The following is a 144,179-nucleotide window of genomic DNA, read 5'->3' on the forward strand; positions in this document are numbered from 1 at the left end:
ATATATATATATATATATATATATATATATATATATATATATATATATATATATATATATATATACGTGCATATGCAATATCACACTCGTAGCCAAGCGATATGGCTGTACATCAGCACAGCTGTGATACAGCCGTAGGTAATCACGGCGTGCTGATATACAGCCATATTGCACGGCTACGAGTTTATACAACAGTTCGACGGCACGAGTATATAAATAAATAAGAAATAACAATGGAGTGTCTTTAAAACCCTCTTTTGTGCAGCTCCGTTACCAATTCCAAAGCTAATTCACAGGAATGTTGAGTCCCTCCATTGAAACTCATTGTATTTTGTACAATATTACTGGGAGAGAGAGAGATCACCTGAACAAGCATTACCTGTGTCTGATATAACATTCATTCTTATGGTTGATGTCCATAATATTATATCCATTTTAAAAATCTGTTTGAATGTCTACTGAGGAAAGAGATCTTTTGTATTTGCCCATTTCCAGTTATGGGAATTTTTCATAACATCACTAAAACAACGTCCAAAAAAGTTCCTTTCAATTTAAAAGTCTCTTGCGACTGACTCATTCACTCATAAAGTTTGCCACCATCTAATGGCGTATTAATGTAACTTTCACTCAATCCATATTACGCACTAATGGACCCATTCTCAAAACCAAATACAACATTTTATTTATATAAAATAATATTTATTGAACCAAAATCTTTAAATTAACAACAATGGCTATTATAAATGACAATAGGAATGTAAGTTAAATATAGCCTTAATATTAAATTATTAAATTTAACTTAGCCCAATTCGTTTTGCTCAGGAAAAAGTAACAGATTAATAAAACCAAAGATTGCCCATTTTATGTAACCAAAATGAATTATATCTCATGTCTAACCACTATAAGAGCCAGCGGCAAATCCCCGAAGCACTGGCCGAGATGAAGCTGTTCTCAGCGGGTACACAAGCCCTGGAGCTCGCATCTCCAAAAACTTCTAAACAAATTGTAAAATAGGTGCTATGATTATAGGGTTAGTTCACCCAAAAATGAAAATAATGTCATTTATTACTCACCCTCATGCCATTCCTTCGTTAATCTTTGGCACATAAATTAAGATATTTTTGTTGAAATCCGATGGCTTAGTGAAATATATAAGTGATTGCCGATTTCAAAACACTGCTTCAGGAAGCTTCGGAGTGTTATGATTCTTCTGTGTCGAATCATGATTCGGATCAAGCCGCCAAACTGCTGAAATCATGTGACTTTGGCGCTCCGAACCGCTGATTCGCCATGCTGATAGGGTGAGTAATAAATGACAGAATATTCATTTTTGGGTGAACTAACCCTTTAAATATGAGTCACATATTTCAGGTCTAAACAATGACATTCTCACCTAAAAAACGAATAAAACTACAGTTCATGGTACAACAAGTGTAGTGTTAAAAAATACTGTGAATTTGCTCGGCCGCCATGACAGTGATTGTGAGAGTGATACAAACGGTGAAAAGGTAGTATCACTAGAATATTGCACGACACTCAGCCAATCAGATTCAAGAATCCGAAAGAACTGTTGTATAAGTATAAACATTATATATATATATATATATATATATTTATATTTATATTTATATAGTAGTTTCAGTCCATTGGTATAATAACAATATATTGTCGGTGACACCAAAACAATATCCCATAATCATAATCTCATTGATCAGGAAAAATAAACATTAGAAATCTCACTGCAGTGTAAATAAAACCTGGATTATAGATATGCAATAGGTGAAAGTTAAATTTATTTACATGACTTTGTAAAAAAACAAAAAAAAGCAATTGCAGTTTATTATTATTATTATTATTATATAATTGCAAGATCACCTAAAATGTCACTAAAAGCACCAAAGAGTTTTCCTAAAACAGAAGATGATCTACACCACTATTTAGTTCAGTTTAGTAATTCAAGTTTAATTTGTATGGCACTGCTCCTTTTAGCCCAAAAAAACGGCCTTTGGTTTCGAAGGAGGCCATTGTATCTCCTCCATCGCCTAGCAACTATCACCAAGGCCAGCGCCTCATTGTTGCTGAGGCAAAGCGCTGCATGCACTGCATTGTCTGTATACAGATTCATCTGTACGCTTACATTACTCTATATTTCACTGAAATGCACTTAATGTTCAGGCATGTTAAAAACATGGGGATAAATAATGATTAAAAAGAAAAAATCCAATAGTTCAGCTCACATATGTGAATGATCAAATGCATGGATGTGCACTGAGGAAAGCTCTTTAAAGAAGACTCTAGCCTATGGAACAGATGAACTTACATACACTGGTAACAGAGGGCGGGACTTTTACTCTGAAAAGATTTTCAAGTAAAATTTCGCTGACGTCATTTTTACACAATATCCTTGAATAGCACCTGTGTGAAAGGGGGGGTTGTCTGTCTGTCAGCTTTGAGTAAAAAACATAACCCATGTCTGCAAAACCTACCCATTAGTATATCCACTGCTGACCAGAGACGCAGAGCTTTCCTTGTGCCCGGGGCCCTTCAGGACCGGCCGCTTTTAAAGAGACGAGCCTCCTCAGGAACCTCAGACTCTGGACCATTGGTCCTAGTCCTTCCAAATCAAACCTGTAGTTTTGTTCCCCAAATTTTCAGCTAAAGCACCTTGGAGTTTGTATCAGTACTCCATTCATCTGGCCTCTGTTTTATTTTCAAGTGCCGCCGAGACTCCAATTATCAGCGGGAGGCTTATTTTTCCTCCTCTTCTTTTTTCTTTTCCTATTTTTCTTTCTTTTTCGTCAAAGGCAAGCCCTTTTGACTATAAACTGATTCCTTTGAGAGACACACAATGGCTGTTCGTGGTGAGTACCAAGAGTTTTATGTTATCTCATGTTGTTGTGATGTGAGAATGGTGATGTGCACGAACATACCTGGATATATACGCTTTGTTTGAGATCGATTCTTAATTTGAATTCATCCGTTTTTGATCCACTCTTTTAGGTACCCGGCTCTTAAGGACTTTAAATGTGTATTTCAGAACATATGGACCAAGTTAAGGTAGAGACAGAAAAGGAGTTTTCTACAATCTCTCACTTGTGCGTCAGGAATTGACATGAATGTCCCTATACAGTACATCATTCTGCTAAGTTTTTATCAATTTAGAGGTAGAAAAATGCAATTTTTGTAGAAGAAAAGGACTTTAAAGGCTTCTGTCAGGCGCTTCATATATATAGAACCTTTTTTGGGTTCCCATCATTGGATCATTGGTTTTAATGGATTTAATTTTAAATACATTTTATGAATTAAGCACCTCATAAACATACTTTATCACTATAAAATTTTTTTTTTAATAATTTGGCATAAAGTGTTCTTTAAAAATGAGTCAAGAAACTTAGGGTTCTGTATAGAACCCATTGAACCTTTTTTTCTAAGAGTGGAACTACTTTTTGAGATGCTGAACGTTACATTTTACTGGTAATATTTTATATATATATATATATATATATATATATATATATATATAGATAGATATATATATATTTATATTAAAGTCCTTTGCTTTATTCAGCATTGTCAAATGGCTCTGGTAATTGGCATTTGGCATTGAATTTCAAAGAATTTCAAAGCTCGCTGTAGTTTATTTATCTCACTGTACAAGGAGAAGGTCAGTGCGGACTGACAGCGTGTCCCTCAAGCCCGTGTGACCTTCAGATGAAATATTACATGGTAGTGGTGATGTGAGGTGACGGCGGACAAATGATTGCTTCATAATGAGTTAAAACCCTGACAGATGTATAAAAAAACATTTGTGCTCAGATGAGATAGTGACTGCAGTCTGCAGGCCATTGACAGAAAGAAGATGCAAATAAAATCACGACCGGAGAGTTTGAACATGAATTTTTCTCAAGAATTATGTTTTGTAAGCTCTGATATCTATAATGCATGCCTCTTCTAGTGGATGCGTTTTTGACCATTTTTGGTGATAATACCAGCTTCTTCTGTGGTTTGAGATGTTTTGATGAAGTCTATTGCAGTGTGGAAGACTAGTGATTTTGTTGTTTTTATTATCTAAGAAGACAACAAGTCATAGTCTACCTCACGGCTCTGAGATGAATGTCTTCAGTGCACACAGAAAATAACCCTAGTTTATTTATTTACACTGCCCTCTGCTGCCAAACCATATGTCTGACATGCACTGAGAATATTCATTTGGAAATAAATTTGCACAAATTTCATTGTGTGGGTATTTTAGATGTCTGTGAATGTGCGTTGTATGTTTTATTCAGGGTAGCTGAACTATAACAGTGTTTCTGTCATTTTATATTCTCATATTTTATATTTTATTTATTCTCATTTTATATTTTCAAATATCAATATATTGCTTTGTGGTAAAACCAAGAAAAGAACTGGTTAGAGAAAATGGCAAACCTGAGCCCTTCTCTGAAATGTTTTTATAACATTATTTTATTTTTCTCATTTTTTTTTTGTCATGTCTTCAAGAATTCTAATATTTTGTGATTTTTTTTTTTTTTTTTCAATGTTCTATTTTTAAAAAATATATATATAAGTTCAGATATTTCAGACACAACATGGCAAATTTAATTGATTTTTGCACCATTAAAATATATAATTTAGGAATTTCTTTCTACTTTTGTGTAAAAAAAACATCTGTTGATATTGATGCATCACTGATTCTTGAGACGTGGCACAATGTCCCACAATTTTATTTGCTATTAGGCTAAAATAGCAACATTTCTACTTTAAAATTAATCGTAACAACACCGTTTCATTTATTTTTTTATGTATTTAATAAAATGTATGACATCGTCACTCATTCAGAACCACCTGTCCTCAATGATTAAATCAATATTAAATATAGATGCAAATACATAAAATCATAAAAAAGAATTATAAACATTGCTACTATAAGAAAGGGTAAATATGCCTAATTATACGAATCTATGTCCTTACTTTTTAAGAACACATTTAAAATATCAGGTCAATTAAACACAATCTTCATCCTTATTGTTTTTATCTTCCATCACATTTTTAAAAGTAATTATTTAAAATAATTTCAAATATTTTCTCTCGCACAACTATAATTTGTCAACGTGAAAATGTGTGGATTTTTACATGATTTTCCTAATTTTAGAGAAGCCCTAAAACAAAATGGCGACTTCATTTATTACATGTGAGATGTGCACTGAAAAACACTTTTTGAGAAAATGGAAGGAGGAGATAGTACAGTGTCCTTTGAATCCCTTTTATTATTTTAAATATACATAAAGAGACCAAAATGAAAGAAAAATGAGCAATGGTTGGTGATTTCTTTGGGTCTACTGAGGCGGCAGGATGGCTTTGGTCTTGTCAGCCACAAACTTGAGGACGTCTTCAACGTGGGTCTGGACCATGCCGGCCAGGGGGGCGACCTGAGCCTGGACGGAGGCGGCCAGAGGCTTGATGTGCTCTTCAATGTTGCTGGAGAGGGGCTTCAGCTGCTCCTGGAGCTTCTCGACCATGGGCTGGAGCTGGGCTCTGCTCTGCTCGAGGTAAGCGCTGGAACACAAACCAAAGAGAATTCATTAATAACATAAATTAAATTGGATCATAATTGTGTTGATCATTTAAGTTCACAGTTAAGATGATGATGGACGTACTTTGCCTTGTTGGCCAGCTCAGGGCCCTCGACGTTCTTCAGATTGTCCACGAGGTCCTGGAAGTACTTGGCGATCTTGTCCAGCTCAGCAGGAGCGTCTCTCTTGACCAGAGATACTGACTCAGAGCCTGGAGCATTAACAGAGATGATTGATCAATACAGTCTTACATCTTCAATGGCATTACTCTCAGCTGCTCAAGCTAAATCAGGTGAAAGACTCTATGGCTTTTACTGTACGTTTCTACAGGACATTTGTTGTGTTAAGTACTTTACAGAGTAAAGATAAAATATCCACCACACATACTGTGTCTCTTTAACCCCTAGACCAACTGAGTTGCCATATTACATACACAAAATACAACATATTGAGAGCATCACAAGATTTAAAGTCTCACCAATGGCCAGAGCAACAACAAGGACGGCGATGAGGGAGAATTTCATGGCTGCAGTTTGGCCGAGAGTTGCCTGGACAGACAGAGACAATAATTCATTTCAGTTTCTGGTCAGATTTCTCCTCGTAGATTTTCAGTAAGAATCAACAGCAGAGCTCGACATGACCATAGATGTAATGTAGGTGTAATCTTACCTTATGTCCAGGGGTTCTTAGACCTGATGGTGTGTTCTCTAAGAATCCATGGGTTTTTATAGTCCCAGGACACTGGGATTCCACCCGTACAAAGGGTGATCTGTGCTGATGAAATCATCCATACACACTGAACCTTTAGGCTTTACCTGACACTGAAGTGATTCAATCAAAGTTCAACAGTAATCTGTGTTTGTGCTTAATTAGTGCATTGTTCTGGTGTTTCAGTCACATGATGACGTAATCAGTGCAGTGCTTTTGTGAGTACAGAAATAATGCAGGGCTTATTTACAAATCCGTATGTAGACTGAAATGAATGTGTTTCTGTCTGTTCAAGCACTGAAAATACTGTTTTAGAATTTGATTTAAATAAATGTATACCCCAACTTGCTTGTGTAGTCATTTCTTTGACTGTGAGATCATGTGTTATATTTAGTTTTTATGTCTGAACTATGTCCATATATATCCGCTTTTACTTAAATGTTACTTTAATGTCTTTTATTGTATGAAACTGTCTCGTTAATGTTTTTGAGTCTGATCTAGCATGTATAAAATATTTTAATGCAGTAAAATTATAGAATGAAAGCAGACTGAGTGACGCATAGCAAACCTTTGTTTCCGAGAAATGCTGTTTTGTTTTAATAACTTCATTCCATTGCTTTTATTCTTTGTCATTTGACATTGGAATACAACAACAAGAACTTAGAGAAGCTAACTTAAAATGACAAAAATCTAAATTATATTTGTTTTCTATTAATTTGTTTTTTTTTTTTTTTTGTATTAGGCTTACAGCATTAGAATTGGAAAGTGATAATTGCCTTTTCTGTTTTCATATTATAGCTAAAAATAAATGAATTTCAACATGAGTTTAAAATGGAATTTAATTTAACAAAATTATCTGACTATATGAACGGCAAAAAACCTGTTCTTGAGCATGAGTCAGGAACACACTCATTGTTGCAATGGAGTTCTGATGGGTTTTAGTGTGTTGCTATGAGGTTGCTATGGTGTTCTGGGGACAGTTGCATAAACTGCTAAGAATAGTCTTACAAGTTAGTCATCAAATTTTTTTCTTTAAGACAGTTCATACGTTTATAGAGTTAGTTACATAAAAACAGATTGGTCTAATTTGATACCAAAAAGTAAGACTGACTGCCAGTCTTTACTAACGTATGGAATGCAGAAAATGTCCAAAACATGGTTAATACGACTAAAGTCCTGGGTATACCTTAGATTTTTTACGCATACGCTAGTAGGCGCACAGTCGAACCGAACGCACAGCCTTGCAAAGTATTCATTTGACTCGTACGCATACACGGTGTTCGACGCATGCGCAGTTTTGAACAATCTCTCGCAACCCATGTAAACAACTTTGTATTCTTTCATGCTAGAGTTGTTAAAATGAGGGTACTTTCTAACCTCTTCGCACAGTCAATCTCTCGTCTTTTGTGCTGTATGAGTTCTGTTTGAGCAGTTTTTCTTTGACTACCTTGTGAATCGACGCCTCCAGGGCATGGTTGCCACCTTGTGGATAAACTAATTTCTGCAAAAAAAATAAAAATTAAATGCGCATGTGTGCATGGTTACAAAAATCCTGCGTTGCGCGTGGAGTCTGCGCGTACTCTTCTGATGACGAAATTCGCGTCACGCGTTACATAAAAACAGATTGGTCTACTTTGATACCAGATACCGCTGACCCTCGCGTACGTGTAAAAAGTGAAGTACACTTTGGGCTTAATAAAACAATTATCTATGTTAAAGCCAGTTGATCCTAGTCAATCAACTGTGACCATCGCGTATTGTAATTTTATGATCGATTATCTTATTTCTAGGATAAAATTTAATGAGGTGGTTGTGTAAAAATTTCATGTCAGACACATGAATAACCAGCCAGCACAGAGTGATCACTTTTTAATCCTTTTTATTATTTCAAACATACCAGCATACATGAAGAGAGCATTCCCTGCCTTTTAGGGAAGCCCTAAAAACAAAATGGCTACTTCATTTAATACATGTGAGAGAAAATGGATAGCTCTGTGACCTTTAAATTCTTTTTATTATTTTAAATATACATAAAGAGACCAAAATGAAAGAAAAATGAGCAATGGTTGGTGATTTCTTTGGGTCTACTGAGGCGGCAGGATGGCTTTGGTCTTGTCAGCCACAAACTTGAGGACATCTTCAACGTGGGTCTGGACCATGCCGGCCAGGGGGGCGACCTGAGCCTGGACGGAGGCGGCCAGAGGCTTGATGTGCTCTTCAATGTTGCTGGAGAGGGGCTTCAGCTGCTCCTGGAGCTTCTCGACCATGGGCTGGAGCTGGGCTCTGCTCTGCTCGAGGTAAGCGCTGGAACACAAACCAAAGAGAATTCATTAATAACATAAATTAAATTGGATCATAATTGTGTTGATCATTTAAGTTCACAGTTAAGATGATGATGGACGTACTTTGCCTTGTTGGCCAGCTCAGGGCCCTCGACGTTCTTCAGATTGTCCACGAGGTCCTGGAAGTACTTGGCGATCTTGTCCAGCTCAGCAGGAGCGTCTCTCTTGACCAGAGATACTGACTCAGAGCCTGGAGCATTAACAGAGATGATTGATCAATACAGTCTTACATCTTCAATGGCATTACTCTCAGCTGCTCAAGCTAAATCAGGTGAAAGACTCTGGCTTTTACTGTACGTTTCTACAGGACATTGTGTTAAGTACTTTACAGAGTAAAGATAAAATATCCACCACATACTGTGTCTCTTTAACCCCTAGACCAACTGAGTTGCCATATTACATACACAAAATATAACATATTGAGAGCATCACAAGATTTAAAGTCTCACCAATGGCCAGAGCAACAACAAGGACGGCGATGAGGGAGAATTTCATGGCTGCAGTTTGGCCGAGAGTTGCCTGGACAGACAGAGACAATAATTCATTTCAGTTTCTGGTCAGATTTCTCCTCGTAGATTTTCAGTAAGAATCAACAGCAGAGCTCGACATGACCATAGATGTAATGTAGGTGTAATCTTACCTTATGTCCAGGGGTTCTTAGACCTGATGGTGTGATGGTGTGTTCTCCCATGAGCCGTGGGTTTTTATAGTCCCAGGACAAGTTCAAAGGGTGATCTGTGCTGATGAAATCATCCATACTCACTGAACCTTTAGGCTTTACCTGACACTGAAGTGATTCAATCAAAGTTCAACAGTAATCTCTTTTACTCTTTGTGCTCAAATGATGCATTTTGTGTTTCAAATCACATTATTTTACATGAGAGTGTATAAATATATATATATTATCTATCTTATTATCTAGCATATTACTATATATTGGCTGTTTATTAGTACTTATAAAGCATATATTAATGCCTTATTCTGCATGACCTTATTCTACATTCTTAATCCTACCCAATACCTGAACTTAACAACTACCTTACTAACTATTAATAAGCAGTAATTAGGAGTTTATTGAGGAAAAGGTCATAGTTAATAGTGAATATGTGTTCCCCACACTAAAGTGTTAATTTTATTATATGGAAACAGCTTAAAAGGTGAGCTAATGGATTGTCTTTCTTTTTCAGTTCAATGCCCACATGAAATATTATTATACCTGGTGTCTTGAGGTTTCTAAAACATTATAAAACATCTAAAACATTCTGAGCTGGTATTTCCCCCTTATGCTTTGACTTACACGTCAACACAGACCAGCTCAGCCGTTAATCTATCACAAACTGATTGGGTTTATCTAAGAGTTCAGAGTGGGGAAAATATACAGTCAGGTATTCTTGGTTATCTTGTCCCCTTATTTTGTCATATAATGCGACTACTGGAGTCCAACGTTAGAAACGAGCGCTGAACTTTAGACTCAAAGAACAGATGGTTTTGAAGTGGGCCTTGTTTAACCCACAGCACAGCATTGCCCTCAGGCAATGGAAAGTTTTCTTAAGACCTATGTTTAGTAAATTTTTCTTTAAATGATTACAACTAATTAGAAAGGTCGAGATTTAAAGGTGGGACGTCCTGTTCTGACACATGGTCACAGGAGCACATGGTGTGAGAAGAAAGCAATATTATTTGCTTTAGTAATCTTATTTAAAACGACATGAACTGTACATAAAAAAATGTGTGTGTGTGTGTATGAAGGTGTAGAGAAGCCTTTTTTCAGGTTTTATGAAGTTTTTTTTTTTTATTTTGCATGTTAAGTAATTCAGTTTCTCTTTTTGTTGCCTCAGGGCAACTTTGTGTGATAAGGGGTACTTTTCAAGGATGTTTTGGGCAATACCTCACATTGGCAACAATGTATTATAAGAATGGAAGATACAGAGTTCTCATGTGCAAAAATTGTAACATACACCACTATGTCTCAGCAGAGAAGAAGTGCTTTTTGAAGTTTTGTACAGAGTGAAATCTTATTACATGAAGTACATTATATGGCAGCACACTACATGATACAGATCTATGCATGTATCAAATTCAATATATCAATGTCTTTCAAGTGTTTTCCCCTTTTTACTTAATGATTTCTTGAAATTTTTTTATTTTTTTTTTATAAATAAAATGTTCCCAAATGTACAGAAGAGAATTAGGGCCAAGCAATAATAAAAAAATTAAAACCATCTCGAGATTAAAGTTGTTAAATTTCGAGAAAAAAGTCGAAATAAAATGTTGAGAATAAACTCATTAAATAATGAGAAAAATTTTAAATTACGAGAACAAATTTGTTAAATTATGAGAAAAAACTTAAATTTCGAGAAAAAAGTTGAGATAAAATGTTGAGAATAAAGTCATAATTAAATGAGTTTATTCACAACATTTTATCTCAACATTTTATCTCAACTTTTTTCTCAAAATTTAACATTTTTCTCATAATTTAATGAATGTTCTCGTAATTTAACGACTTTTTCTCGTAATTTAACAAGTTTATTCTCAACATTTTATCTAGACTTTTTTCTTGAAATTTAACGAGTTTTTTTCTCGTAATTTAACGAATTTGTTCTCGTAATTTAACGACTTTTTTCTTGTAATTTAATGACTTTATTCTCAACATTTTATCTCGATTTTTTTCTCGAAATTTAACGAGTTTTTTTCTCATAATTTAACGAGTTTATTCTCAACATTTTATCTCGACTTTTTTCTCAAAATTTAACGACATTTTTCTCATAATTTAACAAATTTGTTCTCGTAATTTAATGAGTTTATTCTCAACATTTTATCTCAATTTTTTTCTCGAAATTTAATGATTTTTTTCTCGTAAGTTAACGAGTTTATTCTCTACATTTTATCTCGACTTTTTTCTCGAAATTTAACAACATTTTTCTCATAATTTAACAAATTTGTTCTCGTAATTTAATGACTTTTTTCTCGTAATTTAATGACTTTATTCTCAACATTTTATCTCAACTTTTTTCTCAAAATTTAACATTTTTCTCATAATTTAATGAATGTTCTCGTAATTTAACGACTTTTTCTCGTAATTTAACAAGTTTATTCTCAACATTTTATCTAGACTTTTTTCTTGAAATTTAACGAGTTTTTTTCTCGTAATTTAACGAATTTGTTCTCGTAATTTAACAACTTTTTTCTTGTAATTTAATGACTTTATTCTCAACATTTTATCTCGATTTTTTTCTCGAAATTTAACGAGTTTTTTTCTCATAATTTAACGAGTTTATTCTCAACATTTTATCTCGACTTTTTTCTCAAAATTTAACGACATTTTTCTCATAATTTAACAAATTTGTTCTCGTAATTTAATGAGTTTATTCTCAACATTTTATCTAAATTTTTTTCTCGAAATTTAATGAGTTTTTTCTCGTAAGTTAACGAGTTTATTCTCTACATTTTATCTAAATTTTTTTCTCGAAATTTAACATTTTTCTCATAATTTAACAAATTTGTTCTCGTAATTTAATGACTTTATTCTCAACATTTTATCTCAAATTTAGCAACTTTAATCTCGAGATGGTTTTATTTTTTTATTATTGCTTGGCCCTAATCCTCTTCCATACTAATGAACCCAAAATTTTTTTTTTTTTTTTCATGTGCCATCAACATGTGTGCAGTAGAGGGTTAAGGTAGATTTATAGAATAATATCATGACTTTATTAATACTTTACCAGTTCATTGTCATCAGGATTGTTTAAAATGTGTTAATGAGGATCATAAACGATTTCATTGAATTAATCTTTTTATAATTTGGCTAAATAAAAAGTGTCAGTAGCCTAACAGAGACTCTGTAAATAAAGAAAACACTAAGATGTTAACACATTTGATCTGTATGTGTAGCCTATTATTTATGTACTTTAATTTACTGTTTTTTTTTTTTTTTGTTGTTGTTGTTGTTTTTTTTTATAAAATGTTTAATTCCTGGCCTTTTTTTTTAATTGTTTGTTATTTATATTGGGTTATTATTATATAAAATTCAGAGAGGGAGTGTCCTCCAATACGCTACGACCTTCTCCGAAACAATAGATGGCGAAGTACTCGAGCAGCATGTGACGCAGAGAAGACGAACAAGACGCGTGTCGCAGTGAGTGTTCTGCGCATGCTCGCGACGCATTCTCGTTCACTCACAAGCAGCATCATGGCGGACGTACTGGATCTTCATGAAGCGGGGGGTGAAGACTTTCCTATGGACGAGGATGGCGACGGTACAATGTTTATCTATATTCAAACAGTCCATACACAGTATTATTTTTTAAATTATCTAAAACCACCTGTTTATTTGTGTTGAATGTGTGTAAAGTTAATACTCGTGTTTATGCCCGGCGGGCCTAGTCATATTAGCACACGTGCTAATAGTTAGCTAATTCAAACGAATCGCGCGCTGTAGTGATTCTGCTTAATTTTGTTGCCTTGCTTAATTGTTTTTTTTTTTTACGTTTTACATGTTTCCATGTTTACCGTATCTAAAAAGAAAAAAAGCATTGTTTGGTCATTAAGGTTACAGGCTCAGATGTAACGTTACAAGTTCAACATCAGCGTTTGTATTAATTGATTAGTATTCGTGTGAATCTTCTATTAGTTTATATTTATATAGTTATCTTCAAAAAAGGTTCACGCCGATGTTGTTAATACTTTTGAAAACATTGTAAGAGTGATAATTTTTCTTTTGTTCACCTTACAGAGAGCATTCACAAGTTAAAAGAGAAAGCCAAGAAGAGGAAGGGTCGTGGGTTTGGATCAGGTAAGTCACCTCATCTCTACTCTTGTGTTTTATGCATTTTAATTAGTAGTGCTAATGATGTTTGCTGCTTTATTTCACAGAGGAAGGAGCAAGATCCAGAGTCAGAGAGGACTATGACACAGTAGAACAGGATGGAGATGAGCCTGGCCCTCAGAGATGTAAGTGTAACTTGCAGAACTATAAATCACATGCAAGTGGATAATGCAAATCACAGAATATCAATATTTGATGGTAATGTGGCATATCAGCATCTGACATCTCTTGCTTGACTTTTGTGACCTCATGATAGAAATTATACAGTCCAATATGTTAAAAGAGAAGAATTTATAGGCATGGATAGTTGCTGGTTTAACCACGGCTGACGGTGTTTGGTCACTTATGGTTGCAGCTGGAAGAGAGAACTTTTATGGCTTGTAGTTTTTGAACTGTTTTTGATGTGTTTTGGTGTCATTTCAGCTGTTGAAGGATGGATTCTGTTTGTGACTGGTGTACATGAGGAGGCGACAGAAGAGGATGTCCATGACAAGTTTGCAGAGTTTGGAGAAATCAAGAACCTGCATTTAAATTTGGACAGAAGAACTGGTTACCTTAAGGTTAGTTTTTTTTTTTTTTTTAATGCAAAAATTGACTGCTTTTTTGTTTTGCACTATTTATTTGTAACTTTTTTATGAGAGCTTAAGAGTGTGTGTGTGTGTGTGTGTATGTATATGTATGTGTGTGTGTGTATATAATATATATATATATATATATATATATATATATATATATATATATATATATATATTTTTTTTTTTTTATTTTTTTTTTTTTTTTTTTTATTAGGGTTGCATGACTACTGATTTCTGCTAGTCGATTTCTTATCAAAACAATACTCGAGTTACTCGACTACTCATGGTTCATGCTACTGTAAATTAAAAGACATGAAATAGTTCTTATCAATACATTTTTATTAATTCATAGCCTAATGCAACAATTAAACTCTCAAAACATTAATTACGACATTATTAATTTTCATGTAAAAGAGTAAAGCCAAATAAATAGCTGCACATTTTAATCCTAACATTTGCATCGTATATGCAAATTATATGTGCATGGCTGCATGCATACAGTAATTTAATAATAACTTATAATGATAGTTATATGGTTTATAGACTAACACAAGTCATCACCGCTATCGTCCTATCGCCACACGCAGGCTTTGGTCGAGCTCATGGATCGCTAGTTTGTATTTAGAAATAGAAGCGCATAGAGAGAGAGATCAGTAGTGAGGGAGTAGTTCTTGCCTTTCATTTCAGACGCAATGTCCGCTTTTAGAGTCGTAGAGAATTCATCAATGCTCGTTTGCTTCGTGGTGTGCGTATCACTAACATTTGCCTTTGTTGTTGGATGATTCAATCGTAGGTAGTTGTGCATAGCTGTCGTACTGCTGTTGTATTTTAAAGTAGTCTTACAGAGCTGGCAAATTAAAATATTTTTGTCATCCTTGATGAAATGCTTCCACGCATCTGATGCGTGATGTCTGTTGGTGACGTTCACGTTTGGAATTAATTTATGGTTAATGCATGCTCGAGTAGTCGATTGTTTCCGACAGCACCGACTAGTGGTTGAAGTAGTCGATCTCTCAACTACTGGACTAGTCTGTGGTACAGTGATAGATTGCCAACTGTGCAATAAGTTAATTTGTGAAATTTCCTCACTACTAAATATTCCACGGTCAACTGTTAGTGGCATCAAAACAAAGTGGAAGCAATTGGGAATCACAGAGCAGGGTCAGCACACGCTGAGGCACACAGCGTGCAGAAGTCGCCAACTTTCTGCAGAGTCAATAGCTACAGACCTCCAAACTTCGTGTGGCCTTCAGATTAGCTCAAGAACAGTGTGTAGAGAGCTTCATGGAATGGGTTTCCATGGCCGAGCAGCTGCATCCAAGCCTTACATCACCAAGTGCAATGCAAAGCGTCGGATGCAGTGGTGTAAAGCACGCCGACACTGGACTCTAGAGCAGTGGAGATGTGTTCTCTGGAGTGACCAATCATGCTTCTCTGTCTGCCATTCTGATGGACGAGTCTGGGTTTGGTGGTTGCCAGGAGAACGGTATTTGCCTGACTGCATTGAGCCAAGTGTAAATTTGGTGGAGGGGGATTATGGTGTGGGGTTGATTTTCAGGGGTTGGGCTTTGCCTCTTAGTTCCAGTAAAAGGAACTCTTAATGGTTCAGCAAACCAAGACATTTTGGACAATTTCATGCTCCCAACTTTGTGGGAACAGTTTGGGGATGGCCCCTTCCTGTTCCAACATGACAGCACCACTGCACGAAGCAAGCTCCATAACGACATAGATGAGAGAGTTTGGTGTGGAGGAACTTGATTGACCTCAACCCGATAGAACAGCTTTGGGATGAATTAGAGCGGAGACTGTGAGCCAGGCCTTCTCGCCAACATCACTGCCTGACCTCACAAATGCTCTTCTAGAAGAATGGTCAAATTTCCATAAACACACTCCTAAACCTTGTGGAAAGCCTTGCCAGAAGAATTGAAGCTGTTATAGCTGCAAAGGGTGGGAGATATATATTATTATTATTATTATTATTATTATATTATATGTGAATAAGACTGAGATAATACATCTAAATGGATATATACAAAATATTTTTTTCATATAAATGACAGGTACAGGCTTTTGTCCACCAGATGGCAGTGTTTAAAACAGAACACAATCAGATTTTTTTTCTCATCTTGACCATCTTTTAACAGTGTTTAATGTGATCATCTTGCTGCTTTCTTGTGCTTAAAGGGATAGTTCACCCAAAAATGAAAATTTTATGTTTATCTGCTTACCCCCAGGGCATCCAAGATGTAGATGACTTTTTTTTCTTCAGTCGAACGCAAATTATGATTTTTAACTGCAACCGCTGCCTTCTGTCAGTCAAATAATAGCAGTGATTGGGAACTTGAACAATAAGAGTCGAAAAAACTTCCATAGACAAATCCAAATTAAACCCTGTGGCTCGTGACGGCACATTGATGTCCTTAGACACGAAATGAACGGTTTGTGCGAGAAACCGAACATTATTTATATAATTTTTTACCTCTAATACACCACTATGTCCAACTTCGTTCAGCTTCCGGCTAGTGAGGTCTGATCGCGCTCTGACAACGGAAGTGATGTCTCGCGCTCATTGAAGTATATTGACATCACTTCCGTCATCAGAACGTGTTTTTTGACCTCACTAACAGGAAGCTGAACGAAGTTGGACATAGTGGTGTATTAGAGGTAAAAATTATATAAATACTGTTCGGTTTCTCGCACAAACCGATCGTTTCGTGTCTTAGGACATTAATGTGTCGTCACGAGCCGCAGGTTTTAATTTTGATTTGTCTATGCAAGTTTTATTTACTGTTATAGTTGACGTTCTCATCTACTGCTATTATTTGACTGACAGACGGCAGCAGTTGCAGTTAAAAATCATAATTTGCGTTTGACTGAAGAAAAAGTCACCTACATCTTGGATGCACTGGGGGTAAGCAGATAAACATCAAATTTTCATTTTTGGGTGAACTATCGCTTTAAGTATTCCAATAGATGTTGTGGACAATGTTCAGAACCTTATTTTCCATAAGGGAGATTTCTTTTAGGGTAGTTAGTGTATGGTAAGGTTGCAGCAGCTTTACATGTAGTCTCAGATGTAACGCCCACAGAAGTTTCAAAGTCGTCATCTGATTTCCAGGAGATGTGTTATTGATTTTACATTTCCATTGATTTTACATTTCCACTTCTCTAAACATTGTGGAACAAAACGAACTGTGATTGGTTGCCTTACATGTCGTTCAGACATCCTCTTGGGTGTTCCTTGGTCAAAGAAAGCTGCGACGTTCTGGCTACACGAGACTAATTTTCATGTGACTAATGATGTGCATTTTCAGTTGTTTGTCTGCTCAAGGACTTCTGATAAACAAAAGTGAATTCCATTAACATTTGTTTTTTTTTTTTTACTTTAATGTGCACATGTGACAGAGTTCTTTGTTCAATGCAACACATAAGTCATCTAAAATAGTGTATTATTTTACAAAATAATTACAAATTTCAACTGTGGTGTCCTGGTCCATGAGGTTGTGATCCATCTAGTTGATCACAAGATGCTCTATATGCAGTGTGATTTTGAACATTTTGGCTATTGCATTTTATTTGTTTTCATTGATTTTTATTTTATGCATGTCGATCAGCCATTGAGAAACCCATACTGGTGGATCCTCACATTTGGGCCTGTTTTTATCTAGAAGATTTGTTTTCTCAGGTCAAGCTGACACATGTTAATGCACAAAATGTTTAGTTTGGCCAAAGAATGTGAAAGACAGTTGTGGATCCAGTCAACCCGATGGAGAAACGTCTTTTTGAGGGCTTCATGTGTTGTTTGAAACATTATCTGGCAAATAATGTGCAAACTTGTTTTTTTTTTATATAGGGCTATGCACTGGTGGAGTACGAGACTTACAAAGAAGCCCAGGCTGCGATGGAAGGGCTGAATGGACAAGATCTTATGGGGCAACCAATCAGTGTTGACTGGTGCTTTGTAAGGGGACCGCCGAAGAGCAAGAGGAGGTGAGTTAGTTTCTCATTGTCAGTTTGACTGAATTTAAATACTGACTGTTTCACTCTCTCACACAAACTTTATTTGTAGTGGAAATGTTTCTTCTATTGCATTTGTTAAAGATACAGGTTGTAATACCACATGACTAATGGACCAATGTGCTTTCCTCTAGGGGTGGAAGGAGGCGCAGCAGGAGCCCCGACAGACGGAGACGCTGATTTTCCCCTCGTTTGCCTCCAGTGTCTGTTTCCCAGCCAGTTTGGCATTTATACTTTTTAAGACAGTTTGGAGTCAGATTGAAGTGCGTGTATTTCTTTAAATAAGGATTTTAGTGGTTTTGGAGGGTGTTTTGTTTTTTTTTTTTTTTTTTTTTTTTTTGGTCTTAATTGTTAGTTGTTCAGCAACTGTCTGTAAGTCTTTGTTTTATTAGAGGACAGATGTTGCTGAAGAATACATCTTGAAGCTGTTGGTATTCCAGTTTTTTTTTTTTTTTTTTTTTTTTTTAAAAAGTGACTGTACACTTTAAAATTTATGTAGATTGTCATGTCATTCTCTCATTAAAACCTGTAATGATTAGTGATTTGTATATTTCCAATAAATTAATTTGGATTAAAATCTTTGTTTCCTGCTTTGCATTTGAACCAGTTTGTTTACAGGTTTTACTAAATTTACAAGTTCACCCAAATAAATGCAGTACTAAAATGGTATAAATACAAAAAACTAACCAGAATTACACTATGCCAAATTTTGTGTAAATTTATCATTGAGTTTCATTTGAATTTTTTTTTTTAAACCATACTGTTATGTTCAAATTTCGGCAATGACTTCAATGTGAATCAAATTAAAATTTATGAAAAATGTTTATTTACTGTTTCCTCTGTGTACTTTGACAATTTTTTTTTAAATTAAATAGGCCATAATATGACTGATTTTTATTACGTACATTGTTAGGCATATTAATTATACAAATATTTGATACTAGTTTTACTAGGCAATTACTAGTTGATTTACCTAGTTTTTTATATATATATATATATATATATATATATATATAATTTTTTTTTTTTTTAATAAAGGCAAAATGATTGATACTTATGTCATCGGAACTTGAATTTACCCAGCAGAGCAATATCATATCTCTATTATGAAATGTTTTAAACCACTTGCAGTTTTCCACAGAAAAGATAGGCGTTAACTTGTGACCGCTGAGGTCATGCTGCATGAACGTGGGATTGACCAGACAACATGCTGATGACATTTTTCCAGCATCAGCAAGTTACAATATGACTAAGCCGGTCCCCCTTAAATAATATAGTTGCTTATTGTTTTGTCACAGGTCCGATTTACTTTCATAGGCTCCTCGAACCGATGCCCATCATATGTACTATGTGGTCAACCAACCAGCGTGGAATACTGAGCTCCCACTCTCTTTTCACATTTGCCCTTTTCTGCCCAGAGGCGGGGCTTAATAGGGAACTCCTACCGCTATTGGCTCACGCCTGTGCCCGTCAAACTCAACTCTCTCTCTGATTGGCCCAAACGGTCAGTTGACTTTCCATAGATGGGCGGATTTGTAGCGCCTTGGTTGACATTGTTGTTGTTGTGGGAGTAAGAATGTACTTAGTCGTCAAGTCTTTTTAAGACAACAAGCAAGCCGTATTTTTGACATTTACGCAAAGCTGAATAACATTACCTCCTGAGGAACTGATTTTCTGCGAGAGAAAAGTCCAGAGTGGGAGGAAATGAGAGAGAAATTCCGCGAGGCCGCTCGAGGTAAGCGCGCAACTGCATTAGCTTTAGCTCCGCGAGCCCGAAAAACCCTTACGAGCGTTTTGTAACGGAACCGGGTCGATTTTCCTTAGCGGCTGAGTGCTGTTGATGAAAGTAAACTGTCTGTTATTTCCGCCATATCCGTAGTTTGACATCAAAATATATGCTTTCTTTTGAAAAAAACTGTGTGAAAGTAGAGAGTTAATAAGGGAAAGTTGGCCGTTAGGTCATGTTTTAGGCTGGACACTCTGAGGGGACGGTGAGCGAATGGATGACCCTCATTTAACTGCTGAAACTAGATTAACTAACAGCCACAAACTATAAAAGTTAATTACAAGTCTTGCTAATCGCTTTTAATTGTGTATAACAAGACTTGATCCTCATCTTCTAGACTAACGCAGTATTTATGCCTCAGCAACTTTGAGAGACACTCACTGTCCGCTAGCTGAGCAGCTAACTAACTGGTCAAGCAATGACAGTCTGAAAGAAGGGCAAATTGTGTAGTTTTAAAGGTTTATATATTAGTAAGAACTGTGTTAAAGATTGTTTAAGAAACAGTTATCTGGCAGCCTATGGCTGTGGCCACTCCTTTCAGCCCAGTGACCTTTCATGCTTGTCATGTATGTGTGTTATGTACTGCATCTGCTGACCTGTGTATCACATTTGATTGGCATTTGTTTTATAGACTGTAGCTTATTATATTGTGTACAATGTGTGTCCCATTCTGGTTCATAGTGTATATTATATACAGAATGTTATATGCTGACCTGATCTGCATCCTCACTTGTTATCTTCATAAGATTATATTAAGCTGAAGATCATAAAATTGCAAATATGTATATTTAATCAGAAGAAGACTATTGTGTGTGTGTGTGTTTGTGTGTATAATTTAATTTAATCTAATCATTTTTGTCCAAAAAAAGTGCAATTTTAGCTGCATTAATATATTTTTATATGAAAATGAGTTTAACTCTTATAGAACTGAACAACACTTTTGAGAAATATCTAACTCCAGCCATGTTTATTCGACATGGAACTTGTTGCCTGCACATGGGCACTGCCATGTTGACTTTACGTCATGCAATTGACTGATAAAATATTCAAAATTATAAGCAGTCTTTGCTGGAGTGTTTAAACTAACAGTGATGTTGATCCTAGACATGGCAGTAATCACAATCAAATGACATCAGAAACGTCATACATCCAGGCCAATAGATGTCATTAGCCAGGTTTCCATTACAGATTTGTGCAATTTGAAGGGTAATGGAGACATAACTAATGAAAATTACAAAAACCTCTGGTACTCTATTGAAAAACAAGAGTTAGATAAATGCAAACAATATTTCAGCATCTTTAACTGTATAATACAGCAACTGAACTGTTTTGTTGTGTGATTGCAGTTTCACTAAGATGGGTGCAATGTTTTTCACTGACCCAAATGTGTATGTGAAATTGTAAGGAATTTAATTAATAATCAACTTTTTCCACAACTGTCCTACTTATTGCGTCTTTCTTCTTCTGGTGGAATTTGACAGACTTCAGAGTGTGACGCAGTCATTACCGAACCCCGCTTAAAATGAAAGCTGTGGGCACTTGCTGCCATGGTTTTGATTCCCTACAATGTGTGGGTACGGTTACACTTGGCTCTGAATTATTCAGCTCTGTATTTACAAGCTCTTTTGTCAGCTTGTTGTTTAGTGAAGGCAGCCACCCCTAAACATGAAAGTAGGACATGCAAACAAAGTCTTGGGTTTTTAGACAGTTTGGAGCTTGTTTTTCTCTTGTGTGGACCTTGAAAATAATCATAGCTAAGCCTTCGTAGTTTAAACAGACCCATTCTTCAGCCTCATTATGACTTTTTGTACTTGCACAGTTGACACGAACATTGACATTAACTTTCTTTTCAACATGATTTTAAAGCATTTATTTGTGTAAGGGAGAGTATGTTGTAGATGTAGTTTTTCCACCAACTTTTTCTTTTCTCTAGTACATTTCAGTAGTTCATGAGCTGTTACAAATTAAGTTTTAAAGGGAACCTATAATGCCTCTTTTACAAGATGTAATATAAGTCTCTGGTGTCCCCAGAATGTGTCTGTGAAGTTTCAGCTCAAAATACCCCACAGATCATTTACTATAGCTTGTCAGATTTGCCCCTATTTGGCTGTGAGCAAAAACACACCGTTTTTGTGTGTGTCCCTTTAAATGAAAATGAGCTGCTGCTCCCGGCCACTTTCCAAAAGAGGGTGGAGCTTTAACTTCAGTTGCTCAAAAACGACAAAGCTGGAGAATCTCACGCAGCCAAAATAACGATTGTCAGTAACGGTGTTCAGTCTTACATTGTTCAAACCGGAGTCGACACTGATGGAGAGACTCAGGAAGAAGTTACAACTTTTAGAATGAAACTGGACGTTTCTGAATGGTTAGTGAATAAATGTATGTAGTTGCTGTGGAGTTGATTCAACTCATCCACTAGCATGTGCCGTCATGTTAATCTTTTGTGCAAATCCAGCATTGAATTGACCCTTGTTCGTGAAGCAGTCTGGCGTAAAATGACGGCATGGTAACAACACTCTTCCTCTTCTCTAAAGCAGCCCAACATGGCCTCACCCCCTTTGTTGCATGCTCCCGGGGGGCGGGGTTTATGTAAATTTTGGGGTTTGTGATGTCGCTAACCGGGGAAGAAACTTGTTGTAGTCCCTACCAGCCATTTGTTGTGGTCCTTAAAAAGCGATTTCTGTAAAAGAAAATATCTCCCTTTGCATTGAACCTTGAGCATCATAACTTTGCAGATGTTATTTATGCTCTAACGGCAACATTACATGCTAACTAAAGTTAAAAAAGTGAAATCATAATCAAGGACCCCTTTAAAAGTAGAAATATTTCATGCAGTGTCTAGATTAATGCACAATAATTGCAATACAATTTAAAAAATATTCTTTGGCGTAATTGTAGATTGAGTTTAGCTTGTCACACCCCAAGACAGGTTGAACTAAGTGAATATTTTTGTTTAATATCTAAAGCAGGATGTCTTAACATTTTAACTGTGCTGTCCTATTAACCCATAGTTGTCTGTTTGATTGTAGGCTCTTATTTTAATTCAGAATGTTCATACTAATATGATAGTGTGTTGCTCTTAGGTTTACATCCACTGTTCTATCATTGTTTTACCAGGCTTACAGTTTACACAGTACCTCAAAGGCCTCCCTTAATACTAGGAAAAGTGTGTTGTTTTATGTATGGTTTGCAGTAAACAGGTTGAAAGTTAGCTACATGATCTTAGAGCTTTTTGCTCTGAGTCATACTCTATTTACAGCACACCTGAAACTGAAGAACAAGAGTGGACTGTGCTTTGGAGTTCTGTTCTCCATTATTTGTTAGTCTGCTACATGGTTGTGTCTCTGTGCCGTTATTATTGGTTTTTGGGAACTTTTAATTGTTTTAACAGTTTAGAGAGTGTGTTAATAAAGAAAACATGCTGTTAATCATGTTTAAGTGGTCAGCATAGTTCATCAATAGAGTCAGGAATTGTTCAATAATCATTATTTGGGTTGGGCCAGTTTGCGGCAGTGTGCATGTTTGTTATAAGAATGTTTTACTGTCACTGTTTTAAAAGTGGTACCTGCCCAAGATTATTGAAGTATGCTCCTTCAGACACCTGATAACCGATGCTTATATTCAATGCTTCACATCACTCTGTATTTGTGTAATTCCTTATTTCACTTATTTATTTTTCAGAGCTAATTGAGAGCTGGGTGTCAGGTAAGAACCTGCAGGTACTACTTGTTAATTATGAAAATTTAAGTGGTGTCCCCTCACCAATGGGTTTGAGAACAGCAGGTGAATGAGGGCAGGTGGGGCAGAGACTCCATATCACTTACAGTCTTATCCACTGAGCCAAAAGGCTCCCACAACAATCATCTGCCCCAACAAACAGACATCATATTAAATTGATACAAGACCCTATTAGACATTTAACTGTTTAAATGTAGAGAAACTGTTTTTGCTTTATGTCGAGCCAACATGAGCCGGAAGCCATCAGCAATTTGCCCTTGAGCAAAGCACTTAGGTCTAGCCGGTTGATCCGGAGGTATTGAAAGTGTTTGCTGAGTGACTGACCGCTAACATTATCTTTAGTTTGAGAGCATCGTCTCTGACTTGTGTTTTATGATGCTAAGCTAGGGCTGGATGATTAATTGAATAGTAAACGAAATTCAGAATCTCTAGCCAACATAATTTTCCCATGCCGGTTATTTAGTTTTTTTAATCCTGTTAATACTTTCCCCTTAAAAACATACTACCGTGTGTGTAGTCATGTGACTACGCCCCGTCCGGGCAGCAGCATGAAAGCAATACGGAGGCAAACTCACAAAAGTTTGTCAACTGTATGAGTTTAAAGGCTTTCCAGTTTGAACATTCAAGTGATTTTCCACCATTGAAGAACAACAATATGGAAAACACCTCACTTTAGTGCCCGCGAGCTGTTTTCTGTGACACAGAGAGCTGAGCCGATCCGATCCGTGTTGTTTTTGACAAGGTGCGAGCCCTGAAGCCAGATCACTTTCACTTGCGTCTTCACTATACTTTGTCAATTGTATGTTTTAAGGATTGCCAGTTTGGACATTCAAGCAATTTTAGACCCTGGGATGTGTATCATTATATTGAGCTACTACGCTGATGCATTGTGGCACACAAACACTCATACAGACAGTAGCTGCACATCACGTGAAGATCGCGTGCACAGAGAGGAGCGCAGAAACTCGTTGTCAATGCCGTCCTGTTTATCACTAAAGTAGCTTAGAAACTCAAATTATAGCATGTGTTTTTTTTCTGCTTTTGAAGTAACTACTTACAACCCACAGCTTTACAATTAATAGAGAGACGGTATGACTAATTCATACGCAATCAGTAGGGCTGGGTACCGAACTCGATACTTTTTAGGTACCGATTGAACTGCCTCGATACTACCGAGTATCGAAAAGTGTCTTGTCATTCGGTACCAAATTTCGGTACCTCAGAATGGAGCCGAGGAGAGGGGCGGAGAAATGCTTTCGCTGTCTCGTTGAGGAGCAAGTAACGTTGCGCTACATTGTTATTTATATCTAAATATATAAAACTATACGCGCGAGAGAGACCCTATGTGCGAGAGCGCAATTGAATCAACGGTTTCGTTTTCAGTTTATCTCCGAATGGACGGGTGAGAAACGGCTGTTTATGTGAGCAGCCGGTTCACTACAGATACTGTTAACAGAAAACAAAAGTGTAGCACTGCCTGCAGAAACAGCGGAACGCACAATGTTTTTTGTAGTCTAAGCTAAGGTACAACACACAGCAGCTTTACATCAGCGTTCGTTCCTCAAGTCTATGGAAACACGCGACCGGTTCATGACAGGCTCGTTCGCCTGCACGAGCACAGGCTCTGCCTCTGGCTCCAGAACGCGAACAATTCTGCTGAAAAAGAGGTATCAGCGTCCTCCTGATACTGCGGATAATTTGCGGGTCGGGCCAAGTAATAAAAAAAAAAAAAATAACATTCAAATTAATTGCGGGTGGATGAGAGATGAATCATTAATGTGTTGATTTTAATAAAGACACAGAACTCTTATTTCACGGTAAGACGCAACGAACTTGCGTCACTCTTACTTCCACTTTGATCTTGTTAATAATAATTAATTTTTTGAAGAACAATTGCTGAGTGATTTTAAAAAAGAGCCTCACATACTTAATTTTTGCATTGAAAATTAAACTTTATTAAAACTATTTGCACTGATTTATTGTGTTGGGTAAATTTTAATTTGTGCTTTTTTTATTCCCCGCAGTGGCTCAGGAGATGAGTCTTTGAGTCTGAAAAAAAGTCAACAAAGTTAAAATATAAAACCAAAGATTTTTTTGAGGTTATGTAATCTTGTTTAAACATATTTTATAAAACTGGTACCGAAAAAGGTATCGTTTAGGTATCGGTATCGAAGTCAAGGTATCGGTATCGTCTCGTATCGAAAATTTTTGAACGATACCCAGCCCTAGCAATCAGTCTCTGATTAATGCGTTCAAATAACTGTACTGTACTAATTTATCTGTATCTGATTTTCAACTAACAGAAATCTGTAAGAAAAGTTACAAACCACAGATAAAATAACTGCTGAAAGTGAGCTATGTCAGATCACTCTTTCACCAGGAAAAAAAATCCACCTTTAATAGTCAAGCATATTTACAGTACAAACATTGTCATTGGTCTATGAGGGCAAAAAAACAAACAAAAAAATCGTTCATTAATCATAATCGAGGTAAAATGTTCAATTAATTGAAATTTTGATTTTAGGTCATATCGTCCAGCCCTGTGTTAAGCTGTAGCTTTAAAATGCAGGTTTTTTTCTACAGAACGGAGCTTCTAGGAACTAGCTGTTCTCTTGGTTTCTCCAAAGGGCCTTCTGACGACAGCCAGTGCCCACGGTTTGATTCATTACTCCGGAGAGTCCCACTAGCAGCATACCTCGCTGCCCCAGACCTATGTGTCAACTTCACAGCATTCTTTAAGAAACCACAATTCTTCAGAGCGCCAGAGATTATACTGTGAAACAAAAGCAGGACCGCTAGTCCAAACAGTGGCCAGAGAGTCAAAAAAACAATGTAACCGTCAGTTTACTGTCAGTGCACTGTCACTGGGCCCAGTGTCTGGTGTGAAAGTGTGTTGATCACATGGCTCATTCCTCATGCCCTGAACATCAGTCTTGATCTGGAGCAGCTGTAATCCTATCCCAGAGAAGCTGAAGAGGAGTCTTTCGCCTGGGATGACATCACAGGGATTGACGTAAAGATGCCTGGCTGTCGAGCTAGCAGCACGTGGATATTCACATGAGCAATAGCTGCCTTAGGCTGTGGATAATTCGTGTTGAGCTGCTGTTGCACACACTTTAGGCGCCTTTAGTTTGTTGTATGGTCCAAATGTCCTTCTTGATTATATATTTGTTTGCTGTAGAAGAAATATTACTTTTGCTATTTACCCTAGTGAATTGGTTTGTTTGAAGGGTTTTATTTGAACAACAAAGCAGTTAAGCTTGACTTGCTTAAACGTTTTGTACAGATAAGTTTCTTAGTTTACTCGTGGTCATGGTAGACTTCTTTTGCTTGATGAAAGGAAGCAGCAGCACTGGATAAAATCTCATTAAATACATATGCCTTTTAAGAATAATGTGTAAATCAAAACACAAACCACACCCTGCAAGCTTAATGTGGATTGCATAACCATGTCTGAGTAAATACAACAACAGTCACTTGAATTCATCATTCAAGCAACAATAGCATCCTTTGTAGGAGCCGCAGCTAGATTCCCATGGCACAGTGAGCATTGCACATTTTTCAAATGACAGAAGCTGCCTGACATGATCGTGCACTTTATACCTTTTATACCTGCTCAGAAGGCTAGTTTTCTAAGGTGTGTTTGTGAAATTCAAATACATAATTGTTACAGTCAGATATGGATTGAATAGGGGAAACCCAAATCATGTACACACAGTACAGTATGACTCTTTGTCCAAACATTGTTTAGTTTAGGTTGGCACACTCCCCTGCACTGTAAAAACTTTGGCGGATTGTTTGCCAGGGTCAATGAAAACATAACTGCTGCTATCTTTTATTATTATCTTATTATCTTTTTTTGCAGACAGCAGTAGTCTTAGCCATGAAGCAGAATTGCCATTGTGCTACCAAGATGGCCGGCCCAGATGGACTATTTTTGCATTTCCTTCACTGATTTTGGGTGAAAATCTGTGGAGTTCTGCAAAATGGATTTAAATGTCATAAAAAGTGTTAAATGGGCCACTACACTTTTATTGGTAACTGAAAGAATCTGTTGAAGCAGATGTTGTGTGGGCTTGCTGATAGGCTTATCTCTTAGTGTTTGTATTGTAAGGTAGACTTTAGCAAACTCTGAATATTCCCATACAAACTCTTTAAGCTTTTTAAAAAGCACTGCCCTCTGTAGATGTTCTAGCTCAGTCTCTGGTAACTAGCATTTACAGTATATACACACCATAACTTGTTGCTATGTTTCCACTGTCCTGAAGTCAGTGACACATTAAAGGGGACCTATAATGCCCCTTTTATAAGATGTAATATAAGTCTCTGGAGTCCCCAGAATGTGTCTGTGACGTTTCAGCTCAAAATACCCCACAGATCATTTATTATAGCTTGTCAGATTTGCCTCTATTTGGGTGTGAGCAAAAACATGCCGTTTTTGTGTGTGTCCCTTTAAATGAAAATGAGCTTCTGCTCCTGGCCGGCTTTCCAAAAGAGGGTGGAGCTTTAACTTCAGTTGCTCAGCAACGACAAAACTGGAGAATCTTACACAGCCAAAATGAGGATTGTCAGTAATGGTGATCAGCCTTACATTGTTCAAACCGGAGTTGGACACTGATGGAGAGATTCAGAAAGAAGATACAACTTTTAGTATGAACGGTTATTGGATAAATTTATGTAGTTGCTGTGGAGTTGATTAAACTCATCGACTAGCATGTGCCGTCATGTTAATCTTTTGTGCAAATCCAGCATTGAATTGATCCTCGTTCGTGAAGCAGTCTGGCGTACAATGACGGCATGGTAACAACACTCTTCCTCTTCTCTAAAGCAGCCCAACATGGCCTTTGTTGCATGTTCCCGGGGGCAGGGTTTATGTACATTTTAGGGTTAGTGATGTCACCAACCCGGGAAGAAGCTTGTTGTAGACCCTACCAGCCATTTGTTGTAGTCCTTAAACAGCTAATTCTTTAAAAGAAAATATCTCCCTTTGTATTGAAATTTGAGCATCATAAATTTGCAGATGTTGTTTATGCTCAAACAGCAACATCACACACTAACTAAAGTTAAAAGGTGAAATCATAATCTTATTGGTAGCTGAAAGAATCTGTTGAAGCAGATGTTGTGTGGGCTTGCTGATAGGCTTATCTCTTAGTGTTTGTATTGTGAGATATATGTAGACTTTAGCAAACTCTGAATATTCCCATACAAATTCTTTAAGCTTTTTAAAAGGCTCTGCCCTCTTTAGATGTTCTAGCTCAGTCTCTGGTTACTAACATTTACAGTATATACACACTATGTTTCCAGTGTCTGTCCTGAACTCAGTGACACATTAATCATTCCAGAGACAAAAAAACAAAAAACAAGATTGCTTTGATCTTTGTTCCTCTTTAAATAATTTACTGTACTTTTTGTAGACTGTAGTTACAGGATTGGCTGCGAGCAAGTCTCATTGTGAAATATGTCTCAGTCATATCAGTAAAGTGCATTGTGTTCTGTGGTATTCATAGCGTGGGGGTTTGCCAGATTTCATGCCCTCCTGTTTCCCCTCTCACTGCTGTCTGTTTTGCAGACTTTACTTTGTACTTTGTGTTGCTTTTTTTGGACTATGATTATATGTGGCTATTTTTAGTAGTCAAGAACAGGCTTTTCTAAACTTGGCACTTTGCTGATAAGAGCTCGAACGTGCGTTGGAAGCTCTAGTCCCACAGAGCGTTCCAAGATATTTACATTACATTTACAGGACGTCTCTGTTGTTAGACTTTTGACCCATTTTCTAATATTAGAATTGACATAAAAATAGTTTTGTTATCATTTATTATTATTATTATTATTATTATAAATATTATTATTTGTATTAATTTTATTTAATAAAATATTTAACTTTTTTTTCTATTTAATATTTAAATTTAAATTTTTTTGCTTCAGGGAATATGATCTCAGACTGAGGATGGACAAGACATAAGGCTTGACCTATCAACTAGTTATGGCTCGATACCACAATTTTGGCGTCGGTACAGTACCACAATCTAATATCGTAGTATCGATATTAAATCGGTACCATAAATGTCTATTGTGCACAATTTTACTCATTCTCACAGGTTTCGCGTTTATAAAGCGGGGAAATTGCCACAGATATTTATTAACACAGATTATCACATCAAATCAGTAATGCGATACAACACTTTCACTTGCGTTTCGGGACAGCTGATGGAAATCACTTGCCCACGTCTTTTTAAATCTTGCCAATTTGAACATTCAAGCGATTTTGATATCATTCAGTAGTAAAATATCTAGCGTCCGCCAGACTGCCTTCCGTATTCAACTTGCGAAGAAAGATTAACTGATGTTGTGTGTAAGTTGAATATGGAAGGCGTTGGACGTAGCATAAGCGTTTTGAACTGTGAGAGGCATTACACTTTAGGTTGAATATGGAAGCCGGTCTGGTGGAAGCTAGATATGTTACTTTATAACTTGTTCAATTTGGATATTTTCTTACACTAACACATCGTTTCACTTCAGAAAGCCTTTATTTAACCCCCGAAGCTGTGTGGAGTACGTTTTGCTTTGGATGGATGTACTTTCTTCAACTCATACTCATTGGTCCCTTTCACTGCCATTATAAAGCTTGGATGTGTCAGAATATTTATTAGTATAACTCCGACCGTGTTCATCAGAAAGAAGGTCATATATACCTATGATGGCTTGAGTGTGAGTAAAGCTTGGGAGTTTCATTTCAAAGTGAACTAATCCTTTAAGTGCAAATTTTATGAGATATAATTATTATTGGTTCGCTGGAGCTTTCCTGTTATTTAAACGATATAATCTTATGTATGCGTTGATCAGTGTTAAAAGAAAATGTCTAAATTAGATCATTTGAATGATTCACTCACCTGTCGATCTCTTAATGTCTTGTACAAGTCAGGACGGGCAAGTGACCGATGCTTGGCAAGGTTTGATAAGTTCTTCATCACTTTTATAAGCAAAGTAATTCCAAATTTCACTTCTACTGCCCTCTTCATTAATTAGTTTTGGGCATGTTGAGTGAGATTCAACTGCTTTATCCATTTTGTTCTTCTGTGTTGCCACGTTTGGCAGTTTCACGTCAGTTTGGGTAGCACACTACCACGTAGCGGTGAACTTTGGAACGGCAAAATGAGCAAAATCATGATATCAAATCATTTTAAATAAAATATATACTGGTATACCTCGCAACATTGTAGAACTTCTTGATAAGTAGAAAAAAAAATCGATATTAAGGGGATAGTTCACCCAAAAATGAAAATTTGTACTCATTTACTCATCCTCAAGTTGTTCCAAACCTGTATTTATTTCTTTGTTCTGCTGTACACAAAGGAAGAAGGCAGATCTCGCCCCCCATTGACTACCGTAGTAGAAAAAAAATACTATGGTAGTCAGTGGGGGTCGAGATCTGCTTGGTTACAAACACTCTGGCAAATATCAAATATCTTTGTGTACAGCACAACAAAAAATATGTATACAGGTTTGGAACAACTTGAGGGTGAATAAATGAGGACAGAAAATTCATTTTTGGTTGAACTATCCCTTTAAGACCAGAAAAGGAAGATGACTGAACATAGCATGTATTTTCTTTAAAAATTATTTATTTTGTTCCTCTTTATTACCAGGAAATGGCAAACACAATTGAACATATTGATTAGGAGTCACAGGGGACTGCATTTGGACTGTTTAGCACATTTGCTTAACTGCAAATGGACAAATTAACAGTGACTCTATGCCCCTGCTAAACAATTGGTTTGCTTTGAACTAATGACCTTTTTAATGAGGGCTGGAGAGGATGCTGAAGAGCATATATCAGTGGTGCAGTCCCTGAGTTTCCAGAGAGCTTACACATCCCCACCCAACCCCCTGAGACTGTTCTTTGCTGTCAGGCCTCAGGGTCTCATCATTGCACAGCCTGTCTTGATGCAGTAGCGAAAGGGTGCAAACTGGGTTTGAAAGCAAACCGGCTCGATCTCCTCTTTGCCGCATCTCACAGCCCTAGCAGTGATGTTACATAATAATACTACGCATCCCATGCCTAAACAGATTACGCCAGCATCAAGCAGTTCAGTTTGCTAGGCTCATCAGATCATTGTAAGACTTCATTGGACATTGTTAAATTCATGCATTTGTTAATTATTCATTTTGTTCATGATATGATGCTTCATGCACTGTTGTAATTTATATACGCACATTTTCATCTCAAGAATGTGCTATTTTATCAGCTTGTAAGACAGAATTTTTAAATATCAAATATGTTCCCGTTGGCTTGATTTTTGTTGCTTCTCTCAGTATTTAGTTAGAACAGAAAAATTACTTGACAGTGACACTCAGATGGTCGTGTCGCACCTGGTCAGGACATGGTGTGAGAGTGACAAAGTGTTTGAGTTGTGATTGACAAGCAGCCTCTTTTTCACTCAAGCTCAGCAGTGGTGGCTGCCTGATACCAGTTGGGCTCATTAATGCAGCTCTAAAAGCCATGGGGGACCATTCATTCAGTTACCCTTCATCAGTGACTTCTGGTGAGGAGGTCTGCTCCGAACCTCAGAAATCCTTTTATCTCTGAGTTTTTTCTTCCAGTATTGACATTACTAATTTGGATTATGAACAGCAGATGGCTGGTTAGTGTTTTATCTTGCTCATTTATGCTGGTGTTGTGCACTAGTGAGTTCATTAGCTCTGCATGGGCAGACAACACCTGAAGGGAAGCATCCCTATTCTTGCTGGGAGCATTTATAACATTCAAACAAACTTCTTGAGCTGCTCATTCTGCTGTCATTAACTCTGTGTGCTAGACCAAAATTGCAGACTAACATTAGCAACTTTTGAAATTAGTTAAAACCTCATGCAAAAAGATTATAAACTAGTTGATATGCGTATGGACACATTAAGAGCAAATGTACTGTAACTCATTAACAGTAGTATTAGTTTCCCCTTTAAAGTTGCAAAAAGTAGCTAGAGATTTGCCAGCACTGTGTGAATTCTGAGTCATTTTCTTTCTTTTCCCTAACTGAAAAAATTAAGCTTGTTTGCTCGTCAAATTGCCCGTCTTGAGTATCATCGTAAACATAGTCGGTTATTTCTTAAGTGAATTAATTATTGTTGTATTTATTTGTGTCTTTGATTATTTGTTTTTATTTTATTACTGACTGTATGTAACAACAATATTTAAAATGTATATAAGTTAGGTTGGTCATTTTTGGTGTCATTACCTTATTTATTAAAGGATTAGTTCACTTTCAAATGAAAATTAGCTTTACTCACCCTCAAGCTATCATATGTGTATATGACTTTCTTCTTTCTGATGATCAAAATCGGCGATATATTAATAAATATCCTGACACATCCGAGCTGTAGAATGGAACTGAGCGGGATTAACAAGTATGAAGCTGAAGAAGGTGCCTGTTCCATCCATATCCAACCATCATAAACATATTCCACATGGCTCCAGGGGGATAATAAAGGCCTTCTGAAGCGAAGCAATGCGTTTGTGTAAAAAAAAACAAAAAAAAAAACAACAACTTTATATTATATTATATTATATTATATTATATTATATTATATTATATTATATTATATTATATTATATTATATTATATTATATTATATTATATTATATTATATTATATTATATTATATTATATTATATTATATTTAACAAGTTACAAAGTAAAATATCTAGCTTCCAGCAGACCGCCTTCCATATTCTACTTATGAAGAAAGTGTAAAACTCTCACATTTCAAAAAGCTTATACTAAGTCCTATGCCTTCCCTTTTCAACTTATGGAAAAAGCTTAACTGATGCAACACCAGTTCCGTCTCTTTTATAATTTGAATACAGAAGATGGTCTGGCGGAGGCTAGATATTTTACTTCATAACTTGTTAAATATGGATATTTTTTCACACAAACGCATCGCTTTGCTTCAGAAGGCCTTTATTAACCCCCCAGAGCCGTGTGGATTAGGTTCATGATGGATGAAACAGTTTTCTGTAAAACAGGCTTATTTATTTATTTTAAAAATACCATAAAATACCTTGATCTATATTAACTAGCTAGATGATGCGATCTTGGTTCCACACTTACACTCGCACAATTCACAACGACAGTGCTCAGTAAGTTACAGAAATCCAAATGCATAAAATCACATGAAAAAGCACATGATCACTGAACACAAGTAACAATGCAGCTCTGGCCTGAGTGACAGTTCCATCAACTGCCCAGAACTCTCTCTCTCACTGACCTGGGGTCATCCTTATTGTTGAGCCCGGATGCTTCTTTATAAGGGAGCAAGGGTTACAAGCGTTTTTGTTATTTCCATAAACTCATGCAAATCTTTGTTGTTAGTTTAACCAGTACACAGTCATCAGTCATATAGGTTAGAGGGCTAGAGTCAGTATAGTGCACAGAGCAAACACAACCGCGTTGACCTCTGCTTGTGTGTGTCTCTGTTTCAGTGATCCTGCTATCTTGAAGCACCCACGTGTTGGCAGCAATGCACATTATGTAACAGACAAAAGCCTGGCTAGCCAATACAGAAAAATCTGTTGGGTGCTGTCTGTTTACAATCCATCACCTAGGTGTCTCTGGCAAAACCCGAATGCCATAATGATGCTACGCATGTGACGTTGAGATATCATCCAAATTGCCTATAAGCTGACTCTGTAAACATGCCAGTAGCCTTTTGTTAGTCATCTCTCCCTCAATAACCTGAGATGTTAAGTTAACTTTCACTTTCTGTTTTTCAGGTTTTCATGCACAACATCTGTCTCTGACCATTTTGCTTGTTGGATGGTTCTCAGAGCCTGGCTGCTGAGAGATGGGCTGTTGACCTTGTCCTGGGGGCCCAGACCTCTGAAACTGCTGTCCTGTTGTGTTTTTTTTTTTTTGTGTTAGAAGAGGCTGACTCACTCTAACTCATGTTATGAAAGATGTCAGGTGAGTGTGAAGCAAGCTTTATGCTACTGAATCATTCAGGGTTTTATTTAGCGCTTCATATTTCCTTTGAACTTTGACAGGAACTGTTTTGAGTCACTAATCTTATCCCCACCCAGTGGATTATTCTGATTAGCTGCTCTGGGCATCTTTACATGCCTAGAAATGAGCAGATAGGTTCTAGATTCAACCTATTCCCTTATTTTTGCTGTTACTTTTTCTCTAGTCACTCTGCTATAGTTTCCAAACAAAGTCAAAGCAAGAGAGAAAGCAGCTTCCTCGCTGAAAAGGCCCTTTATGTCCGTCAGTGGCACAGCAAGCTGCCTGGGTTTTTTTTTGTTGGGCAGAGAGATGGGGAGGGCCCAGTAAGGAATTATGAGTCATGGGCATTATATTGAAAAGTTTGAGTCAGAGCTTTAAAGGAGGTGACGGCAGCACTGACAGGATGTACCATTACACCAGGGAGGGGTGATTTAAATTTAAACTTAAACCTAAACTGACTGCATAATGTTGTCATCTATATGTGACGACTCTGTTAGCAAACCCATAAAGTGTGATAAGCAGCAACTAATCACTGACTTGATTTTCATTGTCCTCTTGACAAGATGCAATCTGTCATCCATAAAGCTTTGTCTAACCTTGTTTCAACAGTCTTTTAAAATTCTTCATAATTGTGCAACTGCATGAATGAGGCATTATGGATAGCAGGGCTACACGAAATTCAAGGCATGTTTAAATAATGTGATATTCGATATGCAATTAAAAAATCAATAAAAATACATGTAACCATATTTAAATGTTTTGATGAAACATTTAAATATGGTTAAAATTAGTTTGTTTTTGTTTTTTTATCAGATTTTGAAGATTGGTGCTAGACAAAAAAACTGCGCAAACAGAAAGTGAAAGACACAAAAACAAACATTACTGAATAATGTACACTACGCAATTGTCTAACCTTGGGTGTTAATATGAACATTAACAACAATTTGGGACAAATATAATGTAATTTAATGGAAAACAATGTAAGTGGTGCTTTACCCAGTTTATTCTCTGCTATCTGAATCACCATTAATGTAACAATTTTGAAGTATTAAAGGATTAGTTCACTTCAGAATGAAAATTTCCTGATAATTTACTCACCCTCGTCATCCAAGATGTTTGTCTTTTTCTTCAGTCGAAAAGAAATTAAGGTTTTTGAGGAAAGCGTTCCAGGATTTTTCTCCATATAGTGGACTTCACTGGGGTTCAAAGGGTTGAAGGTCCAAATGTCAGTTTCAGTGCAGCTTCAAAGGGCTCCACATGATCCCAGATGAGGAATAAAGGTCTTATCTAGCGAAACGATCGGCCATTTAAAAATAAATAAAATAAAAATTGATACACTTTCTAATCACAAATGCTCGTCTTGCACCGCTGTGATGCACCACGCGTTATGTAATCATGTTGGAAAGGTCACGCGTGACGTAGGCGAAAGTACTGATCCAGTGTCTACAAAGCGAACGTGCAAAGATTAAGTCAAACACTCTTTACAAAAAAGGTAAAACAACAGATGTCAGACAAGTTTGAATTTGGAGGAGAAAATGAGACCATGGTACTTCCACCTACATCATGCGTGACCTTTCCAACGTGATTACATACTGTGTGGCGCATCGCAAAACTAGTGGAAGACGAGCATTTGTGGGTAAAAAGTATATTTTTGTTTTGTTTTTTAGAAAATGACCGATCGTTTTGCTAGAAAAGACTCTTATTCCTCATCTGGGATCATGTAGAGCCCTTTGAAGCTGCAGTGAAACTGCAATTTGGACCTTCAACCTGTTGAACCCCAGTGTAGTCCATTTATATGGAGAAAAATCCTGGAATGTTTTCCTCAAAAACCTTCATTTCTTTTTGACTGGAGAAAGAAAGACATGAACATCTTGGGTGACATGGGGGTGAGTCAATTATCAGGAAATTTTCATTTTGAAGTGAACTAATCCTTTAAAGAATCATGGTGGGTAAAAAAAATGGTGTTTGTTATACCAAGTTGTAATTGTGAATATTGACTGTACAATTTAGCCTGTGTTTGTTTTGTGTACTGTTGATAAGGAATAGCTATAAAGCTTGCTAGAAAATACTACTCACTTAGCCAGTTTATGAGGCAGCACACTTGTGTGACACAACTAAATTCCCCATCATTATCTATGTATCATTCTTGTGCTGACACAGAGAAAGCATCAATTACAGACATAATTTGCTTGTCTTTGAGTTGCATTTTAAACCAAAAAAAGCTTCCTGCCTTTGAAAAAGTACAAAAGAGAGACCTAAACAAAATTGCTTTTTATTCAGACCAAAATCACTTCAACGCACATGTTTGTAATTATGACTTGCAAACTCACAAGTAGAAACTTCTCACAAAGTCAAGGAGGATCAAGAACTATGTATAAACAATGTATAAAGCTGATTGGTACAAAATTGGTTAGGGCTCAATGATATGAATGAAAATGAATTTTTTTTTTTTTAAATTATGCACACTACCCAATTTTTTATTTTTTTTTTAAACGCAAATTTAATTTTTTTTTTATGTTTGTGAAAGATGACTCTTAATCAAATACAGTAAAAACAGTAATACTGAAATATTATTACAATTTAAAATAACTTTTCTATTTTAATACATTTTAAAATGTAATTTAAATGTAATGAATTTTCAGCTTCATTACTCCAGTCTTCAGTGGCACATGATCCTTCAGAAATCATTCTGATACGCTGATTTGCTGCTCAAGAAGCATTTATTATTATTATTATTATTATTATTATTATTATTAATGTTTAAAACGGTTGTGCTGTTGAAACCATGGTGCTTTTTTTTTCTTCTTCTTCAGAAATCTTTGAATATGGGGGGTAGTAATTGAATTCCTTAATTTTTCAGTTAATGAAGGAACATAATTTGGAACTTTGAAATGCACCTAAAACAGCTGTATCATACTAGCCGCCTTTCAAATGAATTGCACATTCTCTGTAATGCAAACTGAAGCGTTCAGCTGAGCTCCACAGCAGAGGTCACAGGAATGGCATGTGACTGCTGGAGTCAACAGATCTCTGGTAATGTGCACCAATATGATGCAGCGAGCCAAAGCTTGAGCATGGCCTCACTAAGGATCGCTTCTATCTGTTTTCCTCTCTTGCTCTTTAGGTGTGGCCGTAATGGTGATTTTGCTGTGAGGGAGAATTGCTCTCCAGTCTTTTCTCTCCTGATGTCCCCTTCTGCACTGTAAATTCATGATCACATGACTTTGGATATGGACGCAGTCCTGTCCGACTTTGTCCGTTCTACTGGAGCTGAACCAGGACTGGCCAGAGACCTGCTGGAGGGTGAGCCAAAACCATCCTGCTCCCCATTACCCCCTCTTCAGCGTTGATTCTTTGATTTTTTTTGATCCAATAAGATGTCAGTCTTTTAGTAGAGATGATGGATGGGGTGGGTGGCATGAACAAAATCTTATATTGCTAACTGTATGAATACTGCTACATCACTTTATCTATAACACTAAATAAAAAAAACAACCCAAAATGTTTAAATATTACATAACCATTTAGTAATGTAACTTTCTTTTTGATAATCTAATGAATTTAAATGGAAAGTCATCTCTAATTGTTTTCTTTTTATTTGATGCAAGCTAAATTATAAGATATTTAATTTAAGTATGACATAACTGCAAAAACGTATTCATATTATGTAACCCTTGAATTATAAACAAGACTCAAAACTATATTATAAACCCGATAGTTACGACTCTGATTAATTCTGTTTGAGTGACCTGTGTAGAATTCAATATGGCAGCTATCCTGACTAAGGTCTTTATGATTAACTGACTACAGGAGGGCAAAAAAAAAAAAAAAAACAGTGGCATAAGCATCTATATGAACGTGCAGTAAAACCTTAAAGGTGCCCTCGAATGAAAAATTGAATTTATCTTGGCATAGTCAAATAACAAGAGTTCAGTACATGGAAATGACATACAATGAGTCTGAAACTCCATTGTTTCCTCCTTCTTATATAAATCTCATTTGTTTAAAAGACCTCTGAAGAACAGGTGAATCTCAACATTACACCGACTGTTACGTAACAGTTGGGATCATTAATATGTATGACTCCAGTATTTGCATATGCCAGCCCATGTTCCCAACATTATGAAAGGCATTACACAAGGGCAGCCAGTATTAACGTCTGGATGTGCACAGGTGAATCAACAGACTAGGTAAGATGGAGCAATAATAACTGACATGATCCATGATATCATGATATTTTTAGTGATATTTGTAAATTGTCTTTCTAAATGTTTCATTAGCATGTTGCTAATGTACTGTTAAATGTGGTTAAAGTTACCATCGTTTCTTACTGTATTCACAGAGACAAGAGCCGTCGCTATTTTCATTATTGAACACTTGCAGTCTGTATAATTCATAAACACAACTTCATTCTTTATAAATCTCTCCAACAGTGTAGCATTAGCCGTTAGCCACGGAGCACAGCCTCAAATTCATTCAGAATCAAATGTAAACAATATAACAGTATACAATACTCACATAATCCGACGCATGTATGCCGCATGCATGACGAACACTTTGTAAAGATCCATTTGAGGGTTATATTAGTTGTGTAAACTTTGTTTATGCACTGTTCAAGGCAAGCGCGAGCTCTGTGGGCGTGGAGCAGGAGAATTAAAGGGCCAGTAGCCCTGAATGGGCTCATTTATAATGATGCCCCAAAATAGGCAGTTAAAAAAAATTTATTAAAAAAAATCTATGGGGTATTTTGAGCTGAAACTTCACAGACACATTCAGGGGACACCTAAGACTTATATTACATCTTTTTAAAAAAAGTTCTAGGGCACCTTTAACAAACCCAGCGCATGTTGCTAGCAACACTGCAGATAGGAGAATGAATTTAAATATACATAGTTCTGCAGTATGCACGCTTTACAGTCAGTACAGACCAATATTTACTCAAGCTACTGCAGGGGAATTTGTCATTGACCTTCGCTGCACCTAACAAATGTCAGGTTAATATTTAAACTCCTTAGCAGAAGTGCAGTGGAACTATGACCTCTTATTTTCTTGCACACTTCATCCTCACAGGAAAGAATTGGGACCTCTCAGCTGCGCTGAGTGATTTTGAGCAGCTGAGACAAGTGCACGCTGGGAACCTGTCATGCACCCTTGCTGAGGAGAGAGAGTACCCCTCCATCGAGAAAGAGATGGCACGAACGGGGCGGTCCCTTTTGTATCGCCAAGATGAGGTTGTGCAAGGTATGAAAAGCACTTGAAAGCCTCTCTGCATGGCATGGCCTCAGTTCTCAAATGGTGTTTCATAATTTATGTAAATGATTTACTCTGATCATGACACTAGTTGCATATGGTGTCATTTCTAAGCCCTTCCCACTCTCACCTGACTAGCATTGTTTTTCGAATGATAAGAATAGGTTACCAGTGTCTAGTGTCATACTCTCAAGTATACGCAGTAATCTGAACATGTATCATGGCAGCAGCCACGGAGAAGCGACTGTCAAGGGGGATCTCTCACGCCAGCTCCACCATCGTCTCTCTGGCCCGCTCGCACGTGTCCAGTACGGGCGGCAGCAACGAGCCGCTTCTGGACACTCCTCTCTGCACCTTCCAGTTGCCTGACCTCACCGTCTACAGAGACGACTTCCGCGGCTTCATCGAGAGAGACCTCATTGAGCAGTCTATGATGGTGGCGTTGGAGCATGCGGGTTAGTCATTTTATTTCAAGAATCTCTCCTCTGACAGATGAACCAAATATTTTTATATTCTGAGTTTTATAGTCAGACATTTCTAACATAACATTTCAGTTAGCTGCATTATTCTCTACTGTCTATATAAGCATACAGACTAAACCGTAACCTCATAAGTTACTGATTTGAAATGCCCTACATAGACAGAAACGCCATGTCATACATATACTGTTCTTTGTGACGCACACAGGAGTTTGCCATTAGAATGATACTCTAATAAGCCCAAAGAGACACAGAACACACAAATTGGTAATGGTAAAATAGTATATAATATAATATAATATAATATAATATAATATAATATAATATAATATAATATAATATAATATAATATAATATAATATAATATAATATAATATAATATAATATAATATAATAGTAAAAATAGTTTTTTTTTAATTATATTTAACTATTTTTATTGATAGTTGAATTATGAATAAAGAATATTTATGATTTATATTTCACTTGGTTCACCATCGCCCTTCCAGTGTTGCTCACTGGTTTATGGAAATTTCCGATACTCTTCTTTTAAAATAAGTATTTACTTTGTGACCATTAAAAAAAAAGTATTTTCTATATACTATGGATGTGTGTACTATAAATGTAATCTGGATATACTACATTCGTCATGTTGTCATTGTCATGTGTCTGTTCATCAGTTGCATCATTTCACTGCTAATCAAAAATCCCCTCCCGTGGCCTCATGGGATAGTAAAGTGTCATTGGATGAGTACTTGCCAGAAATGGGTCATCTGCGAGTACTTTTTGCCTACTGTTTTATGAATAATGTGAATTGCAATTTTATTCACATAGTTTTTTTTGCCTACTGTATAGTAGGAAAGTATAGCCATAGAAGGATTTTTAAGAAGTATCATAGTGTCTGTTGCCAAAAATTTGAGAAATTTGTTTTTCAACAGGACGATTGAACTGGTGGACTCGTTTGGGCACTGGCTGTCAGAGTTTATTACCTCTGGCTACTAGTGGTGATGGGAATTGCTTGTTACACGCAGCCTCGCTGGGTAAGTGTTCAAACTGACTTCTGACCTGCAAGTAATCCGCACAGTACAGATGAGTTTTTATACAAGTTTATATGTATTCATTTCAGCTTTCTGTTGGTGTTACATTTAGCTAAAGGTTTACAGACTTAAAGATGATTTATTTTTCCTGTGAACTAATGTGTTGTTGAAAATAGATGCTGGTTGATATATCTTATTGGAGTGGCAGATAGATTTCCATGCAGGCGCTTTTAGTGTAAACGCTAACAATTGTGTCCAAAACAACAGTAAAAGGAATGCATACTCGCCTAGAAACCACTGCCAGATGAAATCTTAAGTTATTCATTCAGTAATTATGTTTAAAACATTGAATATTATAATGTAGGTATGTGGGGCTTCCATGATCGAGACTTGATGCTGCGGAAGTCTCTCTATGCACTGATGGATCATGGTCAGGAGAGGGAAGCTTTAAAGCGAAGGTGGAGATGGCAACAAACCATGCAGAACAAAGAGGTTAGAGCACTTTATCTTTTGGTTCATTATTTTGTACAAAGAGATTGCAGCAGATAACACTAATCAATTTGGTATCAGGGTTCTTAATTAAAATACACACTACCGTTCAAAATTTTTTTTTTTTTTAAGAAATTAATACTTTTATTCAGCAATCAAATTAAGTTGATCAAAAGTGACAGAAAAGACATATTTAATGTCTTAAATTGTTCTTTTGAACTTTCTACTGCAAAAACTTATCACAGTTTCCACAAAAACATTAAGCAACATAACTGTTTACAACATTGATAACATTTTTTTTTTTAGCAGCATATCAGCATATTAGAATGTTTTTTTTTTTTTTTAAATCGTGTGCTATATTACACGGCATGAAAGGTAATATTCAAATATGCATAATGGGGCACTTCAAATTATACAAATATTTCAGTATTACTGTTTTCACTATATTTGATTATATTAATGCAGCATTGTTGAGCATAAGAGATTTCTAACAAAAACATTAAAAAGTCTTAGAGACCAAACTTTTCAATGGTAGTGTAATTAGGAAAATTTTAGCCTAATTATGTTTGTTTGTGAATTTGGATGCAGTCGGGACTGGTTTACACAGAGGAAGAGTGGCAGAGAGAGTGGAATGAGTTGTTGAAACTGGCATCTAGTGAACCCAGGATACACTACAACACCAACGGCAGCAACGGGTGTGTTGATTTCATCTAATTTCATTTTCTAGATTGAGTTAAGTTGTTAACAGAGGTTTTTTTTGAGTGTTATGCACATGCTGTGAGTGTGTTTTGTGTCCCACAGTGCCGAGTCACAGGAGGAGCCGGTATACGAGAGCCTGGAGGAGTTTCATGTGTTCGTTCTTGCTCACGTGCTCCGCAGGCCAATAGTGGTGGTGGCTGACACCATGCTGCGGGACTCTGGGGGAGAAGGTAAATAATGGCAGAATGTTCACTTTCCCTTTAAAGGGATAGTTAACCCAAACATGAAAATTCTGTTATCATTTACTCACCCTCAAGTAGTTCCAAACCTGTATGAGTTTCTTTCTTCTGCTGAACACAAAACAAGATATTTTGAAGAGTGTCGGTAACCAACCAGTTGATAGACCAAACGGTTAACCAAACAGGTGATGGCCCCTATTGACTTCCATAGTAGCCCCTATTGACTTCCATTTGTTTTTCATACTGTGGAAGTCAATGGGGTCCATCAACCATTTGATTACCCATATTCTTCAAAATATCTTCTTTTGTGTTCAGCAGAAGAAAGAAATTCATACAGGTTTTGAACAACTTGTGAGTAAATGATGACAGAATTTTCATTTTTGGGTGAACTATCCCTTTAATGAAGGTAGTTTGACGTACTTTGAGATACTCTAACATTCACAATGCAAAAATCCCTCCCTTGTCTATTGAAGCTAAGCAAAATGACTCCATCAGAAATCTTCATGGTTATAATGTAACCCTGGGCATATTAGCATATGACTATAGCATAATTTCATGTTTGTGTAAAACTAAATTATGACATAATATAAGTTGACTTTAAGGGGAAAAAAATAAAGAAGCATAAATGTTGACTATGTCCCTTTTTAAATAAGGAATTTTCTATTTGTCCTTCCATGTTTTATAAACTGGAAGCTTGTGATTCTGAGTTTTTTCTCAGAATTGTGAGTTTATATCTTGCAAAAAAAAAAAAATGTTAGAATTGTGAGATAAAAAGTTGCTATGACCTATTATTTTGGAAACAAGCTTCCATAATAAACAAAGCATATCTCAGGATTTTCTCTTTTTTGTCACTTGCTTAGCTTTCGCACCAATCCCATTTGGAGGGATTTACCTGCCTCTGGAAGTACCAGCCAACAAGTGTCACCGCTCTCCTCTCGTTTTGGCGTATGACCAGGCCCATTTCTCTGCCTTGGTCTCAATGGAGCAGAAGGACAGTTCCAAAGAACAAGGTAAGGAGTGGGTTATATGTAGCAAATGGTGCATGCACTGTGCTGTTCTTGCCTGATAAACCAGTTTTGCCAAGCAAGACAGAACAAAAACTGCAATAATTTATGCTTGCCAGAAAGTCTTTATCCACTTTATGCAGCTTGTTTCTTCAAAGGTCTTTAGGGCTGTAGTCTTAAGAGTTCAGTTAAATACTACATTATGTTTGTAAATAAGTATAAATAAGTTGGGAAGTAGTGTAATTCAGAAAGGCACTGACCATTTGTTACCTTTTGTTTGTTAAAAACTTCTACAGTGGTGATCCCTCTGACAGACTCGGATCATAAGATGCTGCCTTTGCACTTTGCTGTGGATCCTGGAGAAGACTGGGAATGGGGCAAAGATGACAATGACAATGTGATGCTAGCAAGGTAGACATTACATTACATGTTGTTTGGAAAAAGCCCCTGCACATGCATGTAGTTACACTCAATGGACAACATTTCTGATATGCTGTCTGTTACCACAGACAATAATTTAAACAAGCATAAAATATTTACAGTAAAGAACTTGCATGTCAAGTCTGAAGCGAAAGATTCACATTTTTGTGTCAAAGTAATTTATCCATGCAATTTATGTGTGTTTATACAAACTGAGGGATGAGTTGAAATAATTTCCTTTGGTAATAAACAGCATGTCACAGATGCCATCCATAGATTTTTACTTCTTTTAAATGTGGAACAATCTTGAAATTGCTGTGTGTTGCACATATACCAAATTTGTTCAGAAAAATGTTTTCAAAGTATTCAGGTTATTTTGACTATGCAGTGCCAAATGACTCAGCTGTGACTTATTTACAGCAGAGTTCAGTAATGTCTGACTATAATGAAGGCTTTAGCTCTGTGGAGCCTGTTGGAACTGTTGGACAATACTCAAGATTAGCAACTCTTGTTCTTTAATGCAGATTATCACTAAATTCTTGCTATGAATGGAACACAGAAAGGCACCCAAATAGCTCAGGGTTGCACCTGTAGTTCCCACTTATTCCCACAGTTTTCACATTTGTCACTATTTGATATACTAGTTTAAAATATTTCACTTGAATATCTCTTTAAACACTTCTTTAAATATTTTTAAATATTATTTATGTATGCATTTTTCATGAAACGTGCTCATTCTTTTACTTTTTTTACATGTTTGTTATCATCCAAGGCGTTTGAATACCACTTATAAGTGAATATCAGCACTCTGACCTGCATATTGTTTGGTTTCAGTGTAACCTTATCTCTGGAGGCCAAGCTCCATCTGCTACACAGCTACATGACTGTCACCTGGCTTCCTCTACCCTGTGAAGTACAGGTGAGCTTCTCGCTTTGTTTGCCATGCTAAGAATAATTTAACTGGTTTAGTTTAAACTGTCAACCCAAAACCTTTGGTAAATTCTCTACTCTGACAACAAAAAAAAGTACATCCAAAGCATTGTTATTTGTAGCACTGGGGGAAAAAAAAATAATAATAAATATATATAATATATATATATATATATATATATATATATATATATATATATATATATATATATATATATATATATATATATATAATATATAAATGATGACAGTGGTTTTTGCTGATTCTTTGTTCTAAAAGATATTGAAAATTTTACACGCATACCAAAATATTTGAAAATGATTTTCCCTTATTTTAACACTTTTTATACATGTATTATTTTACTATTGTATTGTATTATTATATATGTTAAAATAAGTTAAAAGTCATTAAAAAAACATGAAAGCAAAATGTAAACTAAATAGTTTTTCCTATACTTACATGCACCCACACCCGCATACACATATTTATTATATATATACACACACACATAGGTGGTCTTCAAATATTGTGTTTATATAGTAGGGGGCCTTCAGGTCATAATTGTTAATTAAAAAAGCCTAATTAAAAAGTCATCTTGTAACTTGTCATTCAGATTTTGCACTGTGCTCGTTATTTGTATTCCAGCTAAAAAAATTTTTTGTTTGCATCCACAACAGGCCCCACTGGCCCAGCCAGAGTCACCTACAGCATCTGCAGGAGAAGATGCCCGCACCCCTCAAGACTCTGGAGAGTCAGATAAGGAGTCCGTCAGCAGCAGTTCCAACGGCAATGGGGACAGCAGTACTACTGGAACCAGTGGGACAACAGGCAAAACAAGTGGTGGATCTTCCAGCTCCTCTAGCTCATCCAGTAACAGTTCAGCAGGGACAACTGGCACAATTGGAAAGGAGAAGGGGAAGAAAGACAAAGAAAAGGATAAGGACAAGAAACGTGCAGATTCCGTTGCCAACAAGCTGGGTAGCTTTGGCAAGAGCCTGGGCAGTAAGCTGAAGAAGAATGTGGGAGGCCTGATGACGGGGAAGAACGCAAGTGGAAGTGGTGGCAAACAAGAGGGTCAGGAGAAGAAGAAAGGCTCTCTGAGAGGTCGTAAGGGCAGTAAGGACAGCTCTCCCTCCATTCAAACTGGCTCCGAGGACTCTGGGAAAGGTTCACCCTCCTCGATAAGCGAACGGCAAAATGGAAGCTACTCTTCGGACAGTGACCCTTTTAAGTACAGCTCTGATGTGAAAGTGAGTCTTAGCATCCTCCGATCTGCTATGCAAGGTGAACGGAAATACATCTTTGCTGCGCTACTCACTACCAGCAACCGTCAGCCGTTCCAAGAGGAGATGATCCAACGCTACCTGATGGATGCCGAGGAGCGCTTCCATGCCGAACAGGAACAGAGGAGGGAAGCTGAACGGAAAGCAGCAGGAGGTCTTACAACTACTAGTGGATCCCAACTGAAAAAGGAAGGGCCTGAGCTGAGTTATAGAGGTTTTGAGAGCAAAGAGGAAATTACTGATAACTCACCTCCTACTTTTAACGCATTGAAGTCGACTTCTTTCAGCCCGGTGATGTACTCGGGTGTGGTCCCAATCCCAAGGCCCACCTTCATTGATCATTCTCCTACCCCAATTGCACAGCATCTTCATATGCATGGTTACATAGATACACGGCGGCAGCTGGCAGGAGGTTCTCCGTCTTCTTACCCAGGCCTACCATCCTATGCCACCTTGCCCCGGCACTGCCCCCTAGCACAGGGCCCGCCCCATTCCCAGTACCACCCACCTTCCACCAGTTTGGGCAGCCCATCCCGTATCATCACCCCCTGCCTGGCGTCTTTTTCCCAAGAGCATGACCCAACTGACTACCCAACCGAACCTATCGGAGGCTACACAAATGGCTTGCGGGACTTGCGCTCGACTTTGGACAGTCGAAATGGGCCGATGCCTGTGAGGCATTACTCCTTGGGCAGTGCGGGTGGCCTTGCAAACCTGCAGTCCAGCAAATGCCGAACGCCTACCTGCAATTACTACGGCCACCCCGAGACGGGCAATTACTGCTCGTACTGTTACAGAGAGGAGCTGAAGAGACGGGAAACCGAGCCGGCCATCCACAGGTTTTGAATGGACAAATCTCTGTTCTGTTTTTCTCCTATAGGACTCATTGGAGCCCAACGTGTGAGCCACATCATATCCTGTTTGTGTGGATCTTGCTTTAAGACATAAGATCGGCCTTTCTGAACCAGGTTACTGAGACTCTGTGTCCACAATTAATGGGCATTGTGGAAATGGGACTGCTGTTGTGTTACATTTGCTGTGGCTCATAGGCAGGAGCTTTAAGCTCCTCCCACATTTGCTTGATGTGGTCATCCTCTTACTTGTCTCCTTGTCTCCTCCTAGTGGCGAGAATGTAGAACAAAGGCAATAGACATTGGAACACAACATGCTATGTTGCATCACATGGACATGCCGCGTACCCCAAAATACACATTAAGCACAACCAGAAAATGCGTATTTATATTAGCTACAGTTAATCAAGTTATATCAGATGCAATCAAAATAAGACTTGCCATATGGCAACAACACTCTGTTAACTTTGAGTGTTATCCACATTGGCCCATTTTACTGTAACGCTACATTACTTTAACTAGCACCCCTTTTAAAGCCATACCTAGTTGGCTTAAATTAGCTAATATGGTGCTTTCTCAATTCTAAGATGTTTAACTTATGGAACTGAACCTTGAAAGACAAAGGGTTCGTTTTAGGTCTTTACACATCCTCATTAAAAATTGCAGTAATTTACGTTCTATTAAGTGTTTCTAGAACATTTAAAAGTGCAAAACCTTTAAAAGTAGTGCAAAAGAAAAATCCCTTTCTCAAGGAAAGAAAATAGACATCATTTTTTAGAAATGGTACATCATGTGGTAGTATTCAAGTATTATGTTGGTTATATTAATAAATTAGTCCTAGGTACTTGCAGGTCAAAGGAGGCTGATGTTGAAAGCAATTTCTGACCTGTTCAAATGTTACTGCTGCACCAAATAAAATGGTGTTCCTTTTATGGTGTTAGGGTTATCGCATCAGCTTCCATTGAATTCACTGGACACAAGATTATTGATAGACGCAGTATCGCCCCCAGAGTAGTCGCTGCACCAAATCAAGCACTTTTCTAATGTCCAGAGGTTGTGCATGTGGGTTTTAGATGTGACAATGAATAGACTGTTATGTTGCTGTGCTTCTAGTCTGGCGGTTCGCTCCATTCTGGAGGCAGAGCTTGCGGTTCCACTCGTGTGGACTGCGGAGGTCAGGGTTCGGCTGTAGGTGCCACTGTGTTGTGCGCAAGCTCACTTGTTTCCTAGTTGCCTTTTCAGTCTTAGTTCAGTCCTCCCAGGAGGATTGTTGAACTGAATTTATACTTTTGTTTGGTTTTGGATTCACAGTGCTGATTATAGTGTTGTCAATATTTGTGGACGTAGGGAGATGCTAGCAGTTCTCTTAGTATCTGAACTATACGATGCACCGTGAGTTGAGATTTTGTGACAGAGGTTTTCAAAATCCTTTTACACTGTTAACAGACAGTACAGCCTCTGATCAAGCCAGCTAGTTGTAGAAGTCAGCCAGTAATGGAAAATGCTGCCAATTACTCACCCTTGCATGCCGTTTCAAACCCGTATGACTAGGAAATTGCCCTTTTCCATACAATGAAAGTACATGTGGAACATTTAACTTGTGTGGTATATATTTCAAGTATGTGAGTAATAGACCATAAGTCATTATTCACAGAAAATCTTGCCCTCTGCTCATGTACTGACAAATTTGATGTCAGTGATGACAAATGGCATGTGGTTCATGTGTGTCTTGTAACTAAGCATGACACACCAATGTGGATGTGTGAATGAGAGTTAGACAGCTACGTTGAACTGCAAATACGCACTCCGTTATCTCTGAATCTGGGTGTAGATTAGCCAAACCCATGTTACATGTTAGATCATAGTTGGGGAGATCCGTTTTTGCATAATTTTAATTGCAACATTTCAAATGTTTAGTTACACCATTGTGTACAGCACAGCACCACATTCAATTTCATTATATGGAAAAGGGCAGTCTGGACATGCTGCAAACTCGTGTTGTCAAAACTACCAACTTCAATACCAAGTCAGTACTGAAATTTAAAAAATGTGACTCTTTGAGCTCTGATTGGCCATTGTGTTCACGTGCTCAACATATATGTCTGTGATTGGCTACAATGATCAATGCATGTGAGCGTTTGAAAGCACACCGAAGTGTTTGAATTTGAGAGCAGGCGTGTTTGAAAGTAGGCGTCTAATACGGGACTGGTCCACTGGTAGACACCTACTTTCAAACGCTCCCGTGTGTATCTGTGTGAGCACTCGGTGAAGAGTGTCAAAGACGTCTATTTACAACATGTTTTTGAAGTGTTGATCATTGTAGCCAATCACAGACATATCTGATGAGCGTGTGAACACAGTGGCCAATCGGAGGTGTATAAGAATCCGCTCAACAGTGCTCAAAGCATCACATTTTTAGAATTTCAGCATCGAATTGGTATCGAAGTTGGTACTTTTGACATCTCATTTTGTGTTTGACAACAGAAAGAAAGTCATACAGGTTCAGAACGACATGAGAGGGAGTACGTTTCTGGCAGATTCTTTAATTTGGGGTGAACAATCCCTTTACCCTCTCATTGCTTGTGTGAAATGGGCTCTATAGTTCAGTAAGAGGATGTTGCTGATTTGATGTGGGTAAGTGTTTGTGTGCTGCAGATGTAGAGCTGGAGTCATAGCAAACCCCTTCTGCTTCTGAAACACTCAATACAAATGTAATCAGTCATATGCAAATATTTGTATAACTGTGTCAGCTCAAGGCACCTTGTTTCTCCAATGTTCCCACATTTGCATTACTGATTTGCACAATTAAAGGGTTAGTTCATCCAGAAATGAAATTGTCATTAATTACTCACCCTCATGTCGTTCCAAACCCAGTAAGACCTTCTTTCATCTTCGGAACACAAATTAAGATATTTTTGATGAAATCTGAGGGTTTCTGAAATGTCACTGCACCTTTTGAAGTCCAGAAAGGTACTAAAGACATCAATAAAATAGTCCATGTGACTACAGTGGTTCAACCTTAATGTTATGATGCGACAAAAATACTTTTGTGTGCAAAAACAAAACAAAAGTAATGTCTTTATTTAACAATTTCTTCTCTCCTCTGTCATTCTCCTACAATGTTGACATTGTATAGACGGTGCAGCTCTTCCAGGTTCTACGTCAAAATGCGACTTATTATTGGCCGGCTTTCGAGTCAGCATCACAGGCATGCGTCATGCTGCTCACATGTACAGCGTCGGCCAATACTAAACTGGCGTTTGGATGTAAACACGGAAGCGCTGCACTGCTTTCACTACATCAAGATCATAGGAGACTGACATAGAAGAGATGAAATTGTTGAATAAAGTTATTTTTGTTTATTTTTTGCACACAAAGTATTCTCGTCGTTTCATAACATTAAGGTTTAACCACTGTAGTCACATGGACTTTAAAACCTTTCTGGACCTCAAAAGGTGCAATGACGTTGCTGCCTATGTGTGGTTCAGAAACTATCAGATTTCTTCAAAAATATCTTTAATTTGTGTTTGGAACGACATGAAGGTGAGTAATTAATGACAGAAATTTCATTTTTGGGTGAACTCACCCTTTTTAAAAAAAAAATGCCAGGCTAGTATCCTAACAATTTCAACATACCCCGTTATATGGTATCTCCCATGGTTTTGAAGTGTAGATTAATTTAATTTTTTTTAAAGCACTAAATTTCCTAATATTGTCCAGCAAGATAAGAACATAGAGGGTTGATAGTTTCATTTTTTTTCTCCCCAAATGAGAGCTATTTTTGACACGTTATTCACTCATATAACCAATAGATGGCACACTTGTTTAGGTTTCGTTTTCATATGCCTCCCTAGTGACCTTTTGAGACTGGCTCACAATTTCAGTGTAAATAAGGGACAAAGTGTATGCTGCTGCTGCTGCTTTATGATTCAGAAAGTCTTTTTTTTTTTCTTCTTCTTCTTCTTCATTTGGTCAGGCACATTTGAATATAAAATGCAAGCAATTAAGTTTTTTTTTTTTTTTTTTTTTTTTTGGACTTATGTAAGGCATATACCATTTACCCAGATTCCCAGTCTGCTTAGTTGCAAAAAGGAATTCAGTGTGTGTGTGTGTGTGTGTGTGTGTGTGTGTGTGTGCGCGCGCGTCTGGTAAATTGTGCTTTTGCAAAGATATTGCAGCTTTAAGGCACAAACCAGAGGAAACTGTCAGTAAAATGACAGCTACTCTCTCCGTAGGAGTTTATGTTCTCCTTCTAATGTACTCGTAGTTTGCGTTTAACGGATCCATTTATTTGACAAATGGAAAGGTCATTCAGCCACCCCGAGCATTGGACTTCAATAAGAGTGCAAACATTTTTGTATTAAGAAATAAAAAAAAAAATGTATAAATACGTTCAAGTTATTTTTGTAAATCAAAAGCAGTTTTACAGTGTTTTTTAAAGATACGAATGTATGCTGTAGGACCGTACCCTGAGTTGAAGTCAGCTGATTTGGTGGTGAAGTCAGTATTCTGGTGCGTACGGCGCTGTCTGACAAAAGAAGCCTCTTAAATCAGAGAGTTTCTTGTGAACAAACTAATTTCTCCATCAGTGATCTGACAAGGTATGATTTGAAAATATATATTTGTAGTAAGATTTTTCAAAAGACTGGGATGTTTAGTTTCTGAAACTAGGATGTTCTTTCTTACATGGCTAGTTGTCAAACAGACGGGCCTCCTGAAGTTTCCTAATTTCTATTTTGAAGCGAATTATGCTACTTAATCACATTTTGAGTACATTTTTTAATGATGGTGGTGGCATCCACCATCAGATTTCACACACTAAATTCTCTTATTTAATACAGTGGGCTTTGTTTTGTTATGATGTAGCTTACTTACTATTTTTATATGGTATGTTTTCATGGATGTGACAGAGCTACAGTCATCAGCATTCTCGAATTTGCATGAGACTGAAACTGTTGCATGTACAGAACTGGCAGATGCAATTTATCTAATCATATTTGTGCATTACTTCTGGCTAATTGGGCAATTTGTGTTTGTTTTCAGCCGTTGTACCTTTCTCCTTGTTTGAGAGGTGACCCCAGGCTGTGTGACAGTGCAATCTAGGTGGAAAGAACATCTGATTTTTATGTTAGTTTTATTTTATTTTTATTTTCTTTTTGCACCGTTTTAATAAAATTCTCATTGTATTTAAACAGTTGTTTGTATTGATTTTATTTTCCACCCTCACTCTCTACATTTGAGTCTTTGTAATAACTTATTTTTGACACAAGCTTTCAGCTGCATTTACAAGGATCTGTAATGTAATGTAACTTCTGTTGATGTTCACGGTCAGGGACTATTTTTTTCTGGCAGAAGGAAGGCTTTTAGTGATTTTACTTCATGAAAGTTGCATTGATACATATTTGTGGCTTTAATATTTGTATTGTGTGGTAACCGTTTTATAAAAGTAATAACGTACTCGAGGCTAGTGCTGTATCGTGAATAAGTCACGGCTGAAGGGCATTGTTAGGCACGACACGTATTCACGATACAGCCTCTTGTACCTTATTGCTTACATACATACATACATACATACATACATACACATACCTGATTCCAAAAAAGTTGGGACACTGTACAAATTGTGAATAAAAAAAGAATGCAATCATTTACAAATCTAATAAACTTATATTTTATTCACAATAGAATATAGATAACATATCAAATGTTGAAAGTAAGACATTTTGAAATGTCATGCCAAAAATTGGCTCATTTTGGATTTCAAGAGAGCTACACATTCCAAAAAAGTTGGGACAGGTAGCAATAAGAGGCCGGAAAAGTTAAATGTACATATAAGGAACAGCTGGAGGACCAATTTGCAACTTATTAGGTCAATTGGCAACATGATTGGGTATAAAAAGAGCCTCTCAGAGTGGCAGTGTCTCTCAGAAGTCAAGATGGGCAGAGGATCACCAATTCCCCCAATGCTGCGGCGAAAAATAGTGGAGCAATATCAGAAAGGAGTTTCTCAGAGAAAAATTGCAAAGAGTTTGAAGTTATCATCTTCTACAGTGCATAATATCATCCAAAGATTCAGAGAATCTGGAACAATCTCTGTGCGTAAGGGTCAAGGCCGGAAAACCATACTGGATGCCCATGATCTTCGTGCCCTTAGACGGCACTGCATCACATACAGGAATGCTACTGTAATGGAAATCACAACATGGGCTCAGGAATACTTCCAGAAAACATTGTCGGTGAACACAATCCACCGTGCCATTCGCCGTTGCCGGCTAAAACTCTATAGGTCAAAAAAGAAGCCATATCTAAACATGATCCAGAAGCGCAGGTGTTTTCTCTGGGCCAAGGCTCATTTAAAATGGACTGTGGCAAAGTGGAAAACTGTTCTGTGGTCAGACGAATCAAAATTTGAAGATCTTTTTGGAAAACTGGGACGCCATCCGGACTAAAGAGGAGCCTGCATCTCTGATGGTATGGGGTTGCATGAGTGCGTGAGGCATGGGCAGCTTACACATCTGGAAAGGCACCATCAATGCTGAAATGTATATCCAAGTTCTAGAACAACATATGCTCCCATCTAGACGTCATCTGTTTCAGGGAAGACCTTGCATTTTCCAACATGACAATGCCAGACCACATACTGCATCAATTAGAACATAATGGCTGCGTAGAAGAAGGATCCGGGTACTGAAATTACCAGCCTGCAGTCCAGATCATTCACCCATAGAAAACATTTGGCGCATCATAAAGTTGAGCAACTAGAAGCCTGTATTAGACAAGAATGGGACAACATTCCTATTCCTAAACTTGAGCATCTTGTCTCCTCAGTCCCCAGACATTTGCAGACTGTTATAAAAAGAAGAGGGGATGCCACACAGTGGTAAATATGGCCTTGTCCCAACTTTTTTGAGATGTTGATGCCAAAATCAAAATCATCTTATTTTTCCCTTAAAATGATACATTTTCTCAGTTTAAAGAGAGTCTGAGAGAAGGTTTAGATTTGACAAAACAAATCCAAATACAAATCCAACCTGGTTTAGAACCAGACAGTTGATGATAGCCATTGACTTACAATTGTCAATGCCATTGTCAATGGCTACCATCAACTGTTTGATAACAGACATTCTTTAATATATCTTTTGTGTTCAACAGAAGAATGAAAGTCTTACAGGTTGGAACAAAACAAGGGTGATTAAATGATGAAAAAATTTTTATTTTTGGGTGAACTATCCCTTCAGGAGATCATTATGAACAAATATGAATTTAAATGCATTTGCAAGAATAAACTGCTGCGAAAGTTTGAGAAGGCAGCTAAAAGAAAATATCTGAATATATCTGTGTGAATCAACTGAATTTAAATCTCACACACACACACACACACACACACACACACACACACACACACACACACACACACAAATTATATATATATATATATATATATATATATATATATATATATATATGTGTGCAAAAGCGCAAAAGAAAAGCTTAATCAGTTGAAAAGGTTTATATAATAAAGCTTTTATTTATATTTATATTAATTTAAATGCAGTTTAATATTAATTGTCAATTCATATAATAATGAAATGAAGATGTTATAAGAAATATACTTAATTATAATTCATAACATTTAAAAGATGGGCAATTCTAATTCCCCTCCCCCCCTTTAAACTGCTTTAATTTAATAATTTAATCAAATTTAATTTGGAGTGAGAGAAACAGGGAGTTCAGTTTTGGTTTGCCATCTCTAACCCAGAATATCAATGCTCCAAAGCAGGTTAGCCGTGTAGGGTTCAGCCCAAAGTTCACTTTTTACACATACGTGAAGGTCAGCATACAGTGTGCGTGATGCAAATTTCGTCATCAGAAGAGTGCATGCGCGTTTAATGATTTTTTTTGTGCAGTTATTAGTTGATCCACAAGGTGGCAACCGTGCCCTGGGGCATCGATTCACAAAATAGTAAAAAAAAAAAAAAAAAAAAACTGCATAAACAGAACAGACGGGAACACATGCAAGCTACGGAGACAATGGAGGCCAACATAGATGAGAGATTGTGCAAAGAGGTTAGAAAGTACCCTCATTTGTACAACTCTAGCATGGAAGAATACAAAGTTGTTTACATGGGTTGTAACCCGTGGCGAGAGATTGTTTAAAACTGCATGTTTATTCGTACGAGTCAAATGAATTATATTTTCCAACATAATTATATTTTTAAGTATATTTTCCAAGGCTGTGCATTCGACTGTGTCAACGCTGTGTTACACTAGCGTACACGTAAAGCGAACTATACCCAAGGCTTTAGTTACCATGTAAACACCTCTAAAATCAATCCACCTTCTTCAGCCTGAAAAAAACGGAGTTTGCTCAAACTAATCTCGAACTTACCTGGGTAGTAACTGAAGCTGGCTTCATGCAACAGGCCTCTGGCATCCAGTCACTGACTGGACACTTAACTCTTATTTAACCCTGAACTAAATTAATGAGAAAAAAAACTAGCCATAAGCAAGCATGCAACTTGCTTCCTCAAAATCCAGCTGACATCTCTCCTTCCAATAGTTTCAAAATGTCTGAAGTTACCGGAGGTTAAAGTCATTTAAATTTAATTCCTAGAAAGCACTGTCTGCCATTTAAGACTGCTAATTGCCACAGCATGTGATCTTTGCCTTGTGTCAGGACACAGTTAACAGGGTAAAGAATAAATAAGGTTCACTCTCCTTAATTCAGCTGTATATTTGATCACTGAAAGCTAGTTTGCTTTTATAATATGAGAATGTATATACCATTTTAGTAGTTTCCAGATTAGTGCTCAGGACTTTTGTCTTATTCATGAGGTATTTTTGTGGGCTATTGCTTGTGAGTTCTTTTGCTCTAATAAATTCATAGTGAGAGTCTGATGAATTAGTAATAGCAACACTGATATCTTTGGGATCAGTTTTCATTTGTTTTTGCTTTGCAGGTATCCATTTCAAGTGGAAGCCTTTTCCACACAGTGCAGACTGCATCGGTTCATATCTGTCTGAACGCTGCACATAATCAAAACCCGCCTGTCCCAGTCTCTCTGCTGGTTGGAGGTTCCTGTGAAATGGTTCTTTGATACTGCAGTGACAAGGTAATTAAGTATCAAAAACTATGGGAATGTCAGGTGTCTGCTCATTTGTGAAGTGCAACATATATTTGTGCAGATGGGAATTATGGTGCAGCAGTCTGAATTGTTTTTTATTCAAATATGTAAATATTGAATGAAATTTTTCTGGCATTTAGATGCATTGGTAAAGCATAGATTAAAAAAAGCTTTTACTGCCTAATGTCCATAAATAGGCTTGGCAGAAGTTATTGCAAAACATGCAAAACTTTTTCAAGAATTGGAAGTGGCGTAATGTTAGCTGGTTTCACATTTATTTCTTCTAAACTCCTCTAGTTCTGAGTATTTTTCAAATAGTGTGATTATGAACAATAGAATATTCGTTTATATTTTATACAGTACTTTGTTGTCTAGAATTTGTCTGCCTAGGAAAAATGACATTTTAACCCTTTATTTAAATATTATTAAAAATTGATTAAAGATTTTGTAAGCATATTGCATAGTTGTTCTTGGAGTCAATTTTTTTTATTTGTGATAATGCAAGGAAACACGCTGAATTGTGCAAACATAATTTTTTGTCCTTGGCTGTCATACAAAGAAATTATGAACAAAATATTAATAAGTGATTATCTGCTTAGTAAAATGAAACCTGTATTGTAGTTTGACAATTTTGTCAGATTAATACCTTAACCAAGTTTAGTGTTTTGTTTTTCTTGTTTAATCAAACTTTTAGGCTTATTAAAAAAAAGCAAATATCCAATTTTTGCAGACTGAAATATCCACTACTGTAGACAGACAGATAGAAAGACAGATGATCTATAGATAGACAGACAGACGACTGACCGACAGTTGACAGACAGACAAACGATAGACAGACAGACGGTAGATATGCAGACAGACAGGCAGACAAATGTTAGACAGATAGACGATAGACAGACAAATGATAGACAGACAATAGATAGATAGATAGATAGAAAGACGGATAGATAGATAGATAGATAGATAGATAGATAGATAGATAGATAGATAGATAGATAGATAGATAGATAGATAGATAGATAGATAGATAGACGGACAGACGGTAGATATGCAGACAGACAGGCAGACAAATGTTAGACAGACAATAGATAGATAGATAGATAGATAGAAAGACGGATAGATGGATAGACGGATAGACAGACAGACGGATAGATAGATAGATAGATAGATAGATAGATAGATAGATAGATAGATAGATAGATAGATAGATAGATAGATAGATAGATAGATAGACAGACAGACGGACAGATAGACAGATAGATAGACAGACAGACAGACAGACAGAGAGACAGATAGATAGATAGATAGATAGATAGATAGATAGATAGATAGATAGATAGACAGACAGACAGACAGACAGACAGACAGACAGACAGACAGACAGACAGACAGATGGATGGATGGATAGATGGATGAACAGACGGACGGACGGATAGATAGATAGATAGATAGATAGATAGATAGATAGATAGATAGATAGATAGATAGATAGATAGATAGATAGATAGATAGATAGATAGATAGATAGATAGATAGATAGATAGACAGATAGACAGATGGATGAATAGATAGATGGATAGACAGACAGACAGACAGACAATAGATTGATATGAATGGATGGATAGATGATTAGATAGATGCATGGATGAATGGATATTCTCAAGCTGATATATACTCAGTGTTATATACAAATATTCAGTATACTTAATAATTTAATCAAACAAATGTTCAAAATTAAAGATACTGGCTCTGCTTGGAATATCATTATGCCATATTACTGTCAATATTAATATTAATGGGAATTTATAATTTATATAATTTACAATAATAATAATACAAATGTACATATCTTAATGTTCATTTTTATGGTAGTCTCTAAAATATTTCATTGGCTAGAAGCTGCTCTTTTTGCAATCTCAACAATTTCATGCTTAAAGAGTCTCCTAAAAAGAACTGGGCACTGGTAAAACATCTACTATAATCATGAAATAATAGCTATACTGAGAAGAAAAAAAGAATATAAAGCTAATTTTGAATGGATGTCAATGGAAAAGATGCTTTTCCAAATGATGTCTTGTGTTTATGTCTACCAGCAGAGGCTAACAGGGCTAGGCTAACCAGCCAAACCTGGCTTAACCCCTTTGAATGACCTATTATTAGACAGGGACCTATTAGCAAATGCTGATATTAATGCATCACATTCACACTGTTAATGAAAGTTCAAAACGAATGCACTGCATTGTGCGATACATTACCCATTGCATCGAGCTCTGTTGTGTACTGCACAAATATCAGAGGTCATGTGGGTATTTCACTCAGAAAATGTTCATGCTATTTACAGTAGGCTGTGTGCATACTATATACAATGTATAAATGCTAAGAGCACTACGGTAGTTTTCTACTTCGAGAACAGCCACTGATGTCCAAAAATGCTGCAGTTCTCTAGGTTTTGAGACCTGATGGAAGCAGCGCACAGAAGCGCATTGAGTGTGTTGCGCGGGACTGGCCCTTTAAGAGACTCGGTACTGGTTTTTGTTACTCAGTAACACCCGTGTCATTTCACTATGGCGAAGGGGCTGTAAACAAATGCGGTGGAAAAGCCCGTCCTATGTGTGAAAAATAGGTTAGAGTTGCTTTAGCGATGATTTCGCGTTTAGTTGGATATGTTAACATAGTACGGACGCAGAAATGTGTGAAAGTGATGCAGACAAAACGCGGACCATCCGAGTAACATGGACATCAACATCAAACCTTCACCACTAAACCTCTTCCAAATACACCATTTATCCTGTTAGTCCGGATCTGTTTTAGGTTGAAATCATGTTGACAGGGTCCAAAACCACCTTTAAAGTCAGACAGATGGTACCGGACATGAAGGTAAGCATTGAGGTTAAATAATAGATATAATTTATTTAGGAGTTTATATTTGTTTTCTCATGCCTGCAGTGTCTACGTGTACTATAAACATTATAATTCGTATTAAAATATGTAAGCAAAATCTTGAGAAAGGGTTTCTGTGTAAAAATGATCTATTTCGTCTTTCAGTAAGTTTGTAAAAGATGAGTAAATATTTATGTAATGTTTGTGCAACTTTAATGCAAATGTGATTAGTCACTTTCCCAATAAAATTGCATCCATTAAATTAATTATTTTACCAGAAACACTTTTAATGGATGTGACCACACTCCGCAGTTTTGATAGGAGTCAGTTTTCCACTTTTCCAAGAATGACTTGTTTTGTCTGGCGTATGAATTGAACTCAGTCTATTTGAGGAGCTGAACTAGCAGGTTAACTGGTTTAACTTTTGGACCTGAATTCCACCAGTGTTTAGTATTTTTCATACTTGTACAATACAATACTTTACAATATACTTTTCAGTTCTGTTCTACCCTACCCTATCCTTACAATATTGTTTAAACTGCATTCACAAAGTTTCAGTTTATTTGGTTGAGAATCTCTGGTTTAGGAGTCAGTTTTTCCATTGAGAATAAATATAACAAGAAAAATGCTCTTTAAAAGGAACAAGAAAGCATAAATCTGCTTTAGTGGGCAAGTTATGTCTGGCTATTTGTATTTGTTACTTTTCTGAAAATTATACAGTCTAAATATGTTTGAACAGAGGCTTCTTTATTGGATTTTCAGTTGGGATTACTTTTCCCTTTTTTTTTTGGGTGTACTTTTTATCTCAGGGTGTGGTGAGTTTATTTTTAAGCATGCTAGGAGTCATACACATACACATCTTTGTCACTATTTTTTTATATTCATTCATTCATTCATTTACTTACTGTTTTTGGAGATTACCAGTTTAAATTGTGTTTCGTTTTTGTTGTATGGAAGAGAGGAGATCAGACATCTAACATCTCCTTTTGTTTTTCATGGAAGAAAGAAAGTAATGCATGGTCTGAAAGACACAAGAGTGAGTAAATGAGGATTTCTAGGTGAACTGATCATCTTTAGCTATAATCTGCTGGTGTTCACCTCTGCTGCATAACTTTTTTCCTCTGGCTATTTTAAGCTGCCTCCGGGGAAAAATGCTAGCAGATGCCTCCACCCGTGGATTCTGGAGAGCGTAGAGGCCCTGATGTGCACAACATCTGGCTGTTGCCATGGAAACAGTCTACCCAGAGCTCACTAGGTGTGGGGATAGTGAATATGCATCGTGTGCAGTGTCAGACAGGCTGATCCCTGCACAGAAAATGAATCAGATTTGGTGTCAGATTTAGAGGATGGAGCCCACCCAAGCTTGCGTGTTTGAGAAAGCGCCGACCTATATTTTGCTCCAGTGCTGTAAATGAACAAATGGAAAAGGAATTGTGAATGTAGCAGTTGTGGTGAGACTTGACCACATTGGCGTTTTCATTTTAAAGTCATTAAACCAGCCCAAACCAGTCATCTGTCAGAGCAGTGGCGGCTCGTCGGGGGAGGCACAGCCTATGTAAAATTTTGAGGTGGAAAATGGGAGAAGGACAATTTAATGTTAATAAAATTCCCAGCTATTCATTTAATTTCATGTCTCAGAATGTGAATTTCTTGTTGTAATGTCATCTTTGTAACACCATAAAATATTACTGAAGTCGGAACAACCGCTGCTCTTCCCTGAACGTGCCGATTCTGCCGTTCGGAAAACTGTACTAAGGCAAATATGAGGGGACAGAGAAGGCAGATCCATAGCCATAGGCTGTGTCTGAAAGTGCCCACTATACAGTGGCGTAACTTTGTTTTAAAAAGTGGGTGGTACAGGAGTAATGTGTGTTTTGGTGTATTGTAATTGTATTATTACAATAAATACAGAAAATTATTGACATAGACCTCATTTTTAATATAATCGGTTCATCCTTATATCTACTACATTGTTAGTCTTGAGAGTTTTACATTAGTCAATAAATACATAGATCCGCGCCAAATGTTTAATTGTTCTGATGGACTAGCGGTAGAATTTTTATTCGGCGTGTTAGAGGTTCTTGGTTCTAATCTGCCCTTTTATAATTAATTTTATTTTTTTCTCATTAAAACCAAATATGATCATCAGTGATTGTATATCAAGAGCAGGGACACGTTATGTGCATTTTGTTTTGTGATTTCACCGGAACGAATGGAGAGTCTCTGCCAACAGCGTAGAAGCGCTCGTCCATGTGAAGACTGCGCAGTGTGCACGAGCATCAAGAGAACACTCTTGCCACTAATAGTGGCAATGAGCAACATGATTTCAAAAACAACACATGCCAGCGTCAGATCGCCTAATATTTAACACAAACGAACGAATTGCTAATCAACGTTTATTTTGTATTAGATACATCCGTACCGCAAGATGTTTCAGAAAGTGGTGGGGACAATATCGACCCTGGCAAAAAGTGGTGGGGACATGTCCCACCCGCAAATTACGCCTATGCCACTATACCCTTAAATAGGGCACTATTTGAGGGGACAGCCATTTGTAGTTGTGCCCGAAACCTAGTGGATGTTATCGAGTGCACTCATTCATTCTCATAATGCACCACAATAATGAGTTCAGCTGATATAGGCTGTTTCTGAAAGCTTAAAAATACTGCCTTCAGAGGACACGTTCCAAGGTCGGAAGGCATAAAGGCATGTCCGAATCCAAAGTTAGCTTCACTTCCTGTCTCCTGAGATACCTTCATCTGATCGATTTTTGAAGGCAGCACAAATGTATCCTTCGCTGCCTTTGATATCCCACAATCCTGACAGTTGAGCTATAAAAAAAAAAAAATGGCATCTGAAAGTTGTGGTTTCTGGTTAGTTTGTGTGTAAATTTACGTTTTGACCAACATTTTCCACTTCTGATGTCATTTCAAGCGAGAAGTTACTATTGTAGTAATTAAATATTTGCCAAAGCTTGCGTAATTTTGCTGTAGATCATTAAATTGTTACGCTCCCTCAGAAGTCTGTCCGAAATCAGTTTCGTGAGGTGCCTTCATGCGCAAATGCTGCCTACAAAGTCATTACCTTATAAGGCAACGAGGCAACAAATCAGCTGCCTAAATCCCAAGGTATAGTTCGCTTTTTACGCACACGCGAAGGTCAGGGTACAGTGTGCGTGGCGCAAAATTTGTCATCAGAAGAGTACTCGCTACTTTACGTGTGCAGCCAGATTCTTGCAACCACGCGTATTTGTACGCACAGGTCACACATGCGCATTTAATTTTTTTTTTTTGCAGTAATTAGTTTATCCACAAGGTGGAAACCATGGCCCTGGGGGTGTCGATTCACAAGGTAGGCAAAGAAAAACTGCATAAACAGAACAGACGGGAACGCATGCAAGCTACAGCGATGATGGAGGCATAAATAGACCCGAGATTGTGCAAAGAGGTTAGAAAGTACCCTCATTTGACAACTCTAGTATGAAAGAATGCAAAGATGTTAACATGGGTCGTAACTCATTGCAAGAGATCAAACTGTGCATGCGTCAAACGCCTGTGTAAGCATACAAGTCAAATGAAGTATACTTTCCAAGGCTGTGCATTCGACTATGCGCATAAACAACAAAAAAACCCGAAGTATGGCTTAAGTTTTCAGACGCAGCCGTACTCAACGGCTAGAGAATTCCCCTAATGCACTGTTGAGGGTTGCGCCAAATGAATTCCCGCATCTTGCCAGAAGATGGCACCTGCAGATGAATCATCCATCCATTTATTTTCCAAACCACTGGTCCAGTATGGATACAGCATAATTCCTTTTTTAATTGATTGATTAATTTCATTACTACTGGAGCTGCCAGTTTGCTACGTTTTAAATGAGTAATAAACAGCAAGCACAAACTATTCAAAAGTGGCTGCCCTGAATTAGCTCGCTTGTTTTCATTCACTCCTTCAAGTGGACTATAGGGATTGTATTGTAGGGAGTATGTAGAGAATGTAGGGAGTATTGTTGCCTCTGTTGGAAAAAAAAAACCCAAAACGTTAGCTTATTAGCATCGAGTATTTCACTTTCAGTGGTTAGAGTGTTGAAAAAATACATGGTAGAGGAGACTAGCCTCCCTTGCTATATCAACCTGTCATCTCAGAGATGTAAATTGCATGATATTAGTTTAAACAGCTCCCGCTGATGATCTAGAAACTACTTAATTGTGGAGAGTAGAGATCTTGAATATTTGATCACCAGCAAATTTACCAAGATACTGTTCCAGCAGCTACAAATTAAAAATGAAGTAGGCTTCGGAAATCAGCTTCACTAAATGGCCGAACATGCTCTTTTAACATGGACATTTAGTGTTTGGCTATGTGAGTGAAATTATATTTATATTTTCATGCTGTATATGTTTCTTGTGTTTTTTTTTTTTGTTTTTTTTTTTATATTTTATGTCTAAAAGTGACCAAAAAAGCCATTTTTAAAGCAGTTTTTTTTTTTTTTTTAAATCCTCTGGAGAGGATCCCAAGACCTCTACAATTAGAGTGCCTCCTCTATTTTAAAATCCATGAGCCGTCACTGTTTCAGAGTTTTTAGAGCTCAAATGGGAGTCTTGGGATCAGCCTGTCTGGAATGTTGATGGTTTAAAAAATAAAACTATAGGCCTAAATATGACTCACTGCATGGGTCCCCCATGGGTCAAAATCAAATATACTGCTGTAGGGCAACTTCCTAGATCAGAAATATCTCATTCATTGTTGCTGTGCTTGGTTTGAGTAGAACACGCCATGTGGCGTATGTAATTACTGTAGTTTATGTTATTGAAGTGAACGCCGTCATCTGGTTTTGATGCAAGATGACTGGTTGTTTAAGTAAAGGATTTGCTGAAGGTTTGTTTTTAAAAAATACTTTAAATTATTTAAAAAGACGGTGCATAACATAAACAAGACTGCGACACACCCTCTAATTGACCTTGGCACTGCTTTTTTATGTGAGACATGGGTTTCTTTTACCATCTTAATAAGCTCCATAAAAAGAGCATGACAGCATTGTAAAGACAAATATGGCTAGAATAGTGGTGGTTTGTGCATATACAACTAGATTATTTTTGAAAAATACATTTTTAATGAGTGATATTGGCCCATCCTAAATCACTGTCACAGTGCTAGGGTATTGTGGGTGTTGTGAATGCGTTTTTAGTATGTTGCTATGTGGTTTCTAGGGTGTTCTGCTGAGCTATGGTTTTTAGATATGGCTATTCTCCTTGGTTTATCATTCACTAAGCGAAATGTACACTACCAGTCAAAAGTTTGGCACAATTAAGGTTTTTAAATTTTTTTTAAAAGAAGTCTTTTATGCTCACCAAGGCTGCATTTATTTAATCAAAAATACAGTAATTTTGTGAAATATTATTACAATTTAAAATAACTGTTTTATAATTTAACATAAAGCGGAAACTAAGCGGAATATTCAGCAACATTACTCCAGTTTTCAGTGTTACATGAATGATCCTTTAGAAATCATTCTAATACTTTGATTTGCTGCTTAAGAAACATTTCTTTTTCAAATAAATAATTTTTTTTATGGTTTTAGTTTTAGTATTAGTTTAGAGTTAGTTGATCCTTGTAGTAATATTGATTGTTTTCCCCCTACTTTGCACTAATGATGATACAAGGTGTTTTAGTTGGGAATTATAGATTAGGAAAGGCAGAGTCATGGCTAGACAGGAACGATTTTCATTTCAGGTTTGAAAGTTTTGAAAGAACAAAGGTGCTATTTTTAAACATCTGAACTGACATGCAGAGAAAGTACTTCAAACGGTTTATGGAAATAGATGCATTGTTCCCATTTGTTGACATTTCTTTGCTGTAGAGAGAATGAGAGATACACGCATGGAGCGTATGAAAATAATGAGCCTGCTGAACAATAGATCAGCTCTTTAAAGCGTTATGTTTAAGCGTCCCACCGGGCCTCTAGTTGCCTCATTTAGCTCTAGATTGATGCCCAGCACAAAGGCTTATTGTGCCTCTAGGCAATGACTAATAAACTTAACAGTGTGAGGTTTATATGGTGGCATAGTACATCCCAACATCCCCATTGGCCGTCCTGTTTCTGGATGATTCAGGGGAGAAGAGGCCTGTATGTTCCCTCAGCTGCATTCTCTGGCCACAGAAACCAGGGGAAGCCATGAGCAATGGAAACTGCAATGAGTCTTGGCTGCCTCTGCCCTCAGAAGCTGAGAGGAGGGAGGGATGTGTTTAATGAAGAAGAAAGAGGCAATGAAAGAGATTACATGATAGCGGTGGCAACCATGTGACTCAAAGAACTGAACCCTCAGCAGAAATGTGCTACTGAGGGTTTTTTCTTCCCCATTTATCTGTCCTGAACTGATTGCACTTTTATTCACTTCCTCTGAGGCTGTCCAATTCACTGGGATTTGAATGCGTAACGACTCCTCTCTGGAGATCCGTATTCCTTTAGGAATGCTACAAGGGGGAAATTTAATTATTGGAGTAAGTTTGGAAAAAAAATATCATCATAAATACAGTTTGTTTATGTGCTTGTTTTGAACACATTGTTGCTTATCACAGAGAGTTAAAAGCTTAAGCCTGAACAAACAAACAAACATAGTAGCACTTTCTGTATGCCTCTGTTCCTGTCCTAGTTAAAACTTAAAATGTAACCTCTGAAACACTTTGTTGTGTTGTTGTTGTTTATCTTCAGGTCTTGGCCCAAACACCAGCCATTAAAAGTTCAAAAACAAAAACTCCACTCCAGATGTTCAAAGGAAACCCAAAATAAAACACTTTCGTCCTGTTCCGGATGATTTTATTCTGGCGGACTTTTTGAGTCAATTCTCATGCAAATAAATATATGGGTCAATGACTTATAAGGATTTTCAACAGGCCAATTTTCAAAAAATATTTTTTATTGCAATTGTTCAAACACTAAGAATGTTGTGTACACATAAATTCATTTTAAAATTTAAAATTAAGTTGTTTTTTTTGTTTTGTTTTTTTTTTAGATGAATTGGCCATAGCCTTAAATGTCATGTGATGCAACTGTGATTTATCTTAAAATTAATTCATTTACTTAACATGCTTAGTGTTTATTTTTTTTATTTTTATTTTTTTTTTTTTCAGGTTCTCAGTAATTAAAGTGTTTAGAAACAAAGTATTTGCAGTTTCTTTTGAGATTCTGTAAGGAATGACCTTATATTTTTGTTCTATAACTTAAGAGTTGCCTTCTTAAATGTAGTTAACAGACTTATTTTTCCTGTAAAACACATAAAACTGATAATGTTTTAAAAAATACCATTCACTTAAGCATACTGTATCAGTGATTCATATCTCAGCAACAGAAATTAGATATTTTATTTTTAATTTAATACAGTTATTGCTGTTGTTAGTCACACCACATGATGTGTGGTCGCTCCAAATGACCAAGAGCTTAAATATAATTAAAAATCTATTTGAAGAGATCAACATTTTTCTCAAATTTTTCTGTCTGAAATATTTTTATAAAATGACCCAAATTGCATAAAAATCTATTCCAAATGATACTAAAATGAAGTACTTTATGTATATAAACCATCAATTGAATATAAAAGCACAAAAACTGACAATCTAGGACATACATCTATCATGGAAAACACTCTGCAGTGTTTTCCATGATAAATGTATGTACCACATGATATTAGGTGCTAGCTTCCCACAAAACAAGCAAAACAAGCTAGCTTCCCATAAAAGGTCACTATGAAATTTGTAATAAAAGTATATATTTGCAGAAATGACTTTGAGGTCATACCACATGATACCCAAAAGTGGTAACAACATACCAGCTGTTAAAAAGTTTTTTTTTTCTTTTCCAAATTCAAGACAGTTACAAACCTGCTCGCTGCTTCTATGGGTCCTTCACAAATTGGAATATGATGCAACTATCTGTCTTTGAATGGATTTCAACATGAAAGTCCCAAAGTGGTAGTTTTTGATGGTTGCACCACATGATATTTCATAAAATGGACATCATCGGACAATGTTTGTTTGTATATTATGTAATATAATAAAAGTAAAATATAAATACAAATGCTTTGCACTTTTGTACAAGATTACAAAAACCCGTTGGAAATCATGCCAATTAGTGCAGAAAATGAATTTGAATAAATTTAGAGTGATTTCCAAAACAGAAGTTAGAAGCCGGACAGCAGCACCACATGATATTTTGACACTTTAAATAACAGAAAATTACAAATAACTAATGTTTTTTTGTACATGCACAGGAGAGGTACTACATATACATGATGTTTTATGCATTCAAACCAAATTTTAACTGAAAAAAAAAAATACAATCAGACAGAAAATTTAGACGTCACATCATTGACCCTTATACAAACTGAACTGTAACTTTAGAGCCGGCAATAAATGATTCAAAATATTTCCAAGAAATTGGGGATGCACTGATATGAAATTTTTGGCTGATACCAATAACTCATTAATCTTTATATTTGAAAGCTGATAAACAATATAATGGCTGATAAGTCTAAATCCAAATTTTTGTATAATTTTGGAGAGCCTGATTACAAAAACAGAAATCTCACCATTAAAAGCCATGTCCAACGCACACAATAATAATGTTTTCATTATAATTTTATTTAGCCTATATGACAGACTTGCGCTGTACATGTTGCACTTAACTGTATTTTCCTCTTTGAAGTGACTCCAATCATATTTCAAGCAATTCAAAACCATCATGGCAAACAGTACACATCTGAAGTGTCTCAGCTGAAGGAAATCAGAGTCACCTACAATAGATTTACATGCATCCAAGATCAAATTTTGTTTTAACACTTTAATTTTCTCATAATGTACATTGCACATCACCACATTTCTCAAAAAGTCTTAAAATGGTTCGTTTGAAGATTCGGTCTCTCTAAACCCCTCCTTTCCGAGAGCCTACTCTGCTCTGATTGGTCAGATGGTCCAGCTCTGTTGTGATTGGTCGATCGCTTAGAGCAAGTGAAACTAAACATCCATTATCATATGTGGATTTCAGCTCTGGAGGCTTCCTCAGCACCGTATACACAGTGAAATGAACAGTAACGATGGTGTCTGTTGTATCTCCATAATGTAGCCAGATGCTTCTGGATCAAACTCTCAATATGGAAAAGTTAGAGATGCTGAAGAGCGTTCTCCATTGCAGGGTGTTAAGAGCTGTGGGTTCAGACCTCTGGAAGTATGTCTCCCCTCTTATACTTCTGTTCTACTCCGTAGTGGATTGCAAATGAAAGACGCTTTGTTTTAAAATGGGTTGATAACATCGACGTGTGCAGTTTTAGCCTCTTATAAATGAAGCTACTTTTGTGGTTCAGTTGCACTGTGAGAAAGGAGGAAATGAGTAAACCTGAAAGACTATTTCAGTCAAAGAATTTAAATAGCCAGGAAGTGCTTTCTTGCATCTTGTTAAAAACCACCAGTCTGATCAGTGCATATGAAGACCCTTTTTCTTGTGTCACAGTATCAGAAGGCAAATTACAAAAATATATGCTTAATTAGCGTGCATCAACCAGACCAATCAATCCTCCAATATTTTGACATTTTTCAAAGTTTTTGCATTAACGTGTCTGCTTAATTAAGTTGCTGTTATTCTGAACTTACTGAACCAGATAATTTGAATGAACTTTGAGATAAATATATTGTGTAAATAAATGTAACCAGTTTTGTATTTGACAGCATGTGTGATAAGCTTCATTTCTTTGTTATCTCTGTGTGTTTGCTGCAGGAGAGGATGATGAGCCACAGTAGCCTTCATGCACGGGGCAGAGATGTGCTCGGCCTCTGCTGTTTACCAGGTAAAGTCCCACAATGCAAGCTTATTTTTATAGTATATTGACATTTATATTTCCATGTTTTTATCTATGAGGTTTATGATAGGGACCCAAACAGTCACAAGGAGAATCACACCATGATATAAGAACAGGAGCGATTTTGTAGTCCAGCAAGATGTTTATTAAAGCGCATGTGCAAAATGTGCAAATAAATATGGTTAAGAGAAATAAAACAGGTTATCAATAAAAACTACAATTGTTATATACTAAAACAGTACAAACTCTGCTCTTCATCTGAGGACAGAATTTCAGTGTGCTCAAGCAGCATTTCTATAACCTAGTTCACATTCTCTCAAAAACCATGATCGGGTCATTTTTTTGTCCGATGGCCTTAATAATAAAAAAACACCAAGATATGGCATCCAAAGTATGTAAGATAGTACAACTAGATCACTTTCATTGAATCCAAAAGCTTTTAATTATATTTTGCTACATATAAAAGTATTTTAAAGATTTTGAAGTGTCAAAAGGTCATTTGGTTTAACCGTCCAAAGGCCAATACAGCCATTTAATTTGTGATTAAAATATCTTAAAATGTAATATTTTTTATTCCGGCATTATTTTATAACATCATATATCAACATAGTGCAAAATGGTATTAAAATTATGTGTAGAAGTCGTTGCTTTGTTATTAGAAAGAATGTCAGGAAAAATTAATTTCATTGATGTCATTCGGAGTAACCAATATAAAGGGACCATTTTAGATCAAGTCATGCAGTAAATATCATGTGACAGGATGTGACATCATTCAGACACCTGCAAAGGACCACATGGTCATGAAGCAAAGTAACTAACTCTCTCTTAACTATTTGAAAAATTCATGTTTTCACTCGCTCATACGCATGTCCCGAAACATCAGGTCATTCGGTACAATCGCTATAAAACATGGAAAATGTTGTAATATTTTAAAAACTTGTACTAATATAAAATGTTTAATTGTCCTTTTGTTAGCTAGCTAGATATATTACCCAGTTAGCATTGCTTGAAAATATTGTCATTCGGTATAACCAAAAGTGGTTAATTTTGGTTAAACCGAATGACTTTTTGGTGACAAATCTTGCAAAAAATGACAAAAGCAGTGTTAACTGATTATAAAAATCACATAATCTCATTGATAACACTTGATAAAACTTCAAAATGAATTATATCTCCATTATGTTTTTTATTTTACACTTTTAAAAACCTTATTCATCAATGACCCACTCCGTCCTTCAATTCCCCCTTCCACTAATGACGGCTGCCTTAAATACACATTTTCCCACTTACTATTTGGAGTGTACAATTTTTTTTCAGTTGCTTCACCATTAATAAAATACACAAGATGATTAAGAACAAGAGTTAAAACAAATCAATAAATACAATAAATAGGACAGATAAAACCAACATACACTTCCATAAATAGCTAAAAAGAGCGCTCACATGCAGTTTGCAATTCTTTAAGGCCACACCCACTCAGCTAAAACAGGAAATACAAAACAGCAAACCCCATGTAAATATTATAAAATGCACAGGAACAGTAAGAACATGAGAGAAGGGAATATTCTAGGAGTGTGTTTATTTAGTACAATGTGACATACAAAAGCAGTGATGTAGAGTTTTGGCATGTGACTCCGCTCTTTGTTGGAAAAGTTACACTGTTTTGAAAACCCTACTGAAAAATGTGGTCACATTAGTAGCTTCGCTGCTTTTAATCTAGGTAGTTGATTCCAAAAGGAAAGAGCCAAGTCTGGATGGTTGTGGTCTGTGCAGGAGAATAACAGTCTGTCTATGTGGGTGTGAATGGACTCAGAAAACAATCACTTAGTGTGCTGAGTGCGTGTTGAACCCCAGCAGCCCCTCTCCATAATCTCAGCGTCAGCAGTGTGTTTAAGCAGCAGCTTTACTCAGGAATGTTTGCCGGCCGTAAGTCCGACCCGGACAACCTAATCTGTAACGCTTCATATCAGCACTTACACTCTGCGGCCCTTTGGGAGCACAGAGCGTTTCCCGCCGCGTCAACGTTTAATAGAGCTGCTACTAACCTCAACGCCCTACTCGCACACAGTTCAGTCTTTGTTGTTGTTCAGCTTTCATATTCTCATACTGTTTGGACTCCAAACACGCACACCTGTCTGTGTTTCTACTTTTCACTGTTTACACTTGTGAATTCTATAACATTCTAAAGGACATTTAATACAGCGGCCCCCAAAATGTTGGACACTTAATTCACACTTAAAATGTCTGAATGTCTAAAGCTATTGCATCATTTTTATATTTTATATTCTCAGGACTAATTCGATTTTTTTTGAGCAATATTAAAGGAATAGTTCACCCAAAATTATTTACTCACCCTCATGTCGTTCCAAACCCATAAGTCTTTTGATCATCTTCGGAACACAAATGAAGATATTTTTAATGAAATCTTAGTGCTTTCTGTCCCTCCATTTGCAGCCTGCAACTATCACTTTAAAGCCCCGGAAGGGTAGTAAAGACATCATTAAAGTAATCCATGTGACTCTAGTGGGTTAACCTCAATTCTTATGAAGCAATGCGAGTGCTTTGTTTGCTCAGAGAAACAATCGCTAACCACTTTATTTACAAAATAAACATGCTCCAACGCGCGTTCACGAGAGCAGCATGGTGCATGCGTGATGTGTTGACACGAGAGCAGACATTGTTGCGTGAACGCGGGTTCGTTTTATTGACACCTGCAGATCTCCTGTTAGTGCTGAAAACATTAATTTGTCAACTAGAAAGTGTCAAATTACTTTTATGTTTTCTGTTTGAACAGTATGCACTACAGTTGAAATGTTTGGAGTCAGTATATTAAATTAAACTATTCACTAAATAATTCTGAGAAGAAATGTCACAGTTTCTAAAATTTAAATTATTATTATCAATGTTGAAAACTTTGTTTCTAAAACAAAGTTTTCAACATTGATAATAATAAGAAATGTTTTTTGAACAGCAAATTAGCATATATTAGATTTCTATGGAAGCTTGTTTCCACCATGAATAAAAAATAAAAAGGTAATAAAGGATAAAAATAAAAAAGGTAATAAAAACTGACTGTTTTCTCAGAAATGCGAGTTTATATCTCATTATATCTCATTCTGACTTTTTTCTTGCAATTCTGGCTTTTTTTCTCTGAATTGAGAGATATAATCTCGCATTTGCGTGTTATGCGGGAAAAAGACTGACATTTTTTATTTTTATTTTTCTTAGAATTGCACATTTGTATCTGACAATTATGAATTTATAACTCGCAATTGCAAGTTATAGTCATAATTGTGAGATATAAACTGTCAATTCTGTGGAAAAAACAAGACGCAATTGCAAGTTTCTGGCCCGGTTTCACAGACGGGGCTTAGCCTAAGCCAGGATTAGGCCTTAGCTCAATTAGGATATTTAAGTGTCTTTAATAAACGTACACTAGAAAAAAAAAACATTACTGGTGTACATCTTGAGACAAAACAATGTCACTGACATATTTTAAGATATGTCAGTATAAGTTGCTTTCAGTTAAAACAGCTCAAACATGCATTTTAGTCTAGGACTAGCTTAAGCCTTGTCTGTGAAACCGGGGTATATCACACAATTCTGACTTTATTACTCGCAATTGCATGTTACAGTCAGAATTGAGAGATATAAACTTGCAGGTCTGAGGAAAAAGTGACTTTATAAGTCGCAATTGTGAATTTATATCTCACAATTCTCAGAAAAAAGTCAGAATTGTGAGATATAAAGTTGCAATTATTTTATTTTTTTTAGAGGTGGAAACAAGCTTACATAGATTTCTGAAGAGTCATGTGAGACTCCGAATTCAGCTTTGTCATCACAGGAATAAATTCCATTTTAAAATATATTCAAATAGAATTTTACATTGTAATAATATTTCCCAATATTTCCCAAAGTTTTTACTGTATTTTAATCAAATAAATTCAGCCTTGGTGAGCATAAGAGACTTCTATCAGAAACTTTGAAAAATCTTCCAGCTTTAAACTTTTGAGTGGTAGTGTATACAGTATAGACATAAATACAGTAATAAAATATAGGCAGTGTAGACAGTATATATAATTCTTGAGTCTGAAGCAGCACATGTCATGACTGCTCCTTTGTTTTGGGATCTCATTCATTTGAATCTTAGAGGTCTAAGCTTATAGATATCACAAGTGCCATCCATCCACAATGGTTTGAATATGGAGCGCACAAACACAGATTAACCATTCAGAGTCAAAGGGCTCACAAAGGGACACACACGTGGTCTTATCGTCAGTACGGTCGTGTGTGAAACTCAAACTCCATCCGCACCATCTCTGATAACCCTCCAACGCAGGACAGAGGAAACTGAATCGGTCCTGGGGGGTGAAGAGGTCAGAGGATTTTTGAAAGAGTAGATTATACTGTATATACTGTTGACAGCCTACTGTTTAAAAGAAATGTATGTAATGCAATGATAAATTATTCAAACATGTAGTACGCTGCATTGTTGTAACATGACCTCATTATGTTTAATTGAGAGAATGGCATCCAGTTAGCATCTCAGAATCAAAATTCAATTTGAGTCCGTTTGCACTTTTTATACCAATTGCATTGCATTGTGTGATGCAGCATTTCCGTGGGGCGCTCTGGTTGTACTGCTCATTTTGGCAGATTCATACAGAAAAGACACATGATGCACATACTGCATATTGTAAAAATAGTGTGGGTTGTATAGTAGTATGCGATTTTAAACATGCTGCTGTTCAGTGTTTAATTGTTATATAGAGTTATATAGCATGCTCTTATTGGTGTTGTTGGGTGGGTGAAAAAAAAAGGAATTTGTTTCCTGGCAGTTTCTGCAGCAGATGTTATTATTTAGCTGTGTTAGTGTATTTTTTTATTTGATTTTGTGGTTTATTCCTGTAACTGGGACAAAACCTCAGTGAGTTCTAGCAGAACTCGTGTATTTATGTATTTATTTATTTTTTTACATTTTATTTATTTATTGTCATTTTATTTGTATTATTTATTTTTCATTTTTTATTTATTCATTTATTACTTATTTCTATTTTTTACCTTTTATTTTTTCTTTAATTACTTATTCTTTTTTATTTATTTTTTATATTTTTCTTTATTTTTTCTTTTTATTTATTCATGTATTACTTATTTATTTCTATTTATTACCTTTTATTTTTTATTTTATTACTTATTCTTTTTTATTTATTCATTTATTACTTATTTCTATTTATTACCTTTTATTTTTTATTTTATTACTTATTATTATTTATTTATTTTTTATATATTTTTTTATCTTTATTTATTTATTCTTTTTTTATTTATTCATTTATTACTTATTCATTTTTATTTATTACCTTTTATTTTTATTTATTTTTTCATTTTTCTTATTTCTTTTTTATATTTTTCTTATTTATTTATGTTCTACTTTATTTTTTCTTTTTTAATTTTATTACTGTTTACGAGCCCAGGACTGTCTGATTTCTCCAGAAGCCTAATTATGTGATATCTATTAGAAAGTAGGGACATTTTCTGTGTGCTTTTCTATATATAGTAAGTGACATACGGCATGCCAATTGAAGAGTGTGCGTTGTGGAAGTGGTCAGAGCTGTTAGTCCTTTTTTATCTGGTTTAAAGTCACTGTTACCGAGTCCTACTAGTCATACCTTGCTGGCAATGTTTTAAACAGAAGCTCATGAAGTAATAAGATCGATGTTTTCTCTGTTATCATTGGGAATGTGAGATTTGACCATGCTTGATGGTTTCTTATTCACAAGATGTCATGCAGTTGCCTAAAACCTGGAAAAAATCAGGCTGATGTGAATCTGAGAGAGATGAACAGCATGGCATGGCTCTGGTAGCTCACGCTACTCTTGCCTTAAAGTGAAGAACAAATGGAAAACAAATGCTGACAAAAACAAATTATACTGGATGTGTGGTTCAAATTAGCACAGGAGCAAATCCTGAACACAAGCCAGGTTAGATCATTATGATTGAAACTGTTTAATTTTGAGCTAAATTGAGAAATGAAAGACTGGTGGCTGCTACATTACGTTGTCACTAACAATGGTTTGAATAAGGCTGATCACCGTTACTGACAATCGTCGTTTTGGCTGTGTAAGATTCTCCAGCTTTGTTGTTGTTGAGCAACTGAAGTGTGAGCTGTTAAAGCTCCGCCCTCTTCTGGAAAGGGGGCTGGGAGCAGCAGCTCATTTGCATTAAAAGGTACACACAAAAAACGGCATATTTTTGCTCACACCCAAATAGGGGCAAATTTGACAAGCTATAATAAATGATCTGTGGGGTATTTTGAGTTGAAAATTCACAGACACATTCTGGGGACACCAGAGACTTATATTACATCCCAGGTCCCCTTTAATATGCCATCCCATATATATACTGTTTCATTCTTATTTTTAACGAAAACTATTAAAAACGTTATATATTATATATATATAATATATAATATATATTATATATAACGGTATATATTATATATATATTATATATATATATATATATATATATATATATATATATATATATATATATATATATTATATATTATATATAATATATACCATTTTTAATAGTTTTCGTTAAAAATAAGAATGAAACAGTTCTAAGCCTTGTTGAATTGAATGCATTTTCATTCCTCATTTCACTCCTCCATCCTAAATGCTCTGTTTTTCTAACAGTCCAGTAATCACCGTGACAGTCCGATCTCTCTGCTTCCGGCCTGTTCTCTCAGACATCTGGGTCCATGATGCCTCAGGAATGAGCTTTAGGGTCCAACTCACCCTTGAGAGTCATAAAATGAAGAAATTCGCCCTTGAAAAGTGACCACAAGTGCAAGAGCAATCCGACTCATTTCATGTGTTGAGAGCGTGTTCATGACTCTGGCAGCTTTAAGAGGCTCTACCAACATTAAACCCTGCCCCATGTCTTTATTTTTTATTATTGCGTGAGTTTTATGTCAACAGAATCACAAATTCCCACAATTTTTTTTTTTTTTTTTTTTTTATAAATACCACATATCCTTTATATATGTGGCCTACAGAGCCTTTGAAGATTGCCTTGGAATTAAAAACCAGATGTTTGTGTTTGAATTCCTTCCACAGATATTAGTTCACAGTTTTATTTCCACATTTTAGTCACATTTTCCTGTTGCTATAGTAAACTTTAAGCAGTATAGATGACTCCAAGTTAACAAATATGAACTAAAAGTCCAGTTTTCATCATGTGTTTGTGTCTTCAGGAGAGTGTGTGCTGCAGCGGGCCGTGCTGGTGAGGAAGAAGCTGTCGGCTAAGGAAGGAGGAGGCTGGTTGTCTGGGACTCTGTTCTGCACTCATTTCAGAGTAGCCTTCGTGCCTCAGGACAGCCAGAAACCTGACGTGAGTGCCACAGATTGCTGAGATGTTTCCGGGATGAGAATCCCAGCACTGTTTTCCGTGTCAAGTTGAGCCTTACTGTGAATTGTGAAGTGCTTTTGGCGTGCTGAGGTTTATAAAGTCTCTGGCAGTCTAGTGTAACATCCTCTGCAGACATATTTGTCTTGATGGCTTCTTTTTCTCTTTATTCAGGATAATGCAGATCCTGTGCTGCTTGGAGATCATGACGTAGCTCTCGCCTCTATTGACAAAGTTGTGGCAGGTGAGGCGATCTTTACTGATTGAGAGATTTTCAGTTTTCATGAAACCTGTCAAGAACATATCCAGGTCGCATTTTAACCCAGTGTTTTAATACATATAAATGTCTGTTGTAGTGGGACCGTCTCGCACCAAACTCGTGACCCCTACCTGCTCTCTGAAGTTCACCCCGGAGGAACTGGTGTTATACTGCCGAGACCTGCGTGTTCTCTGCTTCCTGTTCGACAGACTCACACCTGATACTCAAGCTGTGGAGGTTTGTCTTAATATAATGTCAGACATACACTACTGTTAAAAAGTTTAGGGTCGGTATGATATTTTGAAATTTTTTTAAAGAAGTCACCTATGCTCACCGAGGCTGCATTTATTTGATCAAAAATACAGTAAAAACGGTAACATTGTAAAGTATTACCACAATCCAAAATATCTGTATTCTATTTGAATATGTGATTTAAAATGTAATTTACTCCTGTGATCAAAGCTGAATTTTCAGCATCATTACTCCAGTCTTCAGTGTCACATGATCCTTCAGAAATCATTCTAATATGCTGATTTGCTGCTCAAGAAACATTTCTTCTTATTATTATTATTATCGGTGTTGAAAACAATTGCTGCTTAATGTTTTTGTGGAAACTGATAATTTTTTTTCTGGATTCTTTGATGAATAGAAATTTTATTAACAGCATTTATTTTATCTTGTAACAAATGTTTTACTGCTACTTTTGATCAGTTTAATGCATTCTTGCTGAATAAAAGTGTTAAAAAATCTTAATGACCCCAAACTTTTGAACGATACTGTGCTTTACCCAAATGCAGGCATGAATTTTTTGACTATCCTGAGCTGGGTTGTCAAAGGCAGCAGGCAGGAAATACAGATGTCCATTTCAGGAATATACATAGGCAAAATATCTTCTATTCTTAAATTAAATTGAATTAAATGTAATTTAATGTAATTTGATTTAATTAAAAATTATTTAAAACTTTTATCCCTTAAAACTTATCTTTGATCACCAAAATAATAACGTTAAATAATAAACGTTTTTTCCTGTGAATAATTTCTTCATGCCTTAAAACAGCTTGAATGTAACTCTACACCCTTGCTTCATTTATTATACGTGGATCCATGAATATGCAAATTGGTCCCCACCTACACTCAATCACACCAGATTCTTTCAATTTCAACTTTACTGTAGTAAATGCTGCACGATGGCAAGTGGAAATAGTGGTTTAATTCAGCCATGTAACATTGTAATATACATAATATACATTATTCACCCTCTATATTGCTAAATGTACCTGATTTTTCATATCAACAGAAAAAATACCAGGATAACCTGGCTTCTTTTGAGACTCCACTGCTTCGCTGATATGCTAAAGCCTGCCCGCATGTTGACGGGATTGGTTACAACATATTTGTTATGTAGGGAACAATGGCGGTTTCAAACCACGTTTTTGAGATGGTCTTTGATTCACTGCAGTTTTAAGAAGAAAATTCTCAGCAATGGTGTCGACTGATGAATTTGCACATGGTTTGTCTTAAAGCATATTAAAAACACCACAATGACATATAAACAACATTTAAAAAAAATATTTTCACCACAGGGGCTCTTTAAAAAGTTCAGAATACATAGCTGTTTTTGAATGGTCATGTAGTTACAGCATCCACCGCCAGGGTCATGCTAACCATCGCAACTTCTAACCTTGAGCTTGAAGTATTTGCACTTATGTTTCAAGTCTTTATTGTTGATCAACATAGTAATGACACTACTTTAACTTGCTTTCAGATTACGTATACCATTGCTAAGACCTACCAGCCACTGAAACCTGGGACCATCCTCTCCTTCCAGAATGCTGCTTTGGGTAGTATTGGTGAGTTGTTATTAATTATAACGCAACAGATAAAAGCGAGGGAGGAGAGAAAATCCTGTGTTTATAGATAAAGTCATAGACATAATTTTTCCTTATCTGCAGTATGACTCCAAAATGTTCCCTGAGGGTTGTTTTGCAATGTTTATCATTTAGAATAATACGTGAATATGAACTTTTTAAGATGTTTATCTAATATTTGTACATAGTTAGAATGTGATATTTTCCATATGATGCGCTCATTAACAGATTAAAAATTGAAAGTAGAAATGCATAAATATGCAGGAATTTCTTGTACATTTCAGTTGTTTTTGTCAGGTTTTTAAGAGTTTTTATTATAAGAGTGAGCAATATTGTATTAAAAGTATATGTATGTGTATGAATTAAAAGTCTTAATAAATAAACAGCAATAATGAGCTACATGTAATTAAATTTACTAAGTATTATTTTACAGATGAATGTAAATGTCTTTTTTTTTTTTCTTGTGGTCATTTAGTGAAAATCATTCTTGATTTTTTTTTTTTTTTTTTTTATATATATATTATTGAATTTTTACATCTTGCATTAAACATTTTGTATCTACTTAGCTATAATGGCTGAAATAATGGTTCTTTTAAAAAACAAATCCATTAATTTTTTCAAGCGATTTCAGATTAAATACAAAAAAATTAATTTATCTCTTCAAAGAGCTGAATAATTTTGAAATATAATTGTTTTCACCTAGTCCTAGCTGTGTGACCCACGCATATTTGATATTCAAACGAATCATAGAAGGAAATGTGAGCTAAGCCACATCTCTGAGAAGGAAAGTGACCGTCAACCAGATGAATAATGGAAAGTAATCTGAAACAGGTCACCTTCTAGCCCTTTTTCAACCTTGTCAAGGTTTGTTTGTAGTCCGTTCATGTACATTGCACTAGTCCGCTTGCTCTCTAGCAAACAAATTGAGTTTGCAGCACCCAGGAGGTTTTTGCACATTGTCCAATCCAAACCTTCAATGACTCTCTTTGCTGTCTATAGAAATGAAGCAGTTTCTAAGCAACAGGCGGCGTGACCCTACCATGAACTGGTTCGAGAGTTCCTTGGGTTGGGAGCAGGAGCTGGAGAGGACAGGTGCCACTGGCTGGAGGGTCAGCTCTGTCAATGACCGCTTTGAGATGTCCACCAGGTAGAGATTCTCTTTCAGACCTCCTGTGCTCAGATTAGTTTTGACTTTAGTGGCTGTTTTTAAACACAACTGATGGTTAATAACAGTTCCATAACAGTTTACTAAATACATTTCCCACACATCATTTCTGATTAATAACCATTGGTGTGTTCAAAACAATATATTAACATCCTATTTTTGCTGTATACAAAGGTGACATCAGGTGAAGACATCTTACACAAAATTGGATGTAAAAAAGCGAAATAATAATAGTTAGCATTTCAACATTACTGGCCACACTTACTGATTTATACATGCAAAGAAGTAAAGTTATATAACAGCTATATATACAGTAGTGGCCAAAAGAGTTGTCCGGCATAGGAAAATTAACTAAATTTACTAAAAATGTGTTAAAGATAGCGTAATTGTTTTATTTGTGAAAACGCAATGAAATTATGCGGACACAATTTTTGGCCAGGCTGTCATACAAAGAAATTATGTTGAAAGAAATTATTGTAGTCAATGTATGCTTTTTTTCTTTTTTTCTTTTTTTTGGCAAAGTAAAATAAAACCTGTAGCTGTATTTTACTCATTTTTTTGTCAAATAATTTAGTCAGATAAGTACATTAACCAAGTCGCCTCATATTTAAAATATTTAAAAATATATTACATTTTTTCATCATATTTTTTTAATGGTTTAATTGAACTTATAGGGTCATTAAAAACAAATCCCGAATACAATTCCCTCACTTTTGTCAACTACTGTAGTTACATATTGCATGCTTATCCAAATGCTTTATACACTTTTAAGTTGAAGTTTGGGGTCAATCATTTTATTTTATTTTAATTTTTTTTGTAAAGAAATAAATACTTTCATTGAGCGAGGATGCATTAAATTGATCAGAAGTGTCAGAAAAGACACTTATAAAGTTACAAAAGATTCTATTCATCAAAGTATCCTGAAAAAAAATGTAAATGAGTTCTTGAGCAAAAGAAATGGTTCTTGAGCATCAAATAAGTATATTAGAATGATTTCTGAAGGATCATGTGACACTGAAGACTGGAGTAATGATGCTGAAAATTCAGCTTTGCATTTTAAAATACATTAAAGTAGACAACAGTTATTATCTTAAGTCTATATCTATTTGTGCCTGCAAGTACAGTGAGCTCACCACATAATATCATGTTTGCACAAGCGTGTCCAATCATAATCACATCATGTTCCATGTGGAAACTGCTCACACTTTTTTCCTTCTGTGTTCTTCTAGTCTGCCCAGATTCAATGTGGTTCCTCAGAGGGTCCTAGACACAGAGCTCAAGAAAACATTTGCCCACTTCAATGAGGGACGCATCCCAGTGAGTTCATTCTGACATCCCAACCCTTTTAAACACAACATGAAATTAAATGTGACATTATTTACTTCTTCGAATTGAATGTTTCAAAATGGAATGTTCCTAACTTTTGTTTTCATAATACTTTATATTGTTATCATAATCAGAATGTAAATATTTTCTACCAAGGCTGCAGAGCTGGGCAAAATTATATTAACTTAAGTCCATGCTGTTAATTTTTCTTGGAACACAAAAGGGAACACACACACACAAAAAAAGCTCTTTTCCGTACATAGACAGTTTATAAAGAGTTAGTCTGTCAAGCTTCAAAAAAAGACATAAAATCACCATAAAATGAGTACATATGACTTAAAGTCACAATATATAAATTTTCGCTAGAGGTTGCTTATTCAAAACAAAGGCGTAGCTTGATGATGCCTTGATTTCGTGGAATCATGGGAGGTGTTGTCTTCACGTCTACAGTCAGTGGAAAAGAATTGGGGCGGGATGCAGAAATCATGTTCATGGATGAGATTATTAATGCTACTGTAGTATGAAGCAGAGCAGGGCCGAGGGCTGTGCGAGCAGAAACCAGGCCGCCGGAGTGATTGCTAATGAGAGACGAGTGCGACACATTATTATATTTTATTATGCCGTAGTTGCTTCTTCCAGTCAAGCGTATGTGGGGTAAAGCAGCGCTGTTTTACCATATTAGATACATTTTATGTGTTGAAAGTTGTTATAATGCTACTCTGCGTTCACTCGGCGGCTACTATGTATAGAGCAGTAAGCTAGATCGATACTAGGCATGGTAAAACATGGTACTCGCTCTAAATCAAGAAAATGAGATTTAAACAATAAGACTTACTGTGTTGAGCTATATAACATGATTAGTTTTCTGTTGATGAATGTATTCTCCTGTCTAATAAAACACATAATATAGTAAAGCGTCTTTGGTGCTTCCGTGGTTTATACAAAAATAAAACCAGACATCAACGCGGGTATGAGGTCATTCATTGATAGGCGACGCCTGGATAAAATTGCTTATTTCTTTGAATTTAAACATTCTTGGAAACATTTGGGATAATGTAAGTGCACAAGTAAACAAAATATATAACATTGTTCTAGTGGCTTTTGGATATTTTAATCCACAAATCGTACATATTGTGCCTTTTAAGACTTCTGATGTCATACGATAGCTTTGTGTGTGAACATTTATCTTCAGGGTGAGCTGTTTAATATGGCACAGCTTGGTCTACTGAATGTCAAATGTTTTTTGTTTTTTTTTTTAATATTGAAGCATATTTTATCATTTCTAATAAATAATTGAACTCCCTTCAGCGATGGTGCTGGCGACATCCACGCGGCAGCGACTTACTACGAATGGCCAGCTTCCAAAATAACATCTACCATGAGAAGGACGACATCAGGTTTGTCATTTTATTTTTTCAAGATAAAGCAGACATCCCTTAGCAGCAGTCAAGCATTCATCGATAAACAGAGCCGTTGTTGTCTGTGATCTTCAGGAACCTGGAGTTGGTGCTCTTTGGCGGACAGCAGCTGTGTGTGATTGTGGATCTGGGAGAGGAAATGCCGTCACCTGCAGATATCCAACTGGCTCACACAAGACTCCGGAGTCTTTGTCTAGGCGGTCAGTACTTTTAATTGATTTTTGATGACTTGATGATACCCTGATGCAAAGGCCAGATTTAATTTCCAAACTGGTTTATGCTGGTTGTTGCTGTTCGACCTTGGTGATGCTGTCCAGGCAGGCTTGATGGGTCCAGCAGCACATCAGCATCTAAAACAGGGTATTTTAAAGGAGTCCTATTATGTTTTTTACATAATCAACATTCTATGATTGTTGGGGTGGGGGAGACCTGGTTGAATTGTGTTAGCAGTAGAGGTGTGACGAGACGAGACACAAGGGAGCCGCTTTCAAAATGCAGGGTTTTGAAATCACGCTGAGCGCGCATTCTACAAAATAAGACATTTGTCTGACGTATAGGCTCTGTTGTGCAATGAATTCTACGCCATGGACTTGTCGGTCATCTCACCACTTACTCTCGTCACGTGAACAGTGAACTCTGATTCCTGCAGCACTACGTACGATTCTGCAGCTCATGTTGGATAAGCTGGATGGGATTGAAGCAATCATTATTTCTATAAAAAGCAAAATGACAGTGGAGGTGTAATGTAAACGTAGCGTTGGCATATTCTATCCAAATTTCACCGTCACACTCCATCATGGCATTATCGCCTCGATATTATCACCTCGACGAAAAATCTCATCACATTTTAATCTCGCGGCATGAGATCTCATCACACTCCTAGTTAGTAGTGTGTTCAAACTCACAGTTATGGTAAGGGGTGTGACCTTTCCCAAACACACTTGAAGCAGTTTGACCAATCACAACACACTGGTCCAGCTGGCCAATCAGAACACCTTGCGCTTTTCAGAAGGAGAGTTTTTGAAGCATGAAAACCTATTCTAGAAGATACCAAACACAAAATCAAGACTTTGTAAAAGGGCATAATATGACCTGTTTTAAAGGATGTGCAGTGTCACCCACTAGGTGGTTTCTACCGCTACCTCATAACTCTATTTTAGTCACAAGCCACTTCCTCTATTCTACTCAACTCCTGTAAAAGGTTTACCTTTAAAATTCAGGAGGAGTCAGGTAGGCGTATAATATTCTATTCTTCGATTATATTATTTCAGTGTCTACTCTGGTCACCACCTTTTAACCTATGATCCAGATAACAACCACACCTTCCATTCAGTGCACCCTCAGAGGACAGCTATGCCCTTCTTATGCACTCTGTTGCAACTGGTTAGCAACTTTGACCGACTTTGTAAAGTCTGTCAGGATATCGCTATAAAAATCTATCTTTTTTAGACATTCATCTCATGATACCCCAAAATGGATTACTCTACAGCAATGAACAGACTGAAACAATACTATCAGAGTTTGAGAGCAGTCATCATTCTCATTTTATTATTTCTTGTAGAGGTGAAAGCTAAATACACCACTCTATGCCAGCTAAGCTGGAATTTCCATGGGCCAGAATACACAATTACATCTTAAAGCTTACCCTCTCCTTTACTCAGTATATGTAGAGTTCAGATCATATGCAAAAGCTAAATGCCACCTCAGTCAAAAATGAGATAATGATATTGAGTGAATGCTCTCTGTATATGAGAACATAATATACGTTCATCAAATACTTTTGCTTCAAATCCACTAAATCCCAGCATCAGCCCATTCAGAAATACCAGTTCGTTGGCAGAAACCGCTAAACGGCACTTCCCTTTGTCAGCAAAAGCCTCTAAGTCCACAGAAGAACGCATAGGAAGACGCAAATCGAAATGATGGTGGTTATGAGCATGATTTTATCATGTTTTGTCCATCGTTACAGTGGCAATGACAGGAGCAAGCAACTCACGAGCAAGTAAACACAACAGTGTTGTCTTGTTGTTCAAAGAGGTGGACTTAGACAATCTATTGACTAAAGTGACATTTTTTGAAATAAGGCATTTCAATAACTGACTAATAACTTTTCACTGCCATTAAAGTGAAATTACTGAACCTAAACATATGAGCCTGGTAAAAAAAATGTCCATTTAAAGCTGCAGTCTGTAACTTTTTTTGGTTAAAAACTTTTTTTTGAGAAAGTACATAACCAACCAGTGTTCAAAACTATCCCCTTATCTTAGCTCGATTCATAACCGTAAGCTTGTAATAATGTTTTCTAATTCAAGTGGTACTGGTAGGTTTCCACAGGAAATTTGAGCATGCCGCCGTTCAGCTTTGCTTCATTATGTCACGTCTTGTTACTTATTCAGGTGACATTTTCTGGTGAAAATTCAAATTTTGGCCATATTTCCGAGACTACAATCTGTAATGTCCGACTGACAGCCACACATTCCCCTCAAAACATTAGATTCATGCTGATGCACAACCCACATAAAGATAATTCTGCAAATAACTGCAATTGCAGGTTTCAAACAGAGATGGCGACAAAGAGGCAAAAAATTACGGACTGCAGCTTTAAAAGAAAACATGTCAGACAGACTTAACCCTCTACTGCATAGTGTTGCCATATGGCAACATACTCTTTGTGTTCATTTCCCTGCCACTGCCTCTTTAGTTTAGCCAATGATGTGCTTTGGTTAAGTCACATGGCATGCAATTTTTTTTCTGTGGCGCGATTTCTGACAGACTGCCGTCTCTAGTCGGTAGTTGCTGAAAGCAAACTAAAACGTCAGTAAGAAACAAGGACCCGCCCATGTCACATTCACAGAAAAATTGTTAACATCATCTCAGATAAGTTATGATGACATATTCACCACTCAAAAAAGTTATGAAATTAGTATTATAGTTTTATTTATTTGTTAAATCGATAAAATGTCTGTGTTGCCATATGGCAACACTGTGCAATGATGGAATGACATTATTGTAATAGGTTAGCTAGCTAGCAAAGGCCAGCTGCAGTCTGTTAAGCTGTAACAATAACAACATTAATGCTAGTGATATAATGTTGATTAGTCATATGTTAAGGACTGCCACTGGCCTACCATGGTGTCTCAAAAAGACAGGTGCAAGTGGCTGTAAGTGTGTTGTTAGGGTAAAGTGCACCAAATGTGTGTACATGTGTCTCACCTCAGAAAAAAAAAAATGCTTTTTGAAGTTTCGTACAGAAAAAAAGGTGAAGTTTCAAGGATTATGGGGGGTTCATGTTCATAACCTTCCTCTCATAAGATTGCGTAATGTTGAATTTTCATGAACTGCAATGTTTTTGGTTTTATGTCAAGGTTTTATGATACATAATGAACAGTATTAGATTTGTTTTTAACTGTCTGCATTTGCAATTTAAATAATATTCACAAAAAAACGTAATGAAATTCAAAGAATATAAAGCATTATTCAGCAAAAGAGAATGGAATAAATAAAAGCCACAGATGTTGGAAAATAAGTATAAGGTATTGTTTATAATTACTGCTAAAGCTTATAATAGCACCAATTGATTCAATACAAACAACATTTCTGAGGAAAAATATTAACTATATACACTTACACTTATTCTAAGTTATTTCCCCTATTGTACGTTGTTGCCATATGGCAACATATCATAAAGTACCTTAAAATAATATTTTTTTTCCAAACTTTTTTTTACAGCACTTCAAGTTAAGCCATTCTAAGAAAAGAAAAAGAGTCATATTTTTTTCTATAGATTTATCATAATGCGTGCGGTAGAGGGTTAAAGGTTTTTGCATCTGAACTCTTCATATGTGTCTTCTGTGATCTTCTGAAGTTGTGGTCTGTAGCTGGCTTCCTCTTGCTGTTTGCTTAAATGCTCTCTCTCTCAAAAAGATCATCCACACAGAGAGCTCTAAAGGCCCCCCTTTTATAATAATCACTATTGATGCACACTATCTCTACTTTTACATACATGTTGCTTCTACATAACAATTTGTACACTACATATACATTAACATATTTCCTGCTTGCATTAATTGTTACATTATTTGCATCAATTGCTCTGTTTACAAGCATCAACACATTTCTTGCTTGTGTCAATGGCATTAGCAATACACACATTTTTTTTTTTTTTTTTTTTGTAAATTTTATCAGATTTCTACCTTTCTAGACATTTCATTCCTAACTGTCTTCATATTTAGCAGTTACACACAACAAAGCTCTTGTCCCCCAGAACCCATGTTCACCCACACAAATAATGTGATGTACGTCATCTTTACAGGATGTGGTTTACACGTGTGTGTTTTTGTCACCGTATGTAAACTTCATCCTGGCCCCTAGAGAATCTCCAAGATCTTTGATCAATTAGATCTTTATCTAATTGTCTGGAAGAGAATGCTCCATTTCTTTTGACAAGGAATAATCCACCCAAAAATGAATATTTCTTCTCGTCACACCCAAACTAAGACGATTAGTTTTTTTCTAAAATGTCTTTCGTCATTTGTGGTTAAATGTTGTGACTTTGTGCAACAGCTGTTTTGAGACTGGGAGACTTGTGTGCGGATCTGAAGATTTTGTGTACAAAGGTCAAGAGCTTCTATTGTTTGAAAAGATAAATTTTAGTCTTACAGAGATACAGTCTTGTTGTTTTGTCTGGCTTCACATTCCTCCTGCGGTTGAACCCACACTGGCCCGCAACATTCCTCATAGTGGTGCGAGTTCAAAGAGCAGCTCGCCCAGTCCCACCACAGACTTTTGTTTCTCCACATTTTTCTTGAATGCGCTGCATTTTTGCATAGTCTGTTGCATGATACCATAGAATGCTGGAAGATTCCAATTGGTTCTGAGTAGAACGTAGTGATGTGATAGACTGATATTTCAGTCAGGCTGATATTTGGCCGTTGTGAGATTAGCGGTATAGACTGTGCAAGAAGGACAACAAAATGTACGGACATTCTAGTTGCTCATTGAGTTAAAATATATTGGCCAATGTTTTAATTTTTTTTTTTTTTTTCCAGTTTTGAATACATAATGTGTTGGTAAATAAATGTTTAATTTAATTTCAATTTTATATATGCGTTATTTGCTGTAATTAACTTTTGTTATGTGAATTGTGCATTTTTGTTTTGTTGGATTTGTTTGATATAATTATGTAAATTATGTAATATTATGTAAAATGTGCATTTTATATTTATTACATATAATATTATTTATGTTTATATATTTGTCTATTTATTAGCCACATTTGTTGCATTTTTGTTTTGTTGGATTTGATTGATATGATTACATTTTATTTTTATATTTATAATTATTATTTACATTTATTTATTAGCCATATTTGTTGCATTTTTTGTTAGAGTTGTTTGATATAATTTACACATTTTTACATCATAAAATTTAATGATATTTCTATTTATATATTAGCCATTGACCAGTTGTTGACTAATGTTGTTAAATTTACAATGTGCCAGTCAATAAAATTTATTTTCTTCTCTCTGCCCTACAGACATTTCGTCATCTGTATCGGTACCTGATGACAAGTGGCTCTCCACACTTGAAAGCACTCGCTGGCTCGACTATACCAGGTATAAATAAATATATATATATATATTTATTTATATATAAATATATTTTATTTATATATATATATATATATATATATATATATATATATATATATATATATATATATATATATATATATATATATGTATATGTGTGTGTGTGTGTGTGTGACTTTGGACCACAAAACCAGTCATAAGGGTCAATTTTTTGATATTGAGGTTTATACATCATCTAAATAAATAAGCTTTTCATTGATGTATGGTTTGTTAGGATATGACAATATTTGACAGAGATACAACTATTTTAAAAATGAAAGTTGAAAGTTGTCCAAATGAAGTCCTTAGCAATGCATATCTACTCACAAAAGTAATTTTTTAATATATTTACGGTAGGAAATATCTTCATGGAACATGATCTTTAGTTAATATCCTAATGATTTTTGGCATAAAAGAAAAGTCGATAATTTTGACCCATACAGTGTATTGTTGGCTATTGTTACAAATATACCCATGTGACTTCAGACTGGTTTTGTTGTCCAGTGGTCACATATGTGCATGAATATAAATTTAAACCATATCACACTTTGGGTGCATCATGAAGAAATGTTCTCTCATCTATTCTTGACAGCAGTTGTTCTCTGACTATCATATCACTATTACTATTTCTGCACTGTACAGTATGCATACTATGGACAGCATGTGAATCTCGTCTATGCTAGAAGACCTACACTTCATTTGCTAAAATGCACTGTATGCAAAAGAGCATACTGCATCCTACAATGCAATGCACTAAATTTGAACTTTTATTTCCGTATTTGATGTTGCTTTATCGGTGAATCACACTGTCTGTGTGCTTTAACCCGCTGTGTTTGATGTACTTGTGTTTCCACAGGTGCTGTCTGAGAAAAGCGGCAGAGGTCGCTTGTTTGCTCAGAGGAGGTCACATGACTGTTGTTCTCCAAGGTTAGTCACACTGATCATTAACGGTCACCTGACCCGACTCTGAACTTTGCACCCCACTAGCACACAATGACTTGTGTGTCCTTACTGTTTACACACATACAACAAAATCCAATATGTGCTGAATATCAGTGAGAAAAACAGAAATTAATATAACATTTGGCCTTTGAGTGTGCACTACTGTTCAAACGTGTTTTAAAGAGGCCATATTATGCCCTTTTGCAAAGTCTAGATTTTGTTTTTGGGGTCTACTAGAATAGGTTTTCATGTTTGAATGTTCAGTAAACATGATTTTTCTCATATTTTACAGTGTTGCGGCACCTCTGTTCTGAGTCTGTCAGTAACGCTCTGTTTAGTTCCTGTCTCTATGAAGCCTCTCCTTCCAAAAAAAAAAAAAAGCAATGTGCTCTGTCTTGGTTTTTTTTCATAATGCACTCAATTGCAAATAGTTTTTCAAAGCCAATTTTGATGCTACTTGAAATCTGACCACTAAGTGCACTTCCAAACATCAATAAAGACTGTAGTTTGTAACAATAGGATTTCATCTCTTTTCAACGACACACTCTTAGCAGAAGTTAAAACATACCACACAGTTGTGATTTATTCTTTTTCCTAACCCATAAACCAACAAACAGTGACATCTGGCAGTGCCCCTCCATTCTTTAAATTCTCATTTCATTTTACAGTCTTCTAAAATGTTTGTTTTTCTCCACGTGACCCGCAGCTGCCCTCCAATGAACATCAACATTCTGTGTGTCTTGACAACCAATGAATAACTTCAGGAATGAGTTTCTCAGATGAGGCTGACGCACTCATCTATCACTGTAAAAACCTGTTCGCCACATGTGTGCTGAGCAGAGGCACTGAGAAACCACCACGAGAGGGCGATGCAAACCCTTCATCCACTGTTTATATTTTAGGTTTAAATCTGGAGTGTATTGCGAATAATTAGATGTTTTTGCTCTGTGTTTCCTCAGAGCCGGAGGATCGAGACATGAACTGTGTGGTCTGCAGTCTGGTGCAGGTGATGTGTGACCCTCACTGCAGGGCTGTGGCTGGATTCCAGGGCCTGGTTCAGAAAGAATGGATCACGTCCGGACACAAATTCCTCAGCCGGATTAACTACCACCGTGAAAGTGATAAAGAGGAGGTAAAAGAAAGAGAGACGACAAGTTCTGTTCTGAAACGTAGTGATCTACCCACATACATTCAGAGTATTCATATGACAGTGTGAGACAATAGCCCCTTTCACAAAAGCAAACACGTCCCAGGATCGATCTTGGGATGGGGACCTAGTAACATTGCCGGGATCAGTCCTGGAACATGCCCTGTGTGAACAAAAGGCAGGACCAATGCCATAAAGGGTGTGTCGTAGTGATGCCGCTGAAGCTGAGATCATTCGCCAGCTTGTGGAATGGTACGCAATGCGCTAGTTTATGTTCGATTCAGAAAAAATATGCACAAGCATGGTTTCTCAAGAGAGAAATCGCAGATCATAAAGAAACTTAAGATTCTGCGGGGACATTACATGTCACATCCTGATGTTGCATGTCTTTATGGGATCTTTACGGGATGTGTATACATGGAAAGATTCCAGAAAATCACTGTCATTGTGAATAAACCAAATTTAAATGATCCTGGGACAAATCCCAGGACACATTATCCATGTATTTTCTGGAATCTCTGTAAAAGTGGCTTATGTAGACAACTGTAGACAAAAAAAATTGGGGTCGGTAAGATTTTTTAATTTTTTTGAATGTAGTCTCTTATGCTCGCCAAGGCTGCAAATAACAGAAGGGGGGAAAAACAGTAATATTGTGAAATATTATTACAATTTAAGATAACTGTTTTCTATTTGAATATATTTTAAAGCTTAATTTATTCCTGTGATGTCAAATTTTCAGCATCATTACTCCAGTCTTCAGTGTCACATGATCCTTCAGAAATCATTCTAATATGCTGATTTGCTGCTCAATAAACATTTCTTCTTCTTCTTCTTCTTATTATTATTATTATTATCATCAATGTTGAAAACAGTTGTGCTGCCTAATATTTTTGTATGGAAACCGTGATACATTTTTTCAGGATTTCTTGATGAATAGAAAGTTCAAAAGAACAACATTTATTGGAAATATGACTCTTTTGAAACATTATAAATGTCTTTACTGTCACTTTTAATCAATTTAATGCATCCTTGTTGAAAGAGTATTCATTTCATTCAACAAAATATTTTACCGACCCCAAACTTTTGAACAGTAATTACAGGGTGTTCCAAATCAAATATCACATATAAATTTCAGTTCCAATTTCAGAATACTGTCTTAAAAGACAGCTGCCTATGTAGGCAGGAAGACAGAAAGGCAGATCACTAGGTTTTGGACAGAGCCAGAAGATCCATTGTTTCAGCAAATCCCTGTTAATTGTCACATTCCTTTCTTTCAATGTTCTGGCCCAAATGAACCTCATAACAACGAAACAGTTCAACAAACTGATGAAATATGATGCAAAATTAATTATAGTGTACTAAGCACAAAAAAATACAGTACACACCCAAATATGGGTGGAAGTGTATTTTTAAGTCTCTGTTGAATCTTGAATACTGAAATATAAATATATGAAATATATATATTTCCCTCAAATCCATCTACCTTCTTGAATGGCACTGCCTTATCTACAGAGCATGCATGTGATTTTGATAACACTTAATAATAAAAGGTCCATTAGTTAATACATTAAAGGGTTAGTTCACCCAAAAATGAAAATTATGTAATTAATGACTCTCATTGTCATTCCAAACCCGTAAGACCTCCGTTCATCTTCAGAACACATTTTAAGATATTTTAGATTTAGTCCGAGAGCTTTCTGTCCCTCCATTGTAAATGTATGTACGGTATACTGTCCATGTCCAGAAAGGTAATAAAAACATCATCAAAGTAGTCCATGTGACATCAGTGGGTTAGTTAGAATTTGTTGAAGCATCGAAAATACATTTTGGTCCAAAAATAACAAAAACTACGACTTTATTCAGCATTGTCTTCTCTTCCGGAATCCTTTCCATTGAATCGATTCCATTGAATCCTTTCATCTGTTGGCATTGGTGTCCAATAATTGATATAAACAGATAAAAATTTTAATTTTAATCATATATTAATAAATGATGAATTTAACATTTAAGATTAATAAATGCTTTAGAAGTATTCCATTTGTTTTATTTCGTTGTTAGTTCATGTTAACTGTGTGCATGTTAAAGTCAAAATTGACAATTCTCATTTATTTATGGAAAATTGCAGTATTTATTATAAATTATTTATCTGTGCGCATCTTCTTCTTTTTTTAATTCATGTGGTCTTTTATCAAAATAACTTCCCCTCCCTCTCTCAGCGATATCTCTGATGACATTCTTACTGGTGTGAGGACGGGGCAAACTGTGGGTAACCTAAATGGGTTGTATAATCTACCTTTTCCCTCCGGCAGGCCCCTGTGTTCCTGCTGTTTCTGGACTGTGTTTGGCAGCTGTGGGCGCAGTATCCCGCACGCTTCCAGCTTACTGAAGACTACCTGCTGGCGCTGCATGACAGCGTTCACCTTCCACTCTTCAGCAGCTTCCTGGCCAACAGTCAGAGGGAGAGATGCCGCCGTTCACAGGTATTTGTGCAAATAGTTTCACAACACATGTCAAAAAGCTGCAAATTACATTAGATCTATTAAAAGCAGCAATATCTTTGCTTGTTGTGCTTTGCATCACCCTTAATGGGTTAATTTTACAATAAAGCATCTTACGTTTGTACATGATCCTCCTTTTGCATGCCTACTTGCCAAATACATACACTACCATTAAAAAGGTCGTATATTTGCAATAATTATCTAGTTATTATTTTAGAATTTGAGAGAAAGAAAGAAAACATTGAGTGATGCAAAGACTGAACTAACTATTAGAAAACAGTTGTCACTGTAAAGCCTAACTATTTTCTGTTTATTAGATGCTCTTTTGATCATTAAGTATTGCATATTTCTGTGCTGTATTACAAATTTCTTCGCAGCATCTTCCCCAGAGCTACACCCCAGTAAACGGCCTAAGGGAATTGCCCATGGGTGCCCCGGAGGAGCCGGTAGACCCACCTTTCCCCCCTGTGTGGGACTGGGCCCTGCAGTACAGCAGCCAGAGACGAGCCCGCTTCACCCAACCCGTGTCACAGCCCGCCTGTCCTCCACCCGTCCTCAACGGAAACCTCAACACCAACCTGGACCGCAGCTGGGTAAGATTTATCTGCCGTGAGGACAATGTTAGCAGTCACATTTCAGCAATGATACATTCCTCCTGTGTAGGAATAGGCATGTTGTTGCACAGTGGGGTAACACTTTACTTGAAGGGGTGTGCATAAGACTGACATGACACCTTCATAATCATGACATGACACATGTCATGAATATGAAGGAGGTTTTATGCATGTTTATGACAACTGTCATTAAGTGTCATTCGCTCACTTATGTCATTTTTAATGCAAAGATAACATTGTTTGAGATATCTTTGTTACGACAACTTGATATAAACCAATACATCATAACCTGTCTGTGTCTTTGTCGTGACAACTTGACATCATTTAGCTTTATGGGTTAACATTATGTTAAACTGTCATGTGGTTGGTTTTGACATTGGCTGTCATGAGGCCATTATAATAGTGTCATGAATATGTATCTTGACCTCAACTACAGTGGTACAAATTGAACTTGTCATTAAAATGTCATTAAGTGACAATACTCTGACAAATAATTTTATAACCGCGTCATGAATATTTTTCATTTAATGTTTTTTTTTTTTTTAAGTTTCCTCCAACAGAAGGTCAGATAATAGACAATTTCAAATTTCTTAAAAAAGATGACACTGCTCTAAAATAATGGTAACACTTTATTTTAGGGTCTTTTAACTAGTTGTTTATTACTATTAGCATGCATATTACTACAATATTGACTATTTATTAGTAATTAATAAGCACATATTAATGCCTTATTCTGCATGACCTTATTCTAGATTCTTAATCCTACCCAATACCTAAACTTAACAATTAACTATAATAAGCAGTAAATTAACAGTTTATTGAGGGAAAAGTCATAGTTAATAGTTTATATGCGTGTTCCCTATACTGAAGTGTTACCAAAATAATGTAATGTAATGTTAACCCATAAAGCAAAGTAGTTCCTTAAGTTTGATAATTGATCTGCTATGTTATGTTTATGACAGGTTATGATGTATTGGTTTATGTCAAGTTGTCGTAACAAAGACATCTCAAACAATGTCATCTTTGCATTAAAAATGACATAAGTGAGCGAATGACACTTAATGGCAGTTGTCATAAACATGCATAAAACCTCCTTCATGTGTCATGTCATGATTTTGAAGGTGTCATGTCAGTTTTATGCACACCCCTTCAAGTAAAGTGTTACCCACAGTGGTTAAAGGTCTGGGCTGTTAACCAAAAGGTTGTAGGTTTGAATCCTTCTAGAAGCAATCTTAACTTAACTAAAGGCAGTTAAAAGCATAGTTCACTTTAAAATGAAAATGTTGTCGTCATTTATTCACCCCCATGCCATTTGGATCATGTTTTATTTTCTGTGAAAAAAATAAGGTGATCTGGTTCCATACAAAAAAGTCAATGATTATTTATGAGGCCAGTCGTCAAAAGGCTTATGAACTACAGTATATTCCATATCTTAAAGAAAATCACATGATAGCTGTGTGCAAGTGACAAGCTGGTTTAGCTTTCAAATCTCATTTGCAGTCACGTATAGCCTAGTGCACAGCATATAAAGACACTTTTTAAAAGAAATAAAACACAAATGAGATTTAAGTGCAATGTTGGAAGTGCAATATCATTCAAAAGTTTTATTTTTTGCTGAATAATGCTAAAAAAAAGAAAAAAGCAATAAGTAATGTAATAATGTAAGTAATAAACATATTAGAATGATTTCTGAAGGATCATGTGACACTGAAGACTGGAGTAATGATGCTGAAAATTCAGCTTTGATCACAGGAATAAATTACATTTTAAAATATAATCAAATAGAAGACAGCTATTTAAAATTGTAATAATATTTCACAACATTACTGTTTTTACTGTATTTTTGATCAAATAAAAATATGGAAGCCTTGGTGAGCTTAAGAGACTTCTTTCTAATACGTTAATAAATATTAATGACCCCAAACATTTGAATGTGTTTCACAGAAGACAATAATGCATAATAAATGAGGGTCAGAATCACATGATCACTGTAAAGCTGCTTTGAAACAATCTGCATTGTATAAATCGCTATAAAAATAAAGGTGACTTGACTTGACATGAAGATGATAAAACGATGAAGACTTTTCATATTTAGTTATAGTTATTCCTTTTAATCTCAAGTTTTCCTAGAGGGATTGTCCCTGTAATAAGTGCACTGTAAATGTATCTGTATGATTACTCTCTTCCACCTTCCTTTATATAGAGGAACAATATTGAATAGGGAATTGATAGTACAGGACAGAGAAATTAATTATCACATAATAGGCATTGCTTGTGTCAAGTTAATGATCATTGATTCATGTTTTCTGGGCTGCCCTAGATGGCTGGAAATCAAAAGGCAGGCTCTTTAAAAAGGAGGCCAACTAATAAACCTGTGCCAAAATTAGTTCATTTTTCTAATTGGGCTGTCAACTGAGTGTACCACTTCATTATCCCCTCTCTCTTTCTCTCTCAGCACAATGATGGACTGCCAGGTTCTGTGTTCCTGCTGTCCCGTAGCACATTCTCCCATCCCTCCAATCTGCTCCCCTGGAGGAGCGGCAACTCCGGCTCTTACTGGAAGAGCCACCGCAGGGCTCCTTCCTCTGAGAGTCTGTCTGGACTCGAACGTCTCATCAGAGCCTGTTCGCTGTCTGAACCCTCGGAGAACAGCACAACCCTCCACGATCCATACGAGCCCCTGCTGCCCCTGCTCTTAGGGCCCTGTGTCAGAGTATGGAGGGGCTGTTATTTACGGGGCGCGCTACATGCTCAGGTACACTGTGAGGGTGTTCATTTTTAGGATGTGACCAGACAAAGTTATTTGTTGGGTTATGAATTTAATGTACACAAATAATGAAAATACAGTGAAAAGATATGGATGGATGGATGGATGGATGGATGGATGGATGGATGGATGGATGGATGGATGGATGGATGGGTGGATGGGTGGACGGACAGACAGATATATGGATGGATGGATGGACGGATAGATAGATAGACAGACAGACAGACAAACAGATAGATAGACAGTTTGATAGATAGACAGACAGTTGCATAGATAGACGGACGGACAGATGGATGGACAGATGGACTGACTGACAGATGGACGAACAGAATGATAGATAGATAGATAGATAGATAGATAGATAGATAGATAGATAGATAGATAGATAGATAGATAGATAGATGGACAGATAGATGGACAGATAGATGGACAGATAGATGGACAGATAGATGGAATGATAGATGGAATGATGGACAGATAGATAGATAGATAGATAGATAGATAGATAGATAGATAGATAGATAGATAGATAGATAGATAGATAGATAGATAGATAGATAGATAGATAGATAGATAGATAGATAGATAGATAGATAGATAGACGGACAGAATAGATAGATAGATAAACAGATGGATAGATAAATGGATGGATAGATGGACAGACAAATGGATGGATGGATGGACGGACAGACAGACAGACAGACAGACAGACGGATAGATAGATAGATAGATAGATAGATAGATAGATAGATAGATAGATAGATAGATAGATAGATAGATAGATAGATAGATAGATAGACCAATGGATAGACAGATGAATGGACAAAAACCAATAGATAGACAGACAGATGGACAGATATATGGATGGATGGATGGACAGATAGATAGATAGATAGATAGACAGACAGACAAACCGATAGACTGATGGATAGACAGACAGTTGGATAGATAGACGGACGGACGGACGGATGGATGGATGGATGGACTGAAAGATAGATAGATAGACGGATGGACGGACGGATGGATGGATGGACGGATGGACGGACGGACGGACGGACGGACGGACGGATGGATGGATGGATGGATGGATGGATGGATGGACAGATAGATAGATAGATAGATAGATAGATAGATAGATAGATAGATAGATAGATAGATAGATAGATAGATAGATAGATAGATAGATAGATAGATAGATAGATAGATAGATAGACAGATTGATGGACAGATTGATGGACAGATTTATGGATGGATGGACTGAAAGATAGATAGATGGATGGACAAACTGGTAGATAGACGGATGGATTGACAGACAAACAGTTGGATAGATAGATGGACAGACGGATAGATAGATAGATAGATAGATAGATAGATAGATAGATAGATAGATAGATAGATAGATAGATAGATAGATAGATAGATAGATAGATAGATAGAATGACAGACAGATAGATAGAATGACAGACAGATAGATAGATAGATAGATAGATAGAATGACAGACAGATAGATAGAATGACAGACAGATAGATAGAATGACAGACAGATAGATAGATAGATAGATAGATAGATAGATAGATAGATAGATAGATAGATAGATAGATAGATAGATAGATAGATAGACAGATTGATGGACAGATTTATGGATGGATGGACTGAAAGATAGATAGATGGATGGACAAACTGGTAGATAGACGGATGGATTGACAGACAAACAGTTGGATAGATAGATGGACAGACGGATAGATAGATAGATAGATAGATAGATAGATAGATAGATAGATAGATAGATAGATAGATAGATAGATAGATAGATAGAATGACAGACAGATAGATAGAATGACAGACAGATAGATAGATAGATAGATAGATAGATAGATAGATAGATAGATAGATAGATAGATAGATAGATAGATAGATAGATAGAATGACAGACAGATAGATAGATAGATAGATAGATAGATAGATAGATAGATAGATAGATAGATAGATAGATAGATAGATAGATAGATAGATAGATAGATAGATAGATAGAATGACAGACAGATAGATAGAATGACAGACAGATAGATAGATAGATAGATAGATAGATAGATAGATAGATAGATAGATAGATAGATAGATAGATAGATAGATAGATAGATAGATAGATAGATAGATAGAGACTCAGGTTGTTAATGGTTTGTGATTATGAGTGATTTTTTTGTAACATCCGTCTCTCTCCACTTCCTGTAGGCTTTCTCACACCCAATGTCTTCCTGCAGTCAGCATCCTTTAGAGCAGCTTTCCTGGGAAGTGCAGCAGCTCCGAGAGAAACTGGCTCAGGCTTCTAACAGACGTCCCGAAAACCAGACTAAAAGACAGGAGCCACGCCGACTGGAGTCCAACCTCAACCAGAATGCCAACAATGGGACCTTCCTCTTCTCCTCTTCCTCTAGAACGTCTCAACAACAGCCGTCACCCAGCCGAGGTGCGGCCCACCCCTCCGTCCCCCCCAGAGCACAGCGGGCAGCATCCGACCCACCCAGGCCTGCACAGAGGAATAACGGCAAGCACACGTTTCTATTCGGCCACCAGCAAGAGCCGCAATCAGGGCAGCGTTACATTCCCTCCTCCAGTGCCAAACTTCCCAAACGCCCAGGAAACACACACTGATCTGTAGGGAGGAAGGAAACGGCACCCTCTGGTGTTTGTGTTCCTAAAGCGATATACTACGGTACAAACAGAAACTCCACTAGAAACATGACATTTATTTACACTACCATTCAAAAGTCTGGAAGATTTCTTCATGTTTTTGAAAGTCTCTTGTACTCACCAAGGCTGCATTTATTTGATTAAAAAGACAGTAATATTGTGAAATAATAATAATACAAAACGTTTATATAACTTAAAATGTAATTTATTCCTGTGATCAAAGCTGAATTTTCAGCATCATTACTCCAGTCTTCAGTGTCACATGATCCTTCAGAAATCATTCTGATATGCTGATTTGCTGCTCAAGAAACATTTATTATTATTATAAATATTGAAAACAGTTGTGCTGCTTCATATTTTTGTGGAAACTGTGACACATTTTTTCCGAATTCTTTGATGAATAAAAGAACAGTATTTATTTGAAACAGTCAAACAGAAACCTTTTGTAATATAAATGTCTTTACTTTTGATTTTAATCAATTTAATGCAACCACGATGAATAAAAGTATTAATTTCTTTAAAAAAAAACAAAAAAACTTTTGAATGGTAGTGTATGTGCATTTGAAAAATGACACTTTTTGTATGAGCAGCTATGTAAGATTTAGCAAAAAAAAAAAAAAAAAAACGCCTAGCAAAAAAACTTCAACAATTTATGACGTGAAATTCTTCCTCTACTGTTTTTTTATGATTTAACTTAAAGGGATAGTTCACCCAAAAATTTGATGAAATTTTGATGTTTATCTGCTTAGCCCCAGCGCATCCAAGATGTAGAATGATGATTTTTAACTCCAACCGTTGCGGTCTGTCAGTCGTATAATGCGTGTTAATGGGAACTCCATCTATAAGAGTCAAAAAACACGCACAGACAATAAGGAGATAAACATCAAATTTTCATTTTTGGGTGAATTATCCCTTTAAGTTTTGGCCAGTGTTTTAAAAGAAAAGTTCACTAATAATAAAGTCTTTAATTTACTCTCATTGTTCTGACCATATAGTGACAGAATTTTCTCTTTTATTAACATTAACTATTCCTTTAGGGAAAACTGAAAAACAGAAGTAGATAGCAATAGTAAACATGTCTGCATGTTGTGTTTGAGGTTCTTGCCAAAATATTGATCTGAATATTGATGACTGTGTGGGTCAAGAAGCAATTCTAGCTTTAAGTAGTTTATGCGCTTTATGTAGCAGTAGTTCATGGTACGGTAGGCTAGTGAAATAGTGATTTGTGTTTCCTCAACCAAAAAAAGCGGGAAAATGGCTGCTATCACGCTAATAATACAACAAAGGAGGTTTGGCAGTTCCCTGAACGGCCACAAGATGGACACAAAATAATCTTCAGCCTCAGTGTTGAATGGAAATGAAGCATTTGGACAGAAACAAAATGCTGTATTGCCTCAATATTCACAAGCAAGGCACAGTGCTGTCCAGTGTGATATGCATTTTTGTATTTTATTAAGTATTAATACAAAATAGGAAAGAAATGGATCAGATGCAACATTGTTGACATTTCAAACATTATTTATATGCTGCCTCTGCCGATTCACTAGATATGTACTGTGTGTTACTTCATCATGAATGTATGGTGATGTGTTTTTATAACCATTTTGTCATGAGAGTGAACTCACTTTGTGTAAAAAGGAAGGCAAAAAAGTAGTGATCACATGTTGAAGGACATTTTATATCCTCATTTTTATATTTTTATCTTCTGCACAATACACTCTCTCTCTCTCTCTCCATTTTGAGTCACTGTGGATTTCCAGCACTACTTCAACATGGTTTTTCATTTCCTGTGGTTTATTTACATGATTTCTTTTGTAAGATTGAGGGATATTCTACAAATTACAGTGTTCAGAACTGCTCTTAAAAGAATAGTTCACCCAAAAATGAAAACGCTGTCATTATTTACTTTGTGTTCTAAGGAAAAAACAACATGAATGTGACTTTTTTCATTTTTAGGATAACTGTTCCTTTCAGTTTTAATGGAAAGAACTCACACACCTCTGTGATGTGGGTTACAAGACAGACCGGTTCTTTGTGAGACTTTTTCCTGAAGAAGCGTTATGCCACAGTGACAACAGTGACATTCCGAAATTGAGAGAGTAGCTCCAGAGGTTTGTGTCCTACTTTTATTTCCCCTACGGGGAAAAGGTGCTGGTAACATTAAAGGGATAGTTCACCCAAAAATGAATATTCTGTTATCATTTACACACCCTCAAGTTGTTCCAAACCTGCAAGAGTTTCTTTCTTCTGTTAAACACAAAAGAAGATATTTTGAAGAATGTCAGTAACCAAACAGTTGATGGGCCCCATTGACTAAAAAAAGTCAATGGGGTCCACCAACTTGAGGGCGAGTTCATGATGACAGAATTTCCATTTTTGAACTAACCCTTTAACATACAGTACCGTGTCGAGATTTCACCTTATTGTTTCACTCTCATATCAGTGATTCAAGAGTTTCAGCAGAAGTGGACTTGAAATATATTGCATCAACATATTTCACAAGACTGAATTTGAGCAAAAATTGATTTGATGGCACAAGAATTGCTTGCATTTAATGAAATGATCCAATGCTTGTGCCTTAAAACTGATTACTGTTGTTTTGTACTTTTCATCCTTGCATCTGTGACAGGGACGAATCATTACTTATTGTCATTTTTTCATTCCTTATTCTTTTGTAACAACCTTTATTGGCGCATTTTAGATAAATAAATGCATCTTATAGTTCTTAACTACAATTTTTTATGTTTTTTCTTAATAATGCTTATTCTGGCTTATTAAAAATATATGACAAATGAGCCCAATAGTTCTGACATGCTCAGATCTTATCAAAATATAGATATTTACAACATGACCACTTTACAACAAGCATTACAACATTTAAAATTCATGAATTGACTTAATAAATAATTGTTTACATCAATGGCACTCATTACAAAAATACTTTTATAGGCCTACAGATAACACTAGAGCTGCACGATTAATCATTAAAGATCACGATCATGAACACCCACGTGACCTTATTCCTAAACGACAAATTTGCGTCTATTAAACCTTTGACAAAATTTCAACCACACAGTATCATTATTTCTGTGTTACAGATATTCAGATAATCACAGAAGTACTGAGATAAGTTTATATTTCAGATATAAACACTGATGTCATTGGTAGCACTTCAAATAACCACTATATCATTGCATTTTTACGCCAGTAGGTGGTGACAAGTGACTTAAAAATGTATTTGTCACTTAATCATTCAAGAAATGCATTTAAAAACACAGATTCATCATGAAACAAGTGAAATATTTATGAGTAAGTCATTGAATCATTCATTCAAACAGATTAAAAAAATTAAAAAAATTAATTCATATTAATGAAACATTTTTAAATAGAGTGCAGTAATTATTTTGTCAGAACATGTTAGTTTGTTTAGTTTTCTGTTCAGAAAATTTGAAACCAAAAAATCGTGATTCTCAATTTATCCAAAATCGTGTAGCTCTAATACACACTTAGGTAAGCTTCACTATTGTATATCATCTGGCATTAAAAACACAAAATAAAAAAACTGAATTTAATATACAAACAGCCAGTAGTTTGTGTAATAACTTCCACCAGTAATGGAATAAAACACTATTACTTTTCCTCAATTATGGCATTAGAGAGCATAGGAAACCTATTAAATGATTCACTTATGACGCAGGTCTCACTTAACAAAGTATTCTCATGTTACAGATAATAGATTCAGAATATTGAACCACCATATGAAGCCCAGTCCCTTTAAAGCAGTAGATCTCAACTGGCGCATTACGACCTGAAAATGAGTTATTGTGTATATGGTTAGAAAAGCAAGCATATAAACTTTATAAGAGAGGAGAAAATGCTTCCAATATCTTTTGTTGTTGGCATCTTTTGGTACAGGTTTTGTTTCTCAACATGATGTCCAATGTAAAATCTTGGTCCTGTTGAGAACCACTGCATTAAAAGACACAATCATTCCCACAGGCCTCCTTTCTCTTCAACTAGCTGCTGCTTTTGATTTTCGAAGGGCGAACAGTGGGTCATGCCATGGTAGCTGTGGGCTGGAACGAAGCCTCCCAGGTGACGGAGGGTTTTGCACATTGGGCAGGGATATTCGGCCAGGCCTTCTATGTCCTCAAAAGCCAGGTTGACGATCTGATCGGAGCAGGGGTCGCAGTAGAGATGGCCGCAGGAGAGACGCTTCAGCCTGGCCTCGTAGGTGATGCAGCACTGGCAGTGAGGAACATCAGAGCCCAGAGACAGACTACCGGTCAGAGAACTGCTCTCCATGCTGGCGGCCTGACTCGAGCCGAGCTTTGTGGACGACCTGCAGGAACGCGGGAAAGAAAAACACAGATGAGATCTTTTAGTATTTGAATGGTTTCTCTGTAGCTAAAGCATGCACATGAGGCAAAATGTATAGCTTGAAACAAACACAACTGCCAAAATTTCTGTATATTTACAAAGTTCTGTCATGAAACTCTAGATGGCACAGACTAATAGGTCCTTTATCTAAACCTGCTCGTAATCACATCATTATCTATAGAGCACAGCTGATTGGCTCCTGCTGCTCAACCTTCAAATACTTGGATAGCACTGCTTTAGCTTCATAAACCCTCCACCTTCCCCAGCTCCACCTGTCTAGATCTGCAACAGGTCATTCATGTACACTATATTTTACAGAAGCAGCATGTCTTGCTCACAGTAGCGTGTCGTGTATGTACTGGTAGTAGCAAGTCCCGAACTTGCTCCGAGAGTTGTCATGACAGAAATTGTAATTATTATGATCCCGACTTGCAACAATTGCTTTAATGAGCTCATTGTTTCTGCCTAAATGAATACATTTTGGCTAACTGCATGGTTTGTATTACCTTACTGTACATTTCTGACAAATGGACATTACTTGGACACAGTCTGATAACGGATTACTCTAAATTGTAATGTAGAAACATGCCTTTTTGTTGAAGCTGCTTTGAAACAATATGTAATGTGAATAGCACTATACAAATAAATGTGCATTGAAGTGAATGTAAAAGCTTTATAAAGGGTTAGTTCACCCAAAAATGAAATTTCTGTCATTAAGTACTCAAACTCATGTCGTTCCAAACCCGTAAGACCTTCATTCATCTTCGGAACACAAATGAAGATATTTTTGATTAAATCTTAGGTTTTTTTTTATTTATTTTTTTTTTATCTCCCATAGAAAGCAAAGTAATTACCACATTCAAGGTCCAGAAAAGTAGTAAAGACATTGTTAAAATAGTCAACGTGACTACAGTGGTTTAACCTTAATGCTATGAAGTGATGAGAATACTTTTTGTGTGCAAAACCAAAACAAAAATAACAACTTTATTCAACAGTTTCCTCTCAACCCTGTCATTATTTTACGTATTTGACGCAGTGCAGCGCTTCCGTGTTCTACGTCAGAACGGCGACTCATTGGACTCATTGGACGTAGAACACGGAAGCACTGCACTGCGTCAAATACGTAAAATAATGACAGGGTTGAGAAGAAATTGTTGGATAAACATTATTTTTGTTTTGGTTTTGCGCGCAAAAAGTACTCTCATTGCTTCATAGCATTAAAGTTGAACCACTGTACTCACATGGACTATTTTTAACAATGTCTTTACTACTTTTCTGGACTTTGAATGTGGTAATTTCGTTGCTTTCTATGGGAGATGAAAAAAAACCCTCTCGGATTTTATCAAAAATATCTTATTTTGTGTTTTGAAGATGAACGAAAGTCTTACAGGTGTGGAACGACATGAGGGTGAGTGATTAATGACAGAATCTTCATCTTTGGGTGAACTAACCCTTTAAGATACTATATTTTTATCATTTAAATCCCTGAGCAATTGCTTGTTTGTTGTTGTTGTTGTTTTTGTTTTGTTTTTTTGTCCCCAGAGATTTCAACATAAAATCAGACCTTTCTCATCAAAAACTGGGGTCCAAAAGTCTGAGACCACACTGAAAATATGCCACTTAAATTTCAATTTAAAGTGTATTTCAATAAAACAAATTTATTTCAAATTCTAAATAACATTCAACATTGTTTAATCTTTTATTTTTTCATTTTAATTTTTTAATGACATTTTTAAATGGATTTTTCTTTCTTTTCTTTATTTTTGAAGTCAGTCATTTCAATATAAAATCAAATAATTTCAAAAAATGGCTTTCAAAACCAATTTAAATCTGGAATAAATGTATTGATTGTGTATTAAGAAATTTTAAAATGTTCAATTCAGTTTTCCTTCAAATTATGCTGAATATAAATATAACTTTAGATCAACGTATTAACAATTATTGTTATCTGAACTATGCTATTCACATTAATTGTGTAACTTTATACCATATTGTATGTCTAATTTATATCCTTTTTTTTATTTTAGGAGACACATCTGAGACAAAGCTGAGAGTGACAACTGTCTCTTTCCCCTCCATTTAGGAGGAATATGACATGCTCACAATGGACGGTAGTGTTGCGTAACCTGTAGTGTGACCCTGTCATATTTTACCTTTATCAAATACTTCATCATTTCAGTGTCTACTGTCAGCTTAGACCAGCCTAACACGGTTTGCTGGTCTAGTTTAAGCCAGTCTAACAGCCTGATCAAGCTAAAAGTGCCCCAAAACAGCCAGACAACTAGATCATCAAAACATCTTAGTCTATGATTGAGGTAGATTATTATTGGTTTGTTTTAACAGGGCATGTATGTCATGCATTGAGTTTTTGATAAATCATGCATCATGTACATGCATCCTACTGTGACAATGCACAATCTGTGTAAAGATGATGTTCGGAGCAGGTATTGCCATAGCAACCGATTTATAGTCTGCCATTGTTCAGTCCGCCAACACGAATCCTGCATATGCATGCAAACACATTCATACAAAAATAATGCGCAACACTGACACAGTTTTTGAGGCATGACGTACCTGTGCGAAGAGGACGGAGAACCTTTGAAACAGTCCAAGCTCAATGTCGCGATAATCTTCCAACACATGTTCATTCCTCTCATGGTAAATGACTGGAGCGATGTGACATCTGTGCAACCGACTCATAGTTTTTAAACATGTTTACGCACGCGATCAGACACCCAGAGGTCCGCGCGCGGGCAATAAATAGGTCATTAAAACGCAGTTCACGACGCGATAGGCGGTTTATCGTTCTCGAGGTGGGAAGCAGGTCGATAAATCAATAGGAGACGATTGCTCTCGATGGTCAGCGCGAATGAGATGCAGATAGAAACTGAGCGAAAGAAAGAAAGGGGGAAATCTGCTCATCGCGCGAGCGGTAGGCGCGCGCCTCTCTAGTGAGCAGCGCTGCGCGAGGCGAGAGTCTCTACAGGATTCTGTTTTCAGAAAGTTTCAGTCAAAACACGCAAATGAAATCATAATCCCTGTGTACTTAGAGGTGTTTAATGGAAGACGTTTTAACGTTTGTTAATAGCATCTTTTTATGTCACTACTTACTAGGCTCTTTATTAATTAATGCTATCATTAAGTAATCGAGTGGCTGCTGGTACCCAATATTACTGTTGTACACCTATTCTAATTATTCATCAACTATTTTAATACTAAATAGTATATTCTAGTAGCCTATTCCTAGTATTAATTTAAATAATATTTTATATATATGTATTTCAATTTCATTAATATTATCATAAACTGCACAACAATATGCAAATATGCTCACCTGGAAAATTAACACTTTGTAGTTGATGTTTAGATTACTGTTTACCCTCACTGTAGGTAGGCATACACCTTTTTAATATAGTCTGGATCATATTTTTGTTTACCTTGTTTAGTTTGGTTGTTGTTTTACAAACTGTCCATGTTTACCTTTTTATTTGATTAGCTGACTTTTTTTTAATCCTATATATTAAACACACACACACACACACACACACACACACACACACACACACACACACACACACACACAAATATATATATATATATATATATATATATATATATATATATATATATATATATACAGTACAGTCCAAAAGTTTGGAACCACTAAGATTTTTAAAGTTTTTAAAAGAAGTTTCGTCTGCTCACCAAGGCTACATTTATTTAATTAAAAATACAGTAAAAACAGTAATATTGTCAAATATTATTACAATTTAAAATAACTGTTTTCTATTTGAATATATTCCACAAAGTAATTTATTCCTGTGATCAAAGCTGAATTTTCAGTATCGTTACTCCAGTCTTCAGTGTCACATGATCCTTCAGAAATCATTCTAATATGATGATTTGCTGCTCAAGAAACATTTATGATTATTTTCAATGTTGAAAACAGTTGTGTACTTTTTTTTTCAGGATTCCTTGATGAATAGAAAGTTCAAAAGAGCAGCATTTATCTGAAATGCAAAGCTTCTGTAGCATTATACACTACCGTTCAAAAGTTTGGGGTCAGTAAGAATTTTTATTTTTTTTTAAAGAAATTAAAGAAATTAATACTTTTATTCAGCAAGGATGCATTAAATCAATCAAAAGTGGCAGTAAAGACATTTATAATGTTACAAAAGATTAGATTTCAGATAAACACTGTTCTTTTGAACTTTCTATTCATCAAATAATCCTGAAAAAAAAATATTGTACACAAATATTTTTTTCAATTGTACACATTAAATGTTTCTTGAGCAGCAGATCAACATATTATGATTTCTGAAGGATCATGTGACACTGAAGACTGGAGTAATGATGCTGAAAATTCAGCTTTGATCACAGGAATAAATTACTTTGTGAAATATATTCAAATACAAATTTAATTAAATAAATGTAGCCTTGGTGAGCAGACAAAACTTCTTTTAAAAACATTAAAAATCTTAGTGGTTCCAAACTTTTGGACTGTACTGTATATATATATATATTTATTATATTATATGTATGTATAGTATCTTACAGAAGTGAGTACACCCCTCACATTTTTGTAAATATTTTATTACATCTTTTCATGTGACAACACTGAAGAAATGACACTTTGCTATAATGTAAAGTAGTGAGTGTACAGCTTGTATAACTGTGTAAATTTGCTGTCCCCTCAAAATAACTCAACACACAGCCATTACTGTCTAAACCGCTGGCCACAAAAGTGAATACACCCCTAAGTGAAAATATCCAAATTGGGCCCAATTAACCATTTTCTCTCTCCGGTGTCATGTGACTCGTTAGTGTTACAAGGTCTCAGGTGTGAATGGGGAGCAGGTGTGTTAAATTTGGTGTTATCGCTCTCACTCTCTCATACTGGTCACTGGAAGTTCAACATGGCACCTCATGGCAAAGAACTCTCTGAGGATCTGAAAAAAAGAATTGTTGCTCTACATAAAGATGGCGTAGGCTATAAGAAGATTGCCAAGACCCTGAAACTGAGCTGCAGCACCAAGACCATACAGCGGTTTAAAGGGTTAGTTCACCCAAAAATGAAAATTCAGTCATTTATTACTCACCCTCATGCCGTTCCACATCCATAAGACCTTTGTTAATCTTCGGAACACAAATTAAGATATTTTAGTTGAAATCCGTTGGCTCCGTGAGGCCTTCATAGGGAGCAATGACATTTCCTCTCTCAAGTTCCATTAATGTACTAAAAACATATTTAAATCAGTTAATGTGAGTACAGTGGTTCAAGATTAATATTATAAAGCGACAAGAATATTTTTTGTGCGCCAAAAAACCCAAAATAATGACTTATAAAATGATGGCCGATTTCAAACACTGCTTCATGAAGCATCGGCGCATAAATGAATCAGTGTATCGAATCATGATTCAGATCGCGTGTCAAACTGCCAACGGCTGAAATCACGTGACTTTGGTGCTCCGAACAGCTGATTCGATACACTGATTCATTATGCTCCGAAGCTTCCTGAAGCAGTGTTTTGAAATCGGTAAATAAGTCGTTTTTTTTTTTTTTTTGCTGCACCAACAATATTCTCGTTGCTTTATAATATTAATATTGAACCACTGTACGCACATGAACTGATTTAAATATGTTTTTAGTACCTTTATGGATTTTGAGAGAGGAAATGTCATTGCTCCATATGAAGGCCTCACAGAGCCATCGGATTTCAACTAAAATATCTTAGTTTGTGTTCTGAAGATGAACGAAGGTCTTACGGGTGTGGAACGACATGAGGGTAAGTAATAAATGACAGAATTTTCATTTTTGGGTGAACTAACCCTTTAACAGGACAGGTTCCACTCAGAACAGACCTCGCCATGGTCGACCAAAGAAGTTGAGTGCCTGTGCTCAGCATCATATCCAGAGATTGTGTTTGGGAAATAGACGAATGAGTGCTGCCAGCATTGCTGCAGAGCTTGAAGGGGTGGGGGGTCAGCCTGTCAGTGCTCAGACCATACGCCGCACTCTGCATCAAATTGGTCTGCATGACTATCGTCCCAGAAAGAAGTCTCTTCTAAAGATGATGCACAAGAAAGCCCGCAAACAGTTTGCTGAAGACAAGCAGACTAAGGACATGGATTACTGGAACCATGTTCTGTGGTCTGACGAGACGAAAATACAGTAAACTTATTTGGTTCAGATGGTGTCAAGCGTGTGTGGCGGCAACCAGGTAAAGAGTACAAAGACAAGTGTGTCTTGCCTACAGTCAAGCATGGTGGTGGGAGTGTCATGGTCTGGGGCTGCATGAGTGCTGCCGGCACTGGGGAGCTACAGTTCATTGAGGGAACCATGAATGAGCAGAGCAGAGCAGAGCAGGGGCAGTATTCCAACATGATAACGACCCCAATCACACCTCCAAGACGACCACTGCCATGCTAAAGAAGCTGAGGGTAAAGGTGATGGACTGGCCAAGCATGTCTCCAGACCTATTGAGCATCTGGGGTATCTTCAAACGGAAGATGGAGGAGCACAAGGTCTCTAACATCCACCAGCTCCGTAATGTCGTCATGGAGGAGTGGAAGAGGACTCCAGTGGCAACCTGTAAAGCTCTGGTGAACTCCATGCCTAAGAGGGTTAAGGCAGTGCTGAAAAAATAATGGTGGCCACACAAAATATTGACACTTTGGGCCCAATTTGGTAGGTGCTTAGATTCAGACTGCAGATTCTGCAAATTAGATGCAAGTCTAAACTGAAGACTTCCATCTGTTTAATTGTTTAGGGCTGTCCTGTGCAGCTGGAACAGCTCTGATATGGCCCTTTTTTTTTATAGCTGGTGTTCATTTAGACATGCAGCGTGTTTTGTTGTCTTTTGCTGATACTGTGGGTAGACTGGTCTAAGTAAGGATAATAATATTAAAGATATGATGTGCCAACAGGCTTAAATAGCTGTTTTCTTTGTGCTCACTGAGATTTCAGAGACATTTTACTTCTTTTCACTGCGGTGTGGCACTTTTAGGGCACTAAAAAGCCAGTCTGCAGGGAGCAGTTAACAATAGTTAGTAGTACATCCTCTGTCTTTATACACGGGTGGCATGAATGAAACCCAGAGCACAAATTAAGATGTTGAGTCAGAAGCATCTGCTGGAGCTTTCCTGCTTTAATAGCTGAAAGGTGCTGTATCCTCATGAGGCGCAGAGGGGTAATTTAGCATTAATGAAGTAATCCATTGTTGTGACAAGGTTTCGAGGAATTAAATAGAACAAATAATTTTGTAGAACAAATAATTTACTCATCTAATGGCTTGTTACAGCTTGATGATGATTACCCTATAAGGATGTAGCAGCATATGGGTGATTTGGTTTCTTCATTTTCCTAACATTCGGGTGAGGCGGAATCATATAAAACACACTGTTGATTAAATTGTTTACTCATTCACAAAATTTTAGGCACTTCTAAAGGACCACAACATAAGTTGTATGCTTTTAATCATGAAATGCAGTTTGCAACCCATTTTTAATTTGGAATAGTGTGCACCAATAAATCATGCACAATATAACCAGAAACATGCATTAAAAATTAAGGGTTACCCAGAAATGAAAATTGTGCGATCTCATGCGAACATATTTTCCATTTTTGCTAATAGATTACAGCAAAACAATCCACATGAACACAAACCTCTGCTCTGGTTGCGTCGCGTTTTGGTATTGTAGCACTGAGGAAACGAACCCCAATGATATGTCTCTGAATGACAAGAGACCGAGGCGAGAGAAGTGATACTTCCTCATGCATAATACTGCAATTATAATCTTATGCATAGGTTCACTTTCACAGGTTACTAATATTTATAACTCTTGTTTCACCCTTCATTAGGGTTCACAGGTAACTAATGTAATCACATTTTTCATTATTAATCTCATCAAGTTATGGTTGTGCTCGTATGTTTGTTTGTTTTTGATCATTTCATCTTGATAAACATGTATCAGTTTTTATACACTGCTCTGAAAAGGCAGCATGATCATTTTGCAGAGTATGTGAGAAAAGTGACATAAGTCGTTTATAAGATGTGAATTAAAATGTCTCACTATTTGGCAGGTATTACGTTAAAGTCACCCTTTTTATTCATGCAGTTATAACTGCTTATCAACAACTTGTAATGCATATGTAAATGAGTTATTAGTCATTAACAAACACCTTTACAAACCCTTTACAAGTGTAACCAAAAACTTTCTGCGCAATCCAATATTGCTTGGCCCATAGCTGTTAGATTGACATTTTAGGAGTTTTGTTGCCAAAACGCAGATGGCTGAGCAGCATTACAGTTATTTCTGGAAAGCATCAAATTTGATATGCAAATTTATAAGGCCTCTAAATTATCAATCAAACATTTTCTGTTGCACACAATCTAACACATGCCTTCTGTCATCTGATTGATAGTTTATACTTTTTTAGCAAATAAGTCAATTTATATAATTGTAAAAACATCCTTCTTCTAGCCTGTGTTTACGTCTTTTTGATGCAACATCTTTACTGATTTTAAACATAAGAATTATATATTGTTAGTAATATTTCAAGATGGACACTTACAGAAGCATACATTTATTTTATTATCAATACATACTTTTTTAATCATGTTCAAATATAAGTATTAAATCTTGATTTTGAGGAATGTTTATTTGTTCATCTCTCAACCATCATTGTATTGCATTGCTTTATGTTTTGCCCCTACAATAAACTACAACAAACTACAGAACTTTGCTAATAAACTACACATTTAAATATCATCTTACTAAGACATTATTGGCAGATATAGAGTGATGACTGATATTTATATGCATTTATTGTAAGTAGTCTGTTATACTGAATCTCATTTACATTACAAGCCATTAGAATTTCAATTTTACTTTTGTCTATAAATATCAGCAACTGCACCAAATTGAATATTTTTGCTCAGTTTGGACCTCTTGAGGTGTATTTTCTCTTTTATATGAGCTCCATATTCTCACTATAGCATATGAGCCATAAAAGCCTAATGTATTAAATATGATACTCAACAAAAAAACACACATGCAAACTTTTTTTTTTTTCGATTTTTGTCTAAAGGTACGATAAACTGTTCCATGTTTTTTATTATTATTATTTTTTTTTTATCTGCGATTATTTCATGTCAGGCTTTATAAGATTAAGAAAAGTGAACCATTTTGTTTCATCTGGCCATAGAGATTTTAGAAAAGAAACTGTATGTTTGCAAGAATGAATTAATTTCCTGTTGTTTTGATGTGGTACTGTGATGCATTAGCTGCTTGAGAATTCTGGACGCCAGCAGATGTTCCTGTTGTCAGCAGGAGAATGGTGACTTGCAGCCTTATTTGAAAACCAGTCACATCGTCATACTGCCTGTTGCTAAGCACTGCATTAGCCTATTATGTCCAATAATACTGGCACTTCTGAAACTACATCTGACAGTCACAGGTTTTGCAGCACAGGCTTCACCGCAGATACCTAATTCCACTACAGATTGCAACAAATAACCCAAAATGACGTGGAACCAGATTTTTCCAGTTTTGCAGACTTTCATCTTTACAGGCAGATGTTATGATTCATACGAGGTGTACTGCAAAACAACAGCTTTTAAAAATGCTGAAGGAATCAGCAGCTGTGTAGCTAATACAACCAAAGCACCACATCATTTAAAACTGGGTATTAGGAATCTGCTGCTAATTATGTGCCAATTACAGATATGTTTGTTTATAATAATTACACTAAAAAATAAACTGTCGTTCATAACAATATCCAGTTTTTAAACCAATACTTCTAACTCTAAGTTCTGATTGGATGAGATTGTTGTAAAATGCTTATTTTACATTAATATGACAAGCTGCTACATTGCTTTCATGTGTATATTTGGCCTACAGTTAGACTTATGAACTATATGATGTGGCAGAAGAAGCTTTGTCACTGCAAAACACTGTCAGTGATAGCTGTGGAAAAAAATCACCTATATACACCGATCTGGCATAGCATTATGAGCACTGACAGGTGAAGTAAATAACACGGATTATCTCTTCATCACGGCACCTGTTAGTGGGTGGGATATATTAGGCAGCAAGTGAACATTTTGTTCTCAAAGTTGATGTGTTAGAAACAGGTAAAATGGGCAAGTGTAAGGATTTTAGCAAGTTTGACAAGGACCAAACTGTGATGGCTAGACGACTGGGTCAGAGCATCTCCAAAACTGCAGCTCTTGTGAAGAGTTTGCGGTCTGCAGTGGTCAGTATCTATCAAAAGTGCTCCAAGGAAGGAACAGTGGTGGCCAGTCAGGCCAGCTGATAATACCTAGAATATCAAAGTTTGGGTTCCTTGCCACTGTTGCCTTTGGCTTGCTTAGTTGGGGACACTTGACGTTTGACTTGACATTTGATATTCAACAGTGCTTTGATCTGCCTGCATTGACACTATTCTTTAAGAGCTGCTGTGCAGCCAAAATAATGTACCAGTTATCAATGTAAAGCTGCTTTGACACAATCTGCATCGTAAAAAGCGCTATATAAATAAAGGTGACTTGACTAGACCGGCGACAGGGTCATGGGCGGCCAAGGCTCTTGATGCACGTGGGGAGCGAAGGCTGGCCTATATGTGGTCTGATCCAACAGACAAGCTACTGAAGCTCAAATTGCTCAAGAAGTTAATGCTAGTTCTGATAGAAAGGTGTCAGAATACACAGTGCATCACAGTTTGTTGTGTATGGAGCTGCATAGCCGCAGACCAGTCAGGGTGCCCATGCTGACCCCTGTCCACCACCGAAAGTGCCAACAGTGGGCATGTGAGCATCAGAATTGGACCACGGAGCAATGGAAGAAGGTGGCCTGGTCTGATGAAACAAGATACAACTCTGGGGAACACATGGCACCAGGATGTACTATGGGAAGAAGTTTATGTTAGATGTGATTATTCGCGATTAATCCATTTGATAGCACTAATGTAAAAAACACATGTGCTGTAAAATAGCCTACTGAGTAGAAAAAGTAACAATCAAAAATAAATATTTTACAAATATATTTTACACACATTTATAATATTCACACAGTATAAATTGAGTCTTTATACATCATGAACATATAGGTTAGCTGCATTTTACCCTGAGTAGAAAAAAATGTAACAGCCTAATAGAATCTAAATATTTTCCAAATATATTTTACACACATAATACAGTATAAAGTGAGTCTTTATACGAGTCATTAACGTATAAGGTTTTTAAAAGTGTAAAAAACATAATGGAGAAGATATAATTTCATTTTGTATAATTTTGTATGTATAATTAAGTTTTATTAGGTGTTGTTAATGAGATAATGTGGTTTTTATAATCAGTTAACACTGTTTTTGTCATTTACAAGATGGACAAAATTTGTCACCAAAAAAGTCATTCGGTTTAACTAAATGATACTTTTAAAAAAGGATATTTATATATTTAGTACAAGTTTTTTAAATATTACAAACTTTTCCATGTTTTATAGCAGTTGTACCGAATGACCTCAGGACATGAAAAAGTGAAAACATTATTTTTTTAGATAGTTAAGAGAGAGTTAGTTACTTTGCTTCACGACCATGTAATCCTTTGCAGGTGTTTCGATGATGTCACATCTTGTCACATGATATTTGCCGTATGACTTGAACCAAAATTTTCCCTTTATATTGGTTACTCCAAATTACATTGATGAAATTCATTTTTCTGACTTCTACACATAATTTTAATCTCATTTTGCACTATGTTGATATATTATGTTATAAAATCATGCCAGAATAAAAAGAAATATACATTTATTACATTTTAAGATATTTTAATCACAAATGAAATAGCTGTATTGGCCTTTGGACGGTTAAACCAAATAACCTTTTGACACTTCAAAATCTTTAAAATACCTTTAAATGTAGCAAAATATAATTAAAAGCTTTTGGATTAGATGAAAGTACTGTCATACATACTTTGGATGTCATATCTTGGTGTTTTATTATTATTAAGGCATTTGGACAAAAAAATTACCTGTCACGTCATTGACCCATACATGAAAATTAGCTTCATTTTATAGGATGTGGTGGTCCTTTGCACAAAGATGATCATATTTAAGGGTCAGTGGCATCTATGAGATTGCAATCTCCTGCACTTTACTCTAGCAGACATTTATTAATTGGCAAGAGTGTTTTGACCTTTGATGAAGGCAGGTTATGTCGAATTTACATTAATAACACTCGATGGAGATGGAGAAAAAAGCGCATCACGGTTCCGTCCTTTTGGCCAATTATATGCACGAGTTAGAGCACGTGCAATCATGCACAGACCAGTGATTTCAGACTCAGTGCATGTTCTTAAAAGGCATACATGTTAAACACACACAACACGATGACATTCGTTTATAAAGTATCATGACTATTTCCACAATCAATTGCTCCACTGGCGTTTCGAAACAGCTTGGATTAAACGTTTGACATTTTTTTTTTTAATAATAATAATAAAACACGTTTTAATTATAGCATTGTTGATGCTGATAGCAGATTAATTTTGGATGGCTCGCACATTGGAGAGTACGGTGCTCGACACTAGGGATGTAGGGATCGCTCCAGGATGCGAATTAGCTAATCCTACTATGGCGATGGCTTGGCTTATGAATATTAATTACGTAGCATCACGTACGCCTAAATGATTGGCTGGATGGCAGAGAGTGTGAAGAGTCCAAGTCTTATGATTATTAATTACGTAACGTGACGTTCGCCCAACCGTTTGGCTGATTGACAGTTGAGCGAGCGATAGTAGGTTGGCCTAACAACGAATTTTACACACAGAAGGCTCGACTATGAATACTAACTAGATTACGTAACTGGACGCTCCAGGAAGGTTACCATGCAACGTCAGCGTGCCGATTAATATTAATAAGGCGAGCCTTCGTCATAGTAGGAATTGTAAATTTTGGCTGTGTGGAAGGGTTGCACCCCGTTACACGTCACACGCGCCTTCGTTACAGGGTGAAGAAGATACAGGCAATGTCACACAGCCCTCCTCATCATCACGACTAAAAATTCACCGTATCTCATATGCAGTTATTCTTGACAGCATTTGGAAAAAATAATAACCGAATCGCACTGGTAAGTGACGTTTATTGCTAATTAATAAGTGTTTTGGGGATGATTTATTATTTGCGTGTCTATATAAATAGGCTATTATTTAATGTTTTAAATCACACATTTATATATGCATACGCGTTTTATGTTATATGTTGCAGATTAAAGCATCAATAGGCTATTTTAGGGAGGAGATGCATTAATTTGAAAAATAATGTGAGCTCATCAATGATGGATGCAAACGTAATCTTCATCAAAAATACATTTTTATGATTACAACACATTTAAAAAACATTTTAAGGCAATGTTTTATCATTTTACACGGCTCATGCATCATCTCAAAACATTAAAATTCATTTTTTACCTCGAGGAGATTTTTTTCCTGTGCTGCAGTAGGACATATTGTTACTTATTTACTGTATTTATGTTCAGATTTATTAAATAATAGATTAAAAGAGCAATTGATAAAAGCTATATTCCCATAGAGACACAAGGCACCTTAAGCCTCGCCCCTTCACCTAATATATCAATCCATCAGAATAACACTGAAAGGGCTTTCACAGGCTGATTTTAGGCTGGTATCGGGTTTCATATTTTCTGCAATTGATTAATCACGAGAAATGTAGATTAAAATGAGATGTGTAGCTCGTGATATCTTAAAGCATCAAAATGACCTTGCAGCAGACATGAAGAATGGAAACCTGGTACATGTGTGTGTGTGTGCGCGTGTGTGAGTGTGAATCTCCTCGATGATTTATTCCATTGCTGATTGCATTCAGTCTTATCACGACAGCATGTGCCATTTGGTTTGACTGAATTCACAGTGATCATGCTCTATGAATTTACATGTGTCCGTATCGCTGCTGCTCTTTCAGTGAAAGCTGGAAATAAACCATCACTGTTGAATGCATGCAAATGATAAGTGCGCTGTTTACCGTCTCTTGTTTAAGAGTAGATTGTGTAGAGCTGATGGAATATGCAAAAATGGTAGTTTTGCTAGTGAATTAAGTGTTATAGCAATGCTGCAGAGATTTACTCTGTCATTACTGCATTGATAGTAGCCTATATATAGCCTATATGCTGATATTGATTGTATATATTCGTTGATCTTTAGTAGCCTATTGATATTATAGAGTTTTTTAGGTAGAGCCTTAAAGGGATGAACATTCTGTCATCATTTATTCACCCTTTGTTGTTCCAAACCTGTAAGAGTTTTGTTCTTCTGTTGAACACAAAAGAAGATATTTTGAAGAATGTTGGTAATCAGACAGTTGATGGTAGCCGTTGACTTCCATAATCCAACATTCTTCAAAATATCTTCTTTTGTGTTCAACAGACACTCATACAGGTTTGGAACAACATGAGGGTAAATGATGACAGAATTTTCATTTTTTGGATGAATGATCCCTTTAATTAGTTAGTATTTAATTATGTATTTGATAGTATTTCTAGCATGTAGAGCTTTGTGTTGGTATAATTGAGACTACAAAAAATAAAAAAAGGCAGTAATTAATTTGAATTTGGTATGGTAGCAGCATTTGTGATGTTTTCTCAGTTGGAATAATCACTTCTGCTTTTTTCTTTTTTTTTTTATAAATGTTTGTGAGGCATTTTGGATAAAAGTGTCTGGTAAGTGTCTGCAACAAACCGTCCATACCGGCGTGATGAATACGATCCTCAACTGGATGGAACTAAAAATATATACTTTGAATGTTGCGATCCTATCGGACTTATGATAGCAACCTGAATCGTAACAAAGCGCTGTTCACCACAGTTTTTTTTTTTTATATATTGTGACTATATTCATGAGCACACTATACAAAATACTTTACCACAGTAATTCAAATCTAATGTGAATTATCATTATCTTTAATGGACCAAAAAGCATCACAATGCAAATATATATATATATATATATATATATATATATATATATATATATATATATATATATATATATATATATATTAAAGGATTATTTCACTTGTCATTCCAATGTCATCCAAGATGTTTATGACTTCCTTTCTTCAGTTGAAAAGAATTTAAGGTTTTTGAGGAAAACATTCCATGATTTTCCTCTATATAACAGCTACCAACGAGTTGAAGGTCCACAATGCAGTGTCAATGCAGCTTCAAAGGGCTCTACATGATCCCAGATGAGTAATCTAGTGAAACGATCAGCCAATCATATACTTTTTAACCACAAATGCTCGTTTTGCACTGCTCTGCACATTGGAAAGGTCACACGTGACGCAGGCGGAAGTACCGCAGTAAGGCGGAAAACTCATTTTCTCCTCCAACTGACGTCGTTGTTTTACCTTTTTTACCTTTTGTTTTTTAAGGCCGTTTGGCTTAGTTTTTGCACGTTCGCTTTGTAGACACTGGATCGGTACTTCCACCTACGTCACACGTGACCTTTCCGACATGATTATGTAATGCGTGGCGCAGAGCAGTGGAAGACGAGCATTTGTGGTTAAACAGTATATAATTTTTATTTTATTTTTTTTCGAAAATGGCCAATCGTTTCGCTAGATAAGACCCTTATTCCTGGTCTGGGATTGTGTGGAGCTCTTTGAAGCTGCAGTGAAACTGCAATTTGGACCGTTGAACCCCAGTGAAGTCCACTATATGGAGAAAAATCCTGGAATGTCTTCTTTAAAAACCTTAATTTCTTTTCGGCTGAAGAAAGAAAGACATAAACATCTTGGATGACATGGGGGTGAGTAAATTATCAGGAAATTTTAATTCGGAAGTGAACTAATCCTACTAACTGTGGCTTAGTGATACGCAAAAGTCTGAAAGTTTGATTTGCATCAACACAGGTTGCTGGTAGGATGAGCAAGTGTTATCATAACTTTGATCCAGTCTGTTTGAGAGTGTCCAAAGCTCATGTCAAGGACTTTGCGAGAAGCTGTTTCTCCTAATGTGAATTGATTTGCAGGCTGTTTGTGGTACGCATCTTCAGCTCCGCTCCTCCGGTGACTCCGTCGGTGGAGCTGCTGCTCAGGATTGCAGTTGTTCCTCAATCATTGTGTGCTCTCTGCGCTGCAGTTCTCTTTTCCTTGTAACCTTGAGAGGAATCCTCAGAGGAGTGATGTGGCAAAGGAGGAAGAGAGGGAACAGGGTCAGAAAAAGGGTTTAATGGCACAGCTGGAGTGTTAGTCTCTGATGTCTGCTGGTGCTGATGTCTTATCTGACTGGGCCATCATTCAGAACTCATTCAGGAATCAGGAATAGGATTATCACTTGAGTTTGGTGCAGCACAGTTTCATGGTCATGTATTGGATAACATTTTATGTTAGTTAGTTGTCTTAAATTACAATATTGCAATTTTCACAATATTTCCATTTCCCCTGGTGCTGCTCTGATTTTTAATATATATGCAATTTGTTGAAGTCGGCATGAAATGGAATTTGTGATAGTATTTTCTTCCTTATTATTATGCATATCTGAGTCAAACGGATTCTTGAATTAGAAAAAAATTGGGAAAGGACTTGATTTTGTCCACTGGAAATTGATTGGATGGTTTTGGTATGCTATTGGTGGATCTCGTGTGAGTGACAGGTTGCCCCGCCCTCACGCCAGTGAACATATCATTAGAGAAGAGAAGAGATGTCGCTGAGAGAGGGAGGGGAAGTTATTTTAGTTAAAGATTACGAGAGCACATTAATAATAAAATCATGATAAATCATTTATAATAAACTGCAATATTCAATAGAAAACAAAAATGGTCAATTTTGATTTCATGGTGACTTTAAGAAATATTCTAGGTGATTCTTCCTTTTCTCTATTCAAAATGTTTCAAACAAAACATGTTTTCTTAGGATTGTTGTTGTAATCGGTGATCAGTTTATTGGTTTTTTGTCTTTGTGTCGAATATCACTTTCCATTTTATTATAAAATATACTTGCATAACAGCAATTACCTCTGCGGTCAAAGTCTCTGAATAAATGTTGAAGGCATGTTAATTTTTATAGTGAAATCAAAAGCATCTAAATTGAAGCAGAACCTCAGAAAATGTATCTTTACGCACCGAGGTGGAGCCGTGTGTAAGTGTATGATTCCCATGCACTCGTGTTTGAACCAGAATCTATGCATTACTCTCCCAGCACGTGTTCGCAGAGAGAAGGGTAAAGGCCGCCAACCTCTTTGAAGCGTAACAAATAGTCACATCACAGTTCTCTCCTCTATAGATATGTGATTTATTTAGAATGTTTTTCAAGGTGAGATCTAAATGTCCTCTGTTTCGCGATGATGCAAATGGATTGTGAGGGGTTTCTTTGAAACTGCACTATGCTTAGGTTTAGAATACTGCATGATTCTGCATATAGCTGAATCACACTGTAATCTCTCACCCAATAATCCCTGCGGTAAAATATGAGCTCTTACAGAGGGAATTCTTTCTCATTTCCTCCGGACTTCGCTATATACACCATGCAGAATGTGCCATGACTACATGTTGAGTTGCATTTACCACTTTAAAGGGATAGTTCACCCAAAAATGAACATTTTGTCATCATTTACTCACCCTCAAGTTGTTCCAAACCTGTATGAGTTTCTTTCTTCTGATGGTAACCAGACAGTTGACTGTAGCCATAGACATATTTTTTCTCGCGATTGCGAGTTTAGACCACGCAATTCTGAGAATAAAAATCAGAATTGCGAGAAAAAAAAAATGTTAGAATTGCGAGATAAAAAGTTGCAATAACCTTTTTTATTTAGTGGCGGAAACAAGCTTCCATAGTTTTGTTCATCACAACAAGAAGTTATCGCATTCACATCTGTCAACTCCAGTGCAATCCGGAGATATTGAACTCATTTCTTTCTTTTGATATATTGCATGTTCAGATATTCATACAATAAAATATTCTAGGGGGCCATGAAAATTTTGTGGAAAATGATCAAAAATGCTCGTCGGGAAAAAGTTCATTTTAATTTTTAAGTGAACTATCCCTTTAAAGCCATTTGCGACCCATTTTCCGTATATGTGACATATTTCCAAGTGCAACAGGATATTCATCAAGAAATGGCATGGAGCTTGGTTTTATCAATCTGGAATTGACTGGATTGTGAAAAAGTGAATATATCTAGACAGAAAGCTGTATGAATGGCTATTTGGGGGGAAGAGGAAGAGCAAATCATTGAATTTGAATGAAATTATTTTTCATGCATCAAAGAATTGTTAACAATAAGACAAGGAACATGCAATCAGAAAGTAAATAGGGTCAATTTTTAATTCATATTGACCTCATTATGCTCAGTGGTGAATGTGATTTCACCAAGTACAACATGTTCCAGGATCAACATCCTTCATTCATAATCCAACATTCAAATCAACCAATCAGATTTGAGGGACAATTTTGCAGTTTATGTCAAGTTTAGGCTTACAACCATCATTTCCCTCTGATCTTAGATATTACTTTTAGGGTTAGGTTTAGGGGTAGGGATAGGATTAGGACTAAATTTTAATACTAAATGTTATTCCAGAATCAACAAAATACAGTATGTTGATCCAGGAGCATGTCTTACTTGGCAAAATCACGGTGACATATGACTAGTAATGCCATGAAGACATTTCACTGATTTTTACTTTCTAATGCTTCATTTTAAAATGTGAAAATAAAATAATGAATAATGAAATTTGGCATCTTTTTTCTTTAGAATAATATGTGCTGATGAGTCATGCAAAATATGACCAGAAACATATTAAAGAGCTAGTTCACCCAAAAATGAAAATTCTGTCATCATTTACTCACCCTCATGTTATTCCAAACCCACAAGACTTCTGTTCATCTTCGAAACACAAATGAAGATATTTCTAATAACTTGTTTATAGTGAGTATCTAGTATATACATGTAATATGTGAATAAAATTAATCTGTTCATCATATAAAGTGATCGTATCCCTTTGTAAGACTTGGATGAAATCGCTCGATTTATTTTACAATCACGTTATTAACATTTTGAAGCGTCAGTTTTAAGTGAATTGACTTTCAATAGAGGGACAGAAATCTCTCAGATTTCATTAAAAGATTTGTTTTGAACGATGTACGAAAGTCTTATGGGTTCAGAATGACACAAGGGTGCAGAAATTAATGAGAAAATGTTTATTTTTGGGTGAACTATCCTTTTAAGAAAGTAAATAAGGTCCATTTTAATTTCATGTTGACTTTAAGGATGATGATTTCTTTGCTTATTATATATTCATTTTTCAGTGTTCATTCAAATGACAGTATGATAGCACTTTTTAATGAAATGTTGCGTTGACAACACCCATTCAAATGTGGCTCAGTCCAGTTTGCGCTAGAATATTTTGGGCTAAAATGGAGGCAGGGCAGAGAGGATGCTGGTGGTGCTGATGTAGCAGAGGGCAGGAGTGACTGTGGCCATGGTGACAGCGCACACTGAGAGAACGTGACTCACAGCGCCTCTGTCCTTTCCTGAGAGACCGCTGTTGAGATGCTTCTAACCATTCGCTAGCATCTTCCTCTCCTCCGTCTATTCCACCCAGATCCATTAACGCAAGGCTTCTGCTGTCACTCTCACTCTTTGAAACACACCAGATGCTTTGAGCTTTGGCCTTGTTAGCAATACTTTATCTTGCAGAGCGCATGTGTCAAAGTAATCTAGTTCAATTTATTACTCTTTGTAAGATTAGACTTCAAACAAATAAAAAAGAAGGACAGAAGGTGAAGCAAAAATGTAAGATGCTGGAGCGTAATAATAATAAAACTTATTAGTTTTATTTTAACATACAGTAATTATACAATGTATGCAATACAAAATACAATGGCGCAATACAATTTGTCCCCCCAGAGATTAAACATTAGTACAACTGTGCAAATACTGTTGTGATATATAAATACTTTACCTAATTTTGTGTTGTATATTATACAAATTATATTTTCATTTAATACTAATACACTACCATTTAAAAGTTTGAGGTTGGTAAGTTTTTCTGCATTTATTTGATCAATACAGTAATATTTAGCAATATTATTACAGTTAAAAAAAAATAAAAAATGTTCTATTTGAATATATTTAAAAAATATAATTTATTCCTGTGATCAAAGCTGAATTTTCAGCATCATTACTCCAGTCTTCAGTGTCACATGGTCCTTCAGAAATCATTCTAATATGCTGATTTGCCACTCAAGAAACACTTATTATCAATGTTGAAAATATTTGTGCTTACCGTGATACATTTTTTAGGATTCTTTGTTGAATAGAAAGTTCAAAGGAACAGCATTTATTTGAAATAGAAATCTTTTGTAAGAGTAAAAATGAAGAGTTTAGATGCAAAAGCCTCTAAATTCCATCTGAAATTTTCTTCTAAAATTAGCATTTTTATCAAGTTTGTATGTTTATGTTCAGTTATTTCTCTTTAATGGCAATGAAAAGGACCTATTAATTAACATTAAAGTGAAATTACTGAACCTAAACATATGATCTTGTTAAAAACGCTAATTTTAGAAGAAAATTTCAAATGGCACTTAGAGGCTTTTGCATCTGAAGTCTTCAAATGTCTTTGCTGACACTTCTGGTCAGTTTAATGCATCCTTGCATTATAAATTGAAAAGAAAAGAAAAAAAATCTTACTGACTTTAAACTTTTGAACGGTGGTGTGTATTTTTAAATTCTTACTTATCACGAGTTCCTTAAAAGTGGTCCTTAAAGCTGAAATGTGTAATTTCTTTGCCAATACCATCTTATTAAATTTTTCAATTTCAAACAGGTTTCCCCAAACACTCCCCCTGTTTTCCATTGGTTGAACAAACACATAGTCCCTCCCCAAACTCACTCCATTGGCTGAATTATGCCTTGAACAAGGGATAGTTCACCCAAAAATGAAAATTATCCCATGATTTTACTCACCCTCAAGCCATCCTAGGTGTATATGACTATCTTCTTTCAGATGAACACAAACATTGTTCGTCTGAAAGTAAAATAACTAGCTTCCGGCAGACGATCACATACTACGCAAGTCGACTAACCCCTGATGCGATGTATGACGCAGGATGTAGGAGTAGCGTAAGCTTAGACTCCTCTCGCGGTTCAAACAAATAGGGCTGGGCAACAAACTCAAGCTCCTCTTCTCTTATATCGAAATCCTACAACATTTCTCTTTAAAATTTCTCGTTTTAGACATCTTCGTGTTTTGTTTTGCTCTATCCTGCATTAGGTCAGTGGTTACTCTTCCGCCCCAAATCAATGCGTATGTCCATCTGTCGGAAGATAGTTATTTTACTTTATAAAGTTTTAAATGTATATTTTTTCTTACAAAAACCCACTACCATTCACTACCATTATAAAGCTCGGAAGAGCCAGGATATTTTTAAATATATCTCCGATTGTGTTCATCTGAAAGAACATAGTTATATATATCCTATACATATATAGGATGAGGGTGAGTAAATCATTGGATAACTATCCCTTTAAGAGGTTTGGTTGAGATTCACCCATTTACAGTTAAATTCACTTCTGTTTCTATCAAGCTATAACTGCTTCATCTCGTTATAGTTCTTGTTATGCCAAGGATGTTGGTATTCTCATGTTTGTCCTCTGGGAAGCCCCTGGGCTGTCTGTGTGACCACCATACACATATTCCATCTGCCTGGTGGATAATGGATATTTTAGTTTTAAATTTTGTACAAATAATCATTCACAATGTTGAAAATGGCTTCAATACCCTGATAAAACAAGTGACTCAGCTCAGCATGTTTTGTTCCTGAAGGGTGCACAGTTAAGGCTTAAATTGCTTTTTACATGAATAATTAATTAGCCTGTTAGGTGTATTAATAGGGTTATTATGTGGGGTGACATGTAAAGGATTTATAATGTCTTGTATGAAATGTTGTTAGTAATTTTAAGTCTTTAATTTAGTCACAAGTATAGGTTAATGGCATTGCTACTTTAGGAATAATGTATGCATTAGTTTGAATATTTCATTATTCACATTAGTTTTAAGTGTTTCTTCTCTTCTCACAACTACATGTTTCATAATAGCAAATGCGTTTGCATAGTGATAATTATTTACTCCTCTTCATGTCCTCATTAGACATGCATCCAAGCATATAACTTTTATTTTTTGGTGAAAAAAGTCTGTTTGTTTGTTTGTTTTTTGTCCATGCAATGAAATTCAATTGGGTCCAACATTATTTTGACCCCACCTTTCCTCAAAATATCTTCTTTTGTATTTCGCAGAAGGAAATGGTGAACATGATCCATAGGTTTTGTTAAACAGTCACAGTTCAAGTGTTTGTTTTGGTTGTTTTTTGTCTCAGGTGCGTTTGCATGGCTGTCATTAGTCATGATGACGCTCTGGCACTGAGCACAGACTCCTCCTCTCTCTCGACATGTGCTGCAGCTCTGTTCGTCACTGTTGTTGAGCAGGTCTCTCTTCTCTTTGCCAACCTTTGACTGCTGACATTTAACTGGCTTGAGTCTTTAAAGAAGTCATATTATGCCCTTTTACAAAGTCTTGATTTTGTTTTTGGGCTCTACTGGAAAAGGTTTTCATGCTTGAATGTTCAAAAACATATTATTTTTCACATATTCTCCATTGTTGCAGCACCTCTCTTCCCAGTCTGTCAGTAACACTCTGTTTAGTTCCTGTCTCTATGAAGCTCCTCCTTCCGAAAAGCAAAATGTTCTCTGATTGGTTAACTGGACCAGTGTCACCCCTTACCATAACCATGAGTTTCACATGGCAGCAACATACTAACACAACTCAACCAGACCCTGTCCCTCAACACTAAAAATCGAGGCGTTTCAGGGAATTCAGAAACAGTGCGCACTGATATAGAGAATAAGTTGAAGTGACTTTGCAGACCTTTTTCATGCTTAAACAGCAACATTACACACTAAGTTGAAAATCTAAAAAAGCATAACATTCATGGATGTTACTCCATATTGTAGACAACTAATCCATTTTATTGTCGCTACAAACAAACATGAGTACATAAAAGCTGTAGTGATGCAATGACTTTACTTAGAAGGTTGGACGTATTCCGCCATATTGGGTGTTGCAGTTTCTCCCTTTCATAAGTAATAGGAGTGAACTTTCTTTCTATATCTTTAGAATTTGGCTACAGTGGCCCAGTACTGCACAACACAACAGAAATTAAAAAAGTAAACATAAGTTCACAACACAACGGAATCGAGCCACAACACAACGAAATAAAGCCACAACTGTCAGGTTTGGAAGGACGAGGACTCAATAATGCAGGGAAGGAAGGGCTTTTTATTAATAATAAAAATAAAACAAAAACACAACAAAAACAACCCCGAGGGGGAAAACAGACTAACTTAAACTTGACTTGACAGGGACTTGACTTGACTTGACTTGACTTGACTAGGCTTGACTAGGCTTGATGACACACAAGGAGAAATACGACATAATAAATGACAACGAACCAGCACAGGACTGCAAACACAAGGAGAATAAATAGGAGAGCAAACAAGGCAGGTAATGAGGGAGGACAGGTAGGGCAAATCAACCAATAATGAGGTAACAAGGTGGGCGGGGTCAAGACAATAGACATGAGAGCACATGGCACAAAGAAACACATGACAAGCCATGTGCTCACACCAAACAAAACAAAGACACAAGCACATGGCCAATGAAGACAAAAATCACAAGCCATGTGCTTACACAAGACGAGACATGAACACGTGACTATGAAAACTCATAAGCCACGTGTTCACACAAAACAAGACAACATGAGAGCACGCAGCCCGTGAAACACAGACTGCGTGCTGCACAACACCACAACATGAAAGCACGCGGCAGGTGGAAATAACCGTGTGCTACACAAAACATGAGACGAGCGCACGGCAAGTGAAAGTACACACAAACCGTGCACTCACAATAAAGACAGGACTGGGAGCGCAAGTGTCCGAATCCCGACACGAAACCGAAAACAAACTAGACACGAGTGCCGGGATCCGAACGCCAAGCTCCCAACATGAAACAAGGCACGCAGACAAGAGAGCGCACAGCCCCGAGAACACTCGAGACCGTACGCTCACACAAAAACACGACAAGAACGGGAGTGTCAGAGCTCTGTCACAAAACCAAGAAATAAGCAAGACTGAAGTGACAGAACCCTGACAACAACACAACGAAATAAAGCCACAACACAACGAAATAAAGCCACAACACAACGAAATAAAGCCACAACACAACGGAATAAAGCCACAACACAACGAAATTGAGCCACAACACAACGAAATAAAGCCACAACACAACGGAATAAAGCCACAACACAACGAAATTGAGCCACAACAAAACGAAATAAAGCCACAACACAACGAAATTGAGCCACAACACAACGAAATAAAGCCACAACACAACGAAATTGAGCCACAACAAAATGAAATAAAGCCACAACACAACGAAATTGAGCCACAACACAACGAAATAAAGCCACAACACAACGAAATAAAGCCACAACACAACGGAATAAAGCCACAACACAACGAAATTGAGCCACAACAAAACGAAATAAAGCCACAACACAACGAAATTGAGCCACAACACAACGAAATAAAGCCACAACACAACGAAATTGAGCCACAACAAAATGAAATAAAGCCACAACACAACGAAATTGAGCCACAACAAAACGAAATAAAGCCACAACACAACGAAATTGAGCCACAACACAACGAAATAAAGCCACAACACAACGAAATTGAGCCACAACACAAAGAAATAAAGCCACAACACAACGAAATTGAGCCACAACAAAATGAAATAAAGCCACAACACAACGAAATTGAGCCACAACAAAACGAAATAAAGCCACAACACAACGAAATTGAGCCACAACAAAACGAAATAAAGCCACAACACAACGAAATAAAGCCACAACAAAACGAAATAAAGCCACAACACAACGAAATCGAGCCACAACAAAACGAAATAAAGCCACAACACAACGAAATTGAGCCACAACACAACGAAATAAAGCCACAACATAACGAAATTGAGCCACAACAAAATGAAATAAAGCCACAACACAACGAAATTGAGCCACAACAAAACGAAATAAAGCCACAACACAACGAAATTGAGCCACAACAAAACGAAATAAAGCCACAACACAACGAAATTGAGCCACAACAAAATGAAATAAAGCCACAACACAACGAAATAAAGCCACAACACAACGAAATCGAGCCACAACAAAACGAAATTGAGCCACAACAAAACGAAATAAAGCCACAACACAACAAAATAAAGCCACAACACAACGAAATTGAGCCACAACAAAACGAAATAAAGCCACAACACAACGAAATAAAGCCACAACACAACGAAATAAAGCCACAACACAAAGAAATTGAACCAAAACAAAACGAAATAAAGCCACAACACAACGAAATTGAGCCACAACAAAACGAAATAAAGCCACAACACAATGAAATGAAGCCACAACACAACGAAATTGAGCCATAACAAAACGAAATAAAGCCACAACACAACGAAATAAAGCCACAACACAACAAAATCGAGCCACAACACAATGGAAATGCTCCCGAGGGGGCTCTCAGAGCTTGGTATTGTTAGTATTCCTTGCCAAGGTTTTATAGAGTCGGCAGTGATATGAATAACATGATTCGTTTCAACAGTATATAACCACTGTATATCGACATGAAATATTAATTCAAAATCACTTGAGTGCACAATAGCTTCATATTTATACCTGTGAATGATTTGACGCGCTACCACGGCGAATGATGAAGGGAACGTCTGGCAATAATTTGTATTAATTAAAATTACTTTTAACATTTAAAAACAGACATGTTCAAATTCCAAAGCTTGTCAGTCTTACCAACAGGAACTAACAAGCTTTGGAATTTGAACATGTCTGTTTTTAAATGTTAAACGAAGTCATTGTAATGAATACAAATTATACATTTTAACCGCTTGGTGGAATTGTCAGAGGTTCCCTTCATCCATGGTAGCGCGTCACAGGTATAAATATGAAGCTATTGTGCACTCAAGTGATTTTGAATTAATATTTCATGTTGATATACAATGTTTACATACTTAAAACTAATCATGGTGTTGGTATCTTTGTAAGACTGTCAACTTTATAGAACATTGGCAAGGAGTACTAATATTAACGAGCTCTGAGAGCCCCCTAGTGGTTGTGAGCATTTCCGTTGTGTTTTGGCTTTATTTCGTTGTGTTGTGGCTTGTTTCCGTTGTGTTGTGGCTCGATTTCGTTGTGTTGTGAACTACTGGGCCACCGTATTTGGCTGCATCCAAAAACTTAAAAATGCTGCCTTCGGAGGGCATATTCCAAGGTAGGAAGTCATCAAAGCACATCCGAATCCAAAGTTAGCTTCACTTCCTGTCTCCTAAAATACCTTCATCTGATTGATTTTTGACAGCAACATAGATGTTTCCTTTGCTGCCTTTGATATCCCACAATCCTGTGCTTTCCATTCTGTGACAGTTGAGATAAAAAATAAATAAGGCTTCTGAAGTTACATTATGTGTGTAATGTACATTTTTGACCATTGTTTTCCACGTTTGATGTTATTTCCAGCGAGAAATTACTATTGTAGTACTTAAATATTCACTGAATCACCAAAGTTTGCGCTATTTTGCTGTAGATCATTAAACCGTTACGCTGCCTCAGAAGTCTGAGGTGCCGTTGTGTGCAAACCCTGCCAGCAAAGTCATTGCTGGACATGCCTACATCGTATCGCCAATGGATACTGTCGCTCATATCGCCGGAAATCGACAGCTCTCTATTGAAATGAATGGGATCGTGTTGCTGGTAGTGTGAACGCAGCATAATGACCATTAAAATACACAGCAATTTTTTAATTGATAATTTTAGGTATTGAACGAATCATATTTATAATTAACATTTCTCTCGCTTTGTCTGCACTATTGGATTTTTTACTAAGCTCTTCATAGGGTATTATGGGATTGCCTTCTCTGTGAAGGATGCATGAGATGCTGCTTTAGAATTTTGTCAGAATAAGAAAGCAGCATAATAATTTTCTTTAAATGCTAAATGGTCACCCGTGTGTGTATTTTGTTGAGAGGAACATGCCGTGGGTTGATGTTTTTTAGGAATGTAGTCATGGCTGCAGATGATCCTTAATGAGACTAAACATGTAGGTTTTTTTGTAAAGAAACAGGAAATTCAGCCTTCACATTGGGTTGACAAACCCTGTTTATCTCAATGAATGTCAACAGCCATTTGTTGTGACCCGGCAAACCATCAGCGCTCTGATCCTAAACATCTGCTTTAGGGATTTTCATTGGCATTAGCCCCTTGATGGAATTAGAGTAACATGATATCAGATCACCAGAATACACACCCAAACAAGATGACTTTATAATCCCTGATGGTGTTTCTCCATACAATGAGGTTAAAGGGATAGTTTACCCTGTCATCTTTTACTCACCCTCAAGTTGTTCCAAACCTCTTTCTTCTGTTGAACATAAACCCTAACCCTAATGTGGGTAACCAAACAGTTGATGGGCCCCATTGATTTCCATAGTATGGAAAAAATACCATGCAAGTCTATGGTGCTCATCAGCTGTTTGGTTACCAATATTCTTTAAAATATATTTGTTTGTGTTCAGCACAAGAAAGAAAGTCATACATGTTTGGAAGGACATAAGGATCAGTAAATGATGGCAGAATTTAAGATATATCTATACATTTGTGCTCCAAAACAGAAATGAGCCCCTCAGGGCTGTCAGTGGTTTGTGTTTTCATTGGCAGTTTGTATTCACTAACACTGAGATTCTCCACTGTAGTCCCACGAGCCTCTTCTCACTCTAGCTGATGCGCTGCTTTCCTGTCGTCTCTGGTTGAAAATGATGATCTACACTCCCGCTGGCGTCGTCTCTGCTTCAAAAACCGAATTACATAATTGGGTCTTTCATCACTGGTGAACAAGAGGGGAGGCCATTGCCCACCCCTTATATCAGAGTTAATTCACAACCAGCTTGATCCTAAAGACATGTTAAGAATAACAATACAAGATCTTTTACTAATATGTTGCAACTTCTGAGAAATGACAAATTAAGAGCTACAACATGAAACGTGTTTCGCAGCCCATTTTACTTTGATTATCTGACATATTTCCAAGTGCAACGAGATTTTCAATGAGAAAAACTGTCAGATGGGACTCATTAGTATTTGTTTGGGATTCTGTACTCTACTGTTCAAAGGTTTGGGGTCAGTATACTCACCAAGGCTGCATTTTATTTGATTAAAAGGGGGGTTTTCTGTCAATCTCATGTTAATCTTGAGTACCTATAGAGTAGTAGTGCATCCTTCATATCTCCAAAAAGTCTTTAGTTTTATCATATTTATAAAAGATACATACACTGTACCGAGTATTTCCGAAAACAGCCAAGCCGCTTGGAGGCGTGCCGTGTGAGCGGAGCTAAAGAGTGATGAGCACACGCAGCTTTTGCGTAGCTATCAATGGTCAGCTAAACAAATATATTTAAACACACAATACACCGTCAAATTATCCCTGGATAACTTTTGAATCACTATAATGAATATAGCGTATAGTGAATGTGAATAATTAAATTATGAATTCACTACGTTCGTGTTGTTTACATGCATTTAGGTGCCTATAGCAGTTTTACTCACCACCTGCGGTTCCGACTCATGACCGGGATCATTACCGCTGTGACCGCTCCATCTTTCAGTATCAAATGATCTGTAAATCCAGCGTCAAACTGGGCCTTGTTTATGAAACCATAAGCGGCGATCCGGAGGGCTCGAGCAGCCACAGAAAAACACGAGATATTCTCCATTCATTTTAACCAATAGAAAGGTGATTGCAACTATCAGTTTCTGTGGTTATTTTAATAACAAATATCGAGAAGGCATCAATGTGTGAGCACAAAACTCTCAGCTACATTTAAAGGGTTAGTTCACCCAAAATGAAAATTCTGTCATTTATTACTCACCCTCATGTCGTTCCACACCTGTAAGACCATTGTTAATCTTTGGAATGCAAATTAAGATATTTTTGTTGAAATCCGATGGCTCAGTGAGGCCTGCATAGCCAGCAATGACATTTCCTCTCTCAAGATCCATTAATGTACTAAAAACATATTTAAATCAGTTCATGTGAGTACAGTGGCTCAATATTAATATTATAAAGTGATGAGAATATCACAAAATAACGACTTATATAGTGATGGCGGGGTTTAAAACACTGCTTCAGGAAGCATCGGAGCATAATGAATCAGCATGTCGAATCAGCAGTTAGGAGCGCCAAAGTCACGTGATTTCAGCAGTTTGGCGTTTTGACACGCAATCCGAATCATGATTCGACACACTGATTAATTTATGCTCCGAAGCTTCCTGAAGCAGTGTTTTGAATTCGGCCATCAATAAATAAGTCATTATTTTGTTTTTTTGCCGCACCAAAAATATTATCGTCGCTTTATAATATTAATATTGAGCCACTGTACTCACATGAACTAATTTAAATATGTTTTTAGTACATTAATGGATCTTGAGAGAGGAAATGTCATTGCTCCATATGCAGGCCTCACGGAGCCATCGGATTTCAACAAAAATATCTTAATTTGTGTTCCGAAGATTAACGAAGGTCTTACGGGTGTGAAACGGCATGAGGGTGAGTAATAAATTACATTATTTTTATTTTTGGGTGAACTAACCCTTTAACGCTGGGTTCTTTGAGAAGCAAGTTTATCTTTCCCTCATGACCAAAAACACACTTCTTTTGTGACATTGTTGATTTTGTGAAGTTTTGTGACCTGTGATGGGCATGCTCTTGCTCTCTCGCTCTGGTTGACGTGCGTACGCCATAGACTGTAAAAAAATATGGACGTAGCGTCCGTGACGTCACCCATAGAGTTCTGAACAGCAGTTTTGAAGCGAAAATGAGGCCGCGGCCATCTTAGCTGCGCGTCACCGCACGTCACTCCCGGATAACTGAAAATGGGCAAAGAGGCAGGGAGGTGGTTTGAGCTGATGTGATTGGTTGCTGAAACCACGCCCGCCTAGCTCGATGTGACCACGTTAGCAAGCAAAGGAGCTATCTATCTAGATACTATCTAAATTATTAATAAAGATAAGTTTTAACATCAGAAAGTTCTAAAGGTTTACTGTCAATCTACGGTGTTTTTTTAAGATATAGATCCTCCAACACCAGTAATTTGTGTTGGGTGTGCAAATAACAACATGGAACATCAAATGGGACTTCATACCTTTATAATAGAGATCGCGAGATGAATCCAATCTGTGGCACTTGGGTAAAATATAAATTTCACATTTCTTCTGAATGATCTGCTCTGTGTCATCGTTCTTCAAGAAAGGATGGAATCTGAGCAGCGATCGTATCTAACAAACAAATGAGCCTGTGTCCAAAGTATATTTTTTTCAAAATAGTGCAGCAGTTTTAGTTATAATATCCAAGCAGTGCTGTCAGAGTTGTATATCCTCCTGGTTTTGTCATTGTAGTAACGTTAAATCTCGCAATCAAAACTTTCAGCCAATGTCACGATCCAACAACATGTGTTCTGTGTCTCTTCCGCATGCATGCACATCTACGACACACATCTCGAATATTATGCAGCAAGCCATATTTTATAATTGTATAAAATAATCGAGAAAAAAAGCACAAAAACGGCTGAGATGCCAAATTCAGCTGCAGCTGAGGTAACATGACGCCTCACAGACAGCAGCGCACTCTACCTGTCACTCAAGTGACCACGCCCTTAATTATGCAGAACTTTTAAGGCTTAATATAATTTAAACGGATAAGTTATAAAAAAATTCACCCCCCTCAGAGTTGTCATGAAGGGCAAAAATAGCAGTATAGAACAAAAACCACAATTTGTACCAACTTGTAAACATGTTTTTTTCTGCTATAAACTTGGCCAATTTAACATGGGACTCTATGAGATTCTGCTCTCTTTTGGAGCCTGTCCCTAGCGGCCAGTCGATGAATCGCAGTTTAAGTTACTTCCGTATTGGCTTCACGAGAGAAAGGGGGAGGTTACCGCTTGGCGTACGCGCGCTCTTCCAGGATAAGTGTCCGTACAAGGAATTCCGACCTATATGATGTCACACAGGCACATACTTGAAAAAAGACAATTTATGAGGATTTGGAAGAGTATTTTTGGCACAGAAATACTCTGTCATAAGTCCAACTCATGTTTTGAAACTTTGGTCATGTTTAGCATGTGAATCCAACTCTTTAACAGTGTAAATAAGTCAGAATACATGAAATAGCATTATACCCCCGTTTAAAAATGCAGTCAAATTGTGAAATTGTATTATGAATTTAAATAATCTAGTTCTATTTGATTATATTTTAAAATGTAATTTTCTCCTGTGATGTCAAAGCTGAATTCTCAGCATCATTACTCTAGTCTGCAGTGTCACATGAATATATGAGTTTCCATAATATATAAAGTGTGCCATCTCTCTTGATTCATAGCAGATCTAGAGTAAATCAAATTTTTATTACATTTAAGAAGGGCACTGTGTGTTTTACTCCATTTTTGATCTACTGCAGTACTAAATCATGTCTAAATGGCCTATAATCTCATATAGTTATTAGGGCAGTGTATCAGAGAGTAGATATGACAGCTCTGGGCTAGGCTTTGGTTCACAGAGCTTTTAGGCCCTGTTCTTTAGCGCTGACATATGTTCCTGTACGAGTCTAATTAAAATGCAAGTGTTCCACCAAGAGAAGGACTGTTGTTCCCAGCAGAGACATCTCACACATGCTGCCACTATTGCTATCCTGTCTGCAGACCTGAATAGAGATAAGATGTATTTGGGAACTGTGGGGGAGACGGTTACCATGGCACTGTTCTGCAACGCAGTCTGTGTGCTCTGCCTGCGTAGGACTAGTTACACAGGTTGTTTACAGGTTTAATGGTTTGACATTGAATGTCACCGAGAGCTTTTAAAGGTGCCATAGAACGTCTTTTTAAAAGATGTAATATAAGTCTAAGGTGTCCCCTGAATTTGTCTGTGACGTTTCAGCTCAAAATACCCCGTAGATTTTTTTTTATTCATTTTTTTTAACCGCCTATTTTGGGGCATCATTAAATATGCGCCAATTTAGGCTGCTGCCCCTTTAATTGCTCGTGCTCCCCGCCCCCGGAGCTCGCGCTTGCCTTAAACAGCATAAACAAAGTTCACACAGCTAACATAACCCTCAAAATGGATCTTTACAAGGTGTTCATCATGCAGCATGTCTAATCGCGCAAGTATGGTATTTATTTGGATGTTTACATTTGATTCTGAATGAGTTTGAGGCTGTGCTCTGTTGGAGAGATTTATAAAGAATGAATTTGTGTTTATGAATTATACAGACTGCAAGTGTTTAAAAAATGAAAATAACGACAGTCTTGTCTCCGTGAATACAGTAAGAAACGATGGTAACTTTAACCACATTTAACAGTACATTAGCAACATGCTAACGAAACATTTAGAAAGACAATTTACAAATATCACTAAAAATATCATGATATCATGGATCATGTCAGTTATTATTGCTCCATCTTCCAATTTTTCGCTATTGTCCTTGCTTGCTTACCTAGTCTGATGATTCAGCTGTGCACAGATCCAGATGTTAATACTGGCTGCCCTTGTGTAATGCCTTGAACATGAGCTGGCATATGCAAATACTGGGGGCGTACATATTAATGATCCCAACTGTTACATAACATTCGGTGTTATGTTGAGATTCGCCTGTTCTTCTGAGGTCTTTTAAACAAATGAGATTTATATAAAAAGGAGGAAACAATGGAGTTTGAGACTCACTGTATGTCAATTCCATGTACTGAAGTCTTGTTATTTGCCAAGGTATTACCTGAATTTACCTTGCCTCTATGCCAAGGTAAATTCAATTTTTAATTCTAGGGCACCTTTAAAAGGGTTAGATTTGTATAAGGATCAGACTGAAATTTAAAGTCTTATTTTCAATTATTACTCTCAAATCTCTTTGAAGGTGCTATGCCAGAATAGCAGAGCGAATTACAACTTAAATATTAGTTTGATTCTCACTTAAAGCTATTGTATGGTTTCAGACAAATCGAAATGCAGCATGTAAGTTGTGTTGACTGTGTAGTGGTCTTTTTTTCTTTTTTCTTTCTTTGTTTTGTAACCACATTTGCAGTGTACTTTCATTGTGTGGAAGCTTCATTGTATGTAATGTTTGTGTTCCACTAAATTATAAATGAAGGTGAGTACATGACAGTGTTATTTTAGTATTATTTATGCTATTATAGTTATTATTAATATTCTGAATTAGGTTTTATTTATTTATTTTATTTTATTTTGTAGTTACATTTTTAGCAATTTTGTTATGTGCCTTTGTCATTATATTATTGTTTTTTTCTATTAGGTTTAATTTATTTTTAATTCAATTTTAGAGCAGTTTTAGTTTCAGGTTTGGAACAACATGAGGGAGAGTAAATGAAGACAGAATTTTCTTTTTTAGGTGAGCTATCCGTTTAAACTTTTATGCAGATCCTCCATCGAAATCGACTCTCTATCAACTCTCAGTTAATGATTATATTAATGTATACTTATGTATATAGCTTACTATATAGTGCATAAATTTAACATAATTTCTTTCACTTGATAAACTGTTAATTAATTAAAAGTAATAATAGTAATAATATTGAATGAATAATTGAACATCATCACATTGCTCTTTTTTTATAACTGAAATATTTGGACATTTAACACTTAATTTTAACACGTAATTATATTAAAGATTATTGTGAATACATGTAGGGTAAGTGCAAATGCATAATGTCTAAACTAAGCTATCAGGCTAAATTGGTATCTCTATGCTATGCTTGTACATATAAGCTAACTAAAACAGATATTATTGGTCATTAAAAGGCATATGTGTCTGACTGCTTACGCTCCCTCACAGTGAAACATCCAATTAGCAGCTCCCTCTAGAACCGCAGATGTCATCACTAGCACTGCTCTTCTTCTACAGTAAATTTTCATTTCATTGAAGGGGTAGGATTATGGTGATTTTTAGGGTTAGAGTAGGTTTTTAGCTGTAATTACCATAGGTCTGTGATCGTATTTGATCCGCTACTATTCAGGAAATGTAAAAAAATATATGTGTCATTATATGAACATTTTAACAAAATCAAGCTCAAATGGAGTTGCAATGTTTTTTTCACCAGCGAATGAAATTTGTGTTTATCAGTCAGAATGGCCGTGTCTGAGGCAGTAAATGCATTACATTGCATTTTCATCAGCTTACAGATTACAAAGTGTTAAAGGCACAATATGTAAGATATTTGGATTAAAATATCAAAAACCACTAGAACAATGTTATATATTTTGTCGACTTGTGTACTTACAATATCCCAAATGTTTCCAAGAGTGTTTAAATCCAGAGAAATAAGCAATTTTAACCAGGACACGGACCTTGTCCGTACGTCGCCTATCAATGACATCACACCTGCGTTACCATCAGTTTCCAGTTTTATTTTGTAGAAACCATGGAAACACCAAAGACACTTTAATATATCATGTGTTTTATTAGACAGGAGAGCAACAGAAAACGAATCATGCTATATCGCTGCAAGGTTATTTAATCTTACATTTATTGTCCCGATTCGTGCCTCATTCTCAGTTAGTCTTTTTCACTCATTGAATGCATAGGCCTATGGGAAAGAGTCAGGAACTTGAAGCCAATCCGTTCACAAAATCTCCTCCCAGACTTACTTCAGTACAGGGCTTTAAACATGAGTGTCGCATTCGTCTCCAGCGGCCTCGTTTCTCCTCGCACAGCACTCGGCCCTGCTTTACTTCATACTACAGTAATGTTAATAATCACATACATCAGGGATGGACAACTCCGGTCCTGGAGGGCCAGTGTCCTGCAGTTTATCTCCATCCCTGATAAAAACTCACTTGCCTATAACTTTCTACTAATCCTAAAGACCTTAATTAGCTGGTTCAGGTGTGTTTGATTAGGGTTGGAGCTAAACTCTGCTGGACACTGGCCCTCCAGGACCGGAGTTGTCCATCCCTGACATACATGAACATGATTTCTGCCCAAGTCCCGTCCCGATTCTTTTCCGCCAGCTGTAGACATGAAGACAACACCTCCCATGATTCCTCAAAATCAAGGCGTCATCAAGCTATGCCTTTGTTTTGAATAAGCGGTGAAAAATTACATATTGTCCTTATACAATATTGCTTTTGCTCAGAGTGAATCGATTGATTTTTTCCTTTTTATAAGCCTTGGTTCAGTGAAAGCAACTTTGTTATTTGTGTTGTTTTGAATGAAATCTCACTTCCTTGAGCTTAGCCACAATGTTGGTGATGCATTTTCATTGAGTCTCAGCACTTTATCGATTAAATACTTGTCAGAACCCACTTATGCATAGCTTTTTCTATATCAAACACTATCTAACCAGCCCTGAAAGCAATCACTATTAGAAATGATTTCCCCAATGGCAGTGTGGGCCACTGTATATTGGCAGACATCCAGAGAACATGCTAGGATTGTATGAGTGAGAGTGAAACGACTACAGAGGACAGCATATTGCGGATCCCTGCCTGTTGCCGCCAACTGGGCCATTTCTCCCTTGGACCAATTGCAAGTGCTGATGAGCTCATAGCGCCCCAGATTCACCTTTACAGACATTTATAGTTTTACAACCGTCTCCTCTATTGCCCAGTGTTTACTTTGAGTAACAAGGGAAGCACGTCAATTTGTTTTATTGGCATTTATGGCTCTACAATCCACATGGCTGTTCTGTGTCTGTGTATTCACTTATCTGTGCCGCGATAACGTAATAGGACTTGTGCCGAGGTGTTTAGAGCAGCTGCTGACAGATATCCAAGATTGCCCTTTTTTTGTCTGTCACTCAGAAGGCCGAATGTCTGACCGGCTCATTATCTTCACAGACACAGGGTGATGTGGATGCTGAAAGATGGCCGCCTGGCTGATGAGTTCTATTCAGAGAGGAAAACACAGTAAGAGGGAGAGAAAAGAACAGGCAAATTAGATGAGAATGCTAAAGATGGAAAATGGATTATGGAAATGGATTAATAAACATAGGCCTATGTGTGTGTGCGCGTGAAATTTTATATTATTATTTAATAAAATAATAATAGTGTTATTTCAGTAAAATGGAATGATCAGAATGGTTATTTTATTTTATATGGACATGAACATGACAGATTTTATCCTATTTACCTATTTTAAATATATGTACAGGATAGTATTGTCAAATCGATTAATCGGATGTGATTAATGGCGATTAATCACTTTGACAGTGCATGTATATATATCTGAGTTGTACATGATAAAAGTAATAACTTATGGTTTAGTGAGTGAGTTAAGATCCACTCTGAATGATTCAGTGAGTCAAAAAACTCACTGAATCATTCAGAATTCTCAAAAATTCTTATTGACTCACTCATTTTGATTAGTTAAAAAGAACCAACTCATAATATTTATTAGTTCCAAAAATCATTCAGAAATCATACTACACTAGTCATGCTGTAGTGAGGACAACTTGAGATGAAAGAGGTGTTGTTATCGTCAGTTCCAGTTCTTGATTCGAGACCTTAAATATGATTCTTTTCAGGTTTGCGCAGTGAAATATTTCTGTACAGATCAGTGGTGTAGAGCTCATAAGTACCCTCTGAGATTATTAATGTGGCTCAATTACGTATATTAGATTATTAATGCAATAACTGGATCCAGACCAATTTCAACAGATTGTACGAAGCAACACAGACTGATGGTTTCATGAATTTCCCTCGGGAACATTTTAATCAGCCTTTTTTCAGGGAGGCTCAATTGGTTTCTTAAAGTGTTTTCCCCTAGAATGTAAACTGGAGGAAACAAGGTCACTGTGAGAGTTGTTGCACCTATTTACATGCTGTCAGTGTTATTCATGTAGTCATTTGTAAGCTTACTTACTAATATTTGAATTATATTTATAATGCCGTATAATATAATGTGTAATACAAAAGTGATTAATGATAATCAAGATTATACAGGTAATGTTGCTGAAAAATCCTGCTGAAGCCAACTGGTTTTACATGATCTCTAGTTGGTCCAAGCAGGTCATTAGCTGATCCAAGCTGGTTTAGATGGTTGATTAGCTAGAGTAGCAGCAGTCTGACCTGTTTTTTTACCTGGGTTAAGCTGGTATGACCGGTTGCATAAACTGCTTAGACTATTCTTAAAAGTTAGACATCTATTTTTTTTCTTCAAGATATGACCTAACTTTTTAAAGTCAGTTATATAAAAAGGTAGATTGGTTTTATTTGAATTGGAAAAGTAAGATTACATCTTGTCTAACTGCTAGCTGTTTAAACACAGTCTTAACATAGAGGTTAGGTTTATGCAACTGGCAGCTGTGTTTCTTCTAGCAGGTATATTATTTATTTGACATTATATATGCATTGTTTTAAGCAGATAATCCATATAGTTCAAGAGTACAAATAATGTCTTTTGCAAGTCAATATGAGAAAATAAGTCAGACAATATTGGTATATTTTTTGCTTTCTTTTTATATCATCAAAATATACAGACTACCTGTAAGATTCAGCAAAACGTCATTTTTAAAAGAGCAAATCTCATGAAAACATGTAACAATCATGTAACGAATAACACAAAATTTTATTTACAGAAATTACATTTAGCAAGACAATAAAGCCTTTTTTGGAGTTTTTATTAAGTTTTGTAATATTTTTCATAATAATAATAATAGCTGTAATACAATTGATGACAATGATAATGATTTATTTTTATTTAAGTGAGCATAAATGTAGCACAATGAAACCACTACAACCATTATGTAAAAATACTTTTAAATATTTAATACATTTTATAAATTTATTTTTATAATTTTATGAATGAATTTGAAATAAAAAAAAATTATTTTATTTTATTTTATTTATTTTATTTTATTTATTTTATTTTATTTTATTTTATTATTTTATTTTATTTTATTTTATTTTATTTTATTTTATTTTATTTTATTTATTTTATTTTATTTTATTTTTTTATTTTATTTTATTTTATTTTATTTTATTTTATTTATTTTATTTTATTTTATTTTTTATTTTTTATTTTATTTTATTTTATTTTATTTTATTTTATTTTATTTTATTTTATTTTATTTTATTTTATTTTATTTTATTTTATTTTATTTTATTTTATTTTATTTATTTTATTTTATTTTATTTTATTTTATTTTATTTTATTTTATTATTTTATTTTATTTTATTTTATTTTATTTTATTTTATTTTGAACTGGACATAATCATGATGATTTGCCAAAAAATGCTTGGTTAAAAACAACCCAAGATGGGTTGGAAATGGACAAAACTCACCGATTGGGTTGTTTTAACCCAGCGGTTGGGTTAAATGTTTGCCCACTGTGCTGAGCCATTTTATTTAACCCAACTATTTATTTAAAATTACTCAAAATAGTTTGGAAATTAAAAATCAGACATTTTAATTACTAAATAATTTAATTATTATTCATTAAACTTATTAATACATTTTATATAAATGTTTTCATTTTAAGCAAGCAATAGAGTAATTTTAATCAATAGTTGAGTTAAATAAAACTACCTGGCAGGTTGGGCAAACATTTCACCCAACCACTGGGTTAAAACAACCCAATAGCTGAGTTTGTCTATTTTCAACCCAACTTGGGTTGTTTTAAACCCAGCATTTTTTTAGAGTGTTGACTATATAAATGATAACAATGCACCTTGTGTTACATATAATGCATATATTTGTAAATTCCAGTATTGCTGGAATCCGTTAGTGTGTCGTCTTGAATAACAGCTTGTGTTCTTCTATATTTTCAGGCTGTCGTTTAGAGCTCTGTGCTCCAGTAGGTGCTGTCCAAGGTCCTGAACTTCTCTAGCCCAGCTTCACTCTACTACATGCTAACAGGCAGCTCCTGACACCCGGTTCCAACAGTCTTTACATCAACGCACAACTTTCAACCATGGATGAGGGTTACAGAGACCGTTCAGCCTTCATTAAAGGCGCTAAGGACATTGCCAAAGAAGTCAAAAGGCATGCAGGTAAAAAGGTGGGCCGCCATGTGGACAAGGTGGCTGATGAGTACACCAAACGCTCTTATACTCGCTTCGAAGAGGAAGACGATGACGACGACTACCCCGTACAGGCCCAGGACGGCAGTTACTACCGCAGCAATAGCAGGGCCAATGATGACGAAGGGGCTCACAGCGACTCTACAGAAGGCCACGATGAGGATGATGAGATCTATGAGGGCGAGTACCAGGGCATCCCCAGAAACGACTCCGTGGAAAAGGCTGACAGACAGGTGGGCGGAGTGGGACAATCTCAGTTCCAGGACAAGGCACAGTTAGAGGGCGAGAGGAGGAAGGACCAGGAGGAGCTGGCGCAGCAGTATGAGACCATCCTTCAGGAGTGTGGCCACGGCCGCTTCCAGTGGACCCTCTACTTTGTGCTGGGTCTGGCTCTCATGGCTGACGGAGTGGAGATCTTCGTGGTGGGTTTCGTCCTGCCCAGTGCTGAGAAGGACATGTGTTTGTCTGAGCCCAACAAAGGGATGCTGGGTAAGTCAAGAACAGCTTATTAGCTTTTATCAGTGGTTTCTGCTATGGAGCGCAGCAGTACCCATCCACTTTTTCAGTGATCTTGGTTCTGGAAGTATTGTTCTCATTCATTTTTTCCAGTAGAGATTTTAGAAAGTCTTGCTTAAAGAGTTGAACCAAACCAAACAGTTACGATGTAAATTAAAATACTACAAACTTAAAGGGATAGTTCACCCAAAAATGCAAAATTATCCCATGATTTACTCACCCTCAAGCCATCGTAGGTGTATATGACTATCTTCTTTCAGGCAAACACAATCGGAGATATGTTTAAAAACATCCTGGCTCTTCCAGGCTTTATAATGGTAGTGAACGGGGGGTGTGTTTTGAAGCCCAAAAAATGCATTCATCCATCATAAATCTAATCCTTCCGGCACCAGAGGGCTTAATAAAGGCCTTCTGAAGTGAAGCGATGGGTTTTTTTAAGAAAAATATACATATTTAAAACTTTATAAAGTAAAATAACTAGCTTCCGGCAGATGATCGTACACATACTCCGCAAGTTGTCTTGCACCAAAAGATGTAGGATGTAGGAGTAGCATAGATGACTTTCGTGGTTTAAACAAATAGAGCTGTGCAACAAACTCAAGCTCTTCTCTTCCAACATTTCTCTTTATAATTTCTCATTTTAGACTTATAATTCATGACCGGTGTTTTGTTTTGCTCTATCCTCTGTGCTTCCGTGTTCGTCATTATGTCATGCATCGGGTCAGTGGTCACTCTTCCACTGCAAATCGATGCATACGGCTGTCTGCTGGAAGCTTGTTATTTTACTTTATAAAGTTTTAAATATGGATATTTCTCTTACAAAAACCTATCGCTTCGCTTCAGAAGGCATTCATTAACCCCTGGAGCCGTATGGATTATATTTATGATGGATCGATGCATTTATTTTGTGCTTCAAAACACCCCCACCACTCCCCATTCACTACCATTATAAAGCTTGGAAGAGCCATATTTCCGATTGTGTTTGTCTGTTTTTGTCATAAACACCAGGCTGGGAGACAAACTAAGACCAGCAAAGATAAGATGGAAGATGTTTTTCAGTAGGGATGTATAAGACCATGTCCAATGGTCACTTTTTCTTACAGAAAATGGCTTTCTGTGACATATAAATAATATTTATCTTAAGGCTAGTTTCCACTGTCATCTTGTGCAAAATTCACCATCTGTCAGTCCATCCAGCAAGGACACTCGACCATCCTGGTCGAACCCAAAGCAGCA

The 144,179-nt window shown here is 36.4% G+C and overlaps 6 protein-coding genes across 9 annotated transcripts in view; 4 read left to right on the plus strand and 2 right to left on the minus strand.

The window, feature by feature from the left end:
* Positions 1 to 5,323: 5,323 nt before the first annotated feature.
* LOC137028143 (type-4 ice-structuring protein LS-12-like) lies at positions 5,324 to 7,748 on the minus strand. The gene is made up of 5 exons (XM_067396907.1): positions 7,729 to 7,748; positions 6,243 to 6,347; positions 6,052 to 6,121; positions 5,658 to 5,784; positions 5,324 to 5,556 (listed from the first exon to the last, which is right to left on the minus strand). The coding sequence occupies exons 3-5, from the start codon at positions 6,095 to 6,097 to the stop codon at positions 5,337 to 5,339; spliced, it is 393 nt and encodes a 130-aa protein (XP_067253008.1). The 5' UTR covers positions 6,098 to 6,121; positions 6,243 to 6,347; positions 7,729 to 7,748; the 3' UTR covers positions 5,324 to 5,336.
* A 608-nt stretch (positions 7,749 to 8,356) lies between these two features.
* LOC137028153 (type-4 ice-structuring protein LS-12-like) lies at positions 8,357 to 9,289 on the minus strand. Its single transcript, XM_067396919.1, has 4 exons — positions 9,264 to 9,289; positions 9,073 to 9,142; positions 8,687 to 8,813; positions 8,357 to 8,585 (listed from the first exon to the last, which is right to left on the minus strand). Exons 2-4 carry the CDS (start codon positions 9,116 to 9,118, stop codon positions 8,366 to 8,368), a joined length of 393 nt encoding a protein of 130 aa, XP_067253020.1. The 5' UTR covers positions 9,119 to 9,142; positions 9,264 to 9,289; the 3' UTR covers positions 8,357 to 8,365.
* Positions 9,290 to 12,754: 3,465 nt separating this feature from the next.
* Positions 12,755 to 18,810, plus strand: rbm8a (RNA binding motif protein 8A). Its single transcript, XM_067396930.1, has 6 exons — positions 12,755 to 12,879; positions 13,356 to 13,415; positions 13,496 to 13,573; positions 13,872 to 14,008; positions 17,877 to 18,013; positions 18,175 to 18,810. The coding sequence occupies exons 1-6, from the start codon at positions 12,774 to 12,776 to the stop codon at positions 18,218 to 18,220; spliced, it is 564 nt and encodes a 187-aa protein (XP_067253031.1). The 5' UTR covers positions 12,755 to 12,773; the 3' UTR covers positions 18,221 to 18,810.
* Positions 18,811 to 19,579: 769 nt separating this feature from the next.
* On the plus strand, positions 19,580 to 52,415 carry otud7b (OTU deubiquitinase 7B). Of its 2 annotated transcripts, none has more exons than XM_067410785.1 (13): positions 19,580 to 19,775; positions 34,333 to 34,522; positions 37,686 to 37,864; positions 39,632 to 39,802; positions 40,039 to 40,266; positions 41,226 to 41,327; positions 41,689 to 41,816; positions 42,402 to 42,508; positions 42,615 to 42,742; positions 43,612 to 43,761; positions 44,052 to 44,166; positions 45,010 to 45,094; positions 45,784 to 52,415. In XM_067410785.1, the coding sequence occupies exons 3-13, from the start codon at positions 37,780 to 37,782 to the stop codon at positions 47,233 to 47,235; spliced, it is 2,751 nt and encodes a 916-aa protein (XP_067266886.1). In that variant the 5' UTR covers positions 19,580 to 19,775; positions 34,333 to 34,522; positions 37,686 to 37,779; the 3' UTR covers positions 47,236 to 52,415. The 2 variants fall into 2 exon arrangements, with proteins under 2 accessions (XP_067266886.1, XP_067266887.1); XM_067410786.1 differs by having other exon boundaries at positions 40,042 to 40,266.
* A 6,509-nt stretch (positions 52,416 to 58,924) lies between these two features.
* mtmr11 (myotubularin related protein 11) lies at positions 58,925 to 101,960 on the plus strand. Its single transcript, XM_067410787.1, has 17 exons — positions 58,925 to 59,242; positions 69,008 to 69,077; positions 76,348 to 76,484; positions 76,674 to 76,743; positions 76,856 to 76,995; positions 78,524 to 78,608; positions 79,626 to 79,773; positions 81,021 to 81,108; positions 82,426 to 82,514; positions 82,611 to 82,735; positions 88,072 to 88,150; positions 89,022 to 89,092; positions 90,067 to 90,239; positions 92,564 to 92,734; positions 93,130 to 93,345; positions 95,822 to 96,121; positions 98,367 to 101,960. Exons 1-17 carry the CDS (start codon positions 59,186 to 59,188, stop codon positions 98,784 to 98,786), a joined length of 2,439 nt encoding a protein of 812 aa, XP_067266888.1. The 5' UTR covers positions 58,925 to 59,185; the 3' UTR covers positions 98,787 to 101,960.
* Positions 101,961 to 142,318: 40,358 nt separating this feature from the next.
* The window catches only part of sv2a (synaptic vesicle glycoprotein 2A), a 20,385-nt gene continuing 18,524 nt past the window's right edge, over positions 142,319 to 144,179 (plus strand). For all 3 annotated transcript variants that reach the window (XM_067396939.1, XM_067396945.1, XM_067396953.1), the window contains exon 1: positions 142,319 to 142,916. In XM_067396939.1, the coding sequence (XP_067253040.1) occupies positions 142,319 to 142,916 (598 nt within the window). The remainder of the gene's footprint in view (positions 142,917 to 144,179) is intronic.

The sequence above is a fragment of the Chanodichthys erythropterus genome, chromosome 2 (genome assembly GCF_024489055.1).
Source record: "Chanodichthys erythropterus isolate Z2021 chromosome 2, ASM2448905v1, whole genome shotgun sequence".
Lineage (NCBI taxonomy): Eukaryota > Metazoa > Chordata > Actinopteri > Cypriniformes > Xenocyprididae > Chanodichthys > Chanodichthys erythropterus.

Excerpts from the sequence above, each read along its gene's own strand:
- LOC137028143 (XM_067396907.1), bottom strand. The coding sequence starts at position 6,097 with ATGAAATTCTCCCTCATCGCCGTCCTTGTTGTTGCTCTGGCCATTG. Across the intron at positions 5,785-6,051 it reads TGTTGTTGCTCTGGCCATTG|GCTCTGAGTCAGTATCTCTG; the intron begins GTGAGACTTTAA and ends TTAATGCTCCAG. Across the intron at positions 5,557-5,657 it reads GAGCTGGCCAACAAGGCAAA|CGCTTACCTCGAGCAGAGCA; the intron begins GTACGTCCATCA and ends TTTGTGTTCCAG.
- LOC137028153 (XM_067396919.1), bottom strand. The coding sequence starts at position 9,118 with ATGAAATTCTCCCTCATCGCCGTCCTTGTTGTTGCTCTGGCCATTG. Across the intron at positions 8,814-9,072 it reads TGTTGTTGCTCTGGCCATTG|GCTCTGAGTCAGTATCTCTG; the intron begins GTGAGACTTTAA and ends TTAATGCTCCAG. Across the intron at positions 8,586-8,686 it reads GAGCTGGCCAACAAGGCAAA|CGCTTACCTCGAGCAGAGCA; the intron begins GTACGTCCATCA and ends TTTGTGTTCCAG.
- rbm8a (XM_067396930.1), top strand. The coding sequence starts at position 12,774 with ATGCTCGCGACGCATTCTCGTTCACTCACAAGCAGCATCATGGCGGAC. Across the intron at positions 12,880-13,355 it reads TATGGACGAGGATGGCGACG|AGAGCATTCACAAGTTAAAA; the intron begins GTACAATGTTTA and ends TTCACCTTACAG. Across the intron at positions 14,009-17,876 it reads GAAGAACTGGTTACCTTAAG|GGCTATGCACTGGTGGAGTA; the intron begins GTTAGTTTTTTT and ends TTTTTTATATAG.
- otud7b (XM_067410785.1), top strand. The coding sequence starts at position 37,780 with ATGACTTTGGATATGGACGCAGTCCTGTCCGACTTTGTCCGTTCTACT. Across the intron at positions 41,328-41,688 it reads GTTACACGCAGCCTCGCTGG|GTATGTGGGGCTTCCATGAT; the intron begins GTAAGTGTTCAA and ends ATTATAATGTAG. Across the intron at positions 43,762-44,051 it reads GGACAGTTCCAAAGAACAAG|TGGTGATCCCTCTGACAGAC; the intron begins GTAAGGAGTGGG and ends AAACTTCTACAG.
- mtmr11 (XM_067410787.1), top strand. The coding sequence starts at position 59,186 with ATGTTGACAGGGTCCAAAACCACCTTTAAAGTCAGACAGATGGTACCG. Across the intron at positions 76,744-76,855 it reads TATTGACAAAGTTGTGGCAG|TGGGACCGTCTCGCACCAAA; the intron begins GTGAGGCGATCT and ends TGTCTGTTGTAG. Across the intron at positions 89,093-90,066 it reads CATGACTGTTGTTCTCCAAG|AGCCGGAGGATCGAGACATG; the intron begins GTTAGTCACACT and ends GTGTTTCCTCAG.